The sequence below is a fragment of the Denticeps clupeoides genome, chromosome 12 (assembly GCF_900700375.1).
Source record: "Denticeps clupeoides chromosome 12, fDenClu1.1, whole genome shotgun sequence".
Lineage (NCBI taxonomy): Eukaryota > Metazoa > Chordata > Actinopteri > Clupeiformes > Denticipitidae > Denticeps > Denticeps clupeoides.
In genome coordinates this window covers 5,016,685-5,160,863 of record NC_041718.1, presented here as the reverse complement: position 1 = coordinate 5,160,863, position 144,179 = coordinate 5,016,685, and the positions used below count along the sequence as shown (strand labels likewise).

Sequence of the window (144,179 nt, the reverse complement as noted above, 5' to 3'; positions counted from 1 at the left end):
AACAGAATAAAATACAAATATAAAAATGCTTATAAGCAGATTCCTGACATTTAATTAGCCTGTCAAATTAAAAATACTCTCAGTAAAATCCACTGAACGAACAGATGGAAGGATGTTAACAATTACACTTATTTTACTCAGCTTGTTTGAAGTGGTCCAAACATTACTGAAGAAACCAAGTGTCAGGATGATTGACCAGGGAAAAAATGCATAAACCCGTTGCCATGGTGACTGCAACATAGCATTTAGGGCATGCATGTACTCCTCTGTGGTGTGCTTTTGGCACACCCTGCAAACAGCTGAGATGGTAGAGTGGCCAGACGGGGAGCTTTCTGTCCCTGCAACAAGCAATGCAACCAGGCCAACATCTGCCTGGTGTTTTCCAAAACTCTCTGTTGGTGTTCGATTATATCAAAGACATATGACAACGACAATAACAACAGAGCTGCTTTGTGCGGGCTTCCCTGAGATCTGTGGAGACGTCTTCTCATCGTGCTTTTGTGTGGGTACAGCTTTTTAATTCCATTTTATTTGATCTGGTTCTTGAAATCAGTATGGTGGTGAAGCAGGGGGCTGCTGCCATTATACAGAATAATCTGCCACATTATACAGGTAATTCAGAGCATGGATGGTTGTGAGACCACCCAAAAGTACCACAAGAGTGCATATTGCTAAAATCCAGCTCCATCAATGCTGTTGCCATCAAGCGGGCATAGAAGGTCTCGAGCTGGAAGGGGGCCAGTGAGAACAACAATGTTTTTTTTACCGCCACGGTTACTCATCAGTACATATATAATATAACACATGTATAGTGTAATAGTATATAAATGCACACTCATTCAAAAGTTTAGGGCAGTTTGGAATGGTCCTTTATTGCATTATGTTTGGTACATTAAAAAGACATTAAATGGGTTAACATCCAATCCAGACGTGGTTTACGTTCCGGCCAAAAATGATAGCTGGAAATGTCTTTTAATGATGGAATATCTGCATTCATGCAGAGAGGAACTTTATCAGCAAAAATCAGTCTTGAGTTCCAGTGGAATGCTGTGTTTCATAACCCAAGTCCATCACTTTAAAAGCTTCATTGGTTATTAAAAAATCCTTTTCAATGATCTTAGTAGAATGAACACTGTGCAAAGTTTCACTCAGTTCCCTCTCACAAAATTCCATGGGGGAAGTAAAGGAGATTCCTAAAAGAAATCAACACAAATAAAGTCTGCAGCTACAATAAGAACGCTTTCATTTTAAGGTGCACACAATAATAACAGCGGTGTTTTTATGTGACCGACATTTTATTTTACATCTTAAAAAAAAATCAATTTGGTCTCTTGTCTGTTGTCCGGGCTTATATTTCATATCCAATATATATCATATTGCTTAACAAGTGTTACGCAGGTGAGCTCATTCGCAGTGAAAACATCCAGCTTCCTTTTCGCAAATTCAATAGAGTTGCAAAGTCAATCATCAGTCAATTTCCCCCACCATGAAAACGAAGTTTCACCTGATCCTGTGCAAACACCCATCGGTGTACTACCACTCAGCGCAGCCTAAACGGGGCAGCGGGGGTCTCCAGAAATGGGCTGAATGGGTGGGGGCCACTGGGAGATTTGAAATTCCTGCCATGCAGGTTTGTCAGATATCTTCTTTGATCAGAGTTGCACTGAAGCAGGACACCTTGGCCCAGAATTACTTTGCGGGTGGGACAAGAGAGAGAGAGAGAGAGAGAGAGAGAGAGAGAGAGAGGGCGAGATATGGAGAAATTGCCTGATGGACAGGTACATAAAATGACTGAGAAAAGAGAATGCAATAGAGAGAGAGAGAGAGAGTGAGAGCATAAGCACCTGGATAATGAAAATGCGTTGGGCGAACACGCACCCCACAGACACCCCCCCCCCCCCCCTAACGTGTACCCGCCCTGCCGTAGCATGCCTGTAATCAGCACAACACTTGACACCACATTTCTGCACCTCTCCATCTCTCCCCAGCCATGCACGATGACATACGTATGTGAGATAAGGCTTAAACTGCACTGTAATCATCCCCCAAGCAGAAGGGGCGAGGGTACGCTCCATTTTATCCCCCACTGTAAACTGCCTTGAATAAACTCAGATCAGGCTTTTACCCACGGGACCTCTCAGTTGGAAGTCCTTCTCAAAATTTGTTGGCTCAACTCTCTGAGTGAATGCCGGCGCTCCAGAAAAGAAAGGTGAATAAAAGGCGAGCAAGAGAGAAAGCAGGGGAAATCTGAACACACAACCCTTTTGAAAGGATGTGCGTCAACTGGCCCTTTGTGTTGGCTCTGCTTGACAGAGACCAGGTGCAGGAGAACGCCGCTCTGCTTTAAGGAAGTGGCTCTGAAAAGCTTCAGGCGAGATGTCAGCAGTACCAGGTTATCACAACAGCCGAGTCACAGTCGAATGAAACCGCTAAAGATGGGGGTGGGGGGGTGGGCGAGCACTTTCACTTCAACGCCAACAAGCTACGATGAGTAATATTATTGAGCACATGAGTACATGTTTACTTGCACACTGCAAATTGCTCTCTAATACTTTCTCGGCAATGAACAATGAATTATGAGGCCGCGACCATTAGTGACCATTCATCCACCGTGCGTACAAACCATGACAGCATACAATTTAACCATTTTTTTGTTTATCATTTTATTACTGTATGTCATGGCTGCCGCCCCACCACCGGGATGCCAGAGGGCGCTAGAACAACCGCGACCCCGGTGAACCGGAAAGAGTCAATGAACCCCAACACAGACTGGAGGCAGTGGGGCGAAACAGAAAACCTCTGGTGCTAAAACTCGCTCTGGAAGAGAGGCGCCACTGGCTGGAGGGGGCAGTCATTTCTGGTTCTCATGGACCACAAGAAGCTGCCATACATTCCAGAGGCACAACATCTGAACCCCCGGCAGGCCAGGTGAGCATTTTACAAGATTTACCTACATGCTGTCTTGCCGTCCAGGCACCCATAACATGAAGGAAAACGCCCTGTCACGCCTACATTCCAAAGACAGCCAACCTTCCACTCCTGACACCATCATCCTGACCACCCACATCCTAGCCCCAGTACAGTGGACTCTACTTCGAGATGTCATCGTTGGATATTCCCAGTTATCCCCCCCAACACAAAATGCCTATAGCACACGCCCATTGCTCTTGGACCCCATGTGTTGCAGTGGGGCTACCAACGTGTCTTCTGGTGGACGGGGCTATAAGGGACATAACTTGAAAAATACCTAAGCTGCTATAGCACCGCCCAACCCACCACCTGGTCCAAGCACCTTCTCCAGGCCAAACTGTCACATAGTCAACTCACGTCCATAACTACTGGCATCTTGCCCTTCGAGACATCCACCAGCCTGGTCCCCTTGTGGTTCCCCGACCTGACCGCACAAGTTCCCGTGCCTGCTATTAACCTCCGGCTCCAAAAAACTCCACCAAACCTGGGCCCTCATTCACCGAGCCCTGGATCGTATTGCTGAGTCTATGAAATGCGTGAAATGCGACAACGTTGGCCAGTCCTCATCTTTTACCTGTGGGGATAGAGTGGGTCTTCCCAAGATTTCCCATGTCATCTTCAGCAAAGAAGTTGTGACCTCGGTTCATTGGCGTCTAAACCCCATTGCCTCTTGCTGGGGGTCTTGTCATGGCTGCCACCACACCACCGGGATGCTAGAGGGCACTTCAACTACCGTGACCCCGCCGAACCAGAAGGACTTTATGAACCCCAACATAAACACCTAAAATGGCGGCCACATGACAAGCAACTGCGACTTAGTTCTTGTCTGGTGTAAACCATTCTTTGATTAACCCTGCTTCATATCGTCTACCTTTTTGACCTGACTATGAGGTTGTATTATCTCCTTTGGCATAGAGAGCTTCACCCAGAGACTAAAACACCAGCCGCTCGGGCATCCTACGTTCCCCACTCTGACACTGTAATATCTTTTTGAAAAATATATATTTTCAATTATGCATAATTGCAGTATTCTTAGTTTTATTGTTACCCAGTGTCAGGATCCTGTCCGAAATGGGGTTACTCCGGTCCGGAACAGGATCTGGACCGGAGTTTCATTGTTGTCCTGTGTAATGTTCCCTAATCGTTTTCACCTGTGTTAATTGTATAAAGCTGCCCTGTTCGTTTCTGTCCGCTGTCAGGTCTTTAACGTTATGTTCCACCATGTTCCACCAGTGTCTATGTCTCTGATGTCTCCCCTGTCTTGTGATTCACAATTAAACCCCGGTTTCATGATGTCAGGTGAAAGCGTCCTTCATTCCACATCTTCTCGTCACTCCTCGTCCTCCTCTCCGTTCACCCGCCGCGTCATGCCCGCATGGACGTGACACCCAGAATTAGTATTTAGTACAGAATTAGTATTTAGTATTTAGGTTTTAGTATTTGTTTTATTTGTGTACATAATATTATTAGTAGCTCCCTAATAAAATTATGTACACTGGGCTCTCCTGTTTCCTCTCACTGTCCAGAGGAATGCACACTAGGTGAACTGGCAGCTCTAAATTGGCCTTGGATTGGCTACTGCGCCTACGATCCCAATGTGGACTAAGTGGTTGATGAAAATCATTGAGTGACTAGATTAATCTACTGGTTTGTACTCTGGTTGTATTCAGTGTGTTCAGCGCGAACACACACACTTGGCTAATGTGCTAATGCTAATGCATTCTCGGTCAGTGGAATGGCACCTGTTGAATGCTTGGAGTAATAAATGGGAAGATTGTAAGACTCTCTGGCTTCGGAGCCTCTACTTTTAATGGAGAGCAGCATGCCAGCAAGCTCATTAACAGAGAACAAATGACGTAGGTAACATTGAGATCGGCAGGGTCTCTGCAGGTTTAAAGAAGCCAAATTTAAGACTTTTAAAGACCTTTTTAAGGCCACTTTCATCAAATTTAAGACAATTTAAGAGTCTTCAACTACTGTACATTTCTCCAAGGACCAGAGATTTTGTTATCTTAAGTAATATGTTATCATTTGATATATTTCCTTCCAAAATTTTGCCTTTTTTTGGCCAGTGTTACCTGACTCATATTACCTGTAGTGCATCAAGCCACTTTGGTTTCAGGGCTGCACGATTCAGGAAAAAAAAAGTCATGTTGCATTTGCTGAGATCAATATCGCAATATGATAAATGCCACATTCTTGCCTATCAATAATTAGTAAATCTTTACATCATTGCTAATTTTATTTTTCCTAATACGGCAGCTTAATAAAATTACAGGTAAAAAAAACAGGTACATTTGAAGAAGATGTACTATGTATAGTAGAATATAGGAACTGCTGGATATAAATGGGCCATTTTATAAATTTTTAGGTGCCGTTTTAGGTGCTGATACAAATTTGGATTGGTTGCATTTTTGTACTACAAGTTCACTGTCGCCCGCCTCCATATCCAAGGCTGCACTGTTACAAGCAGTGAATCAAGGCTGCACTGTTGTATGGGGTGGGTGTGGCTTTGAATGGCAAACAAAAATGGAATATGAACTGTGGTGTGGCGTTTGGATAAAACCCCGCGAAAAGTAAAAAGCCCCAGTTGCAATAATAAATACTCTGTATTTATTTATTTGTTTTATATTTTTATGTTAAATATCTGGTCACGATTACTTGACAACAGTGGCTGAGATTTGCGAATCAAATAAATATAATCCCAAAAAAACATTTAATACATTTATTTACAACATTCAAAAAAAACAATCACCGGAACAAATGTACAAGCAGTGAATCATACAAGAAAGGATAGGTGCAACAGACCAGAAGTTCGTGTTTGCAAATTTTCTGCATGAGCTCTGTCTGGATCAGTCTGGAACAAGGCGGGTATGGTTAACAGACTGAAGTGAGACTAAGAGTGTTCAGTTGGTAAACTTTGAGAAAATATCATTATATATTGTTATTTCAGTCCAAGACCACATAATATAAATGATTTTGCGTTGATCTGCACGATCTGAAGGCCTGTGGATTACTGACAGGTTGAAGACTTGTCTCATTTGATTTAGAAAAAAAATACATGTAAGAATATACCTCCCCCCTCCTCACTATTCATACTATCAGAGACTGTTTTAATATCAGGAGAACACGTCTGCCAGTGAGTGCAGACTTCAGCCGTCTAGGTGGTTCCACTAATTCCAATCTCATACACAAAAATCCAATTTAAGACTTTAAGACAGAAACCTGAAAACTGAATCGGAGATGATATCCATCACTGTAATAGGTCTTGGCCAAGCTAGTTCATCTTCGGGAAGAAATTCAGGTAGAGGGACTTCATTAGAATGTGCAGGGAACACGCAGGCCATCGATGGATTTCGCTCATAAACTAATGAATCAAATGGGAGGGCAGGGTCTCCTGGGAAGATCTCTCTTTGGAAGATTTAAAAAAAAAAATGCTTTTAATCATCGGGTTTGGTCAGTTGAAAGTCTCACCAGATAATCTTAGTTTGGCACACGCGCGTTTGACATCAGCCAGATTTACGAGGTGGCCACGGCTCTGTGTGTGTGTGTGTGTGTGTACGAGTGTGTGCGATCATGAAAACCAAAATCATTAAAAGGAATAGAATATGTAATCAACGTTTGAGAAGACGCACACCAAATTTAGACGTGTGGAGGATATGGTTAGCCTGACCAAAAGTCTTTTCTTAAATTCTCTCTGTTCTCTGTCCAAAACTTTATTTGCCTGAACATTGCGGTACTGTAAACTCAAAAAACCAGTGTATTTTGAGTGCAAAACTCAGAACTAACAAACTTTAGAGGAAGTTAAAAATTCATACTTCTACTAATAGGATGTCGGCTTTACTTTAGGCCCAAGGCTCAATCTGATTGGCTGTGGTACAGGAGTGCGTGATAGCACACAAGAGTGTATGTGTGTGTAAAGGACACGGGGTGAAGCTGTAGTGGATTGTATCCCCAAGAGGGGGGGTATTGAGATGCAACAGCCCCCCCTACTGCACACTCTAGGCACTACATGCTTCTTATCTGCCCTTCCCTCTCTTTCTCTTCCTTCTGTGACAGATGGACAGAGAGAGAGAGAAAGAGAGAGCGAGAGAGAGAGATTCACCTTAATGAACCCATCAACCTCTCCACCACTGAACACACCACTGAGGCTGTAGGCACAGCTGCATTCAGGGAGGTTTGCTTTGCACAGAGATGAGGGACCACATCTGCTTCTGCTTTGCAATGCTCTCTCGCTCTCACGTCCATCTTAAAAAACAGGGCTTTGCTCCGCAAACGAGGTCTCCTTTGTCCTTGTGCCGCATGCAGGGAAATTACGTGGATTGTGACACAGCTACAATTCAGAGCTGTGTCACAAATGACATTTCAAGTAATTTTAGGGGAAGTGGGGTACCTACATAAAAATGAACTTTTTGTGTTGCCAAAGTGTAAGGGGAAACAGATTTGCGGAAACCAGCTTGACATTGTGGAATGTGTCCTACCCACGGCGGTCAGGAAGTGCTCTCACGAATGAGATCTGTCAGTCAGAGGGGAAAAAAAGAACATCATGCTCATTTTGCATTGCCACTGGAGGGCAGTGAAAGTACAACCGATAGCCTTGCATAGTAGCACAACATTCAAATTCATCTGATATTAGAGCTCTATAATCAATTCTATATTGATTATATTGGCTTTATTATCAATGAAATATACCTTTTGACTGAAAATGTCTTTAAATGGCTGGAATGTTAAATGCATTTGCTTGGAGTTCTGTCCAATATCTGGCTAATTTGGCAGATAATAAAACAGAATACATGTGCTTTTATATTTAGAATTTATAATAAACTATTTCAATATTGTATTTATATGTCTGTGCTCTGGTTGGACCCTTATTGAATAAATAATATAAATAAATAAAAACATCTTGGCTATCAGAATTGGAATGGTGCTCTTTTTGGTATTTAAACCAAGCAGAAGGTTAAGAATTTTTTTTATTTTTGAAAACATATGGACAAAAGAGCAGAGAGAGTGCACGGAACAGTTCATGTGGAAAGAAATCCGAAATCAGCCTGAAATCAAAAACAAATTCGTTTGGGGAGCAGTAGGTTGCATTCCACTCCATTCATTACAACCCTTACATGGATGGCAGACACATAACTCTGTATTAAACATTCAAGGCTGCTGGGATGAAGGTCCATTTAGGCTTGGGGCATTAAAATGGAAAATGAAGGGAAGACGAAAGAAGTCACTTTTTTTGTGCAAATCCTGCCCCCTGACATCTCATTTTGCTGCAGGACACATGCTTTCATGCAAAGAAAAAAAAAAGTCACATGCATAAACCTTGAGACGTATTCCACAGCCTCAATCAATGAGGCAATTCAGAGTAGCAGTAAGCATTGATTCAAATGGTGACCTCTGACCTCTGCGTCAAGCCACCTCTGCACTCTGGCCCTTTTCTCTTCAGCCTGAGAGCTGTGAACATGTGACATAATTCATAATTCTCCATCCACCACCACCCCAGTAGGACAAGAGCGTCACTCATCCCTGACTTTCACGGATTTCAAAAGGACAGGTGCAGTGGCAAGAAGCAGCATGAAAAAAAAAAAAAAAACCTAAAACCTTTTAATTAAAAAATGCTCTGACCTTCTACTGGCCCACACTGCAGTAACCAAGGAAATGGCGGACTAATCTTACAGTGAAAAGTCTGCAATAAAGAGTTAGTATAATGGAAATTGGAAATAATGTTCATTGGCCGTCGCCTGTGACACGGGTGGGCGCGCTGATATTAGTCCTAAACGGCGTTCGTTGTGATAGGAAGTGTTATGCAAGCCGGTACGATCTCTCGCTGGCCCAGTCTCCGCCCCAGCCTTGCCAGTGAGGGCATTTCCGATATGTTAGAGTCTGAGTGGGAGAGGACGTTCTGGGCCGTGTTGGTGTTTTGTAACGGGTACTAATAGCCGCGGTTCGCCGGGAACATCAGACAGTTGCAGACACGCTGTGCGGCGCATGCAGAGAGCGCAGATCAGCAACAGACAGACAAAGGGGTCCGGTGGGTACCTTGCAGGGCTGCATTTGCCGTACTTATTTATTTCCTTTTTTTTTTTTTTATACCAGCCAGCCTTTCAGGCCGAATGCAGCCGATTCCACTCGTAGGAGAGCAAACAAATTAATTCCTACCTGGAAGGGAGACTCGTATGACTGCTGGACCAGAACAAAGTAGCACTGTGGGCATTCGTGTGTTTGGCATATGCTGCCGTGCTTCCCCACGTGGCTTTTGACATCAATTCGCGGAACTGCTTTGATCCTGCAGCGCACATGAGAACTCGGTGTAATTCCCAGCCCACAGACTCCATGAATATCTATGCCTGGTGCATTATAACTCCAAGGCTGCCAGACTGGGTTTACAACCTGTAGTTCTGTGTAGAATATGTTTGTTCTGGCCGGAGTAAATGAACAAAAAAGGCTATTGCATGAATTCAGTGAAAACAGTTTGTGGAAGAGAGAACCGGTATTAATCAGCGGAAATGTGGGGGGCATTTAGCTGGCATGAAAGGTCACGCTAGGACAACAGAGCCACCATGAGTCTCAGTGAATGGTTGATGAGTATAAAAATGATATCAGTCTCGTGATATAACCTTTTGTCATCAGAACTGATCCAAACAAACACTCATTGATCCGGGATTCGGACCGTAGTTTCGAGTTGGTCTGGATTTTTCTCATCTGTATCTGGCCATATAAAGCTGCCGTGTCCGTTTCTGTTCGGCGTCAGGTTGTTGTTTGGTGATGTTTCCCCTGTCGCGTGCTCCATGTAATAAATCCCCTGTCTCGTGATGTCGTGCGCATGCGTCCTCCTTCCTCGCCATGTCTGACAACCGTGACAAATAATTACCATGTAGGTCTGAATTTAAGATGACCTCAGATATAGGATCTCCCCCCCCTTTTAAATTAAAACACTTGTTATAGAATATAGTATTTGGTGTCAGCGTCTGGTGTTGTGTGTTTTGTTTTTGAACAATTTCTCATAAATTAAGTATGTAGTTAGAATAAAATTGCCTGTTGGGAGGGCCCATTTCAGATGTCCAGGCCTATATGTTGCATCATTTGTAACCAGTTTTTATATTATTTATACCTTGTAGGAATTATTTATCATAATGAAAGTAATATTATGAAGAAACACAGCACATTTGACCTCTTTTTTTTATTGCAAAATGTTGCAAGACTAAGTTAAACTTGTTCTGAGTTTATGTGTGTACACACTCGAAAAAAACCACAGCCACGGCAATGGAATTTGAGTTTTCCTCTGCATTTCTAGTCACGTCAGTGTTGTCTAGTGAAAAAGCAAGGGTAGGTCTCAGCAGTTGAACAGATGCCAAAGTGCCTGAGGGTTTGTGTTTTTGGATGGGTTAAATATTCATGAATTCTACTATATAAATCAAATATCTTGTGTCATCAGCGTCTTTCTTCGAAGGGATGTGTTAGGAGAGCGTTTGTGAGAACATTTGTTTCCCACCATATCCATTATGCCGTTGGGTCTCCTGGAACTGTGTTGGCCTCAACAGGAATTGTCTGTCTTGACCCCATACAGTGTGCTCAGCATTTGCTGAGCTCTGAGAATGGGAGTTTTTCAGTGCCTAGCGAAAGGGAAGAGATGTGAGGGCATCTGCCCAGGAAGCAGACCTCCAACAGCAACAGTATCCCTCCTTCCTCCGATAGTACAGTACAGGTGATGGACCATTGACAGAGGCTCTCTTGGGCAGACACTGCATTTCTGAACCTAAGACCATCCTCATTTCTCAACTATCTGTCACCTGACCAAATATGTTGGCTTTCTAAAGCTAAAAAAGCGATAAGGTGAGCGTTCAGAATCGCAGTTCTTCTTTAGATGACAAGTTCTTCAAATGTCCATATGTGTCCAAAATGATTAGGACTTTTTTGTGTCTTTAATAGGAATATATAGTAAAAGACAATGTGGAATGTCAATGCCAAACAGTAACAGGTGCCTTTCCTGGAAATCCTTGTTGATGTTACTGAGTGAAGACATTTACTTGAACTTGACTGATCTTGACATTGGATTTAATTAAATTTGTCATTGAGGCGCAGGCTATTGATGGCTCTTTTTGATTAGGCTCTACTGTGCGTCTTGATCTACCCTGTAAGATCCTCATCAACCCCAGAGTCTTGGAAAAAACATATTTTCACATAAAATATAATAATTTATACAAACCATAGGAAACTTAGGGTGGTATTAGCTTGTTGGTTAAGACACTTGCCTATGAAGCAGAAGACCAAGTCACAGGTTTCAAATCCCACAAACCCCATTGTGTCCCTGAGCAAGATGCTAAGTCGCTCTATATAATGGCAAAATCTGATAGATGCTGCAAATGTATAACTGTAGACTATAAAAAGATGTTCATGTTAGCTTTTCATTCTTCATTTTGTGGAAAGGAAATTAAGATTTTAGATGACACAATATATTTTGAGAGCCTATTGTGATCTCTTTTTTGATGTGCATGATCAACTGTAGCACAGTTGAATAAACTGGATATCCAGTTTATTCTACAATAGCAAAGCACACCCTCAACTGGTGACAGTTCAAGAGCTTTTGCAATAACGAGGAACATTTAAGAGTAACAATAATTAACCCTGAACAAGACCACTGTGCAGCGATACTACCATGACAACCATAAATCGGCCTTCGTCTGTCACAGCCCTCAGATTTGCTGTTCGAACACTTGTGATATCTGTTGGTAAGTGATTTTCTTACACTGCACAGAGAGAAAGAATGACTTACATATTGTTTCAGGAAATATACATTTATGTCCATGCAGAAGACACACCGTCATAAGGTAATCAGAACTCAAACATGCTTACAGCTTCAAAACCATTAACTATTTTTACACACGTTCAGTCAACAGTCGTATACAGCATATACATGCTTAAATTCACAGGTAACAGGGACAGTCCTCAAGTAGGAACATAGGGAACATTTGTCTATGCTGGTGTTTCAATTGTATATTTTTTCAGGAGGTGAGCATCATCAGAGAAGTCTTTGCAGACAGAGAACCATAAAAAATAATTCACACAACATAACAGAACAGCTCAGTTAGCTGTCAAACAGACAAACAACTCATGACTTCTGACATGCTGTACACATAACCCTGTGCTTCTATACTTATTGGCATTTAGGTTAAGACCATGTCACCACTAGAGGGCACTTTGTGGAGATTGTAATAATGAATTAATTATGAAAGAGGTTAAAGGGAGGCAGTGACATTGGTGGCTTTTTTTTGTTTTGAAGACGGCCTCTTGGCAAAACCGGAATGTCTCATTCTGCATGCTTAGACTCACGCTGAGGGTTATTAAAAGTCTCAAGTTGGTAGCAACACTCCTATTAACCCACATTCACATTTAAACATTCTCCGCCCATTGACAGCAGCTGATCCTCTTGCTCATGCACTGTCCATCACCACTTACTATTAATCATGATCACTGCCAGAGCCACTCCCAGGTCACTGGGCACAGGGCAGGGACTCAACAGTATGTGGTTTGTAATATGTATTATATTGAGTATTGAATTATTGTTAATTCTACCTTAATGGATCTCCATAAACAGGAGTGTTTCACTTTTGTGACCTTCCAGATGCCATGGTCTATAGAAACAAGGTCGCATATATGGAGATATAATTTTTTAGAATAAATAAATATAATTTATTATGTACAAACACTATTCACAATTGAATTTCTTGACTTGACTAAAAAATGTACGTGATGCACAAAAGAAAGTGCAGTTACATTTATTCACAAACTGATAAACCTGCATTCACCTACCAGCAGATATATTTGTGAATACAAAACGATTTAATTTATTTGTGGATTTTTGAAAGTTTTAGTTTACAGCCAATCACATCAACTGATGTTCAACAGTTTGATTTAATGATTGTGTTTGATAGTGCTACTTTTGCGTATTGTCGTGGTCTCTTGGAAGGTATTGCGAAAACACAAGTTTCGTAAAATGAATCGGGACAAAAATCATAAATATTGCCAATCCTCCAGTGTTTCTGCTCAATTTAAATGAAGGTTTCCCCACTCGCTCATCTCCAGTGGTGTCCGTCGGTCACGTGTCAACATTCCTTTTCGCTGAGTCTGTGGCGCAGTGTGATAAGTCGCGGCTCCCCGAGTGCTGCTGCATTTTAGGCCGTGTCTCGAATCATCCGGCCCTGCTCCCAGATCATCGTGTGTAATAGTGGCAGCGGTAAGTATGACAGCTGGTCATAGTTCTTGGTTCCTCCCTCTGTGCTCCCAAGGCTACTGGATATGGTGGAGCCTTGGCACACCCTGCAAGCCAATCCCAGCTTTCATCTCCTGACAGCTGACAGCTGATGTTTCATTGCAGACGCTAGTTTTCACGAGTCATAAATCATTCATAAAGAGCACGGTTTGCCGTCATTTAAGTTATTAGGAGTTTCAGATGCCTCTCTCTCTCTCCTTCTCTCTTTTCCTTCTTCTGCAGCCTCTTTTTCCCCCCTCTTTCCTTCCTAAGAGTCAGTCTGGTTCTCTGCTCACCTCATTGATTAGTCACAGTGACGCTATTTTCGCGGAGAACCTGCCATCACCGTGGACAGTAATGCAGATGTGCCGGTACATGTATAAGCCTGATGAGGCAAGACTCGCCCTGAGCGGATTGCCCAGCGCAGAGTCACAGGGCTTTGGAGTTTTTTTTCCCCACTTGATTAAAGTGGGTTCACTGCACTCAATACGTACCTTAATTTAAAGCCAGAGTTGAAAAAAAAAATGTAATGAGAAAATAAAATGCGTAGATACCACGTAATTGACTTTGCTGATCATCAAGGAATCAGATGGAGTTTGATTAGGGAACCTAATAGTGCTTTAATTACCAGATTTAGCCTAAAACTTCTTGCCCAGCGGGGGATTGTGCACTGGAGGACGGTAGTGATCTCTGGCGTACTAAATGTTACCCACTCTGAGATTTATCAGCCCTCCTGTTCAGCCAGTGAACAGGTAGAGATTATGTTGGCGTTTATCAGGTCTTATTTCTCAGCAGCTTCATATCAGCCTTGTTGATCTGGATGACTTTGGAGGGTTAAGGAGTTGCTAAACCATTCAAGAGGTCTGAGTGGTCATAAAAGATAGAACCTGTCTAGCATTTCCAAGACATAATATTCATGATATTCCTGTCTGCACATTCCTGAAAGTACGCTTTATGCAATTTCTACTGACACATAATGATGAAAATTGCTCCATAATCATCACTCTGTATTAGCTGGGGTTCCATTCGTACAGCAAAGGTTGAAAAATGTGTTACGAAGCAGCCTATCATGCATCAGCGCAGGCGCTGGGAATATGAATTGAAGGCAAGAGACCACAGGGGCTGTTCTGACCCAAGCAGCTGTGAGTAACTGATCTGATTGGGCATTGCAGGCTACATTGAAATTGTCGGCCTGTTGAGTAGTTTGTCATGTGCCATCAGCTCTCGGATGAGATTGACATGCTGAGGGGTGAGAACCTGAGGGCCGTAAGTGACATTTCACCAACAATGCAGGAGGACCAGAGTAAAAGAAATGACCCTAGCTCATTTGAAATTTGCGTATCGATTTTAATAACTTTAATTTATCAAAAAAATAAATTGTGTCTTTTTTTGGCAGTCAAATGATCTAATAAGGAGCTTTGGTCTGATATACCCTGATCAGACATAGCATTATGACCACTGACAATCGATATGAATATCATGAAATATCTTGTGGGTGGAATATATTGGTCAGCAAATAAAGATTTTGCCCTTCAAATTGATGTGTTGGAAGCAACAGATGGGCAAATTTAAGTGAATTAGCCAAGGACAATGTTGTAATGGCCAGACAGTTACTGTTGTGGGATTTTTCCATGGTCCAGGTGGTCCAAGGAAGAAATAACAGTAAACCAGCTGTGGGCTCACAGCCGACCAAGGCTATCTGATTTACATTTACAGGTATGGCATTTATCAGACGCCCTTATCCAGAGCAACTTCAGTAGTTACAGTCCCCCTGGAGCAACTTGCTCAGAGACACGTGTGTTACCCACATAAATAAATGCACGAATTCTGACCCATCTAATAACAGAACTAAGTTACAGCTGACCAAGTCCACCCCTTCATGGAAAATGATGGCAGTGCCCTCTTTGAGAAGGATAAAGGACACGATAGGTGTTGACTTGGGCTCCAAATTCTCCAGGATCAATCAAGCATCTGTTGGATGTGTTGCAACTTGTTGAACTGGACTGCCGACAGCTTGGCACCAAATACCACAGAATACCTTCAGAGATCTAGTGAGTCCATGCCTTGATGGACCAAGGCTGTTTTGGTGTACGCATATCTGTTTTCCTGGTTCTCTCGGTATACGGTATTCCCATTTTACAAATGGGTTAAACTGTAAGAATGAAATTTGATTTACTCCTGAACTTAAATTAAAAAAGATAATAGTTCAATAACTGGAATGTATTAAGACCGTCTAATCCATTAATTGATGAGTTTGAGTCCCTCCTTAGCAAGAAGATTAATCCCTCCACCAACTAATTTTTTTTTTCATTCCCTGCTCTGTGTTTGCTTTGCGGTTCATGCAACATCTGAGCTATCGGAATGCAGAATGTGTCACGTTTTCTCAGCTGACAATCATTCGTCGCTGTGCCTCTAATAAGCCTTCATAAATCTTTAACGTCTTGGGGTCCTAGAAATACGGCACACGTGCCTCGGCCTCTCTCTGCTTTTTTCTTCCTCCACACCCTCGATTTGTGTACACACCATCAAACTGGCCATGCTTTGCAAACTGCTCGTCAACTTTCATCATTTCTGTCTATGGAGAGATATAAGAGCAAAACTTTCTCAGCTCTTAGACACAACATGCACACACTCTCAGAATATAGGAATGCACACACTTCGGAATATATTCTACTGCTTATCTGGATGGATGCAGCTGGGCATGTGATCCCCTCACTTCGAGAACCCATCCTGCTTCACATGCCTGCTCCAGATGATCCTTCATTAGCATCCATTGAACACCCCGGACTGTAATTCCACATATAAGCCCATACTTGACAGTGTGTCCTCCCACCACATTTAGGACTAATTACTGGCCCTGCCGACGGCTTACAGGTGTAGGCATATGAATACAGGGAGCAGGAAATGACATTTACTTTGTGCAAATCTAGCGTAGGCATTTTTAATGACTGCAGGCAGCTGCAGCTTTAGATAGATGCATATTTCTCCAGAAATGCACTGTGAGCTCAAATATATGGCCATAACATGGCTAGAAAAAAGCTCAGAGCTGCAACAAAGGTTACCTCTGTGATATTTTTTCCTCGTTGGTCCATAATATGATAATTGGATATCACATTTGTGACTAAATCTTAAAACCAAAGCTTGTTAAAGGCCGCATGGTGGTGAGCCGGTTAGTGACGGCTAGTTCGAGTTAAACTGAATGGTCTGTGTGTGTATTAGTGAAAGTGAAGTGATTGTCATTGTGATACACAGCACAGTGTGGGTGTGCCCTGGGTGAGTCCCTACCCAGTGCCCTGTGCCTAGTGTCCCAGGATGGACTTCGACAGCCACAACCCTGAATAAGTGAATGTGAACGTGAAGTGATGAAATACTGCAGCAGAGCACACGGTGACACAACAAAATGTGCCCTCTGCTGTAAAGTAGTGGGCAGCCATGAAAGGTGTCCGGGGACCAGTGTGTGGGGATGGTACTATGCTCAGTGGCACCTCAGAATTTGAGTACATTTCCTTTACCGCTATGCCACCGCTAAGGACTACCAGGTTGAGGAAAGTGAGTGAGTAAAGCATGTTTAAAAGTGTAAAATAAATCCAATACACCATGCAGTTAGCCACATTATGGGTCAAATTCCCTACTAACAATATTTCATCATCAAATATTATCCTGGACAGCAGCGCAAGTCATTATTTTGTGTTGTTTTTTGGAGATTGCCCAGTGTTTAATTGGGGTGGGGTGTAATGAGGGTGCACATACATGAAGCTGTGGCAGACCATGCAGGTTTATAAGCATTATTTATTACAGCAAGCAAAAAACTGAATATTAGTCCTCATTCAGAATTTAAAGCATCAAGAACTAAATTTATAATCCATTGCTGATTATTAATAAATGCAACGGTTGACTTAAATTGTCAACATACTAAACATTAATAATCTTAACACAATAATGTTAAAACATAAATGATGTAAATGTGTGGCAATAGTAGTGTGAATAATGCGGTGAAGTATTATTATTATTATATTACCGTAGAAATATTAGGCATTGGTGTTCTAACAAAGCGTAGGTGTTACTGAATGTAAATACAGCATTATGTCAGAAAAGGAGAGCAAAAAAAAAGAAAGAAAGTAGAATGACAAAATACGCTGCACAGTCTGCTCCAATTTGGCACAACTAATATCTTCGCACCTCTTGGCTGTCTGAGATGACACCTTGATAGCGATTCTAAAGCTCTCTGAGGTGCAAAGACCAGAGAATCTCAGAGACAGGGTGCCAAAACATTTGTCTATGGAGCTGAAACATTCCAGAGCAGCTCACCGATTGAATTGAATTTGTTCTTCTCCTGTACGGAAGTCACTGCACATGTAAAAAGCTGATACCACGTCTGTCAGGATCCTTTTAAAGGTAAATAGGGAACAGTGGTAAACACGTCCATTGTTCGCTTTGCAAAAATTGAAAAATGCAAACTCTGACGTCTGCAGCCGGAGATAATGACATGCAAATGAAAGACATCCTGTTCATACACCATAAAGCCGTTTTACGCTTAAGGAATCCATTTCATGATTGCCATTTTAACTCTGGCTTGCACTCAGGCATCTGTGCTGGAGTGAATTACCTCTACTCATTATTGTCGCTGATTTCTTTATCGCGGCTTTCTCAGGACGCATTTGTTGGCGCATATAGTTTTTCTCCCATAAGACAGGCCTTGTTATAATTATCACAGCAAATTACACAACATTACAGGGCGTCTGGGTGTTTGTAGCAGGTCATATAACTTCATTAACACAAAGTCGGGAGTCAGGGTTTGTTCGGTGGTAATTTGACATGATTGAGGCGTCGGCAGCAATGTTGATCGCAGCCATGGTGTTTGCTGCGATTCTACTTTACAGAGCTGTTCGAGCACTCAGTAAATGGCTGGGAAGAATAATGTCTTTATTATCTTGAGCAAATACCAGCGATGATACAAATGGCAGTAAATGTGAGGTAAATGAAAAAAAAACAAAAACTAATTTAGCTCCAAAACTGGGATCTACTAGTGGCGTAAGTGAAAGTGAAGTGATTGTCATTGTGAAACACTGCAGCACAGCACACAGTGACACAACAAAATGTGTCCTCTGTATTTAACCATCACCCTTGGTGAGCAGTGGGCAGCCATGACAGGCGCCCGGGGAGCAGTGTGTGGGGACAGTACTGTTCAGTGGCACCTTGGAGGTTCGGGATTCGAACCGGCAACCTTCTGATTACGGGGAAGCTCCTTTAACCGCTAGGCCACCACTGCCCCAGAGGAAATTAGCAGAGGGTTATGGGCCCAGCACGCTTCCGCTGCGCCACTCTGCTACCTAATGTGTGTTGATTGGCCTAACTCTTGCTACATGATACTACAATGCCATGTGTACAATACAATGCAAACATTCGCTATCAAAAATGATATAGCTACCAAAAACACTCCGACACATATTTACACAAGTAAGAGAAAGTAATAGCCTAAACACTTAAAAGTGTCACGTCACGCGGCGGGTGCACAGAGAGGAGGATGAAGAGTGACGAGAAATGAAGAATGAAGGACGCTTTCACCTGACATCACGAAACAGGGGTTTACTGGTGAATCACAGGACAGGGGAGACATCCGAGACGTTGACACTGGTGAACACGGAACATAACATTAAAGACCTGACGGCGAACAGATACGAACAGGGCAGCTTTATACAATTAACACAGGTGAAAACGATTAGGGAACATTTCACATAAATGAGTAACCCCTTTTCGGACCGGATCGTGACAAAAAGGAGGTGCACGTAAACATAAAGATTTAGAAAGATTGCTGATTCAAATCCCAAACCACCGAGGAGCCACTGAGCAAAGCGCTGCTTCCCGGGCTCCTTTCATGGCTGCCCACTGCCCACTAATTGTGATGGATAAATACAGAGGACACATGTTGCTGTGTCGCTACTTGTTAGGATTAAAGTTAAAAGCAACATGTTATTTTAGTTTCTAACTTGCATTAACATTACCACAATTCTTTCAAATTATTATTACATGTCATTATGAAATTTGCTTATGAGATTTAGTGTGATATGTGCATAGGCCTACTTCTCCAGCACATTCAGACTAAGATCTGGGGTGGTCATTCTCTTGAACTTTATCTGCTACGATTTTGCAGAGTTGCATAGCATATAATCCTTCTGAATGAGGTCTGCTATAATATTTAGGCAGGCAAGTTAAAGTAATTTAAAGTAACCCTCATAATGTTTGCCTTGATTGCCATGTCTTCTTTCCATCTTCAGCCATCTCTGTCCTAGCTAATATACACAAGCATTTGGCCTTCTAAAGGATAACCTGTTTCATCAGACCAGGCGGCTAGTTATTTACACACCCTCATATGTATAATCAGTACTTTTTTTTTACTGATATTTTTACATTTGTGATTTTTTACTGACTGTGTGTTAGAATTGGACCAAACATATTAAACATAACCCCCAACTTGCACTTTGGAGGCCCAGTAATTTCATTAACATCTAGGCTCTCATCAAAATCTTGCTGTAGTAGTCACTTGCTGTACTAAACTAAAGGTTGTCTATGTCTCTGAAGCAGGCAGATTTGTGTCATGTCCTTCGGACATTCTGCTCCGGCTGTGTGTTGCGCTACGACCCCCTCTCACGAGGAATATGACAGTCTGCTAAGGCTGCTACTTGCTCTGAAAACAGAGAGAGAAGAAAGGAGGAAAGATTGAAGAGCACAGATGAGTCTACTTGGACCACCAGTCCCCATCATGCGTGGCAGAGATTGGGGTCTTCAGCGAAGTGTACCCAGGTGCCCTCCGAGGCATTATGAAGGTGATGAAGCAGCATAATCAGCCACCTCTCGGCAAGGGGAAGGCGAAGATTTGCATGAACCTGGTCAGGACGCATCTCAGCAGGATAATTAAGTGCAGGTGCACTGTCAGATCAGAACAAACACCATTTTGTACTTGCAAATTGATAGTTGCTCATTAAAAGAAAATGCATTCGTAATGAGAGTGAACCGCTGCTCTCTCAGACCTGGCCTTCGTCTGCAGCAAGCTTTAATTAGCTTCCTCGACCCTGTGATATTACCTGTATATTGTGTTTATATTGCCCAGTTATAGCAAAGTGACAACATTTCTCATCTCATTTTGCTCTCATTGTTGTATAATACACGTTTGGAGTCCATTATTACCTCGGATGGAAAATATTGAAATGCGGGCTGCATTACCCGAACAGTGATGGTCTTGCTGAAGAACTCTCTGTGGAATTGGTCCTAGCTGTGATGCTGGCTATTATAGTGATAGGTGCTTAAAATGTAGGTCACACACTGGAAGCTCACCTTGAAATTCCAGGAGAAAATAAAAAAGAAAGGATCTTTGATGCCAAATTCCGAACCTGACCGACGCATAAACAGAATGTTCATTTTCAGAATACAGATTCCGCATGAGAATAAAAAACAAAAGGTATGAGAAACTCAGTGATATTTGAGTCCCATTTCCTAAATTAGCACATTTAAGTGATTGTCACTTGTGATACACAGCAGCACAGCACACAGTGCACACAGTGAAATTTGTCCTCTGCATTTAACCCATCACCCTGAGTGAGCAGTGGGCAGCCATGACAGGTGCCCGGGGAGCAGTGTGTGGGGATGGTGCTTTGCTCAGTGGCACCTTGGCAGCCTTCTGATTACGGGGCCGCTTCCTTACATGCTAGGCCACCTTAATAAGTAACAATATTGTTAATAAAATTACAAATTAAACAGATGCATACCAAATGTAAATTACAGTGCAAATTGTGTGAATGAACAAAAAGCAAAAAAGACTGTATGGTTAAAAGCACTTTAAGGTTGAAAAGTCTGAAGGTAGTCTGTGTCCAGCACGTTACATTTTTTGTTTTTTATACTTATGGCTCATATGCCAGTTCCACAGATGTTAATAGGCAGCCAGTATCTTGCTTGAAGGTGCCTCAGGGGCTCTTGACTCTTGGTGGATTCAGACCAATGACCTTCCGGTCACAAGTCAGTTTCCTTAGTCACTAGGCCACCGCTGTCTGAAGAAGTAATAAAAAAATAAAAAGCTTAAAAATGTACACCAGCACAGATATTTTACAAATAAATGTATTTTTATGTACTTGGGAAAAAAATAAACTCAGCATCATGTTCATTATTCAGCATCACACTATTTTGCCCAACCCTGGCCACACAAAAAAAGAAGCTAAATAAATAAATAAATAAATAAATAAATAAATAAATAAATAACACATCTGCAGGACATCCATCAGTGTCATAGTAACAGATTTCATTAAGCTCATTATGAACATGTACCCCTGGGCAGACCACAGCATTCATTAAATGGAGAAAGTAAAGGAGGCAGAGAAGATTGCTGGAGATTTCAGTGCAACATGCAGTCTATGGGTCAAACTTCACTCTATGAGTGTTTCATAAGTAGGTCAAAGCCCTGTGATAATTTAGGCTGAGATTTGTCACCGAAACATCGCCGGCCTTAGCGCACGTTCTTCCTGGGCTGGCGGCAGGAGGGCCCCTGAAACACACTCATTATAATTAAGCATGAATCACACACTGCACTCCGGCGCTGAAGTCTCTCGTCCATTTGCCCACACACTACTGCCTCGTAGATCCCATGTCAAAGAAAGGTATGGGAAATTCACAGAGTCATTTTCTGAAAAGTCAGTGAAGTGAAAAGCAGATTATTGTTCAAGTTCAAGTGAGCTTTATTGTCATTTCAGCTACATTCATGTTAGACAGCACGTAGTGAAATGAAACAACGTTTCAACGGAACCCGGTGCTACATGTAATATTTAAACAAGGTTTAAACATCGACAAACTGGGCAACATGTGGAAAAAAACATGGGACTTCCTACTTGGTAGCTTGAGTCTCTCTACGTTTTACATAATTCCTCAAAGTAAACCCGTCAGGAACGAGGGCTTGGGGTGCTCTAGTGGCTGACGCGTGTGGCTCTGATGGTGGGCGTGCATGAGTGACCGGCACAAATACTTGCTGCAACTATTTACACTAACCAGACAACTATAATGTTAACAATAATGTCACAGTGCACCTGGAAAACATCACTTTTTCCACATTTTGATATGTTACAGCCTTATTCCAAACTGGATTAAATTCCTTTTTTCCCTCAAAATGATAGTGTGAAAAATGTTTTCTTGAGGTTTTGGCAAATGTATTAAAAATAAAGGAACTCAGAAAGCACGTGTACATAAATATTCAAAGACTTTCCCATGAAGCTCAAAATTGTGCTCAAGTACATCCTGTTTCCCCTGATCATCCTTGACATGAAGCTTAATTGGAGTCCATCTGTGGAAGAAAAAAAGTTGATTGGACCTGATTTGGAAAGGCAAACCCTGTCTACATAACGTCACACAGCTGACAGTTCATGTCAGAGCAAAACCAAGTATGAAGTCAAAGGAAAGGTTACAGAAAAAATTATGTTGCTTTGAAGGTCCCAATGAGCACAGTGGCCTCCATTATCTGTATGTGGAAGAAGTTTAAAACCACCAGGACTCTTAGACCTGGCCAGCCACCTAAACTGAGTGATCACGCGAGAAGGGTCTTAGTCAGGGAGATGACCAAGAACCCAATGGTCACTCTGCCAGAGCTCCAGAGGTCTTCTGTGGACAGAGGAAAACCTTCTAGAAGGATAACCATCTCTGCAGCAGTCCACCAATCAGGCCTGTATGGTAGAGTGGCCAGATGGACAAACATTATGCTCTTTGGTGTGATTGCCAGGCGTCACGTTTGGAGGAAACCAGGCACTGCACGTCACCAGGCCAATAACATCCCTACAGTGAAGCATGGTCAGGATAGAGGGAAAGATGATTGCTGGTGAAGGTGCATTGACAGAGCATTGAGCAAAGGCTGTGAATACACGTGACTTCTCAGTTTGTTTGTTTTTTTTTTAATTTGCCAAAACCTCAAGTAATTTTTTACATCATTATGGGGTGTCGTGTGAAGAATTCTGAGAAAAAAAATACATATAATCCATTTAGGAATTATAAGGCTGTAACATAACAAAATGTGGACAAAGTTATGTGCTTGAATACTTTCCGGATGCACTGTACCAGCCATGGCACAAGAGAGTATCAGGACTATATTTCACACCAAGCAAATGTAGTGAATTCGCAGTTCTAGGCCACATCAAATGCAGTATTGAAAGTGGCTGCGTGGTGAACGATGGGCTAAACACATATAAGGAGTACTTGAAACCACAAAGAAGCTTGAAAGGAAACTCAAATCATTGGGGTTGTACTTGGGAAGGGATTCTGTACATCTAACAGCTAACTAGCAAGTCAGTATTTCTGTGTTTTATGCAAATCCAGAAGACATATTGGTCTAGAACAGATACTCTGCATAAACATGGAGTTAACCGTATATTACTGGCAGATGTTCTATGGCCTTTATGAATGTAATTTGAGGACCATTTATGGCAGATGCTGGGGCCAGATTATTTTAGAGTGAGTGGAAAATAAAGTATTCTCCCACCCTCTGTGATGGGAAGTCATATTGCCAAGCTAGCAGGGCATCCCAGTGCGTGAGAAGTTTTTTTTTTTAATTCTCAGACGGCCTATTGCACATCTGCTGTCATGTTTTTTTTCTGCTATAAAGAGGAGAACATGTTTCAAATGCCATGTGTTAGTAGAAGGGGAGGGGGCTTCTGTTGAAATCAATTTACATATTTTCTTCTGCTGCTGCGCCTGAGATGTTTCTTGTCCGCCGCAGCCTCAGCATCACTCCCAGCACGTCAGACGATTCACCACTGTGCTCTTCATCACCACAGATTCCCTACAATGCTCCAAAGATTTCAGGGCATCGTGGAGATAATAGCAGCTTCAGTACTTGATCAGACATTGACATGCTCCGGCTGCTGAGTGTCTGAGCCACGCTCTGAAACGTAATGAGAAGAAAACCAGAGCGTGCTAGCAACAGAAGTATAAAGCCTCGTCACAAGCGGTATCTGATCTTTACAATAAATTAAACTGGCCAATTACCGCGTAAGTCAGGATTTTCATACTCTTGTCACAGCTGTGGAATTTAACTTCCATGAAAAGAGAGAAGTGTGTTGTAGACAAAAAATGATATCTACCATAAAAAGAAGAGCTGGCCCTGGTTGTTACTCAGCAAGGATAAAATCTAGTAATAATTTTTGTATCATTATGAAGGCAAGACTATTGCAGAGGTGTAGTAATCAGCATATATTTTTACATTTACAGCATTTATCAGACGCCCTTATCCAGAGCGACTTACAAATCAGTAGTTACAGGGACAGTCCCACCCTGGAGCAACGTAGGGCTAAGTGTCTTGCTCAGGGACACAATGGTAGTAAGTGGGATTTGAACCTGGGTCTTCTGGTTCATAGACAAGTGTGCTACACACTAGGCTACTACCACCCTATGTATGTCACTTGGTCAGCGAAGATGAAAAATGTTCACCTTTAGAGTGACTTAGTCACCTGCTGCAAATCTCAAGAAATCCATCTGGACTTTAACCTGCACCAAACTATTACTAAAAAAGGAAATATAATACTGTAGCATTGGCAGCCTAATTTGCATAAGGGCCACCTCTGGGGTTAGTGAGGTAAGGGTTAGGTGAGTGTTGGGAGAATTAGAGGGCTGTTGCCTGGGAATTATGTGTAAATGGAGCAGGCAGAGGGTGTTTAGTGATCTTGGGTGGGCTGCTGTTAAACTCTTGTGCTGGAACCTGGTTCTAAAGGTGCCAGTTCAATAAAGAGCTACTCTGCTGTGTCAAGTGTCTCTTATCTCCCCATCACAGGACCCGTCATTACATTGTTGTCAGAAGTGGGATATCTTGGACTCACCAAAATATATAGTACAGGCAAAAAGTTTGGACACACCTTCTCAATGTGTTTTCTTTATTTTCATGACCATTTACATTGTTAGATTCTCACTGAAGGCATCAAAAGACATGTGGAGTTATGTACTTAACATAAAGTGGAGACCCGGCCTCCACAGTCACCGGACCTGAACCCAATCGAGATGGTTTGGGGTGAGCTGGACCGCAGAGTGAAGTTAAAGGGGCCAACAAGTGCTGAACACCTCTGGGAACTCCTTCAAGACTGTTGGAAAACCATTTCAGGTGACGACCTCTTGAAGCTCATCGAGAGAATGCCATGAGTGTACAAAGCAGTAATCAGAGCAAAGGGCGGCTATTTTGAAGAACCTAGAACCTTTCAGATATTTCACCTTTTTTGTTAAGTACATAACTCCACATGTGTTCATTCATAGTTTTGATGCCTTCAGTGAGAATCTACCAATGACATTTATCATGAAAATAAAGAAAACACACTGAATGAGAAGGTGTGTCCAAACTTTTGGCCTATACTGTACATATGGGCAACATATGTGCCAAATTTGAAAGTGGCATGTCAGTGCTTGGCCCCTAAATGCTCCTGACCCCCCTTCCTTTTTTTACTGCAACCCCTCTTATAACTCTTTGCAAATAAAGGGTTAGGGTGCAGTGTTCTTAATTAAGCCAGCTCTGCTGGGGGAGAAGTTCCAGTGTTTCACAGCAACTCCCAAACCAAGAGGACTTTGTCTTCACACCAAGGTTTCAGCAGGTTACCTAAAGGACATCCTGTCCTTGGACAACCATACCTTATGCCCAAAGTGCTCTGAACATACCACATGGTGTTGTGGTCAAACACCTTAATTTGGACCATAAAGCTGTCCTCCAGAAGAATTTTGACTAGTTCATGTATGCAGCCGTGTATTTCAGTTGATGTAAATGTAAAGCCTGCTTGACTGCAGAGCATTCTCAACTGAGATCCTTGGATTTTCCCATTTTGCTGAACATTGGTCAATCCAAATCCTTTTTATTCTGGCATAGAGAAACTGCCAGATGTAGTCAATGATGATACCTAATGAGAAGTTAATGGGCCTTAGCCCATTTAAAATTTGCTGTAGAACAGTCAGCACTGATTGATTCAAGATGTATATTGTACAATGTGCAGAAATGGAGCCGTTCTTACAACAAAAATTAAAAACCAAAGCCAAGAGTTTACACAAAGCAAGTTGGGACACCTAGAGGGTTCCAGGGCAGGGCAGCAGTGACACAATGTGGTATATGGAAAAATGCACTGCTGGTGTACAGATGCAAATTAAATAAATTAATTAAAGTTGTTTGCAATACCTCACTGGTGATAAATTCCTGGTGTTTTAATGCAAAAAAAAAAGACATTTTCCTGAAAAGGCCTCCTTCATATTAATTCAGAGGCATTGAGATCTGCAGAATATTCAGCGCCACTTAAAAGATGATAATTGCGGAAATCCAGGGCTCAGGAAGCATAACCGAGTGCCTCTCTTGTGTGGTGAATGGATGTTCTGGTTGAACTTTATTTATGTTGAGTGGGCTGAGGTCAAAGCAATATTTCACAAGCTCAAGCAAGAAAATCTGCCTTGACAAGAGACTCGACGAGAGCTGCACTTTGCATGACATCGGGGTCCTTCTTCAACACACATTGAATACAAATATTCGGAAAAAGGCAAAGCAATAATAATGACTCAATCAAAAAGATCTGAGATGAACGGGCTTTGGAAGCAATGCATCTGTGCACGCCTGAGCATTTAGAGCTTATTTAATTTCATTCAATTAATTGCCCAAATAATGTACTGACTATGGAGATTGCAGTTTAGCATTAACATTTACTAATCATGTCATCTCATCAGTGTGCCTTCAAATATCTAAACTTGATGACCTGAGACTGCTCTCTAATTGGTTTGCATCTGTCACGGTACCAGCGCGGGACCAGAACATGAGCGCATGTTCGAAGAAACGAGAAACCCCGGTGATATTGGACACAAGGAGGCAGGTAAGTTTCCTCCACTTTAATATGCGAACGAGAGCCGCCGTGAGCCGCAACACCACACAGATGTTGTCGTTCGCGTTCTAGGTTGAATCGGGAGAAGGGCCAGGATGAGAGGGAACAGTTGAGAGGCGATAAGACGAGCAGGATAATTCTTACGGTTTGGAGGTGGAGAAGGAGCCGAGCCGAGTTGAAGAATGCCAGTCAATGACTGAGCGGCTGGCAGTGCCTGTCTGCCAATTTATAGGAGTCACGTTACCTCATCTACATGGAATCATGTGACAGCATCAGACTTTTCATGGCACTCAAATCTCATCATGCATTCAATAAACCTTAGAAGTTGAAAACCACAGCGTGAAAGAAAATCGTTTTTAAGTCTGTTAATCTTTTGGTACAAATTTCGGTAATTTAACAGAATCACTGTGGCACTGTCTGCAAATCTGATCTGAAATTGTCTGCAAGTGAATGACTGACTACAGTGGACCAAACTGGGAAAGCTGCCTGTCTGGAAATGGGTGCTGGTGTCTTATTAGATAAAATGTGACTGGACATGTCTTGTCAAAAAGCCCTGTGCACAAATTGAAACATACACACAACAACCAATACATCTACAGTGAGTGGGATTGTGATGTGTGTGTGAGTAGTTATTCTCCCACCTCCACTGAGGAGGCTATTACCAATGTTTTGTGTGAGCAATGCCAGGAGTGGGATGGTTGCCTTTCTCGAAAAAATGTCACACACACACACACACACACACACACACAAACACACACACACACACACACAGATATCTCAGTGAGTCACATGCAGGCAGAAATACTCGAGAAAAAAAAAATCCTATTCCTGTGCCGCTAGCTGTTAAAAACACTCACACACACGGCAGTGCAAAGTTCAGTGTGTGCAAAAGGTCACAGCGTCTGAACCACATATCTGAGGGCTAACAGGAAGACATCTGACCCCTGCTCTAATTACAGAGGCCATTCTTCTGCTGTGTTAGCACTTTGACCATTGATTAGCCTGTAGTAAAGGCAAAACAATGGAACAGATGACTTTTAAAGAGCACAGCTTCCATATTTCACTCCTTTCGCTCTCTTTTTTACTGGGTTTTACTTTGGTAACCCAGGCCAAGCATCACGTCTACGGTGCCCAAGTATGTGATTTGCACAGGGGTCGCGGAGTAATGACCCCAGCAAAAATATGAACTAGCCAATATAACCCCCAATACACAATCACACAATTTCCGATTAAATGAATACATTAGTAGTAATAGTTTTCTTTATTCATTTCATTTGCCAACAAAACAGTAGCCTGTTTAATCATCTCGTAATATTTCTCACCCTTCTGCCAAATACTTGGTAATGCCCAAACCCTTCTATTTGCTACATGTTTCTGCAGTTGCTGGTATGAATGGTTGGAGTTAGCTTATCCTGGCTAAACTGAGGAAACATGAAAAAAGCTGGGTGTACTGTAAAGCTCCTGTGGAAGGCACTCTGGAACATTCATATCATGTCAGTTTTCACTGAAAAGTCCCCTATCCGGAAAATTTTACTTTGTGAGATTATTTAACAATATTATGAGTTCCCCTAGCCTGTCTATGGTCCTGCAGTAGCTAGAAATGGTGATATGTATAACGAGTGCTTTGGTCATTCTGCTTCGCTGTTCAGAGAGCGGCAGCTCAGATGTCCAATCTGGAATGTATCTCCTTATGTTGTCATAAGGGGAAAGGTTACCTCCCATTTTTCATTCTTTGTCCGCCCTGAGAATTCCCCACTCCTCCCCTAAAAAGTAACTCCACCCACCATCATGGCTTGAAAACGTGTGAAGCATTGAAGTTACTCGGTGATTGGATGTAAAAATGAGCAAAATGTATTTTTTTTTAGTTCTGTCACACAAGACTTCTTATTCTCCTCGACCACTTTGCAGCATTTGATACAATTAAAACTGTCTAGACAGTTGATACTGTCTATCCTGAAGAGACCTGGAACTCAAGGCTCATCATGGCAATGGTTTGCTTCCTCGTATAAGGAAGTGACCCTGTACTCAGAATGTTCAGAAGGATGCCGGTTCAAAACCCGGTCTTCCAAGGTGCCACTGAGCACTGCCCCCACACACTGTCCCCCGGGTGCCTGTCATGGAGTGATGAGTTAAATGCAGAGGACACATTTCGTTGTGTGCACCATGTGCTGTGCTGATAACTTGGTGAGGTCATTTCCTCACATGGGATATCCTACCACTGCCATGCCGACGACAACAGCTCATTTTCTCTTTTCCTCTGTCAGATTTTCATGCTGCTTCCAAAATCTCTGCATGTCCAACTGACATTTCATCTTGGATGGCAGCCCATCACCTCAAACTCAATCCCACCAAAACTGAACTAATATTCATTCCAGCAGATTCTTCACCACATCAGGATCTTGCTATCTACCTGAACAACTTGCAGCTCTCTCCTTCTGCAACTGCACGCAACCTTCAGTAACTATAGACAGCCAACTCTCCTTCTCAACTCACATCTTCATGTAGGTTCCTTCTCTACAATATCAGACGATTCCGCCCTTATCGATCAACACAGGCCTCCCAGATACTTGTTCAGTCCCTAGTAATCTCATAATTGGATTACTGTAACTCCCTTCTTGCAGGTCTACTTCTGAATGCAATTCGACCTCTACAACTAATACAAAATGCAGCAGCACGACTGATGTTCAACCTTCCCAAATTCTCCCACACATTTACATTTACAGCATTTATCAGACGCCCTTATCCAGAGCGACTTACAATCAGTAGTTACAGGGACAGTCTCCCTGGAGCAACTCAGGGTTACGTGTCTTGCTCAGGGACACAATGGTAGTAAGTGGGATTCGAACCCGGGTCTTCTGGTTCATAGGCGAGTGTGTTACCCACTAGGCTACTACCACACCACACCACTGCTACGTTCCCTCCACTGGCTCCCAGTAGCTGCATGCATCAGGTTCAAAATACTGATGCTGGCCTACAAAGCCAAACATGGAGCAGCACCATCCTACCTCACAGCCCTTATTACACCTCGCACTGCACCTCGTATACTCCGAGCCTCCAGTACTGCTTGCCTGGTCCCTCCACTATTGAAGGTACGAGGAAGACACTCATCTAGAAACTTCTCTCTCTTAGCCCCTCGGTGGTGGAATGAACTTCCCATCAAGGTCAGAACAGCACAAGTCGCTCTGAATAAGGGCATCTGCTGAATGTAAATGTTAAAAATAAATGAGACTCTGAAAAACAAGTAGGATTTTTTTTATTTTTTCCTGAAGAACGGCGACACGACTTCCTGTTTGCGGTAAACATTGTGGTTGGTAAATATTGTTGACGTCATTGCTGTGGATGCCCGATCTCCTCCTCGTCCCACCTCTTTCCTCCTCATTTGCATTTAAAGCTACAGGCACCGAAACGGCGCGTCCTGGGCAAATCTTATTGTGGGACTGGATCAAAGTGGCAGCAATTCTGCACCAAGACTTCAGATACAGTATTACGGGACCACTAAGACCGATATAAAAGCAAAAACAATTTTCATAATATGGGACCTTTAAGTAGCTTTTTGTTAAAATACAGTCACACGTTTTGGGGGACAGCATCATTTACTTCTCTGCCATCCCTTCCTGTTTAACACGGCCATTGACAGCTAGCTTCTCAGGGTTAGTTCAGATGTTACTCCAGTCATTTTGTGGGCACACAACTGCACACACAAACACAGTGAATGTGAATGTAGGCTAGCTATGAGGAATGCCAAATCAGCCTGACTCCTTTTACTAATGTAAATGATTCAATAAATACATAAATAGGCAGATAGTTAAACCCCCCAATGGTAGACCCCTTTGATGGGGCCAGATGCACTCATTTAAGCCGCTCTGGATAAGTGAATTTAATATTAATGTAAATGTAGATGCACAAATGCACATGGAAACTTTTGAGGGCAAGCAAATCAGGTAAGCAGGCTGTCTCCAGTGAGCTTGAAACGTGCTGGTGGGTCAGCTGGTGAGGCCGACTCTCTGTTTGCAGCCTGCTGGGCATCTTCCATCTCCTAAACGATAAAAACATCTCAGCACGGCTGAAGGAGGATGGGAGCAGGAAACACAGTGGGACTAATCCCCAAAACCCAAGGAGAGACGTCAACCCGACCTGTCTGCCTCTGCCTCTGCTTAAATTTTTTTTTAAATCCTATAGCATGGTCCTAAAATAGCAGACCCTTCACTAATGTATTTAATTTCCCCCCAAACTGGACATCTGTTCCCTTCATTAAGGGTAAAAGGTCTGAGGACCGCAGGGAAAGTCGGTGGGTAAGCGGAATAGATAAACGGTCATGTGCACCCATTTCCAGTCCCTTCTGGTCATCATTCTGAATTTTTTTATTTTCTTTTGTGACCTGAAAGCTCTGACGGTGCTCTGGAATGTTATTTCCAGAGTCATTTCACAGACTGTTAAGTTCCTGAGTAAAAGCAGCATTGTCGGGGGGAGCTTCATTGTTTCTGTTCTATATTAAAGTTTTTTTTTTGCATTGTTACAGGACGCCACCTCTTTTTTCTGATTAAATCAATATGACAACCACGAGCCATTCCCGCTTTGACAGGGCGCCTTCTCTGGTCTACTTTTAACTGTTTAATAATCTATAAACAGAGCTGGCGAACCAGAAAATGAGTACCAGCCCTAACATTCAGGGATAATATGCCTCATATAGTACTGTAGACAGCATTTGCTGATGCCACAGTGTACGGCCCGAGGCATCTGGCCCAGTCCAATGGGGAGTCATGAGGTCCACAACTGTCTAAGCATCCTATTTCATTAAAAAAATGTAGCTGGTTAGTTATGGTCATGTGATATCATGAAAAAGTAATTTTCCCTTAAATCACAACTTTTTGGGGACACGCTCTCTCTCTCTTTGTTTTGATTAGGTCTCCCATGTGAAGCACACACCCTGGGAAAATATCACAGAATACTTTATAAGCTCTGTCATGTTTACCATCTGCTATTCTTCAGCACTTAACATTTCAGTTGTCTTCATCTCATGCCAAGTTTATGTGAAGGGCACAAATGATTATGCAGTAAACAATTAAAGATTAATTACCGTGCAGGAGACGAGTTCCGTTCCCGGCGGCTGATGGTAAATCACTGGTACATCTTTCTGCATGTTTTTGTTTAGACATAGGGAGCCTGAAGGCTGACAGCCTGAGAGGTATTTGTTAAATTGTACAAGAAAACCGTATTTCATAGGATTTAATAATCAGACTCGGGCAACCAGGATTCTAAATGAATGCCAAAAAACCTTCATTATTTTGTAATCTGCTGCCACAATTTGTTACAAGACAATTCCTGAGTTTTTTTTTTCTCACTTTATAAATCTACATGGAAATGTCAATTTTATATCTTGAAAAACATACATATAAAATGTATTACATTTAGCCAATAATACTCATATAAATATTTGACACAAAGTGATGTGACCACAATGCCTTCAACACCAAATATCTGGTGTATGTGGTTTCCATTCTTTTTCCTATTGATTCATCCGCAAGCACAGCACGAGTTCCATCTCATTAACATGAGCATCCCTGTCTATTAATAACATATTTTACTCTGTTTTTGAAGCTTCGAGACATTATCATGTTGTCATTTACAGTGTGATTTTATTAATCCCTTCTATGCATAACACATACACAAAAAGTGGAAAAAAATGATTTCTAATATCACTGCATGCTGCATATGCATATTTTAACCATGTCTTATCTTGTAATTTGTCTTGTAATTTGTTTACAAGACATTTCCTCAGATTTTTTTTCTCTTCATAAATCTACATGCAAAATATTAATTTCATGTCTTGAAAAACAAACAAACAAAAGATTAACCGTTCAACGCATTTCATTGATCAAGTGATCAGACAACCATACAACAGTGATCATGTCTTATTGATGACTTGTTTTTCGCACCATTTAATGAAGCATGTCCGGTAGGCCTATATTTTTAACTAACATCTAACCAGACTCCCAAAAGTCTACTCCCAAAAACAGGATACCCACCTAGACACCATGCGTGCACCAAAACGCTGCCCCTTTGAACACAGAAGATGCAATTGTGAGGTACATCACAATCTCAGATGGGTGTAAGTGTGTATACAGAGGTCTCACGTCTATAATTTAGTCTTAGTGTATATTATTTAGTTCTTTTTGTTTTACATGATTTATCTGTGGTGACAGTGGTGTGGCTGTACGTGTAAATCTACATATTTAACAGCGCGCATATGTTATGAAGGTTGGCCAGAATGTCCTGGCACTGTTTCAGTGTTGGTACGCAGTACAGCTCTCCACATTCACAACTAGTCAGTCACTTTTTTAACAAGGATGCTTCCAATTCTTGGATATGCAGAAGGCATATTTTATTGTATTAAAATAAATATTGTATTAAAATACTCTCTCTCAGATCATTACTTCATAACTTCCAAGTCTTGTGTTGTTACATTTAGTCAATAAAACTATTTAAAATAAAGATATTTGACACAAAGTGATGTGACCACAATGCCTTCAACAGCAATTATCTGGTGTATGTGGTTTCCATTCTTTTTCCTATTGATTCATCCACAAGCACAGCACGAGTTCCATCTCATTATCATGCGCGTCCCAGTCTATTAATAACATATTTTACTTAGTTTTTTTGGAGCTTCAAGACATTATCATGCTGTCATTTACAGTGTGGTTTGATTAATTCTCTCTATGCAAACCATACACACACACACAAAAGAAGCAAAAAGCTTTTTTCTAATATCACCGCATGCTGAAATGTTACTGTCAGCAAACAGAGAGTGGCAAATTGATAGCAGGCTGTCATCATGTACTGTTTGTACGGTGTAAATAAACACTCCAGGGCTACATTATCACAGGGGTCTCCACACGGGCATCAACCTTTTTGAAGTGATCACTGAACCAGTAGCACCTGACACAGGGTACCTGGTTTTGCCACCTGTCTTATATGTACGGTCTGTGTGAGCGTGAGTAGGATCGTGAACCTGCTCATCCTTCAAGCAGTTAAGATCAGAGGATGGAAGATGGAAAAGGTGGAAGGTGCTTAATTCAAAGTGACCTTGTTCAGATGAAGCGCTTGGTTCTGCTGCCGTCTGCTTGTGCTGAAGATTCAGATTCTGTTCATGCAATTCAGCCTTAAGAGGAACCGCGGATTAACGCTCCGCTTCATTATGACTCTAGACTCACCACAGAAGTGATTCGGAACCCTGGGTCTCAGGCATCTCCGATAACAGCAGGGGTCCCCCGGGTCGACTGAAACGCTATTATCAACAGACATTGGGGGGTAGGGGGGTTGCATTTGGAAGAGGCACTGGAGAACATGCTGACCAGGCTGTTTTGATTGACAGTCTTTGTCTTTGGTGGTCCCTGCGGGGGACAGTTTGAAACCCGTTGTGACAGATGTGCCTATTTCCTAGGAGAAGTGCTGGCAGAAAATGCACCACAACGTTTTTTCAAAGGCTGCAAACTCGCGCTTCGGCTCCAAGGTTCTGAATGGTAAATGATGAATTGGATTTATTGAAAAGGCTTCATAGGTGACTGACTTCATAGGTTGTATTTTTTTTTCCCTTCTCTATCGAGCCATTGCATGTTCTGTGCTGTGTGCTGCAGATGACGTAATTTATTCCTGTGCTGCTCAGTAAATAGACTGGAGTGAATGCTTTTATTTCCCTCTGCAGATAAGCGTAGCTCAAGTAACTTCCTAAGGCAGCTACATCTGACCTTGGGTGAAAACACATCTCACTGGTGAAATGTGACAAATGGCCAGAGGACAGAAACGACCTACTCTTCCGCTCTCATCCACTCTGTGGCCCGTGGAAGGCACTCTGGAACATTCAATTCAAAGGTGCCGTAATTTCCGACTATAAAATTCATACTTACCAAGATTGAACATTCCGCTCATGTACAGATGCTTCCAGAGAAGGTGACGGTGGTCCGTAGGAAAACAGCAAACGCTGCAGGATCTGAGTCGTTTTCAGCGTTTCATTTCGAACAATGGAGGCCGCGCTGCAGAGTGACAGGAGCGTAACCTCGTTGTGTCAGTTCGCACTGAACAGAAAGCAGGGACTGCTAAATGAAGGAGATAGATATTTTACATTCCTGGTAGCAAGAACACAAGCGCAGCTATGCTTCACGTCTCATAGGAGGGCCAAATTTCTTTAGTCAAGAAAGGAAGGAAAGGAAGAAGATCAACCCCATTTTAATAGGTCATGATGATTTCAATCCTATATTCTTCACTTGTCTGACAGCGTTTTTCTATTTCTTATTATTTTGGTCTTGAATATGATTGCAGTAAAACTCCATATGCAAACCAGATTCGGGGCTGATGTCTTTGCCATACAAATTAAATTTCACATGCACTCCTGCTCTTTGGGGACTCAGTGTGAAATTAATTCATCAAAGGTAAAGTGATTTTTTTTCTCGTCATTTCATACAACAAAAATGTTGCAGCACTCCTCCTCTCAGCATTTCCATGTACCAGAAAATAAACAAAAAGAAGATTCGTCTGAAGCCATACTTTTAAACATTAACTCCCCCACCCCCCCCAATGAGCATTTAATGATTTTAGTGAATTAGAAAGTTCCTTCATTAAGCACCTAATTTATATATAACTCTTAATTCTATCAAATGAAATATATATTGTTTTAATAGCAGGCTATCTACATACACCGTGTTGCAAAAATTTGTAATCATATAATGTGATTTCCTGTTTTTTTTTTTAATTTACATTAAATTAAATCATCTATGATGAAAATTACAGACCTCTCTATTCTTTTTAAGTGGGACAACAAATGCACAGCTGGTGGCTGCCAAAAACTCTTTTGCCCCACTGTTTGTACTGGTTTTGCCTCTTCACAGTATTCTACTCTTTACATTGTGCTTATCAAAACCCCATTTTCCCCCGAAGATCCTCTTCCATAATATCATGATAGAGATGACACTGGCAGACGGGCCGTATCAGCACTCATAATAAAAAACCATAAATATTTAATGCAAAAAGCATTCCACAGTAACACTTCCTCAATGGTGGAATAGCTGAGCTCTGAGGAAGTTCATCTGAATCCCATCTAGGGAAAAATGCATCCAGAGGGATGGTATCTCTAAAAGTCGATTTTTGTCTCATCCTCCCTTATTTTCCTACCGCACACTGAAAAATCAATATTATAACAAGGCAATCGGAAAGAAAGCTCTTAATAACTTAAAAATAAATACAGTTCTGCATACAGTAGGGTAAAGGATTCAGTTAGTTTTGATATGTGGGAAACTCCTACTCATATGCAAGTAGCCTACATGTTAAAAAAAGGAGAAAAGAAATCTTGACTTGTGCATGAACCGTTGCTAAATTGCCTTCTCGGTTACAAACGTTCCGAGTTATAGGAAATCAAAGCTTTAGGGAGAATCCTAAGGGGCGGAACTGTGCCTCTGCAGTAACATTTGTTCAAAAGAATGCAAATTTCTCGCTCGTCTTCCTCACAAACAGCGTGCAATATTAATAGGAGCGCATTTTGTCAGACATCAATGCCGCCGAGCGCAGGGTTCATTAGCTAGGTGTGACTCCCCTCTCCGCGCACCCTTGACCACTTCCTCCCCACCTCGTGTTAATAATTCATCCGGGATCCATGTTTCCTTGGCTGGGAGCCGGCGACAGAAAGGCTGAAAGATCAGGTGGACCCGAGAGCCGAGGTAGCCCGAGGTGGCCCGATGGCCCCGTCCTTTAAGCAAATGATGGAAGTGATTCATCTCCGCCCAGCTTCTAACCATTTTACTCATCCCTCTTTGTGACAGACGACCCGTGGTCACAGGAGGACAGGCTGGCACACCGTGATTTAAGCCTGCCAGACAGCTCCGAAGGCCTGTGGTCGAAATTCTAATGTAAACACTTCTCTTTTTTTTGAAATAGCAAGACTTCCTATTTTTTCTCTTTTTGCTCATTGTTTTTGCCCTTGCTGAGTTTTGATGAGGCGCACAATCTGTCTTATCCAGAAAAATTACTTTACTTGAACCACAGGTAAATGCATAATTCAAGTAGCAAAAATGACAAACTCTCATAAGGCATTCTGCTTGAAAGGGCTTATTCCTCCTGGCAGCCGGGGAGGATGGCGTCTATGGAAGCTAACCAGTTCTGATCTGGGAAATGACCTGTGCAGTGCTGAATGCAGAAAGCCTCCGAGAACAACAGCACACAGTGAGAAAGTAGCTGCACTCTTTTGATTTGGGACTGAACTGAACTAAACCAGTTTACAAGTCTAGCTAGATTCTTGCAGGCATGTAAGGACCTTCATCACAATTAAGGAAAATATCTCACATTCTACCTCCAGATCTGTACAGAATAGAACTGTTTAGTACAGCCTGAACTGCGTAGATCTATACAGTACAGAACAAAGACCTGAGTTCTTCGATGTCTGGCTGCTGTGGTTTTTCGAGCTTTCCTCTACCTGTAAGTTGGGTGTGAAGGTTATAGATTTAGAAGCCATCTGGGAGACTTGAAAGGCCTGATATAGACTATACTCTGTTTAAGGTGCTCTCATGTTATAATTATAAGTGTTCTATAAAGTAAAATAAAAAGTAAGCATGTAGCAAAATATCAGCCAATGATGTCAATATGACCATATAAAGAACTTTAGCGATAACTCCATCATTCTTTCCATTTTGCCGCACAAATGAAAAACAAGGACCTATTTTTTGAATAAATGTTCCTGTGTATCATTTAAACTGGAGGCTTCAGAACACTTTAATGGAATAAAAAACCTGAAATGGTTTAATCCCTCCTCCTAAAACAGCATTGTCAGGCGCTCTAGATACATACAGGTCCACATAAAACGAAAGCTGACGTAGAGCTGAAATAACGACACGGAAAGTCATTCTTCCCATTACACTACGACCTCAGCTGCCTCCTGCCTCGAGGCTCTTTTTGGTCTGGTATGGAAATGACGAAGCCTCGTCTATGATCCCTGCAGAAGTAGGGAAGCTCCATGGCAGGCCAGCAAAAGAGGGCCTTTGCTTTGAGGTTAATTAGATTAGCTGAGCATTTACAGTAGCGTGCCACGCTCAACCTGACACTTTCATGCTCAGCCACCTTCTGATAGGCTGTTATAGGCACCTCATCCTCTCATTGGCGCTAATTAATTGAACAGGCATTTCAAGCATTTGGCTTTAGCTTGCAACACATCAGCTCACACACATCTCCATATTTAAAAAAAAAAAAAAAAGAATTTTTTTTTTTTAGAAACCATCTCTAATTTGTACAACAGGCACATCTTTTGGTCTAATTAGACTCAAACGATCCAGACACGAATAAGCTGCTCTACGACTGCTGCCAGTCGCCAATTGTGAATATCAAAAAGGGCACAGCGCTTCACATCTACCAGGGTGTGTCATTGCATGAAGCGAGGCGGGCTGCACCTATATAGCAAAAAGAAAAGGATCCTTTTATCAAGCTCACCAGCGGCTTACGGACCCGACTCTCCGCACCGCCCCCCAAACCAAGTCCTGTCAGGAGCCACAGTTCTTCACCGGTCATGCCTTTAGGCCTGTGTGTTGGAGGAGTCTTTCAGCCCCTCTTGGCACTGGAGCGGTGTTTGCGCTGGCATCAAGCCTTGGCAAATCTTGGTGGTGGTGGAATGTTCCGGCTGATACCATTGTTTTTTTCCGGCTGTCTTTTCAGCCCCGGGATGGCAGAAAGCGCGAAGGAGAGGTTCGGCTTGGGTGGCACCGTGCTGTATGTGTCTCTAAGCTGTTCTGTGTGCGCCGTCCAAACTTATTATAGGGATAGGGATTATAGGGGAACATCGAGACAGGATTTAATATGAATGCAGATTTTTTTTTCTATTGATTTGACCAGGTAATCAACACGAGGGTTCATGATAGAACACAGGGATAATCTCTGACGCGCTAAAGAGAGAGTTCTAAAATAAGTGCTCTTTTTCCATGGGGATTTCAGTGGTTTGTCAGTATGGAGGCAATTGATAGGTGCACATGGCTTGTAAAGCATTGTTAAGAGAGTGACAGCATTGTTTTCTACAATTGAGGTGGACGAGACAAAAAAAATATATCTTTAAAAACTAACATTTTAAAAGCCTACAGTCTTTATAACAAATTGCTGTTACCAATTTTCTACCAAGGCAGAGGGAGGCCTGGTTCAGAGGCAAAGCCTAATCTCGAAAGAGAAGGTGACGTTGCCACTTTCTAAATATAAATCGAAAGGAAGATCAAAAATAAGGGGGTGAAATCCTGTCCAAGTCCCCTCTATTCTAGGACAGGATTTCACCCCCTTATTTTTGATCTTCCTTTCGATTTATATTTAGGTCTATAATGACGTATGAGGGACCAAGCAGGCAGGCAGTAGGACACAGGTGGTTTTAGGAAACAATGGGCTTTTATTTTTTCCCATTTTAAATAGAGAAACATATATATATAAACTACAAAGTGCAGAGAAATGCTTGTCATTGTATTTTTTTTTACTACATTCACAAAGCGTGTGATAGGTTTGACAATCTGTGGGGAGGGACAATAACCATTTTTGTCTGTGAGAGCATGAAACATTTCACATTGTTCTGACTCCTCATTATGATCTGAAATTTTATTTACATGGAAGCAGGAAAAAAAGGGGATTTGAATGCGAATTTATAATGCAAAGCCCAAATCAGTTCTCACCATGACATCATGGTTTGCTGGCACATATTGACAGAGGCATCTTAACCTCCCAGTTTTGGTCCTATGACATTATAATGTGGATGCTGATGGACCTTCTTGGAATGTTCAGTTCAGTTCATGCTCACAGTTATGGTGAGTTTAGGATTTTCATTATTATTGACTTCACGCAGTTATTGCGCTCAACCCCTGGTAAGGTAAATAAAACATTTCGAGGAAAGATTTGAGGAAAGAATGCTCACACATATGAAGTACATCAAGGCTTGTCGAGTTGCTCATCTGCTGCATACTGTACGTGACCAATCACATGGTTTCCCGTCTCTGTTTCCAACTAGAATACATCCATCTGATTCCAGCTTTTTTTTTTGTTGTTGTTCCCCCCAAAACTATCTTGTATCAATAATGTTATAAATTATTATCTAAAATTACTAATGTTTCCATTATATCTTGCAAAGAAGTTGGTTATTATCCCAACAATTCCCCTGGAATAGAAAAAAAAGGGTTCGGAGAGGACCTTTGCTGTGTCAACATGAACAATGTTTTAAAAAACCACACAATATTAAAGGGCATTACTCTTGTAATTAACATTACAGTTAAGTCTTCGGAGTCGCTGACACATCAATAAAACAATTACGTTCAACGCTTCAGTGCTTTATGGATCTGAGCAGGTTAGCTTTATAGCAGCGAGGCACAGATCATCAATTAAAATTGTGTGTTCAAAAGCTAAAGGTTAGGTATGAACATTTCCAGCGAAATGGCAATTGTAAATCAAAATGAAGGGCCAACCAAGAATAATGAACATGGCTTATCGGCTATTAACATGTCATGAAAAGTCAAGGTAGATCATTTATTTGCAAGATAAATATTTATTTCTTGGATCACAGAAGGAAATACATAAGACACAAGACCTCATAAAGGCCGAACGTAAAAATGAAACATTTTACGGAGGTATGTCAAGCAAATCGGAGAAAATATTAGAATCGGAAAGGTTAATGGCCTTCGCACATGCCCGCGTCTTACTTTTGTTTGCGACAGAGAGGTTTCGTAGTCACCGCCGCAGATCGGAGGCCTGTGGCTCGACCTTCAAACGCGAGGCAGCCAAGCGGAGTCGGAGCCGGACGAGCAGCGAACGCGGAGTCTTTAATTCATACTGTCAGCGAGGACGGCTGTGCCCACCGCCGGGCGCTCATCTTCACACACAATCAAACACCTGTCACCAGGGACGAAGCCACCGCCGCAGCTGTCCAGGAGACGCGGCCACATTTACAACAGCGTCCCGCCATTAAAGATATTCTCTCCTACGGGCTCAGGTTTACACGAGCCCGCCGCTGGTACGGAATGCGGCTAATTAGCTCGGAGCAAATTACGTCCGCATGGCCGAAACGAGAAGAGCCATACAGCACTACGGTGAGACGTGAGGCCTGCCACCACTCGCCAATCTGTGGGACCTCTTGAGTCCACGGAGCTGTTGTTGATGAGGCCGGAGATAATTAGGAGGATATGCTTCACAGCGTGACTCTTCGCTCTCACTTCATGCAGGGTGATAGTAAACGGAGGAGAAGATTCTTTGAACGGAAAAAACAAAAATGTCATCAGCTTTTATGGCACCGCAGTGACACCTTGTCGGTTTGGGATTTAAACGGGCACCCTTCCGGTCCGCTTCCTTACCCGCTAGGCCACCACTGGTCGCCTCAAATCAAACATGATTCCAACCAGATGAACTTTTACGTGATGTTTCAAAATGTTTCTAGATCAATAAGTCGAACTATTTGTATGCACATCGTGTTAAACTCCATCATGTAGGAACACTTCGTAATTCTTTGTAACTTGTAGGAGAGAAACTACCCTTTGTTTTTGTAATTACTTATATTATCCCAGCTTGGCCCTTGTGTGCTTGAAGAGTTTGCATGCTCTCCCTGTGTTGGTGCGGGTTTCCTCTGGGTGACCTTGAGTAGGATAAGCGGAAAGTGAATGAAAACACAATCTTTAAAGATGTTTCTTGGTTTATTACATATTTATTTGAGTGCTGAGGACATCTTTGACCTTACATTAGCAAACAAGTAATCTCTGCAAGTTTGAAAACCGTCCCCTACTCACAACTTATGAAATTCAGTGCAGTCAAACCCTTTAACGTTTAAACATGATAGATAACAGAGAAATAATTCGAAAGTCAAAGAGTCCTTTTTTGCTTGGCCTTGGGCCAGTCCACCTGGGATGGGACCCAGCAACTGCGACCCAGCGGTGAAGGCACATTGGGTGACAGAGTGAGTTATGAGGCCTAATTCTACAACTAAACAGAAAAAAATGGTTTGGTGCCGGCCATATTCAAATGAATAAATTTGCAATTTAGCCCATCTGTTCGTGGGTTAATAGTTGATATGCTGCTTATCCTGTCCACACTATTCTCCTTTATTACAGAAAGCCTGCATAATTGAACAATTACCGTTACCGATTGTCCCACCTGTCTCCCAGTTGAAAGAAAAGGTGAAAAGCTATAGTGTCCAGCACTGGAAGACAGGGGTCAATGTTCCCCAGTATGTAATGTTGTGGCTGCAGAATGTTAAAATAAATAAAAAAGTTCAAACACAGCAGGTGTTATTTCTGGCTTAGCAACGTGGACTGACAGCTCGAGGGCCACGAGTTTGAATCCGGGTCCGGTTTTTGTTTGTGTTGAGTATGCAAACTCTCGCCATGTTGGTGTGGTGTTGCTTTCTTGTTCTCTGGTGTCTTCTTCCAATCCTCTGGGTCTCTATAGGTGTGAGGTTGTGAGTGATGTGTGTGTGTGTGTATGTGTGTGTGTGCCCTGTGGTGGGCTGGTGCTCTACCCTGGATGAGTCCCTGAAGTTCCACCTCCGGTATTTTTTTTTAACCTTTTTATAACCTTTGGGAACATAATGGAAACAAAACCAACGCCCTGCCCCCAATGTCCTGGGTTGGGATATCCAGGCCAGCCTGACAACTCATTATTCTTTGAATGACTTGTTCCAAGGGAAGAAAACCACCATTAGCATTAGCATCCCCATCAAATGAAAACAGTCATTTTGAAAATGTGTTTTTGTGGCATTTTAAATGGAAACATGATAGCAAGTGATAGCATGTGTTTACAGTGTTGGTTGCTTGAGGGCTAATAGCTGATTTGCTGCTTGGTCAGTCCACGTCCCATCCTCCAATAATTGACCAACTGTGGACTGGGCAAGGTGGCTTCCCAACTCTCTACCTGTCAAAAGGAGATTTGAAAAGCAGTAGTGCCAAGCACTGCAGGACCAGTAATATGGATTCATTTTTCCCTGTGCTGTTCTCCAATATGTAAGGTTGTGACAATGACAGCGTCTGCTGATTGTTTGCAGCGGTGCACATTCCACAGGTCTGGTCTTAAGCCCATCTGGCATCTATGGTTTCAGGTTTCAGATTAATTTCTTGGATGATCTTGGAATGTGACATGAAGCACAGTATCCTCGCTCTATTCCCCTTAGAAAGAAAGATAATGTGCTGTCGACTATGCCACACACACACAAACACACACACACACACATTCAAAATAAATCCCTAAAAAGAAGTGTCTGTCGTCACCCCTGCTGACATCTACAGTTACATTCCCATCTGCCCCGAGGGACTCGGATTCCCCGCCCCTCAACAGGAGCCAAATTTCAGCCAAACTTGCCTTTGAATGTGTGATTGTACATTAGGGCAGGTAATACATTTAAGCCGTCCCTAAGCCAAGACTCACAAAAGCGTCCCTTTTTCTTAACTGCAGAACCTCTTCCTGTCTGAGTTTAATGAAATGTATGGTAATATGACAGGATGGTATTTTGCGTTGGACATGTGTGACCTTTAGAGATCACTCTAATAAAATGGTGTTCGCGCACACGATGACATTTTTGCACCCGAAATGCTAAAGTTGATGGCTCCAGTTTAGCAGAGAATTCTAATAAATCCACAATTCATCGCCTTATTTTATTTGATTTTTTGTTGTTGCTGCTAATCCACATATATATATAATTCACGCACAAGTCAAGCGCGCTCCGGGCTTATGTGCCGAGCAGCAAATTAGAGTGTGGCCAAAGCACATATTAACATATGTCCTCCCCTCGGCTGAGATTTTATGGTGTTCATTCCGACGTGGGCTGCAAGCTTTCCTTTTAGCTCGTGCTAAATTGCTCTCTAATTCCAAACCAACAATGTAATTGTGTTGTCGGCGTAAATATCCTTGCCACACGCTATCCGTGAAATGCATTTATTATTAAAACCAGCTTGCACAGTTGCTCACTAGGCGCAGTTATTAAAGCAAGTCCAATGCACAAGATATGTGGGTCAATATATGTCACAAAAAAGGGACCGCTGTCTCCATTATGTGCACTACTGATGCCTGATATTTAAGTCCTGGCTATAGGCAAGGGTGACTGTTCATAAAATATATATTTTTTAAAAGGGTAAAGGGTTCTGCAGTGCTTTTATAAGGTTACCACACACTTAAGACTACTGTGGTAAAGTGAGCATATTCTACTGAATATTTTTATTACAGCCCTACAATCAAATGCAAGGAATCTATTGGCAACAGGGTCTAGTCGCTGCATTATGACTATCGACTCATTTGCTAATGAATTATCTATTTCAGGAGGAGACCAATTTGGCTTTCAAGCTCAGTTCATGAAAATAAAACTATTTAGAATCCTGTCTTGGTCTCGTGTCATCTAGGTTTTTAGATTTCATCACTCATTAACCGTAAATGGTAAAAAATATTTTAATAAGAGTAATCCTATGCCAGGACAAAGACTACGTATACTCAACAGGGTTTAATTTTACACTTTAATTTTAGCATAAATTTGGTGGTAAATCCTAAGTGAATAAAACTTTTTGTTTCGGTGATCTTTACACATGTGGTCACTATTTTATGAATTCAAGTCATTGTTGATACTGCTAAGCATTAGGATCCCAATAGCTTCCATCTGTGTTATGTCCTGAAGTGGTATAATAAATTCGGTTCGCAACACTGAGATCAAGATTCTGTTTCCCTTCTCCTCGTTCTGTTCCTTTTATGACCTGGTTTTATAATGTAAGGTCTATCACTGGAACCACGACTGCTATCAAACCTTCATTATCAGTGCACTTATTCTAGAAATGTGATTGGTGAACCAGTTCTTACATTAATTTTGCTTTCAAGTATGCTTAGGACGGCAGGACAGGTCATTTAGAGGTCTTTTAGATGTTGAAAATTTGCATCCTTGAACAGTTCCTAGACGTAAGATTAAAAATTTAAGGATACTGGAAGGCACTGGAGATGTAGCAACCTTGAAATACAACCTTTAAAAATCTTTCCTTGCCTTTCCTGGGCATCTTTGGCAACTCTAATGATGTGAGCATAGTTGAATTCTGGATCGCTTCATCCACCGTTATCCTTTAATCAAAGAAAAAAATGGGGAGATGGTCTGAGGGAATGAACGTCTTTATAATATGTGCCTATAACACACGTTGTTTGGCACCCCAGTGCTGGCAAAATTAATAATTCAAGAAGGCTAGCTTAAAAAGATCTCACCTCTTCAAAGTCTGGGACACTAGAGTGTTTTCTGCCTCTTTAATTACCTTACACCGGTGTCATGGGGACAACTGCACTAATAAAAAGGGCGGTGGAAAAAAATCATCAGTGAAATATGCAGAAATGTCTCTTGTTGCTGCTCTGAAAATAGACTTGTGCCGTTGACTGACCTCACCTCCCCCAGCCTTACCTTCTGCATCTTCGAAAGGCTGGTATGCAAATCACGACTGAATTCATGCCCAGAGCCGCCAAGACGGTTCTCGCTTTTCCTAAAAAGGATCGGAACCAAGAGAGAGTGCAAGCAAATGTTATTTGTTATTTATGTCATATACCTACATAAACCTTACATGATTGTGTGCTAACTTGTTACCAAAGGATTACAAATGAGAATCAAATTGAGATTGCAGATTCTTAGCAAGCTAAAAACATTCAAAAAGTAAAACACACAGATTTATTTTTTTTTAATCCGTCAACTAATCTCAAAAGAGCCAGAAAAGCTGAAAACTGTAAATGTCTTTTTTATTGTCTATTGCCATTGGTTGTTGGATGTAATCTTGAAACCCCAGGCAATCACCATTTATTTTACCCAGACATCATAATTTTGCAGAAGCTGTCATTATTACTGAATGTGCTTAGAAGCAGCATATTTCCAATCACACTTCAATGAAGCAGCAAAGTATCATGCTGCGGGGAAGGTAAAGTCATGCTGGTGTGCATCACAATGGGAAACTACATCACTTATGTAAAACAAATAAACACAAAGTTATGTGAATTTTGATCTGTAAGATATGAAGTTCATGACATTCTGCACTTTCGTCTTGCGTAGAGGTTAATCACCTCAGTGTTCTCCATATCTTTGTCAAACGGCCTTCCCACAAGTGAGAGGTGTGAAAGGCCAGCCATTTGTTTGGGGTGCTCCACTTGTGTGGAGTAGCCTGGTAGTAGCCTAGTGGGTAACACACTCGCCTATGAACCAGAAGACCCAGGGTCAAATCCCACTAACTACCATTGTGTCCCTGAGCAAGACACTTAACCCTGAGTGTCTCCGGCGGGGGGACTGTCCCTGTAACTACTGAATGTAAGTCGCTCTGGATAAGGGTGTCTGATAAATGCTGTAAATGTAAATGTAAATGCTCCACTTGTGTCTTTGTCGGGCTGGAACAACCCCCCAAATAGGAGACACCAAGGGCTGGCAAATGACGATGAGAGCGACAGGGCGGAAATTTATTATTTCAAATTTATTAACACCAGTAGATTTCTGCTGCAGTTACATGTAAACAGAAAAACCCCAAATAAAAGACAGGAGAAAGGGATAGAGGAAGAGAGAGAAAAGCCAGGAGCCAAGCTACAGAGAGGTCACCACAAGAGAAAATTCTTTTATACATTTGACTCCCAGGAAGTTGCCACAGACCTATCAGAATTTGTTGTTTCTGCCCTGTCGCTCTCGTCGTCATTTGCCAGCCCTTGGTGTCTCCTGCTGGGGGAAGGGGGGGTTCCATCCCAACAAAGACACAAGCAGAGGACCCCAAACAAAGAACACAGAGGTGATGAACCTCTACGCAAGACAAAAGTGCAGAATGTCATGGACTTGTGACTTCCCATCCTTACAGATCTGAGTAACTTTTGCTCTGTTTTTGTCTGCCATCATTCTGGGCAGAGGTGGCCCCGTGGGTAAGGAAACGGTGATGGGTTAAAAGCAGAGTACGCATTTTGGTACTTTCACTTTTTTTTCACTGCATAGTTACCTCCACCCTACTAATAAATGATAATTGCAACTGCAAGTGAACCCACTCAAGGAGATGAAAAAAAATCCATGAAATAACATTTAGAAACAAATATTTTGAACCTACAAACAAGCAAGAATTCTGGACCTCACAGACCTATTACTTGTCTTATATCACTCGTTACCTGTATTAATGGTTAAAACTGTGTATAAAAGACATCTGTCCACACCTTCAAACAGTCAGACTCCAACCTCCACCATGGCCAAGACCAGAGAGCTGTCTAAGGACACCAAACAAGATTGTGGTAGTATGTTTGTGGTGAGTCATTAGGAACTTCCCAGGTTAGATCAATGGAGTCAAAGAAGTAGTTGGTAAGTAGTTGGTAATTGAAATCTGGAGATGATTAAGAACTTTATCAACAACGTGATAATTTGAGGTGGTACCCTGCTCTCGATCAATGTGTGTGTTTTTAACATCTGTTGGGGTTGAATGCAAGTGATGTGGACTCAGAGTCTAAAATGTTGCTATTTGTTTTTTAGATCTTGCTTGCATCTGGAAACACAGATTTTGCATACAAATAAAATCCCTTTTAATTGTCATTAAGAGAAAGACCACATACATTCATTATTATAAATGTATTTATTAAATTATTTCTGTCACAACCCTACTCACTAAGGTTTAACAACAAATAATAAGAGTGATACCGCTTGCACACAAGAAATCATCCTACAGAGCTCTGAGGGAACTACTGAGAAATACTGCAAAATGTAACCTCTTTTTTAAAGAACAACCCTTTGCGTTGCTACCTCCAAGTGTATTACCTTAGATAGCAATCTATTGCGAGATCCCGCAAAAAAATGTCCCCCAATGTCACCTTCAGGACTCCATACGTACTGACTCGACCTGACCGCAAGGACAAATGCAATGAGAGAGGCTTGGTTTTTCTCACAGATTAATAAGCACACGCGTTCTCCAAATTCCCACTTTGCATGGTATAATGCATAATGGGAGGCCAACATAATTGGCTGGAAAATTGGCAAAACAAGGCAGTGCTTGATGTCAAGGGATCTGGTTTCAATCGAGTGTCCGGACCAGTGAACAATGCCAAATAATATCTATATCCCACACTTAGATGCCTTTGAACTGTATTATTGAGTTACAGATTAGCATGTCATTGGGAAAGACAGCACAAGGAAATCCAATTTTGCCCTTGTCCAAACTCTGGTTCTTTTTCTTTTTTTTGCATTCATGCACAGTGTACTGAGAGAATGTCAGGGACTGAGGTCAGAACAGCTCTGACATCTTTGGACAAGGTCCACTTGACTGTCAGTAACTACAGCTGTCCTACCTTACTTGGATTTGGAACAGAGGATGAAAAATATTTGTAGTATTAGTAGTATAAGTAGCATATACATAAAGTATTCAGACCCTCTGCTCAGTATTTAGTACTTTTTTGGGAAAGATGCAACAATGTTTTTCACACCTGGATTTTGGGATCCTCTTCCATTCCTCCTTACAGATCCTGTGCAGTTCATGCAGGTTGCATGGTAAACATTGGTGGACAGACATTTTTAGGTTTCTCCAGAGATGCTCAATTGAGTTTAAGTCAGGACTTTGGGGACATTCAAGTACAGTCACAGAGTTGCTGTGTAGCCACTGCTTCATTATTTGAGCTGTGTGCTTAGGGTCATTGTCTTTCGGCCTAGTCTGTGGTCCTCAGCACTCAGGAGAAGGTTTTTCGTCCAGAAAATCCCTGTACTTGGCCTCATTCATCCAAGAGATATTTCATGTTTCTTGCACTGAGAAGAGGCTTCCGTTGGGCCACTCTGCCACAAAGCCTTGACTGGTGGGGGGCTGCAGTGAGTGTTGATGGGTTAAAGCAGAGGTCACATTTCATTGTGTGCACCGTGTGCTGTGTTTCACTTAACTTCACTTTTCACTTCACACCAGAGGGTTCATAGTTCCTAGTTTCCTCTAATTTGATATTAGAGTCACAATAAATCCCTGTACTTTTACTTTTAATACTTAATGTACTTAACTACATTTGAAGGCAAATACTTTGGTATTTGTAGAAGCCAAATTGCCTTCTTACTGGTTTGTGTGTATCATGGCAAAAAAGGGTTAAGTGGGATTTTTTGAAAGTCAAATTCAAGGGTTGTGCATGCACAGATGTAAGGGGACATTTTGAAGCTCTGGACACTGTGGCATTTTTTTCTGACCATGATCTTTTGTGCTCCTATGTGCAGGACTTGGTGACGTTTTTGTATAGATTTTTTTGTTTAATAAAAAAGGTCATTTCAAGTTTTTTGTGGATTTTTGTGGAAGAGAACAAGGACACGCTTCAGTTCCATGACATCTCGCACGGTGTGGGGGAACTGGCTCCCACAGTACTATTAGTCAAGTAGAAATTTAAATGGAGGGCCTTTACCGGAGTAAAATTTTACCCTGGGTAACTGTACATTTACTCTACAAGTGCATAGTTTGTGTACTTCATCCACCACTGTGTATATTACACTCAAACGTGAAAATGAAACCCAGACTGAGGTTTAAATATGATTTGGCCTATAATTTGTTTACCTGCCTTGTGATTCTGCCTTCATCACCTGCACCTGCCTGTCTAGATCAACTCCTTGCACCAACAGATGTATAAGGACTGACCTCTGGTCACTGCCTGGCTGATTCTTATACCCATCAGTTGTATCTAATGCTGTCTGACTCTGACTACCCTTTTTTAATGTCTGTTTCGTTTGGACCCCGTCACCTGTTTTCTCACAGTGACCCATTTGTTCAAAGGTGCAATGGAAGAATATATTATTCAGGCTACTTTGTGAAGTTGCACTTTTCACATGGATATTTTATATATATTTAATTTAATTTTATTTTGAATAATCTTGTCCATAGTAGCTCCATAGTAAAGGTGATAAAAAGGAAATTAAAAATTGACTTTCCTCTTTCTCTGTGGACAGGTTTTGTAGTGCACAGACAAGAAGAGGAACCAAGCAGCATCAACAAAAACATTGCATGCTATTTTGCTAAGTGAATTAATAATGGGACACGGATGCAAAATTTTTCCCTTTCATTTCGAGAGTGTGCACATTACACATTCAGAATACTGCCTGGCCTATACAAGATTTGTCAGCCTCGTCAGAGTAGTGATGGCATAAATGAAACCCATTCTGCATTGATTTAATGGCAGCAGGATGCTGTTAGAGGAGCAAATCAGGGGTCTGGTAGGAAGTCATCTCCAGCATAATTATCCAAGTGGGGAGTCCCATCATACTCAATACAGTAAACTGCCTACACGTGTGCATAAGCAGGATGGAAGCCAGTTTGCTAACAATATCTGCATTTAAAAAAAATATAATAATCCAACAGGGACCCCCCCATGAACAGCCTACCAGTGGAAAGTGGAAATTGTTTTGAAGTTGTAAATTATACAATTAAACCCCAATGAAATCCTGCGGGTGGGCTTTCTCAGCCAAAAAAAATAATATGGTAGAATTTTTAAACAGCAGTTAAAAGAAATTAAAATGTGTAAAAATGGATTAGAAAAGTTTGACTTCAGGGAGAGATGCTATAAGGATCACAGAAAACTCTACATTCCTGCATCAGAACTAAACCTACAGAGTGCTATGAGTGCCAAAATTAATTAAATAAATATCCATAAATAATGAAACAATAAAATGTGAAATTATTTAAAACTGGAAAATAAAACATCATTAATTAATTAAATGGGTGATTCAATTATTTTACTATTTATTTAATTTGGCACATTCAGTGCATCATAAACTACTTCTGTCTGTCACTTTGACATATCAAAGTGGGCGGGACTAATGTTGATCTAACCTGATTTGTAAAGATGATTGGTTTGGTCTGAATCTGTGTCCATGGCGCTACGTTCATGGGGATTCAGGTAAAGCGGAGGGATTTATTGAAGTATTTGGATTTGTTTTCTGACCAGCATGTTGAATGGTAGCGCTATATTGGAAATCCTGGCAGCTCCTATCTGTAACGCGAACCGGGACCAGAACGAGAGAGACGTGTAGGAGGAAACGAGAGACCTCGGTGCGGCGGGACGCAGGGAGGCAGGTAAGTTCCTCCGCGTTAATCTGCGAACGTGGATGGCGCGAGCCGCAACACCACACTGATGTTGTCGTTCGCGTATTAAGACACAAGACAGGGCAGGACAGGGCGACAGGAAGGAGTTCGTGGATCAGGAGAACAGAGAGGACAGGTACGGTCTTACTGGGTTGAAGGTTTTCGGGGCCGAGTCGAATGGCGTGCGTCATTCAATGACTGAGCAATTTGCAGCTGCTCTCCAGCCAAATATATAGGAGTCACGTTACCTCGTTTCCGTGTTACTCCCGGTCACATGATGAAATCATGTGACAGTACCCCCCCCTCCAGGGCCGACCCCCGACGGCCCCGGAGCGGCGGCGGTACGCTGCCAGTACTCAGTCACCAGAGAAGGGTCCAGGATGAAACGACTCGGGATCCAAGACCGTTCTTCTGGTCCATAGCCGGTCCAATGCACCAGGTACTGGACCCCCCGACCTCTGCGGCGAGAGGCAATAATGCGCTCCACAGTGCAGGCGGGTCCCCCGTCGACGATGCGTGGCGGTGGCGGATCCAGAGCCAGAGGATGAAGCGAGGATCGGACAAAGGGTTTGAGTTTACTGACATGGAAGACCGGATGGACACGGATGGCAGGAGGGAGTTGGAGACGGTATGTGAGGGGGTTGATCCGACTGAGGATCCGGAATGGTCCGATGTATCGAGGGGACAGTTTGTGTGACTCAGTCCTGAGACGTAGGTCTTTGGTGGACAGCCACACCCTCTGTCCCACTCGGAAGTGCAGTCGACGAGGGTGCCGGCGATCGTGCTGGGTGGACATCCTTCGGGAGGCGATGAGGAGGGCCGACCACGCAGATTTCCAGGCTTTTCAGCAACCGCGGATCATCTGACGGGCCGAGAGGACCCCACCTGCAGGCACCTGGTGCGTGAAGATGGGGGGGATGATATCCATGGCAGATCTCAAAGGGACTATGGCCGGTGGCGGAGGAGACTTGCAGGTTGTGGGCCAGCTCCGCCCACAGGAGAAACCCGGGCCAGGTGCGTTGGTGTTCTGACGCAAAGCACCGCAGGTATCGTCCCAGCTGTTGGTTGGCCCTCTCCACCTGACGCAGGGGCCCAGAGTGTTGGGAGTCTTGGCCCGGGCACAGACGTCACAGGCATCCACGTAGGCCTGTACGTCCCGCCGTACTGAAGGCCACCAGAATGCTCGGCGAATGAAGGAGAGGGTCCGTTGGTGTCCTGGATGGCCTGAGAGGACGGAGGAATGGCCCCAATGCAGTACATCGGGCCGGCAGGTATTTGGGACGTACAGGCACCCAGGTTGGGTGTTGTCTGGGCCAGGGTCGGATGCCTGGGCCGCCCGGACCTTCGTCTCGAGGGACCACCGGAGAGGGCCTAGGATGCGATGAGGAGGAAGAACGGGTTCGGGGTCAGAGGATGGTGAGTCTGGGGCATGTTGACGGGAAAGAGCATCGGCTTTTTGATTTTTGGACCCGGGACGGTAGGAGAGTTGAAAGTTGAATTGCTCGAAAAATAATGCCCACCTCGCCTGGCGGGGATTCAGTTGTTTGGTAGCTTTGATTGATATGAGGTTTTGGTGATCGGTCCAGACCAGAAAGGGGGTGTCACTGCCTTGTAGCCAGTGCCGCCACTCCTCGAGGGCCCACCTGACTGCCAGCAGCTCACGGTCCCCCGCCCCGTATCGCCGCTGTGCAGGGGTGAACTTCCGCGAGAAGAAGCAACACGGGTGCAATTTCCGGTCCGGACCGCGTTGAGAGAGGACGGCGCCAGCACCCACATCTGACGCATCCACTTCTACAACAAACGGAAAGGGAAGGATCTGGGTGTTGAAGAATGGGGGCGGTGGTGAAATGGCGACACAAAGATTTAAATGCTTGAATGGCCTCAGGGGTTAGGCGGAACGGACGTGGTGAAGGTTTGGTGAGAGCAGTGAGGGGTGCTGCGACCGTACTGTAGCCACGGATGAAGCGACGATAGAAATTTGCAAACCCAAGAAACCGTTGCAGTTGCTTCAGCGTCGTGGGTAGGGGCCACGACGCCACTGCTTCCAGCTTCTTGGGCTCCATGGCCACACCCTGGGACGAGATGGTAAAACCCAGGAACGTGGTGGAGCGCTGGTGGAAGGCGCATTTCTCCAGCTTACAGTACAGTCGGTGGGCAAGCAATCTCTTTAGTACTGCTCTCACGTGTTTGAATATGGGATTCCAGAGTGGGTGAGTAAATGAGCACGTCGTCCAGGTAGGCATACACCCACCGTCCCAGCATGTCCTGGAGAGTATCATTGATGAACTGCTGGAAGACGGCGGGTGCGTTGCATAGACCGAATGGAATGACAAGGGATTCAAAATGACCAGTGGGGGTGATGAACGCGGTTTTCCACTCGTCGCCCTCTCGGATACGAATCAGATTGTAGGCCGACCTGAGATCCAACTTCATGAAGTATTTGGCTCCCGAGAGGGCGTCAAGGGCGGTGTTGGTTAGAGGTAAAGGTGTTCGATTTTTGACTGTGATTTTATTGAGTCCACGATAGTCCACACACGGTCGCAGGCCACCATCCTTCTTGGTCACAAAGAAGAACCCTGCCGCGGCCGGGGAAGTCGATGGGCGGATGGTGCCGTTTTGAAGCGCCTCTGCCACAAACCGCTCCATGGCCAATTGCTCTGCCTTCGAGAGGGAGTAGAGATGTCCCTTCGGGGGAGTGGTTCCTGGCAGCAGGTCAATGGCCATGTCGCCTGGTCGGTGGGGAGGCAGCTGGGCAGCTTTGGCTGGACTGAAGACGGTGACTAGGTCGTGATAGCAGGAGGGGACATGGCCTAGGACAAGACGGGTCGGTTCTGGGTTCGAGGAGGCAGACGGGGAGGGCTGTGGCAGAAGGCAATGGCGATGGCAGTGCGCTCCCCACTCCAACACCACGCCCGATGACCAGGAAAGGTGGGGTTCATGGACGGACAGCCAGGGGAACCCGAGGAGGAGTGGTGAGGTGATAATATTGGTCACTAAAAACTGGATCTTCTCCCCATGCGAGTCGAGCCGGGAGTGCCAGCAGGTGGCGATCAATCCGCAGCGCGAGTTGTATGAGGGCCTCATACGTTGCTGGCATCTCCCGGCTGACCATCTCACCACGAATTCGTGGGGCCAGTCCCTCATAGTACATCATCCGGAGGGCGTGGTCGCCCAGCGGAGTCTTTGCAGCCAGGGTCCGGAATCTGGCGGTAAACTGGCTGACCGATGAGGTACCCTGGCGCAGATGGTACAGCTGCGACGTGACGTCTTCCACACCGTCCGGATGGCAGAAGGTGATTTTTAATTCCTTCACAAATTCGGCATATGAGAGAGACGCAGAACTGGGGGAACTAATTCGCGCAGCCGCCCACTCTGCTGCGGAACCACCGAGCCGGGTTAGTAATAAGGCGATTCGGGACCGGGCGCTGGGGTAGCGGCTAGGCTGCAGCTCGAAAATCAACGAGAGAGCGGTGAGGAGCACCTCGCCGCTCCCCTCGGTCCCGTTCCAGCGCTCCGGGAGCGGCAAACTGGGTTCGGGAACCGCGGGGGGGCGAGGGCTCTACGCAGCGCTCGCCGCTTCATGCTCTCGGTGCGCGACAGTCATCTCATGTACGCGCTGCCGCAGGAAGCGAACCTCCTGCGACAGACTTCCAAAAAGATTCTCCTGCCGCGCTATTCGATCGCATAAAGCAGCGAGTTGTGAAGTGCGTAATTGCGGCTCAGTCATTCTGTAACGCGAACCGGGACCAGAACGAGAGAGACGTGTAGGAGGAGACTAGAAACCTCAGTGCGGCGGGACGCAGGGAGGCAGGTAAGTTCCTCCACGTTAATCTGCGAACGTGGACGGCGCGAGCCGCAACACCACACTGATGTTGTCGTTCGTGTATTAAGACACAAGACAGGGCAGGACAGGGCGACAGGAAGGAGTTCGTGGATCAGGAGAGCAGAGAGGACAGGTACGGTCTTACTGGGTTGAAGGATTTTCGGGGCCGAGTCGAATGGCGTGCGTCATTCAATGACTGAGCAATTTGCAGCTGCTCTCCAGCCTAATATATAGGAGTCACGTTACCTCGTTTCCGTGTTACTCCCGGTGACACTATCCAGCATAATGTATACTTGAGTAAGTAATCAGCCTTCAAGGGTTTAATGCTCTTAGGCAGTGACACAGAATGACTTGTTTATTCTGAAGAAATTAGGTATTAATATTCAACTTCCATTACCATCTTCTGCAGTTCTGCATGTTCTAATGATCCTTTTTCTTATTAATGATCATCAGTTGATCTCAGTTCAGGCTGGGTAACTACCTCGCTGATTCTGATATAAACGGTTTATCATGGAAAATGATTACATCAATTACAAAAGACATTTTGTGACTAATATGTAAGTAATGTGTTGGGCATTATGAAGCCATCAGAAGAGCTTTGATATTTAAAATGGATTTTCATGTCCCTGTTGCCATACTGGAGGAGTGGACATCATTCATACTGCTATGATAAAAAAATATTTGAGCACCTTTTTATTAACATTTATTTCATTTATTTCATTTTAATGTTTCGAGTCTCAGCAAAAAAATCATCTGCAGCACATTCCAAAGGTCCCTTCAGTAGATTCAGGTAGTCAAGCTGACTTCATTGTATTGCCACAATGTTGATGAACCCATACCTTTAAAGTGAAGTGATTGTCACATATGATACACAGCAGCACAGCACACGGTGCACACAGTGAAATTTGTCCTCTGCATTTAACCCATCACCCCGAGTGAGCAGTTGGCAGCCATGACAGCCGCCCGGGGAGCAGTGTGTGCGGACGGTGCTTTGCTCAGTGACACCTCAGTGGCACCTTGGCAGATCGGGATTCGAACCAGCAACCTTCTGATTACGGGGCCGCTTCCTTAACCGCTAGACCACCACTGCCCCACTACCTGACCAAGCAATGCCAGATTCTTGCACTTGCCTGGAACAAGATCAGTCTGGAAAAGGGTAAATCTGGACTTGCAGTCTTTGTGTTTTTGAGGCTTTTTTCGTTGGGCAAAATTTGCCCAAGTTTGCCGAAATTTAAACTCAATTCCATAAATTCTCAATCAATAGTGTTTGTACTTTTGCTGCTAAATAGAACTTTTTCTACTTCAAACATTTAAGTGTTAGAACATGTTGTCTAAATGAATTAAGGGCTCGAAACATTTTGCATGTGGTGTGTCTGGCATCTGCGAGTCATTTCGAGGGGAGGGGCCCTACTTTATTGTTTAATAGTAAAATGTGTGCCTGGAATCCAGATCTTTCCTTTGCCACTTCCTGACAAGCCTGACATTTATATTTAATTAAGTCCCTCTAATTACGTGCAAATCAGTTTACCAATAATGATGACCTAAACACAACCTCAACTCTTGGCCCTTTAAAAAAAAACATAAATGAAGTTGAAAAAAAAAATGAACACAATGCAGGAATGTAGTCATTCATGGGGACTAAAGGAGCAACCCAGTCATTACAGAAATTCATTCTGGGAAATTAATGCAATACATTTAACCCAATCAAGGCACTTTCAGATTTGGTAATCACTGTAGAGCTATGAGTAAAACTGTACATTTAGAGCTGATTGTGCTATATTGTGATTTATATATTAAGCAATCAAATGTGAAACGTAGTGCCTGGGATTCCTGTGAAAAACTTCACGACCCCATTTACACCTGGTCCCTTCTTGCCATTTTAATCTGTATTCCATCCTGACATGCACTCACACTTATATCCACATGTGTCTCTGGTTAGTGGGATACAAATTAGCTTGAGAAAGTAATATGCAAATCAGTCTGAAATACTGCAATGAGTGGTGTTCTGCATGGTGAGGAGTTTTGGTGGTCGAACGTGTCTTGAAGACACAAATACACTCATACTAGAAAACGATGCAGTTGAAATGTGTCTGGACTTTTTAAAATAAGCTTTGGGTGCATTCAATGGTGCATCATTATGTGCCTTGGACTTTTGCACTATATATAAAATGTAACCTTGTCTATGAACAACTTTTGAGCAAATGAGTTAACATGCCACTAATTGTATATAATTAGTGAGCTAGAAATCATTCTATTCCTGGGTAGACGTATGCTTAATTCAAGCCTTTATTCACTCTGAGGTTTAAAATATCCTGGTGACAAAAAGCGTTTCATTAAATTGATGTATGGCGTGGGCTGTGACATGTTTGCTAATTAAGGTAAAGGCAAATTGTTCAACTATCCTCAGCTTGTAAAGTAAATGAAAAAAAAAACATTGAAAAATGAACACTCATTGGGTATTCATTAGCATTAATGATTTAATGAGGTGAACAAACTCAACAGTTTGGCTTTACATCAGCTCTTTACAACAGTCTTACCTCCTTGTGTTATTACTAAAATAAATTCCAGAAACGAAACTATCCATAATAAAACAATATCATAAAATTTAGCCTCAGAGGACGTATAACACACTTGACTTTAACAGGCAAAAGCAATTAGCTGCAGTACTTTGTTCTACAAGCAGCTGTGGAGAAATGTAATCCTTCTTAGATCCTGCAGACTCAAAAGACCCCTTTATCACGGATGTATGAATCCTGGAAGTTAACCTTCCCTCAAGACTTATTGAATCTTACATAAAAGTCCAATAAGTAGATGCAGTTCAAGCCAGTTAAATGTGTTCTTTCTTAAGTGTATAGACAGACAGGGAAAGATATGCTTCATCTTTTTCTATAAAGTTATCCTTGGATTTGAAGGAATGATTTTACATTCCAAAGTTGAATTCAGTTCAGTTTTACAGCTTTAAAAGGCAGAAACATTTGTGAGTTTGAATAACCATCTCTTCTACCAGAAATGATATTATAATGACCTAACTTTGGCATGTTGCGGAGGAGTGGTAATCGCCTAGTGGAAGCTGTCTGTAACGCTCATAATGACTACTGTACAAGCGCCATCCTTGATAAATGCTCAGCCCACCCAGAACCTCTGCTCTCAAGCTCACCAAGATCTCTGAGCTACATAATAATAAGTATAGAACAACTCCAGCAATACAGAGAAAATGTCTGCTTGTATCCATAATCATGTTTGTTCTGTCATGACCACAGGGTTCATGATTTGGAGAAACTGGTTTATAACCAACCCAGCAACTGTTCAAATGCATGGCAGAAGCTAAGACATCATCTACAGCAATAATGTCCTTTCTCTGACCAGTCCAAAAATATCAGATCAATGGCAAAACTGAACAAACATGATTTCATGCACAAAGCTACAAAGGCACACAGACGTTTCTCCAGAAACTAGTGGATCAGCTAAATTTTTGGATCAGCAAAAAAAGACAAAGCAAATTTAACTCTCAATTTATTTATTTAAGTATTTATGTACTTATTCAAGTATGGTAGGAATGATCTACTGAAGTGGGCGCCCAACAGGACATCATGGCGTGGCTCAAGCACATTCATCATATATTTAAACCCCTTGTTTGGCCTTTTAACTCTACACAAAGCACTGAATTAAAACACTCCAATATGGTGTTACCCAGACATAAAGAGGCATGGCACAATAGAGGTTAAAAGGATGAACAGTTTCTAGTTTATTAATACCAGTAGATTACTATTGCAGTTACATGTAAACATTAATTGTAAAAAAGGTCCTAAAGTTACAGAAAACCCAAAGTAAAAGGAAGGAGAAATTGATACAGGAAAAGAGAGAAAAGCCAGAAGCCAAGCTACAGAGAGGTCGCCTGGTCCAGGAGAAACAAGGAGGCAAAGGTCCAGAGAGGAAAAGGAAGTGCCCAGAGGAAGTTGCCACAGACCTATCAGAATTTGTTGTTTCCGCCCTGTCATGCCCTCCTGTCTCCTGTTTGGGGGGATATTGCAGCCCGACAAAGACAAAGTGGGGGACCCCAAACAAATGGCTGGCCTTTCACACCTCTTGCTCACGGGAAGGCCATTTGACAAAGATATGGAGAACACAGAGGTGATGAACCACTAATCAAACTGCAGAATGTCTTCGACTTGTGACTTGCCATTTTTCAGCCTGATGCTTTAGCCCGGTCAGATTGGGCAGCAAAGGCCTGCTTACACGCCTCAGAAATCAGCGGTTGTGCCACACTGTTGACAAACTGGTGGTTTTATTCACCACCATTTTTCTCCATCAATATATTTAACGGGGAAGCACAAGTGATGCTGGAGATTTCTTGAGCTCCTCTGCTCCTCTACTGGCTTCTGTTGGACATGACTACTGCTTTGACTATTGTCAATTTGACCACATTCAATATGGAGTGGAACTTTTTTCCATCCTCGGATCACATGCATGCCAAACCATGGAAACGGATCGGTTTGGATCACGGATCAACAGTGATCAGTTGCACATATAGGGGTTATGTGGTTATGAATCAATTTGTGAATTAATTCATAAGCATGTGATTTTGAGTAAATTATTAATAATTCCACTTTTAACAATGAATCCGCTGAGTAAGTCGCGTGCAGCTTGGCTTCACAAGTACCATGGAGGCAGACCTATGCAAAGAACAAAGAGTGAGAGTATCCATGTCGGTCATATTCCTGGTTAGCTTGGCTACAGTATTAAACACGAATCTGGGATTAATTTTGTTCTTGTCTATGAAAAAAGAGAGATACGTTGATTGAGTTGCGTTAAGAGTCTTCCTATAGTTAAGAGGGCTCTCCTTCAATGCTATTCGGAATACGATTCATTTACTTCGACACCATTTATGTTTAATTTCCAAGCGGTATGCTTTAGTGAGTGTGTGTGATTGTTATAAAAAAGGGAATTTTTTTTTTACTTCTGAATATTTTCCTATTTAGGGGAGCAACATAGTAAGCAATGTTAATTCTAGGCATTAAGTCACTTGATCGAGTTCAGTGGGTTCTGAGGGTCAGATGATCAGCGGTGATAAATCTGGTAGGATATTAATAAACCTATGCACTGCATTTGATGTAATTGTCCATTTGTCTCTGTAGTGTGGGGAGGGTAGCATGTGACCACCTTCATGAGTAGGTCCTATTATATTCTGTTTAACTCTAGTGAATCTAGTATAGACAGGAATCCCCTTCTCCGCAAATCTTCTAATTTATCACACTGTCACCGACAATTAAGACTTTATCCACAGGAACAACCAGGTTGGAAATTAAGTCTATAAATTCAAGAGTAATGTCCCGGGGGTCTATAAATAATAATTAGTGGAATAAACTGTTCATATAAATAATCTTGAAAGAATTAAATATATGTCCAGGTTTATGTGCGATAGCCTCCTTTAATACTACTTTTTTTGTTTTTTTCGGTCAGGCAGAGTACATCAAACCCCTGATCTGTAATAATTTCATTAACAACGAGCACTTTAGGTGACATTTAACATTTATTTTAATAATCCTATTCTTATATCGGGGCTGCTGGTGGTACGTTCAGTACAGTAATGGTAATAAGTTGCTGGAACAGACACAGCATCAGCATATTCATGTTTTTATTAATAATCTTCCTGTTTATTGTAGGAGCCCTTGTTTTATAATAGCAAGGTACACAGGTAGCAGACACAGTGTCAATAGTGTACAAGGTGGGTGGTGGCTCTACATAGTGTACAAGGTGGGTGGTGGCCCGATCTCAACTCTGGCGAGTCAGATTCATCTTTTGATTCTAAGACTAAGAGCAAGATAACTTTTTAGATAACTGAGTGGCCCCAGTTGGGGTGGATGACATCTATCCCTAAAAGACCAGGCTTCCCCCACTATCTTTAGTTATTTCCAACTGGCATAGCCAGAGTTGCCAATGACTAGAGCCGGTGGTTTGTGGCGCCCAGCGGATGCCTCGCTGAGGGGGGAAAAGCAGTTCTGAACGTGAACTGGTGAGTGGTGCCCAGGTGGTGGGGGAGCTTGGCTGGTTAGCTTTGCTCGCTTGCATGGCTTAAGCCGAGCAGCCACCCAACTGTCCGAAGGGTGCTACTGGTGCCAGCTGACTAGACTGGTGAGCATCCAGGGATACAGACTTCCTTCCTCTAGCTCGGCTATTAAATGTAGACTGGGATGCCACCCCTGAAGACCCCTGGCCAGCATGGAATCTGTTTTCCCTGAGTCTTCTCCCTTTTTCGCTGGGTTGCTCTTCCCCAGACCATCCAGAATATGCAGCATCAAGTCACATGACATGAGCACAAGATGACCACAATTATAGCCTTTGGAGAATCCACAATGCAGAACAGAGCCCGACCAGGTTATGTGGGACGCCTAGAAATGAGAGGCTTGTCTGTGAACCTGACCCCAAGGCCTGGCCTTGGTGTGTGGTTATTATTTTTTTTATCCAATTTCTTGGGCCAGTGGTGGCCTAGCGGGTTAGGAACCGGCCCAATAATCAGAAGGTTGCTGGTTCAAATCCATCCCCACACACTGTTCCCCAGGCACCTTTCATGCTCACTGATCACAAAGGTGATGGGTTAAATGCACAGGACACATTTCGTTGTGTGCACCATGTGCTGTGCTACAGTGTTTCACAATCACTTCACTTTCATTTTTGTCTATTGTGGACAATTAATTTTATGTAACCCAGGTAGAATATCAAGAATGAAGATGGAATGTTCACTGAATCTTTTTGGCATGGGCACAAGTAACACCTAAGGACTTATTGCTCAGAATTGCACCAAGCCCTGTCATACATCAGAAAAATACCACTTTGTCAGATACCAATTTTTTTTTCTTTTATTAAACTTCCTTAACCACTTAGAAAGGATACATAACATGCTATTTCATTTTCCCAATGCTGCAGTTTAATAAAATTACAGGTACAAAAAAAATGGTACATTTTAATAAAGATGTTTTATGTATAGTAGTATATAGAAACTGCTGGGTATAAATGGGACACTTTATGGTTTTAGGTGCTGATACAAATTTGCATTTGTTGCATTTTTAACTACAAGTTCACTGTCGCCCGCCTCCATATCCATTTACACCTGGGCTGTCGTTGTGACATCATACATATAAAAAGCGGGGTGCTTTAACAAGGCTGCACTGTTGTATGGGGTGGGTGTGGCTTTGAATGGCAAATGAAAATGGAATATGAACTGTGGTGTGGCATTTGGATTAAACCCTGTGAGAAGTAATAAGACCCCCTGCGATAATAAAGACTCTGTATTTATTTATTCGGCCCACCACTTGCCACCTAAGAACAGGAATTAGTCCCAGAATTTTATATATGTTGTATATGCGGTCACCGTCACCTGACAACAGTAGCGCTAATTAAATTAACACAAAAAACATTGAATACATTTATTTACAACTGTTACGTCCTTTGGGCCGTAGAGCGGTTTGGGGGTGCTCCGTGTTTGCTGTGTGTGTCCCTTTTAGGCTGTTTGCTGGGTGGAGATTGGAATTGATGGTTCCACCTTCCTATTTCCTCATCATCAGTCAGCCAAGCAACTCATTAGACAGGAGCGCTTAAGGACACCAGCCACCAGACGGGGCCCATCGTTGTGGAGATGAAGGAGGATGAAGAGAGGTTAGAGAAAAGCCTGTGTTGCGTGTTAGAGTGATGAGTGTTGTTAGTTGTGTTTTTGTTGTGTATAGTCTCTCCTTTTATGGTGTGTAGTTCCTCCTGTTGGTGGTTGTTGTTATGTACAGCACTCTAGGTTTTGGTTGTTTTTTCAGTTCTCACTGTAAATAAAAGGACAATATTTCACTTCGGCCTGGTATGCGTGTATTCCCGCCTCACACATCCCTCTCCTTCGTTGTCACGTTTCCCAACCCCTAGACAGGGACGTGGCACAACATGCAAAAAAACAATCACCAAAACAAATTTACAAGCAGTGAATCATACGGAAAGGAAAGGAAGTTCGTGTTTGCTAATCGATCATTCACTGCGCAAGCTCAACCCATCTGTAATGATAGAAATTGATTTCTATCAATTACCACTGCAGTCTGGAACAAAGCCGGTATGGTTGCCAGACTGAAGTGAGACTGAGCAGCCGGTCTCAAGTTTTGTCAGTTGATAAACTTTGAGAAAACACCATAATATATTGTCTTTTCAATCCAAGAGACAACATAATATAAAACGCATTATTTTACGTTCATGTAATCGCACAATCTGACGGCCTGTGGATTACTGACAGGCTGAAGGCTTGTCTCATTTGATTTAGAAAAAAAATAAATGCAGGAATGTACTTTTCCCTCCTCACTTTTCCTGATTTAGTAATTTTTTTATAATATAAGGAGAAGATGTCTGCTGGTGAGTGCAGAATTCAGTCGTCTAGGTGATTCCACTAATTCCAGTCTCATACACAAAAATTTAAAACACAAATAAGAAATTTAGAGGCTACCAGTTTTTAGATATTTAACGCTGAGATTTAAGAATTACTAGTAATTTTTAATGATATTTAAGGCCTTACTTTTCAAAAATCCAATTTAAGACTTTTTAAGGATTCATGGAAACACTGTATTTTAAAGCTTGTGAAAATATAATGAGCAGCAATCCACATATTCATTTATTATTTATATAATTTAATTTAGAGTACAATCATAACCAATAAACAAACACAGTATGTTATTTTTATTTTTTATTAAGGTACAGATTTATAAAATTCAACACATACACACCAAACAAATGTTCCACATGCACAAGTTTAGTATACAAGACAAAACAGTTACTTTTCAATATGAAAACACAATGTTATAGGTCAGTCATCTCATGGAGATCATTGATTAATACAGCAGTATTAAAATCACAGGCCATTTTGCATATAAAACATCATTAGGTTGTCTATTTTGGCCATCTTTAAAAATATATATAATAATTATTTACAACTGAAAATCGTGTAATGCTAATGCCTTATTTTAAAGATCATTCAGAAACAAAATTAACGTGTAGTGACGGGAGTCATTTCCAAACCTTTACACACTCCCATCCACCATAGCCTCAGAAATACAACATACTAATCAATTATCTATTAATACACTGATAAAAAAAAACATGAAACCTCTTCATTTACAGTTTACATTGAGATAAGGAACACAAAGCTGCGCACATCTACGGTATAAAAAGGAGAACGATGCATGGATAAAAGCCAACGCCGGAAAGCACGCATTTTCGTATGCGATATGCGGTAGGTTGAAGTTTCTATTTGTACAGGACTACCTCGGGTGTTACTGCTTCAACGGATCACGCAGCATTTGGTGCACTATGCAGCTGCGGCACGTCGCCTCACACTGTGCTTTTCGAAGGGTTCAACTGCACTTGGTATTTGGTTAATACCGCAGGTCTGGGAGCACGTCATTGGGAGGACGCCTCGGACCGTAACCTGACATGAGATGCGCAACGGGGGAATGCTGGCATCAGTCAATCAAGTGTCTGCATTGTGACAGCTGCAATAAAAGGGGCAGGAAATCAATAACTCATTGACTCGGCGGCAGCACTCTAATCAACGTGGCCCAACTATTCTGAAAGTGCTGAGGAAGAGATGGCAAGTCCTGATTGTGCGCCTCCTCCGTATGCTGTTTATGGGCCTGTGGGTCTCTCACACCTGTTCCGCTGGCTGAGCAAGGAAGTCACCTTGGTTCACTTCCTTGTGTTTTGTTCGTTTTGACTTTGAGGGAGGAGGAGGGCAGAAAACCAAGTGGAAAAGGGAAGCATGTGTGCAAACGCAAGAACGAGCAGCCCATTATGCTGCCAGAAAACAGCCGGACTTAATGGTCTTAGGTTCAGTGAAGGCACAATTCCTTGTAGCAGAAACAGGCAGAGAGTTGCCCGCAACAGAAAGCAACAGCCCTGACCCACCCATCGAAACTCCACTGAGCCATGCCATGTATTTAAAAAAAACTGGAGAGCCGCAGGATGTTAATGAGAAAAGAAACGCAAAGATTTCGCCTTTCCAACAACAGTGACAGTTCAGGACAGTCATCCAGCACGGAACACTACGACTCCTTCAATCTCATCATCACATTTGGGTAAATGTTGTCATTTTTTTTTTTACAAGCCTACATTAATTTAGCCCATACAGAGTCAGCTCATACATTTACTATGACCATGAGGATCTGTCCTGGGATATGGTAAGCAAAGTGGGCAAAAAGCTACATTTTTGAATTCATGTTCGCCTTTGTAAAGCTTTCAGCTCCCTGGCATCTGTCAGGTATACCATTAGGCGCATAAAACTTTCATAAAAAGCCCATTACCATTGATGGTGTTTCAAATCTTTCCACTTAGCCACTTGCAAATTTCTTTTGCACGTGTGCATACTGCTTTACTAACATACTTTTAGTTCTGAATGGAGGCAATCTTGAAACATGGTTGTACCCCTGTGAAGGCACTACCACAGTCATTGCCATAATCTGGCAATGGCATAATCAAAAATAAAAGGTCAAATCAAACACTCATGAGACTTCAAATTATTAGTTATGGTCAGCATGACAAAGACTTGATTTAAACTGAATTTCTCATGCCAGTGATGTTAAAGTGAAAAGGTTCAAACTTGCAAAAATGGACACAAGCTGTGACAACACAAGCCACAGAAGGAGCATTCTGAGCAGTAAGTAGAGCAGTTAAACTACATAAAAAAGCATATTCAGTGTGTTCCCTAAAGTAAATTGAAAAGCTACTCTTAAACCATTTAAAGTTTTAATTTCTTTCTCTATAAGTAATTTTTCCTCCAATGGTCAGTATCGCTATGTTAGAAGCTTTGAGAAATAGAAGTCTTTTCACATGGAAGTCCTTTTTGCAGATGTCTGTTGTGAATACTTCAGTTTTAGCACTAGGAATACGGCTACATGCTTAGCTAATCCTTAAAATTTTTTTTTACCCATGATGTACCTTTTCCAAAAATTTTTCAATGTTTTCCATCATTAACAATTTCCGGAATACGGTCACTGACCTGGCCGGCAAGAGGAACATAAAACAGTAGCCAATATGAATCTTGATTGATGTGGGCCGGCATGCCTCAGCAGTCGTGGCTGTCAGAAAGGAGGCAACGTAATCATTATGAGCTATGCTCCATTATCAGAATGCCCCTTCTTTAACAGTGCTGTTGTCATTCAGTCAAAGTGGATTTTGCTTCCGCCGTTAACGAACCGCCATTTTGCTTCTTAAGCCTTTTTCAGGGCGACTGTAACCATGAGAACCAAGATTTTCTAATTTGCTCCCCGTACACACAACAAATTCCCAGAAGCAAATAGGCATGCATAAACTAGCTTCGCTTTGGCTGGGTTATCATTTTGTGGAAAATGCCAGATGTCACGCTCGCGCCAGTCTTAGTGCTTAGCTTCGAGGCTAAAGAGCTCAGCTGTGGGCACGGTAGTTTTTTTTTTTCTTCCATTTGGTCTCAGAGTCTCAGACATGCCTGCTGGACAACTCTGGCTGCGGTTTTTATGTTTCAGTGAGGGCTTTCGTTCTGCCACCGCCTCATAAAACCCAGATTTGTGTAGCACCCTGGCTACGCATCGTACAAAACCTCTCCCGAGTCCATTCAATTTCCAGAGACATCCGATTTGTATGGAGATAGCTTGGTGTCAAAATTCACCAATAAATATCACACCATTCACAAATATATTTCTTGATTCAGCAACAAATGTATAAGTTATGATTTACAAATTAATGTAACACCATTCTCAAATGCATTTCTATACTCAAAAACAAAAAAAACGTTTACACGATGCAAATGTCAGTGCAGTTACATTTATTCACAAACTGATAAACCTGCATTTACAACCATATTTATATTTATTTGTGAATTTTGAAACTAAACTATCTCCATAAATTTGAGCCAACCAGCAGAACCAGAATTAACCATTTTATTATAATGGTTTGGATTTTATTTGGGAGGAATTTAATGCATTTAATTTAATTATTCTTTTTTTTAACGCTACTGCTGATTGATCTTTTTCAAGGTCCTATTTTAAGATGCCATGGACTGCTTTATTTATTCAGCCCTCTGGCCTAATCCTAAAACCAGAAGAGATTTTGAAATCGAAACACCTGAGAATCTTTAACTTTTAGGCGTATTTTTGGAGGAGAGTGACCAGTGCTCTTCATTAGGTAAGTGGTAAAGGATCTGCAGGAAATCCATTCCGAGCACACGCTGCTTTGGCCATGGTGGTGTTGGGTTGCATGTAGAGGCACTTTGCCTACCGCACGCTCTCCACAGCAAGGGGTATTCTCACAAACAGCATCAAACGCCGTAACTGCGGGGAATGCATAATGTGCTGTTCATGAATAATTGAAAAAGCGCAAGACGGAGAATACAGTGCTCAGACCCCGCCGTGGATGTGGGAAAGAAGGTCAGGTGTGCTAGAGCCAGTGCCTCGGTAAAAGCCGTGTTAATGCATTTTGTTGCGCGTTAGCCGTATTCCCATGAAAGATTATATACGACCGGATATGTGTAACATTACATCTGCTTGGAACAGTTTGCATCTTTTAAAATGCTAAACGGTTCCGTTGCCCGTTTTTCAGGACTTATCAGCAGTAGCTCTAAAATAAGTAACTTGCACCATGCAGAAAATTAACAATGACATCTAGCAAAATAAATCTACTCTCAAAAGAAATTAAGCACAAATGGGAAAAAAAATCATTGCTTTGACTGTTTGACTGAGGTTCTTGGCGAACCGTCTCTGGGAACCTTGAGTTTCTGCCCCTCGGGGGTTAATGATTCAAAATCCTGACAGCAAAAAAGCACACAAGCAAAATGAAAAAAAAAAAAAGAAAAAAAAGAAAAAAGAAAATTCTTTTATCTACTTTGGTACATAAATGGACTTTAAGGCATTGTTATCATTCAAGGATCAGAGATAAAGATAATGTAGACATCAGCACTCCTCTGTCAGAGTGTAATTAGACGATGTGGAGCATCTTGAGACAGCTAGGGAGGTTCCTTCCTACGAACCTTCAGCAATACGCACTCATGTGTCTGTTCAGCTTTTCCGCCATTTATTATGCATGAGTGTGACATGTCACACGTGCATCATCTTCTCCTTTTCAGGTGTCCTTATGCAAATTGATTCGCATGGGATAAATCCCACATCAATGGGGAGGGGGATCAGAAGAAAAGCCTTGAGGGGGGGGCAGGCAGGCGTGGAGGGATAAAAAGGCCCATGGTGGATGTGTGGAAAACTCAGGAGGTGCTGAGAGAGCACAGAACCGTGAGGATGAGAGGAGCAAGAGGTGGGTTGCAGAGGTGCGTCGCTCCGGAGCCCTGCGCGCCCATGCCTGAAACAGAAGCAACAGAGCTGCTCGTAAAATGCAGAAACCTCCTCTACCACCTCAGTCTTCTGATGCCTTATTATAAATCAGATCGGCATTATTAATTCCGAGCGCATGGCCAATCTGCATTATTAATGCTTTGAACACAAACACTATTAAAGCACTGCGAGATAATAAGGCTTGTGCCCTCATCAGGCAGCAGAAATCTCTTGGGCTGTAAAACTCAGCTACAGTTTGTTTTCTCTGCTTTATATGTTGCAGTGCTCTGCAGACCAAAAAAAGGAATAATAATCCAGTGACAGAGAAGGATCCCCTCCTATTGCAGGGGAAAGGAAGGTGCCACCGAGAGATGAGAAGAGGGTAAAATGAAAGCACTACCTGGCTGACTGAGTCGCCATTACGAGCGTGTAGTGAGAGAGGGGGTGCGGAGAAAACAAAAAGCTTACTGAGCCGGTGGATGTGGATGGGCTCGCTGCCCTCACCCTCCCCTCCTTCGCTCAGCGACTTGACCTGGATGACGTAGTTGTCGTTGATGGAAAGCGTGAGCTCGGCGGCGGTTTTGTCTGTGATGAGCGTGCTCATGTTGTGCTGTCTGTGCCTTCGGTACGACACCTGAGAAAAGATGCAACAGTTTTTTTTTTGTTTTTTTTTTTTATTGCTGTAGGTTAGGGTGGCGAAACATTTACTGTTGAGAGAGCCTGAGTCAGCCCAAGGAACTTAAATTCAACACGTACACCAGCAGCACCCACGGGAATAACGGCCAACTGCGACCAGACAAAGTTCAGTTCAGCCAATGATTTCCCCACAGAACGCACACTCACAGAATCCTATTACGACCATGTAGCTCACTTCCCACTTCTTCTTCTTCTCCAATATAAACCGGGGTCAATATAAATCATATAAATGAGGTCTTTATGCATGGTTCATGTGCGTGCACGCACACACAGACACACACTAGTCATTCAGAGAAATACTCACTAGATATCCTGTGACCTCTGACTCGGTCTCTAGAGCTATGACAGGGTCCCAGTGAAGTGTGAGCTGAGATCCAATCAGAGTCCACTCCACGTTCAGAGGTGGCTGTCCTGGGGCTGTGAGAGTGGGAGGGAGGCACCAGCAAATCAAAATAGGAAAAATGTACAAATTATGAAAAAAAAGGACAAAACAAATCTTAATAAGATATACACTAGAATTTACATACCGATGCCTGAATGTCTGCATCTGATGAACAGTAACAGTGATACAAAGTGGCATGATCTTAATTTACAATACATTTTGTCTAGAGCAATTTAAATTAACAAGTTACAGGGACAGTCTCCATGGAGCAACTCGGGTGTCTCGATCAGCCACACAATGGTAGTAAGTGGGCTTTGAATTTGCCTCTTTGGGTCACAGGTGCACCAACCCATTCTTGTTTCTGTGATTCTGCACAATTTGGGGCATTAACTGGCCCAATTTCCTTACTGGCCCAGATTGTTGTCATTTCCCCCCTGAAGTGACCAGAGCTGCTATAGTTGAAACTCATGAGGAGTGTTACCTAATGTCTTCTGGATTTATATAAATAAACAGTTAAAAGAAAAAAACAACACGTCAGATTCACAAGATCCATTTCCCTATATTTTCTTTGCTTAAAAGGACCAGGTCCACGACTAAACCAAAGCCCAATTATAAGTGCATTTATCCAAGCACTCTAATTGGTGAACAGTGTATTTGACATTAATGAACACTCCATATACTCTTGTCATCTATAGTATGACAAAACACTGGGCCCAAATAATGGGACCAGCTCTGTCGTTGGCTGCATAGCCTCCAGAGCACAGGAGTGATTGCTTTTATAGCACATTACCAGCAATGCAGCTCCTAAAACTGGGACCAACGCCATTTGTCTGTGGAAAAAATTCAGTAAAGGGAAATTTAAGTATTAACGTGCTAGATGTTTTTTTGGCTACTGAGGTCATTTGTTAGAAGCCATTTTCTACAAATTGGTCACTGGATCCCTGAAGTAACTTTGAGGCTTTTACTCTATTAATTGAATGTCTGCAAGTTCTTAAAGGTCCCCTATTATGAACATTTCACTGGGTTAATAAATTTGTCTCTGGAAAAACACAGACACGACTTCCTGTCTGTGCCAAACATTGTGGTTGGTGCATGGTGTTGATGGTGTCATTTCTGCAAATGCCCGCTCGGTTCTATAAGCCACTCTCCTCCTCGTCCCGCCGCTCTCCTCCTCATTAGCATTAAAAGTTTTCATGTGGCTGTAACTCTGCACCAAGGCTGAATTTCGGAAAGAGACTTCAGATACAGTATTAGGTTGACCAGTAAGACCAATATAAAAGCAAAAAAAAAAAATCAGAATAGGGGACCTTTAAATATTGAAAATAATTTGATTTTTCTTGGTGCAAATGTTGATATTCCTTTAGAACTTGCGACCTTCACAGAAGTTTGTTGTTTTATATTCAGGTAGTTGTGTTGCGATTCGAAAAAAAATGCCATATGGCCAACATTGTGTACATTTGCGAGAGTGTTGCTGTTTTCAGAGCAAAAGCTGCTATGCAATCACAAATGTATTTTTGGGGTCTGTATCCATGGCAGCACAAAACCTTCTCACACTGGCACACCCTGCAGGGGTTGGGGTGAACATTGTCTCATTAGCAGACGCTCAAGACGGCTGTTCTAAACAGGTTGCTCAGACAGGGTGAGGAAGAAGCTGGGTGCAGTCTAAAGTAGCAATACAAAATATTGTGCTTTTTATGTCTGTGTTGAGCACAGTGAGAAATCATTTACATTAACCAATTTCTGCAAAGAGGCTCAGACAAGGAATCATGGGGAGATGATCTGGTCATTTTCATGGATTAAAGCAAATAAAAGATTATCTGACTGAATTTTAAACCAAATGACCCATGTCGTGGTCTCAAAAAATAGGCGTGATTAATGCCATTACTGTGCACCACCCTCATGATCCCACCCCATTATGTGTTTTATAATTATACCTCATAACATCAGTAAAATAGGTCTATAGGAATCCCATGCTATTTCAACACTGCCAACAACAAGCAACGTTTGCTGTCACTGTTCACCTGGCAGCCCTCCATTTTAGTTTGAGGGTAGCTTTGATTTATGTATTGGTGGCGTTTTAATGTGTCACAATGCACAGAGGTCAAAGTGCCGTGCCATGCTTAATTTGTCCTGTGAAGGACTAGGTTGACGCAAATCCATCACAGTGTCGGAAAACTAGAATCAATGCATTTTAAAGTAGCTTAAATAGTTTCTATTTTTTACATTTCAACCTAATGGCTGATTCAAATGATGTGTCCATAAAACGCTGTGAACCAGGGTTTCATAAACCTATGGTTGGTATATTATGCTATAGAAAAATAATTGTACTGATTTAGTAATGTAAGTTTCAGTGCATTCGAAAATGAAGACAGGTATTCATACACTCACGTGGTTTTTTAGTTGTGGCGTTGATGGGCAGGGATGGAGGACCAGTCCCGGCAGTGTTGAAGGCACTCACGGTCAGGTAATAATGGGTGCTTCCCACCAAACCGCTGACATTTACCGCCGAGTAGTTTCCCGATATTCGCACTTTACCCACAGTGTCTGGCTTGGTGTCGTCTTCCCAGTACACCACCTGGTTAGCACAGGAAACATATGCCATGACTCCTGTCAAGTGGCATTACGGACCGTGTACATGTTTAATGCAGTGTTCCTCAAATGTCTCTAACGATGGGACTGATTCATTTTAACACAGCGATTTCATCACTACAATGCACGGCTCACAGTGGCAACTTGCTAAATATTCAATAAACAAACTATAACATTGTTCCTCAAATTCAATTAAAAACAATCTGCAATAATAAAAATACGTTAACGAGGATAAATTTCAATAACTACCTCAGGATATTTACAACATTCATATGTGCATAATGCACTTAATCATTAGAAAGGATTTTTTTTTTTTTGCTCCAGATTTGTGCTTAAAAAAATGGTGCAGATGGTGCTATGATGTGCAATTTAAAAAAAAAAATGAAAATATAGCCAGTGCCATGGCAACAGTGTGGCTTTTGTGCTGTGGGCCAGAGGTGACAGAAATTGAAAGCAGCGGCTGAAGATGTTGCACACTCTTTGCATCCTTAAAAAGGTTCAGAATGCTTGGGCTCTATGGGCACTATTTTAGAACTGGCACTAAGTGCAGTTCTACAACCAAACGTGTCCTCTGAAATGTACATAATAAACAGACGAAATAAAACACAATTTCACAAAAAACAGAATTAACATCAGGTTCTAGGTGACACACCAAAAAACTGTAATTAATTTGTATTTATGAAAATCCAGAGGACACCTGAGTCCATAAAATGTTTGAACTCACCTCGTATCCCAGCACCCTCTCTGGATTGGAGAGGAGGGGCTCCCACGTCACTTCGATTTGAGCTGCAGACACACTCCTGCCCCAGACTCTCTCAGGTGCCATGCTCGGCACTGGGAAAAGAAGAGCAGAGGAGAGGAGCAGGAACCCTGCTGCTTTATTCAACAACTTAGCCAAGACAAAAAAGGAGAGCACGTTAGATGAAAGCACAAAAAAAACCTTTTGGTCCTGTCTGAGAGTTACCGCTCCTGGTTCGTTTTAATGGGATCTGTGACTGACAAGAAAGTAGGAGAATCTACACCACAAATTCAATTAACTGTATCTCGCGTGTAGTGCTGTAAGTGCCTGCCAGGATTTCCTGTAAGCTGCCGCCGCAGTAACTAATATCAGGCTGATGTTCGTTGCGTGAGAGTGGAGAACAGAAGCGCGAGGGGGAGGTTTTTTTTTTTTAAAGAAAAAAACCTGTCTGAAGCAACTTATTTCATCATTATTCAAGGTTATGTGTGAATATGAAAAGTTCAGAGCCCCATTCTGTCTTTTTTTATTCCATTTTACCTTCCTCTGCAGAAAACACGGTGACGATAGAGCTGAATGGACCCTCTCCTCGTTTGTTGAAGGCTCCCACCTTCACTTCATACGGGGAAAAGGGCAGGATGGTGTCGTTGCGAAAGGTGTATTTGGAAATGCCCGGGATGGTGATAACTGCCCTCGTCCAGGTGACACCGCCCTGTGGCCGCAATGTGATGATGTATCCAAAGCCCTCTCCGTTCTGCACTTCCTCAGGCACGGGCTGGGAGCAAAACACAAAACTATAGTGATATTAAAACACATAAAGACAAAGGCACAGGCTGCCCTGCCTCCACAGACAACACACATGCGTCGATAAAGAGAAACGTATCTTCTCTTTGCAGATAAAACGTACCAACTGACATTTACAGACACATACATGTTTCCTCTATGTGCACAGATTAAATATGTAGAAGCAACAACCCGGACTGCAATGCATCACATAAGCCTGGTTTTCTCTACTAAACTCAGAACCTACAGATAACAGAACTTTACTATAAATAGGGCCGGCGTGGAATCTTGGTTCTACTGGCAAATCTTGAGCGCAGTCTCACATGCTTCATTCTCACTGACTGTAGCCGACTCACAGGCTCACGTAGCTGACACTCGCCTCCCGACCTTTCCTCTGGTCCCATGCATCAAAACATGTTTACCCGGCAACTCCTTCCAATATCTCATTTAGCCAATATGTCACTTGCTTCAGGTCCCGTCCTATGGTCCCTGCTGTCACACCAATTTGGGAGAAACCTGGCTTAGGTCCCTCCTCACTTCTCACTAATCCCCATTTCAAACTAAAATCACCAACAACTTCATATGTCTCAGTTTTTTTCCCCATAGCAATCCAGATATTTCCCGGGATTTAAACGTTTCCATAAAATGCCCTAATATTTTGGAATGGTAGCAGAGCAATTTGAGCAGTAACTCGTTCTCATTTGAATAACTATTGAAAATATACAAAGGCATTTTCAAATCAACTTTGACAGTTGAGAGTCTGAAAGTTTGAAAATATGCATTTTATGTGTTGCTGACAATGTAATGAATGAACGCCCACTTCTACTGAGCACTTTCATGTATATTTTAAAGTCAATCTGCCCCACTTCCTAACCTTATTTACATTATCTCTGCTCTTACATTCCAAGAAATGAATGCAAACTGAAGCCGCTATGAGGTGCCAACATTTAGCCCATGCCTCTTGAGCCCCTTCAGTTCTCCATTATAATTCTCAATTTAAATCCACAGCAGTACTAGGGAAACATCCTTATTTATGAAGGATGAATTTTATGAGCAAGGTACCATCCCCACACACTGGCACACTGTGCCAATATCCCAGAACAAGGGGTATTAATCGGCACCAACTTTCAAACCCCACTCTTTTGCTGCATAATAATGTAATCTTGACAAATCCTTGCAAAAGTAATGCTTAATAAGTTATAGTGGCTCAGTGGATCATACATGTCAACTGAACATTAAGTCTTTGAATACAGTGATCCCCTGACTAAAGCCCTTAACACCTCAATTCCCATGTGGAGAAAGGAGGTAGCCAGACCCATCTGTAGTTTGTGTGGATTGATTGATTTAAACAAACTAAACACTATGCACATTTTAATCTCACCTCTCTCACTCGCGTTCATTATTAGGCATACACCAGCTTCAGGAATGAGGCTTTATGGCACTTCCACTTTGCAAATCTTATACCACATATATCATTTCCTGACTTTGTCAACAGATTGTATCAGACCCTATCCATTTGATGCAGATCTCTGAAAAAAAAATTTAATTCACAAAAGATGAGCTTTAATTAAAAAAAAAATCTAATGTTGAACTCCAAAAATTGAGCCTAACCTCAAAGAAATGCCCATAAATATTTGCTTCTGCATGGATGCCCTTGTCATAACATTGGTGTCATCTTTGATCATTTGCTTAGCTTGAAGCCCACATAGCTTTGCTTGCCAGATTGAGGTTTTGCCACCTCTGCAGCCCTCAATGTGAACGAGGCTATGCTATTTTTACAGGTACCACTGCCAAATTCCCCGACTGCAAGAGATTCTCTGCTCATATGTCAGGAAATGGCGAACATCCCTGTCAGCATCTGGGGTTGCTTGTGTGAACCTGCATCTGGTGCAATGCCACCATCCTACTTTCAAAGAAGATGTGTGCAATGGTTGTGAAAATGTGAGACGATTATTAGTTTTTCTCCAAATTTAAAGGAAAATGACAGATCATTTGGATAATTCCACAAACAGCGGGGACTCCGGAACACTTTCCTCTGTTCTTGCTCATGTTTTACAACCTGGATTTGCCTTTTGTGGTTGAACTACTGCAGAACACAAGTTTGAACTGAACTGCAATCGGACTGTGAAATAAAGCCCCCAGGCCTGACCGCAGAGGAGGCGTTCGCTTTACTACAGATCATAAAATTGCTTCATTCAATTCCGGACAATTAAGAAAAGCCATTTGGCCGGTTAAGGGTAGAACAGTAAAAGCTGACAAATGACTTACCTCCCATGTAATCACTAATTCAGATTTTGTGCCACCCCCGCCTCCAACTTCTGTGGGAGCTGTGTCAGGAACTGCCAAGGCACAAAGGGAAAAGAATGAAAAGAAAGAATAAAATTGTAATAATTCTTCTTCAGTAGAGTTCTGTTCGACCACAGACTAACATTTCCCTCCTTGTGTTTAAAGCACTAGTTCCCTCGTTTCTACTCTTCAAAGAACATTTGTCTTTTTTAAGAACATTTTCTCCCACCAAACATAAATAATCTTCAGGCCATTAAGTATAATATGTGTCTTTTTTTGTACCTTGTAAGGTGGTCGCGCCAGTCATGTGCATCCACATGTGCATTTGCCTCTTGAAACTTAATGACCCATCATATTTCATCTGACAAAATCAGCTACTGCTTTACAAAGCTACTGTGCCTCAACACTCACTGGCGTCCTCGGTCCTGGTCTTCGGGGACGGAGGGCTGGGCTCTCCCATTCCTACGCTGTTAATGGCTACAACTCGGAACTCGTACTCCACCCATGCATTCAGATCCACCACCGTGGCGGTGAGCGTGTTCCCGTTGATGGCTTCAGGCACTAAAGGTCGGTCATGCACAAGAGGGACAGACAGAAGCTCTTTAAGTATAAACGCATGGCATCTCCAGAAAGAACAACCCAGATGAACGTGCTCGGTCACTGGACCTTGTGTTAATCAGGTGCTGTTTTCAAACTGGTGCTAAGTGCAATGTTGTGAGGCTTGTTCGATAGACAGTGTCAAAGGCATCATCAGGACTTATGTTAAGTAACAGATAAAACAAACCAAAAAAAAAGACAGCCATTTATGAATGAATTAGTTTGAGCGTGCATTGACGTGCATGGATTTAAATAAGTTTGAACCTCCGTTCATAAAAACATCAACAAAGATCCGGATCTGGGTCACAGAAATCATTTGAAAAAGAAAATGAGCTTCTCTTCATCAAGAAATAACAAGCCAATTCTGTATATTGTTTGACATACTGTTGATAATGTCTAGTTGGAAATGTAGGATCACTCTTTCAGGCAAAACGCTTGAAGTCGCAAGATTTTTAAATGTTTTGTAGAATTTTTCAAGTTCCCCACAATGTCAGCCGGGTTTCAAAGTGATTAACTTGACTAAGCCATTCCATAGCCATCTTTCTCCAATCATTGGCAGTAATAAGTGTTAGAGAGTGAGGAACTGTAGTCCGGCCGCTAGGCTTTCATCAGTGGTCACGTTTCGACTGCAGGATGGGCTGCTGGGCCGAGTCATTTTTGCGGGTGGGCTACTCTGCACCCAGCAGTGACACTAACATGGGTAAAAATAACACCAGCACTGCTGTGGGATGACGCCCCCCCACCGGCAGCACGCCGTCAACATCCCACTACCCATGTCAGTGTCGCAGCAGTTGAGAATTGTCCACGTCCAGAATAAAACCCTGTCAGCTGTGGTCCTCGGAACAGCGAGTGGCGAGTGGTAGATGACAGATATACCTGTTTACTGCATAGGCCTTTTATAACGGCACATATTTAAAAGACATGAGGTAAGTGTAGTAAGTGTAGGCATTAATTAAGGACTAAATGGCTCCATGAGTGGGTATGAATAAATGTAGTTTCTTTTTAAATGATGGATGGAAATGATGGAAAAAGGACATTGTCCAAAGTGCAAGTCAGAGGAATAATGGGGAATAAGTTGGGGAAAATGCGTCAAAACTGAGCATGATCAGTTTCCTACGTTGGCCAGACGGAAGAGAGAAGAGAGTGGCTGATGAAGTCCAGGTACAGTAGTTAACTCGTATTAACCTGTGTCGACTGCCTGCCAGCCTACAGTGAAGGGGGTCCGTGCTTGCACCATGTAGCCTGTGATGGGGCTGCCGTTGTCCCTGCCGGGCGTCCAGGAGAGCTGAGCTGTGCTGTCTGTGATCTCCTCCACCAACACAGTCTCCGGAAAGCCTGGGGGGCCTGACTCAGACAGTTAGCAATGTTAGTGGAGCGTCTCCTTACAGCCCTGCCTCCATAATGACCGCAGAAGCTGCAGCATTAACCTTATCACCCAAATCAGTTTGAGCGACCTCTGACCTTTTCTTTTACCTCTGTTTTTTTTAAATAAAGGGTTAAATAGTATTCACTTACTACATTTTGTAGTTAATTCCTACACAGTAAAAACTCTCTTGAAATATACTAATATGCTTCTATGTGCTATAGAAATATATCCAATCAAATTATTTAATAACACAATAACATTTAATATCATAGTCAGCATGTTTAATAATCACATTTCATGTTTTTTTCATGAATTCACATATTTTACATAAACGAGCAATTACTTTACAATCTCATTATACTCTAACTACACGGGCATTTCTATTATTGCTATTACAACAAATCCATATTATCATTTTGGATATATCAGCTGTCTCATACAGCAAATGTTTACACAAAAATTGGGATGCAACTATATATTACGCATTTCAGGTACATAGCACATTAGGTATTAAAGCAAATCTGCAATTTCATTTTTGAAAAGCACCAATCAGGGGAAGAATATGAAATGGCATACGATAAGGAAAATGCCCCAGTGTACCATTAAGTCCATTATGGAGTAACATTGAGAATAAAGCACGACTGTGAAATTATACATTTTCACAGTTGAGAGTTGAGAATGGACGGACTACAATAGGCCCCAAAATTGAGTTTTTAGGCATCAAAGCTCAGCAAATTGTTTGGACCTGACAATCTTAACTTTCAGCACATTATTCCAAAAACATTTGTTCCATGAAGAATAATGACACTCCAGCTTCAGGAAGGGCTCACGAAAACAGGAAAAAATAAATAATCTTAAAAAAATGTTTTTGAATAAATATTGCTGCAAAATTAATCATATTTATGTGGTATTATATGCAGTGGTAGATAAGAAAAAGCATAGAAAGCATTCGTACCTTTCTAGCCAGAGATATTCTGACAGTAAACATAATTACAGTACATTAAAAAACAAGTAATTGAAGGGGTAGGATTCCTGCTTTGAACACTGAAAATAGTGAAGAAAAAAGGATTGAAAATCTTTACAATTAAGTTCCACATTGAAAAACATCCTGGTTAATACACTACGGCTGGCAAATAATAGTGGTGCAACAGATCCCTGTTGATCCGTGATCTAAACCGAGCCCTCTCCACGGTTCGGCACGTACGTGATCCGAAGAATAAAAAAAAAAAAAAAGCATCACTTAAATCTCTTGTGTGGGAACATTTTGGCTTCCCTGTTAAATATATTGATGGGAAAAGGGAGGTGGATAGGACCACCAGAGTTTGTCTGCATTTATCTGCATTTCATCGTGCAAAAACATCGATTTCGTTTGTAATAGTAACTTTATTAGATTTGTATCTGTGAATGAGCCCCTGGAAAAAAAACAATGCTAAACATGAGGAGAACAGCCTGCAGTCCTCTACACTGCGTAAGCCATGCACTTTCTCCAGATATAGGTCGTGGGTGTCACATGTCATCTGTGTTACAGTGTGAGGGATGACTAAACTCCAGTGTGAGACAGTGTGAAAGGTCACGGCGCAACTCATGTAGTTAATGTGTTCGTCACAAACGTGTGACTCGAGAGCAGGGAGGGAGACGAGCGTGCAATCCTGAGCAAATTCAGATAAAAAAAAGCATTAATAAGAACAAGCAAACCAAAAAAAGAGAAACAAACTAAATGAAAACCAGCACATAAACCTGAGCATCCGAGACAGACTACAGACCACAGGGCTGCTGTTCATATTTCATAGCGATGGATTTCTTACCTTTTACAATCAATATTGCATCAGCTGAGAGGCTCTCCACATCCGTGTCGATAAGGCAAACATATTTCCCGCCGTGCTTCAGCTGGATGTTTCGAATCATCAGATCCCCTGCAATACCCTGCAACAGATAAAACGCAGTAAACTTACCGCACCGCCAATCCGCCGGCAGCGCGGGCGACCCCGGGATTCAACGGGACCCTCCCTGTTTGGCAATGCACTAACAGCCCATTTCATTACTGCCTAATGGTATTAGGGGCTCGTCATGCTGCCAGGGCCCCTGCTTCGCCGCCGAGAGTCACCTTCACTTTCAAACGCTACAACTTGACGAGGTCACGCCTTAAAATGCAGCGCCGAGTCCTGGTGTGACCTTGTAAACACCAGATTAACACCAAGACGTCAGCCCGCGCCGCAACGGCATCCGGGCCGCATGACAAACGACAAGCTGCCCCGCCCCCCGTCGACCCCCGAGCCTCTCCCCGAACGGCGTCTCGCTGCGCCGTGAGACGGGCTTGGTTGTGGGCCTGCGGGCTCCGTACGCTCTCTCTCTCTCTCTCTCTCTCTCTCCCCCCCTCATGCTGTACAGGAAACTGCAAAACAAACAGACTCTGGCTAATTGGCGAGACGATCCTAATTATTCCCTAATTACATAAGCAGGGATGGGAGAGCAATGAGATGCGCAGTGTGAGCAAATATCGTCCTAGAAAAAAGAACAATGTACATTAAAGCCAGAGGGGGAGAAACATTAAATGTGTGTGTGTGTGTGTGTGTGTGTGTGTGTGTGTGTGTGTGTATATATATATATATATATATATATATATATATATATTTTTTAACGTATTCGCAGGAATGAGTGATGAGTGATGGACAGAGGAACCCAAACCACCTGTTCCTCTTAAAGTTCCTCTTTAACAATCACTTTGTCCAGCAGCCATTAGAGTCTCTTTGAAATGGGTCGTGAGACGAGACCTGAGGCCCGGCCATATCTCCGCGGCCTGCAACTGTGCGTGAAAGTCCCGGGGAACTCAGCGCCCCGCCCCCCGACGGGCCATTGTCGTGCCACGGCCCCGAGGTTACAGCTTCGCCCCGACAGTCGGTCAGGAAGCTACGCTGCCAGATCCTGTTTAATTACATGAACGAATTCATCAGAAGCTGCTGGGAAATGGGCTGGTAATCTCCCACGGTGGATGACACCCGATCTGTGGAAAAAAAGAACGTGACTCCACGTGCACACGTCAGTGTCACCAGTAATTGCCGCTCATGACAACGCCGTCATCCTGAAACGTGCACTTCCCTTTTCGCAAGTCGGGATTCTTCACTGGGCCTTGGGAGAGGAGTCTTTACCAGAAACACCATTCTCGAACGAAGCAGATCCTCTGGTAAAGATAGAGGCGAGCGCGCCCTTATCCGACTCGGAGGGTTTCAAACGCGCCGTTTCATCCCCTCTTGCACTTAGTTAATGCCAGCCGAGCCCCTTATTAAATTATTTCTGGGCGCAGGCTATATAAATAGGTATGCAAATTAAATTACGGCACAGATAAGGGGTGCTCCGTTCCCTTGAGGGGCCAAAGAGAGATGTTGGGAGAATGATGGTGAGAAGAGGTTAAGGCCTTTTTTTTTTTTCTCGCTCTGATCTGACTGATCTGTGTCTTGACAGAAATGTAAACCTAATGACACCGGCGGAGAGTGGACCCACCAAAACCGTGCCGCCATGACCCCCAATCTTTATTGCTCTCAGTGCCCCAGTTTTTGCAGTTAATCAGGGGAAGGAACATTTTCCCATTAAATTTTATGTAGTGGAAGCAGTTTTAAGCGTCTTGCCTCTGCCGGGTTTGGTTAATGTGTGTGAATAAAAACGCAAATCAGGAAGCATCATTTTCTAATATGGGATTATGTTGGTGACATATGTAAAACCGAAGAGGGAGAATCACGGTCCAGTGGCTGCATTTCCGCGAGAAAATAACGTGACTCACCCCGCCAACTCTCTCAAAATGATCCCGGTCGCGGTCGAAGTCGATGAGCTGTCCGTTGAAGGACCAGGAGAAGGACACATCCAGGGCGGGGTCACAGGCAATTTGGCAGGGCAGCACGATGCTCTCGCCAACAATTATCTCCATGTTGCCCGGCCCCTGAGTGATCCTGGTGGGCTCTGTTAAAATAAATGTAAAGTAAATGTAAATGTAGTGTTTAACACGTCCGACTGTTGGACTACAGCGAGATGTTTCACTAGGATTAGACCAAAGAAGACCAAACTGTACTTTCTTCTCAAAATATATCAAAAAAACTAAATTACAAGCAGTGTAGATGGCAATAAATATAGTATTGTGATATTAATTAATTGATTGATCTTGAAGAGTGGGTTGTCTGGCTGATGTCTTTTGGTGCAGAAATGGCTGAACTCACAAATGGCGCCTAAAACAAGACACTGAGCAAACAGGAGAAGGAAGGCAGGTTGCCGAGGACATGTCTCGTGCCATGACCCGTAGATAAAGGCAGGCCAGTCACCTTTATAACTAATTATAGCAGCCCCGCGGCCGCCGAGCGTTAAAGCGTGGGAGGGAGCTCTTAAAGCTCCAACCAGCGCGGTCGCCTCTGGCAAATCCTCTCGTACGGAATGGGACGCGGTGTGCGCGGCTTAACAGAATATAATCCCCTCATAACCAGTTTAAGAGGCAGAGAAATGAGCAGTAAAACTGCTAAAACTCTGGACGGGCGGTTCCCAGGCTCGTGCATATTGTGCATGGTGTACATTCCTCGGAGCCAGAAGAAAACGGCCGTGCCCACGAAGCTCGGAACGCGGGCGAACAAATACCGCTTTCAGGCGGCTGCGCCAGTAACGTACTGAGCTGAATACCTGTGATTAACAGCCTTCCGCTCGTGCTTGCCGTCCCAAACTGATTTTTAGCAATGCAGGTGTAACTCCCACCATCTCTCCGTGTTAAATTGGTGATCTTCAGAGTTCCGTTGGGAAGGAGAGTGATTCTGAAAAAGTCCAAAAGACCATGATTTCCGCAAAGCACTCATGTGGCGTTCATAATCAAAATAATAATAATTAATCAACAACATACAACATGCAAGTACACAAATGTAGCAGCATACAACGTAAGTGTGAATGAATGGTTGGAGTTTCCTGAAATGTAACACCTCTTGACCCTCACAGCACCCAAATGCCACTGCATGAACTCAAACATGACCTGTCTCGCTCAACAGATTGAGCCATTAGTATTATTATCACGATTCACTTTGAACAGAAACACCAGGGGCAGCAGTTTAAACTGAAATTGTCATTGTTTCCTAAAAATGATCTCCCAGAGGTTCTCATAAATGGAGCAGCCGTCTGAGCAGCCTCAAATTAAAAAGACTCTTGTGTTTTTGTCTTCCTCTCTTCCCCCATACCTATCATTTCGCTGGAGAACCTCGCCGCCTTTCTTCCACAGGCTAATGGCTGGGGGCGCAGCTTGGGGCTTGCACTCCAGGGTGACGTCGCTGCCGGCGCGCGCTTTCTGGAGGGCTTGCAGTGGACTTTTGGAGAAGGTGGGAGAGGAGGCTGCGGGGAGAGATTATGGAGGCATTTGGAGGAGTTTTCGTGGCCTGGCAGACAGAACTGATCAAGGCTTTACACTGCGAGGCATTGAAGAAAATAATACAGAAATGTAACAATGTAAAGTGTTTAAGATATGCCGGTTGTGCGGTGCATCAGTAATTCTCTCGTTGTTGTTGCATCGGAAATGCTTCTTCCTTTTCTCCTTGGGTACGTCTGGGGGCCTTCCTGGTGGGTTCGTTCTGCAGATGCCCCCAGAAAACTACTCAAATAATCAATGTGTCATTTAAACTCTGACTGTCTCTGATGTGTGCCACTGGGTAATGCATTTCTGGACACCTAAATCAATCAAATGGAGCATTTGAAAGGCAAAAGATGGCCAATACAGGGAGGTTAGCTGTTTTTGGTGTGGGGGGGAGTAAACATGAATGTGAGTAGGTGTGCAAGTCGAGTCACTGAATCATTTAAAATGAAATTCAGCAAAAAAAAATTAAAAAAATAAAAGCTTCTAGAAACGAAAAAAAGTCGATTAATAATAAACAGCAGCCTTACCCAACACCATTAGCTCAGCGCTGGCATAAATAATGCCATGTTTGTTTTCAGCCACACACTGGTACATCCCGGCGTCTGACAGGTTTAATGAAACAATGGAGAGCGCGCCATTCTCAATCTGCACCCGGCCCTGTGGGTAAACAACACACACATCTGCATACGCTCCGACGGGGCCAGTCTATTATACCTGCCGGTGTCAGTCCCAACCGCGCGAGGCACGCGGATCACTGCCGTGCGCATGTTTGGCTGCTGCTGGGGCTGGGAATTGAGGTTGTGGTGGATTGTGGGTAGGGCGGGTAGAAATGCATATTCGGGTTGGGGTGGGGTGAACAAATGCTGACCTGCAGCTTTTTTCCTGAACAACAAGCAAAAAAAAGCAGTCTTGACAATACCAGCGGCGCTCTAATATGCTATTTATTCGCCGTGGCCATCCAGTCGGAAAAGTGGCTGCGACAGGTCCGAACCGCCGAACCAAACCCACACCCCCATAGGAGTCTCACTTAAAAAGTCTCATTAGGTGACCGAGTAAGCTGCGTTGATTTGGAGTGGCGGTGAAACTGGTCACTCCCATGTGATTAATCTGGGCCCGGCGGCGTTTCTGCTGCCTCTGTAGAAGTGGATCACCGCAACCGTGGAGCTCGGCTACGTTTGCCTCATTATCACAGAACGTAGGTGTGACCTTGCGCTCTGCTCTTGGTGTATGTGACGAGCGTCTATTCCGGGTGTTCTACGCCATTCTTTATGTACAGGGATTAATGTCCTCGACAATAAAATACTGTACTTTTGCACAAAAATCTATTCAGAATTTGTCTCTGTTAAACCAACAGTGGAAATTGATACAGAATGTCATCCGATAAAAAAAATGGAATATAAGTATGTCCTTTTGCTTTCAGTTCTTTTTCTCGCTTCCTCGTGATGATAAAAAAAATGAACAAACAGCAGTACGTTACCTCTGCAGCCAGGGGCTCCCCATTTTTCAGCCAGTTATAAGATGGCTTAGGCCTCCCACTGGCCTTGCACTCCCAGAACAGATTCTCCTCAATCGACACGGCCGTGTCTCTCATGGTCTGGAGCCAGTGGGGCTTTGCTACGAGAACAGAGTCGCCAGGTAATTGAACGCTTTAAGCACAAACACAACATTGGTCCAGTGGAGCAGGGAAGAACACGCTGAAGTGCTTTAAAAAAGCGTTTGCCTCTTGCTGATTTCTTGTTGTTTTTTTTTTTTTTGCATGTTTGTTTAAATGCTTAAATATATTTCAGATCATAAGTTTAAATATTAAAAACCCATGAAAAATATAAAGAAACAGTTTATGTGATGATTTTTATATACTGTCTAAATCTAAACTTCTCTACGTGAAAAAGTAATTGCCCCCTCTTAAATCATGAATGAACTGAGACACATTAATCACATTTTTGGAGAGCTGAGTTCAATTTCAATAAGAAATCCAGAAGGGGTTCAAATACTTTTGTACAGCACTGCATATCCACATTATCTATAAATTCAGTGACGAACCTCATTATTCAGATGAACAATCTAGTCGGCACGATTATAAGAACCTTTAACCACCTTTTAATTATGCCAGTGTCAGCGAAATAACTCAGTCTGCCACAGCTATACAGAAAATAAAACACAATCAGTGCACCAACTGTCACCCACACACCTACACACACACACACACAGATTCTGAGCACACACTGTTTCATCATTATCCACCGGCAAACACCCCTGCAGATTCTTAAAGAACAATTTGCACCTTCACTCACTTGCCATTTCAAACTTTTTTTTTTTTTTTAACAAATGCAGATTTGGAACTCCCATGTTAACAGGTTTGTTATTAAGGAAACATACAAGATGTGATGACCCACCATGGAAAGACAGTCTCCCCCGGGCGGTGTTCTTCCCCCGGCTGTTTTCCGCCACACACTCGTATGTCCCGGAATCTTCCTGCTGGAATCTGGGAATTTCCAGGATGGCGTTCGCGTTCTTCAGCTTCACTTTGCTGGGGAACGGCTCACCGCTGGTCCTCCTCCAGGTGATCTCTGGAACAGGACTGCACATGCACGGCCAGCTGACCTCAGAACTCTCCAATGGTGACCTTCCACCTGCATCCTTTTACATCGCACGTCACATCTTTGCCCGTGCACCATACACAGACACATGCATACACACATATAGGCCATGTTTTTGCTATGCAGTGCACCGGTGCACATACAAGATCTCCGCTATTGAAGGAGGGCGTATAAAGTACATACCAGCGTATGTTTGTGCATATTGAAACGACAAATTCAATCTGCATTCTGTAATATGTATTCTTTAAGAACAATGTGCAAAACTGGTATTTAGAACTGAAACAAATTTTTTTTCCTGCTTCAAAAAAAAAAAAAAAATTAATTATATATTAATTGGATTGTTGCATTGTTGCTGCATCAGAGTTCACATTTTTTAAAGGGTTAAATAGCTACATAGCTATGGATTTTGTCTGCTTCAGAAATATTTTCCTCTTGCCTCTGAAACTTAATTTCACGACAATTACAATTTACTGCTTGTGTCCAGGGAAAAAGCACTCAGCTCCTTCTTGCCACATTGCCTTTTACTGTAGAAAGATCCCATTTGAACAGCTGAGTTTTGCGACACAGCCCATTGCCCAGCTAACATTTAGTGGCAAGGATTGCAAATCCCATTAACTATAGTCCTAAAGGCATAATCACGGCATCTCTGTTCCCGTAACAGAAGGTAAGCAATGGCTGATGTGATGACCATGATACAAAACATGCATACATTCTTCTGAGAAATTCATACAGCTGTTTTACTACACAGGACATGACGCAAATACCATGTTTTTTCTGGTTTTACCAAATTATGTAAATCATTTGATCTTACACTAGCGAACTCACCCCATAATGAACACATGCATAGGCAGTTTCATTTGTGACTGTTCATATTATATGTGCATAGACGGGAACTACGCATCGATCATGATATTGCTGTACATTTTGATCAGATTCAGATTGGTCACAAGATCATAACAAATATGGGGGTCATGGATTTTTGAAGCAAGGTGAAGACCTTTTTCTGTGTGTCATTAAGAATTTGTGACTTTTGTAACATGTTGAGGAAGGAACTTACTTTCCAAGAGCGAAGCACTCCAGTCGGACCACCAATCCCTTCGCAGCAGGTACAGTGTCTGGGAAATGAACTTCTATTTTGGGCTCATATTCACCCATGGCTCCTACGGAGGACAGACAATGCACACACTGCTCTATTCATTCATGATTAATGACTGGTTACTCTTCCTTCTCCAGTGCACAGGCACAACAACACGAGACAAAGGAACACAAAACACTATTTGCCGGGGCGGAAGGGGCGGAAATGATAGCTTAGGGGAGACGGGAGGAGGTGGCACCGGATTTAGAAGAGCTCTTTCGAGGCAGACAACCCACCCCTGCTTCAGTCAGTCTGGCTGCAGATATGACAAAGTGTTTCTCGTTATGTCACGGCATAATTAGAAATGAGCAGAGCTGCATTCAAAATATGCCAAAGGTGTTAAATACGTTTTTATAACTGTTATGCGTATTGGTAGATTCTCAACAGACACGACCAACACATGCCAATCGCTCACATATCCATGTTGAGAGAGATAAAACTGGTATATTCATTCACCAGTTTATCATTTTTAGCCGGCCTTTAACTGGGCTGAACTCTTGCTCAGGCCATTTTGATTGAGCAGGGTCACTAGGGACTTGTCCACTAGTGTAAAGTAACTTGTCCTCAGGATTGCTCAGGACAACCGTTTGGCAGTTATAAATAGTGAGGCTATTTCTGTCACCCAGAACGTGATCTTTCATGATGTTTTAAAATGATCATCTTAAAATGGGAGGAGTCTGATGATTGACAGGTCTCATGCCCACTACTTCCTCTTTATGGATGATTTAAAGTTAATCATAAATTACATGTGCAAAGTTCAAGATCATGCTTGGTAGTAGCCCAGTGGGTAACACACTCGCCTATGAACCAGAAGACCCAGGTTCAAACCCCAAGTGTTTTACTACCATTGTGTCCCTGAGCAAGACACTTAACCCTAAATTGCTCCGGGGGGGATAGTCCTTGTAACTCCTGATTGTAAGTCGCTCTTGTTTCATTAGTTTGTATTTGGAAAAGTAAAGTCCCTGACCTACACTAGTGAACAAGCCCCATGCCGCGCTGTGCTTAGCCGTGGTTTGAAAGCATCTCAGTTTTTAACAATATTTTCACCGAAAAATAATCTGTGGAATCAATCAATCACCAGTGAGCGTAGCGTCATAACCCTCCCATGACTGATTATTAGGCTGGGGCTTATTTTGACAGGAAGACACAGAAAACCTCAGCCTTGTCCTAAGGGATGTGCACTGCACCGCACGGCTATCGATCCAGGAGATGGGACCGGGTCCACTACATACCGTCGTTTCTCAGGACCAGGGGGGTCGGGGAGCTGAGGACCTTCCCTCTGGTGATGGTGTTGTTCACCACGCAGGTGTAGTTCCCCACGTCGGACGGCTCCACCTTGGCGATGTACAGGTTGCCGGTTTCCTGGGACACGAAGCGCCGCCGGTCTTGCTGCACGAAGTACGGGTATTCGTTGAAGACCCAAGCGAAAGTGAGCTCTGTAACGGAAGCGTGATCACACACAGGGGCCTAATAAACAAAGGGGGTAAACTTTTACTGAGCCCATACGTTCCTTCAGCGCCTCTCTGGGAGCTCATTGCTCCGCCAGACACTGTTGGCTAACCTCCTCGGTTAGCCGTCGCCCTCCGCGGTTGGCCGAGAGAGAAAGAAAGAAAAAAGAAAAGGAAAGGGAGCGAGAGGAAATGGATTACAGTGCTTGACTGGCACTTTCATGACACACACACCCCCCCCCGCCCGGTCCCGGGGTGACCGCGGACGGCGCACTGAATCACGTCTCGTCTCCCCTTAACCATAAAGGCCCGGCTCCAGACGAGAGAGAGAGAGGTCTGCCACGGCGCATTAATGCGTCAGCCGGAGAGGAGAGGTGCACGAAAGAGAAAAGTGCCATGGCGGCGCTACAAGGTGTGCGTTTTGACTGCCAGTCATCTGCCGTCCCCGGAGAGCGTCTCACAACCTCTCGCCTCGGCGGGCAGGCTCACTGAGGCCCAAAGCGATGCGTTGTGATTACGCGAGCTGAAGCCGGCTACGCCGTCTCTGTACGGCAGCGTGGACGTAATGAGCAGCGAGAGCGTTTGTCAACCTGCAGAAGAGTCAAGAGAAAAATGAAAACGTCGGGCCACAACCCCTTTTAATGAAACTCGCGCTGTTACGTAACAGGAAATTTAAAAGCGAGGCTAAAGAAAAAAAAAATGGAGTGAAAAAAGGAACGTGGTCACGTTTTATTTTACAGCGCATCGTTTCCATAAATCTACATATGTGTAGAGCAGGACACCATACAGGGGGTTGCAAAAGTATTCGGCCCCCTTGAACTTTTCCACATTTTGTCACATTACAGCCACAAACACGAATCTATTTTATTGGAATTCCACGTGAAAGACAAATACAAAGTGGTGCACATTTGAGAAGTGAGAACAAAAATCATACATGATTCCAAACATTTTTTACAAAATAATCAAATGAATGAAAAGTGGGGTGTGCATAATTATTCGGCCCACTGAGTCAATACTTTGTAGAACCACCTTTTGCTGCAATTACAGCTGCCAGTCTTTTAGGGTATGTCTCTACCAGCTTTGCACATCTAGAGACTGGAATTCTTGCCCATTCTTCTTTGCAAAACAGGCTGTAATGTGACAAAATGTGGAAAGGTTCATATATGAAAAAAAAAAAATCACCATTTCTACTGAATTATCTGCTGAATTCCAACGCCAACGCTCCTCGTCTCCGTGCTTCGTGATGAACCAAGTCTAGTTTCCACGTTGCTTCAATCAATTTTGATCGACGAGCCAATTGAAAAAGTAGCCGTTTATCGTGTGGGTAGGCAGTATTCTGCCATAGGCTGGTAGTAGCCTAGTGGGTAACACACTCGCCTGTGAACCAGAAGACCCAGGTTCAAATCCCACTTGCTACCATTGTGTCCCTGAGCAAGACACAACCCTGAGTTGCTCCAGGGGGGAGACTGTCCCCTGTAACTACTGATTGTAAGTCGCTCTGGATAAGGGCGTCTGATAAATGCCGTAAATGTAAATGTAAATGTATTCTACTAATTCTATCAACCAGTGAACATTAGAGAACATTAGCATTTCACACAGACGTGTCTGCAAACACCAAATTCACTGCTGAGGTTTTATTAATTGATTTTCCACCTCTGTACATAAACCTGTTAAGCTCTAGGGCAGAAGGGAGTTGTGATGACAAAAGCGTAGAGAACCATCTCAGTTGCTTTTGATAAGAATTGCTTTTGGCTTGGATAAAGTACTCAGACTCCTTATCCTAATTGTTATGCCTGCATTGTGTGTGCTTTTGGGGTTTTTGAATCTGAAATGTTTTCTTTTTGCTCCTGGTGCCAATCGTGCTTTGCATATTAAAAAAAAAAGGTTGTGCAACTGCCTCCCTCTGTTTCACGTTCTGCACCGTAGTAACACATTTTAAGGGAAAATCTTAAGTTTGGCTTAAGTTCCTTTTAAATCATTTATTCAACTTGTGTTTCACAAAAATCTTTAAACAATTTCCAATTAGAATGCTAATGCTAACACCACTGACGGCCTCTAAGAGTAGCACACTGATACCAGACGATAAAACACCATCACAGCATTTCATGAGCATACATTTTTATAGAATTGTACTAGGTTCTGTAAAAGGGTCCTGTGAGGTTTAAAAAAACACCAGATTAATACAACGGCATTACCCCCAGCTCTGCTGGGCAATGCATCATTTGTCATTCCCGGCTTTTCACACTGCAGCGGAAGCGGGGAGGGAAGGGCGCTACAGGCGCGGCCCACAGTGGGCAGATAACGAAGCGCCGAGCCTGGCGCGGATTCTGCTCTGCACCATCTCGCATTCCCACTTCCCAAAGCAGATAGAGGAGACAAGCGCCGAAATGCCCCGGCGACAAGCAAGTCCGTCACAGAACGAAGGGCTGTCATGTTCGGCCCCGCAACTGCTTCAGCAGATGTTTGTTGAGGCCATTACCGCAGAGTACTACTCCTCGTACGTGCTTCTTGTTCGGATATTCTGCCCACTTAATCACTAGTGTCCCGCAAGGACTGGAACACAGACAGCGCAAGGCAGGATCTGCGTCAGAAACTGTATGGGCGTCAAAAAGAAAAGGAAAAGAAATAAAGTCCGGCGTTTTACAGCAGCCGGCCAGCGTTACGTTGTGCCAGGAATTGATGATCTAATCTGGCTTCGAAATGTGCTCGGCTGAAAAATGCGCTGCCTTCCGATTGGGTTGAGACTCCAATTTGTGGAGCATACTTTCATTTTCCAGCAGATTTAATGCTAATTGAGGGGAAAAAAATGTCCAAATGGAAAAACGTAAATGGAGGCCAGGCAGGTGAGGGCTCATTTTGCAAGCATCCATATCACACTTTTTTTTTCTTATTCAAAAGAAAACGAGTGCCGATGGAAAACGTACCAGTGCCGCGAGCACGGCTACGGCATCAAGATCGTTCAACTGCGGCAATTACTGCTGCCCTCCAAGATGCATCTAGCGTCTTCGCGGCCTTGACGTCTCATTTTCAGCTGCATCTGTTTACCCCTTTAAATGGTTATTAATAGTGTTTTTTTGTAAACCCACCTGGTATCTAATGATGTTTGTCTAATTACCTGTAAATGATCACTCTAATTAATAATAGGCATTGGGTTACAGCAAACGTGGACACACAATTTTGCATGAATAACTTAATTGTCCTACTCAACTAACTAACTAGCTAATCTTTTTGTACGCTGATGAACATGTAGGTATATAATGTCTCAGCTCATTGGGGAAAAAGTCTGCATATGCATCCCTGTCTTCGTTCACTTTAACGTGCTTGTCCCCCCCGTCACTGTGACACTTCTTGCGGCCAACCGCTGAAGACCACCATCCACGGCTTCCAATATAAACAGGTGAATCTTAACAAGACGTTCGTCTCACGTTAGCTACTGGCGATAAATCCCGTCCGACTTACCAGTCTTCAACCTTCTTTCCACCCCACTTTCATGCAAAGTGAAAATTTCATTCTAAATAATCGTCACAACATTTCGCCATAACTGAGTAACAACACATCCTCCTGTGTTTTTTGCAGCCAAGCAGTCAACACTATAGGTGATACCAACCGATATATCTGTGACTAGGAGAAATTCAGAAAACTCGTAATGGAGCCATCTAGGAAGTATGATTATGACCTTTTGCGGGAGCATATAATCGTGGATTTCTTTTCAGGATGCTGAAGAGACAACTTTGAAAAATCAATGAATTGGTCGGCATGAGAAGGACCCTGGACACCGGATTCTGCATGAATATGTTAGCATGTTGTTTAATTTTTTTTTTAATTGTATTGCATTTTACAAAAATGCATAAATAATGAAACCAAAGTACTAGGATAGCTGTGATGTCCAGTTTTATCCCTGTTAACCTACATACTACAGCATCATATGTACAGTCAGGCCTAGTGCTGGCCAATTATACCATCTAGATTCATGATCACAGCAAAATTCGGCTCGATGTCGGTAATCAGCTTTCAGCATTAGCATCTTTTGTCTATATATTTTCAATAGAGCTGTAATAGAACGATCTGACAATCCCAGCTTTTAAAAAGCCTGACATTATTGTGGCAGCGGAGGCCGGCCAAGCCGACGGTACCAGCGCCCTCTGCATGCGCTACAAGCACTAGGCCAGGAGGGGAAGGAAATGTGCTGGGAAATGAGCGGCTTGGATGTAAACAGTTGAAGGGTGCATGTCGAGATGTGTGTTACATGAAGTTAAGTGGAGGTGGGAGGTTAGTCACGTTTCCGTGGCGCAGCGCCAGAGAATAAGCGCTGCCGCGTTCTCGTTAGTCAGAAAGCATTAAAAGGGCGTGTTTCACTGTTGACTCCGCCTTCCAGCTTGTACAAATAAAAGGCTCTTGTTACAGTCAGGTAAAACTCGCCACATTGTTCAAATGTGCGCATGAACACAGCTCTTGTGCCTTATTTCACAAATGAGTCATTTATAATTGAATCTATTTTCAGATCTTTCTTACGCAAATCGAAACACATCCACTGACCACTCATTTACCACACAAGTCTTTCGCCGGAGTATGGAAGCAACGTGAGCACCACAACGTGACATGCTTCGCTGCGTGGCGCTAACAACGCCAAATGGCTGAAAGCAGAGCCGAGGAGGGCAGTTAAAGTCAAGGTTTAATATTTTAATTAGAATCATGGCCATAGAGGATGGTGACCTCCCACTTACCTCCAGAATGCATAGGGGCTCCACACAGTAACACAACACCTTGTCCTTCTCTCACATTCACTGCATTTCTCGATTGGGCTTTGAAGTTTTCCAAATCTAGGAACACATAGAAACAAGAAAACAAACACGTTAAGATGAGCATATTTTATGCATATGTGCTCAGCTGTAATCCACAGAGCAACTTCATACATTTATTATGATCTGTTTTCTAGAAAGTGTGTGATTGTACATTCTCTCTGATGGATTTGAATTTCGAATTTCTATTAAATCAAATACAGATTGCGTCATTGCGATCCGCAAAACACAGAGAAAAAACGATAAGAATGCTAGTAGAGCAATAACCACTTTGTGCATGGCATACTTATATTTCTACATAATTATACTCCAGTAGGGCTGTAAGGATTCGTTGTGAATCTGTGTGGATATATTGAAACTTGATGAGTGTTATTTTCAATGCATTGGAATTTTGATGATGTACGGTTATTTTTGTACGCTTATATCTCGCTCTTTTACATTTTCGCCATAGACATTTGCAGTGATAGAGTTCCAGGGAACATAGAGATCTCTCCACACAAGAGATCTGTGCCACAAGTGACACCGAATTCTCAGGCAGCGTAAACCAAAAAGGTGGTGGCGTGACTGAAAAACTAGCAGCGAAACTGAAGTATATTGTCAAAATTCCAACCTCGTATTTTACGTCTCAATGTTGTGTTTTTGTATGATTTTAGAGTCACAAATCTGATTCCATCACATTCCAGATGTAAAACCTGCAAGGGTTGTAGAGCTGTGATAGAAGAAAAATCAGCTTTTTTGTGCAATTTGTTTAAAAGTAATTTACGATAAAATGGAATTTCAATTCACACAGTTTACACAAATAAATAAAGGGAGGCAAATGAAGAGAAAAATCACATCACATAGCAAGAGACGAGTGTATTATTATACACAGAGGCTGATATCTGGAAGGGCAGTCTTCTTCGGCCAGGCAGGATATTAAATTGCCACGAGGGCAGCAGGGCCACGCACGAGGAGAATGAATAGGCGAGGCAAGGAGGCGAAAATCATAAAGAGCACGAAGAACAACAGGTCCGGCAGCCAAGAGCAATAAGCCGCCTCATTATCAGCGGCAGAATAATCTCGCACTTTAAAGCATTAGCTTCCCTGTCAATAGCTCCAAGTGCGAATCATTTCCCACAAATGAACAGGGAAGAAGACCCCAGCTCTGGTATGCATGCGCGGCACGCTTTGGCCAAAATGCCAGCTTTACACCCTCAGGCGGGAGGTGTGGAGACCAACTTGGAGCCACACGCACAGAAGGAAAAAGCCAATGTGACCGATAAGACGAATTATGGAAATCAAAAGGGAAATGGCTCTGTGAGGCCAGTGGGAGATAAATGATCTCGTCCTGGGTCCCACACATCCATGTCACACTGGTACATGCTGGTGAGAAGAGGTTTATTTATCAAAAAAAAGCAAAAAAATAAAAATAAAAATTAGCGTTGAAAGTGATAAATAACTTTAATGCACTGAAATCGATATGAATCAGTCTCGAAATCTCTCATAGCATAAGCAGGAAGAGAAAAACTGGCTCTGAACTGCAGCGATACTGATACAGTGAACCAAGGTCAAAGTAGCTGCTTGCAGAGTCCCTGTATTCTTAGTTACACAGCGAGAATGAGATGAGGTAGATCTGGGCGATGATGAGCGTGGGGCGGGTTGGTACAGCAGACAGGGTCATCTTTCTCGTACAGTAGTCACACACACACACAAGATCTTACAGTTGCCCCACCGGAGACGCCACGTCTCAAGTACCAAGCAAATTGCAGAGGCGGGGCGGCTCGGCCTGTCGCGTATCGACACTCAAAAGCGAGGGAGGGAAGTGTGCTGCATTAAATCTTCGCCAAGGACGAAGCGCGGTTAGCGACTGCGGAGGCGCGGTGCTTGAGAAATGACGCCGCGCTGGAGTAAAACAGCCGGGGGTCTCCTCAGATGCGGCATTAACACAATCACCCTCTGTTCCTCTAATGAAGCCTCCACAGGACCAGGCCTCCAGTTGACCAGGGTTCCGGGCAAGCTTTACCTCCGCTGCACCGTTTTTAAAAAAGCTGCATTACTGACTCCTCAGTAGGAGGAACCCTACTGAACCCTACAGAAAATCTGGAACCTTCTTCTGTCATATGTAACTATTATTTATAGCATTTAATTTTATCTTAAATGATTTCTGTATAACACATTTTAAAATGAAGGCAAATCTTTTCTATTGAAAACGTGTTAAATTACATTTTTTTTTATAGATATTTTTGAAGGCAATATGCTAAATAAACTAGAACACTGTTCTTTCAGTACTAGTGGATGACAACCATGCAATAACATATATAATTGTAATTAGTTGCAGCATTTATAACTAGTTATAAAAAAATCTAGTAAAAAAGAATCATTTTAAAATTAAATCAAGTAAGGGCTTGAAAAACGGCATTCTGAAAAAAATAACTGGTCTCGGTCTGGAGTCCTAAACCTGGGAGGTTAATGACTGTCTGCCTCCTATGGGGATGTGAGACGTTCTCTGTCTCAGGGAAGACAATCGATAGATAGGCGGCACAATGGGAGGAAAAGACAGACATTCCTGTAGTGTCACCATTGCTAACTGAAGCAACTGCGCTGGGCTGTTCAATACGTCGATTACGGTTCCCCAGAGGAGAAGGGTCTGCAAGAAGATTGCTGCAATATTCATCAGTCTATTTATGAAATGCTTTGTGCATGGTGTCCTGTAGCAGTGCTGGCATACAGAAAAATGACATCTGAGTGGCTATGAGCATCAAAGAAATTATTTCATAAGTGCGAATTTAATAAGTACAAACAGCAAGGGTCACAAGTCTGCATGAAGAAATCACCAACGGTCAACATTTGTTCTGTCCCTCTTTTGTTATTTTTTTTACATGTTCATAAACAAGACACATTTTTTAAAATGCATGATGTATCATTTTTTGGTAAATTTTTCCAATTTTGGGTAGGGAAATTTGTCAGTTGGTACTACCCGTCAGCGCCAACCTGAATAAAATTTCATGATGAATATTTCTTGTTATTAACGGACTCCAATTCCAAATTTCAGCATGTAAAGCAATTTACATTTTTGTAGATGTATTCAAAACTGAATTTAACTTTTTTTTTATGACAGCATGGATGTAACTGAACTTACTTGAACAGATTGTATTATTTTGTGATCTGAATCGACGTTACATGTTCCATTAAACCACTGCATCCATCCGGCGCACCCTGACGTCACCAATCTGCATTTCCATTCAATTATGGAACAGTCCCACTGCTGCTGTGTCAATTAAAACATGAGTAAGCGGTAATATAATATCGTAGATTACCGCTGAAGCACAAGCGCCTGGTGATAAAAGAATCCAATTAAATCCAGAGGAGTCTATAGATCTCATCCTGTGGTTTATAGCTTCCAGTGTGGATCCACTACAGCCTTTGTGGTTGTGGTTGCTACAAGTTGCACTTGCAAATGTGACCGGACCAATCAGTAATCAATAAAGGTCCTTACAGGCGATCGGACTGAACTGAAACATCGGATGTCACTTCAGACGACTGCGATAGTCCAGGAAACCGTGCAGAATTGTTCCCCCCCTGCGTCGGCACAGGCGCACCCATCACTTACATGCAAACTGCAGACTGGATCTCTGGCTGTGGATCGTGCCCCACGTGTTGAAGGCGGTGCACTGGTATATCCCGGTGTCTTGGTCCCGCTCCAGACTGCTAATGATCAGGTTGCCTCCAGACATACGACGCCGGTAGTCACTTCTGAGATCAATGAGCGTTCCGTTTAGAGACCATCTGCAAAAGACGCAAACACAATCAGCAGGGCGGCCTCTGGAGACGGGCCACTCACAAACATTTATCTCGGCCATTGATCCAGCTAGCCCGGCATCATTATGGTAAAGGAATAAGGACAGGGATGAAGCCTGCTGCCAAAAGGCGACTCCTTCATTTTCATCTTTATCAAAGGAATTAATTCCAAACGACAAAACTGAAAAATCCCCCAATCATCCCCTAGTTGTCCCAAATGATCAAGTGTTGATCAAGAGTTCATCTGGTGGCCTTTATGACAGCATGGATGTAAATCTTGTGGCTTCTGAATGAGGGAACATTAACTAATTATTGACTAATCTACAGTACAGCTTTCTAGATTCATATAAGTTCATATAAAAACGTCCATGCCACCTCATATAAATCCCAAGGTTCATTTGAACCTTGTATCTATCACTTTATCAATTAACTATTATTAATACCAACAGAAGCATGTTGCAATGTTACTATTACAGCACCAGCAGCCACAATTAGTAGCGAGACATCATGGTCTTAAAAGCGTCTCTCTGAAAATACTTAAAAAAAAAAAAAAAACATTCTTTTTCACGTTTAACTATAATGCCCAACATTTGCATGTAATTTCCAGAAACAACAGGATGTCAGAGCTTGTGTAGACATTGATTCTAATTATGATAAGTAAGACAGATTTAGTCATTTAAATGTGGTAAGTGATGAGAATGGAATATTTATGAGGTAAGTGCGGTATGTTTAACCGAGAAAAAAAGAAAAAAAAAACTGACATCAGTTCACATAACCGTCGTATAAAACTTAATTAACACAACTGCATTAATTGTTAATTGCCTTAGAACCTTGTTCTCTGGGCACACATGTTTAATTTCGACCATTAGCTTTAATCTGATCAATAAATAATGAAGGAGTGAACTTTTTTGACCGTGCGCTGAGAGAACTTTAACATAAAGGTGAGATGAGAATAAATTGGTGGCCGTTCAGGTCTGCGGAAGACTGCATGATTAGTGTAGAAACACAGACAGCTTGGGTACGTTGTCAATGTGCCACTTGAAAATGACCATTTCAGAGATGAGAAGGAAAAAAAAATCAATATCACTTCGCCTCCTGTGCAAATTAACAAACACAGAAACTGTGCTTCTCGGCTTTAAAAGCAGCCACGGCTCCCTCAAGACTCACAACAGAAGACGCGCCGGGCCCGACTTTCATCTGCTTCCCTGCATTATTCATCGTTCACAGGGCTTGTTTTGAGTTAATATGAGTTTTGTCACTACTGCTGCAGCTATTTTTGCAATGAAAGGGGGAAGCGAAGCGATGAGGAGCGGATCGTTCTTTCCAGCATAAACCTGAACACCAGAACTTTGTTAAATTACGTTGAACAAATAAACTGAGAATAGATGGGAACATCTTTACAAATTGAGGAAAACTGAAAATGTCAAAGTAAAATAACAAAATAAATAAAATCCATTAAAAACTGACGTGAAATTGAAGCGAAAAGCATGTGAAGTGCATGTGTCACTGTCATGCACAGCACGTGGTGTCCGAAACGCGTCCTCTGCATTTAACCATCACCCTTAGTCAGCAGTCGGGGAGCAGTGTGTGGGGACGGCGACCTGCTCAAGGGGACCTCAGTGGCGCCTTGGTGGTACGCTTCCATATCCGCTAGGCCACCGCTGCCCCACAAAACCTTTCATGAAGGGGATGCAAGCAGTATGGCCTGATTATAAAATCATGATATTTCCTTTACTGTTTGAGATTTAAATTGATTTTTATTTTTGAATGTCTTAATAAAATTGGACTGCGTGTTCTTAATCCGTTATTATGTGCATGCATCGATACATGTTTTTTGAGTACTGACAAGTACTGTATAATGTATAATAATTAGAGAACAAAATTATGAAATGATATTAGGTCACATAGTATTATATTGTATGATTTCTACAAGTAATTTACAGTATTTCAGATTTCTTATGTAGTTACAGTTTTTTACCAGTCAGTGATTCTAATAGGGACTGCTATTGGTGAAACACACCAGAGATGATGCTTACTGGTTAAATTAGCAAAGACGTGGCAGTGAATTGAACAAAATTGCAAGGTCATGCAGAATTCACAGGGGCCGAGAGACTGATTTAATGCCTTTATAATTAATTCAGTGTCTTTTTGTTTTATCAGGTCCACAGACTTAAATTCAACACTAACACATCTTGCCACCATCTGGGCTCTGTAGATCTAAACACCCTGGCACCCAATGTTAAAGAGTTTGGAACCGCCCTGCCTCTGACAGCTGACGCTTTATGGATCGTAACCAGTCTGACGCATGGATTTAGCCCAAAACAGACACCCATTCCAAGTCTTTGTCTGTGCAGTTACTGGATTCATAGACTTTTACTGAAATAAAAAAAGTGCATTAGGTTCTGTTTTTCAGATGTTCCCTGTTTTCCTTAGGACTTCTGAAGGGTCCTCTTGACTTTTCCACAGATTACTGTGCCACAGCAAGCAAGCTATGAAATATAACAAATAAATAAGAGTTTGTGTCATTAAAATCCCATCACATATGTTAATATGTCAGGGCAGCCAGACTGCAGCGAGGTGGCTTTGAATCGTCCAGTGTGAGTCCGTGGCTGCGGCATGCAGCAGCAGGAGACACTTGGGTTGACAGCCACCATCCCCTCTCAAACCCAGCACAGCCTGCCAGAAGCACACACCAGCTGCCACCGAGCCCACGGCGGCACAGCCTGTGAATCCTAACGCCCGCCCGCCGATGGATCAGGCTGCTCTTCACCAGGGCAACGAGGCAGCCAGAGAGCAACAAGGATCATTAGTGACATTCACCAATGAGACAAAGGCACCCTGTTCGGAAAGGCCCGCTCAATATAAGAAAATGAGCCGTCGGATGAGCCATCAATGTGCTCGATGGTGAGAATTACACATATTGATTTGGAAGATGAAACCAATTCAGGCACGCCTGTTGAAAGCTGAGGCCAGTAAAACAAATGTGATTATATATTATTTTTTTTTTGCACATTTCCAGCAACGAGTGAAATTTGCACAGCCAGTTGGCTTCAGAGAGCCGACAGGAGCACACAAGACTGAATCCTTCAAATAGTTTGTGTGTTTGTGTCTGTGCATATGTGTGTGTTTTTGCCGTCCTGTTTTGTGGGTGACTGCACAATTGCCACGCCCCTCCCATGTACGCCTGAGATGTCTTGCCCTTGGACATCCGCACTGGCTCATTTTTCTCATCTCCTGTTTAATTTTTCTATTATAATGAACACTCCAGTGTACAGTGGTCCCTTTCACCCCACTGGCAGTGAGGTCTCGAAACGCCTCCTACCGTTACAGGTACACTTTATAGGCTGTCCTCTTGATGATGGGGGACTACACAGCACAGACTACATTTTAAGGCTGGCTGTGCGGTCACCATCAGTCACTGACCCCCCCAAAAAATCCCAATTCGGTTGTTTGGCAATTGTCAATTGCTATGTGTGAGCGTGGTCAAATACAATCAGTCACATTTTCAGCCAATGAGAGCGCAGGACATGTCAGGACCTCAGGCTGCCCCAGCAAGTGCAAATCAATTTCTTCACACAGATTTTACGCTGCATCACGCTAACAGAGTCAAAGAACTTTTAATGGCTTTTACAAGAAGCGAATGGTGTGGTGCACAAAACTGGAATTATTTTGCTAGGAAATCCTTCACCCACCCGGTTCTGCTACTCCAATAAAAAAAAGGGCCTGAAGCAGAGGTCTACGTCAAGCTTTCATGGTGAGAATGAGAACCTGACCCTACCTGACCTGAAGCCACACATCGCTACACTTTCTGTCTGAACATGGCCCGTTGGGTTGCCCCCTTGTGCCAAGTCTGGTCTGTGTGTTCCTCATGTACGGATGTGTTTCCGTATGTTCTCAGTAAAGATCTTACTTCACCCAGCACGTGAGCCTCACCTTTCTCTGGATTTGCTACATATTTTGGTTTGCTCTTTTGCTTAATTATATTTTCTCTGTGAATTTATACTGATGCCAAAGTCGGACTGGTAATTCATTCACTTTTCTCAGATGTGTTGAGCAACTGTTTTAGAACTGGCAAAATAACCATTCTTCTCTTCCTCTAATCAAAAGAGGAACCGCATAGACACAACATGAATACAAACAAAAAATATTCAATGTTCTGCTCCAGATTTTAAAGAATAATCTGTTCAGAGGATCTGTTGAATGTCTTTTTCTATACTGAATGTCTATACTGGATTCATATACAGTGAGATATGCTAGTGAACAAAAGGAAATTAATATACTTTTAATAAACAGAGTGAAGATCAAGTGTCCTGTTCAATTTTTAACAGCGCTCACAAATAAGCAGGCGTCCATCTACAGTCAAACTTTGATTAAAGCTTTTTTTTTACGCTTGTGACACCAAGGCAGCCCTGGACTAGCCAGGTGCCGCACATCTCACACACACACACACACACACACACACACACATTTGTTAATTTTTAATAAATCTGCCAAAATGTCAACAATTCTGTGTTTACTGTTATGCTATGTGTACATTAGTAAAGAAAAAAATAAACTTTAATTATTTTAACAAATGGCTGCAATTTAACAAAATTTCATTTGCAAATGTAAAGGGGTCTGAATACTTTCTGTACCCACTCTGTATTTTTTGAGTATGTGTCTTATGAGTATGCTGGTCGCCCCTGCCCCTTTTCTTTTCGTTTGAAAGTCCTGGCCCGCCTTTGTTCCTGAGCCAGCGAGGGGCGTTGTCTTTGTTCAGTTATTAAAACTACCACCTTTTTCTCATGTCGAGCATTTGTGCCTCATTTACACCATGTGACATGACAATGCTGAGGAAAGGAGACTGCTCAAACATGCAAGGCTTGGGACAAAAGTCTCATGCTCCCTGAACCGTCCTTTCACAGTCAAAACTCGAGAAACCCTTGCAATGGTGTCCTGAAATATGCCCGTGCATATTGACGTAAAATAATGGACACGTAGGTAACTGCCATAATTTCATTGCCACATAATGTAACCAACTGAAGCCACGGCAGATCATAATACAGCCTCAAGGTCTACAGTAAGGATTATGCATGGATGGGTGCATCACTTCCTTCCTCAGCATGATGCGGTCTTCCGTTCATGATTTCCCAACCCATGCCACTGGGGCTTCTTACATGGATACCTGCCACAATTGAATGATGTCTAATGGCCAAAATCCCACGTCCCGTTACGGCCATGTTACCTCCACTCCACTATCCGGTCCCCATTTCCTATCAGCATGTATAAGTACTGAAACACTGTCTGGGTTGGGTTAGTATTGAAGAGCAGCAACTTAATCTTATTAATGACCTCAGTGATTACTAATTAAAGGTCAATTGTAGCTTTGTAGCTTTGCCATCAGTGTGATTTGCCAGTGTATTTTATGTATTTATTTTTGGATTTCATCATCTCATAACTTTACCCTGGATTAGGTTTTTTTTCCAAATTTTGGAAGGCAGTTAAGAAACCCTTATTAATGAAAACAATTTGGAGACCATGTTATTCTCATTCTAGCACAGCAGAAGACTTGAATCCTTTTAGAAAAGTCAAATTTTTAGAAACATAAGCACCCTGCGTCCCTGCAGTGTTTCTCAAATCGGAACAGCACTGCATTTAAACAGTCAATATGTGAGCTGTGTTTTTTGCTAAGCAGTCCATTCTGATTCTGTCACTTATTCTTTAGAAGGGTTTGGAGAAGAAAGTCATGTTTGGTTTACCACAATAAGTACCACTGAGTCATATTTGGTCTCAATCCAAGGCTGATAAACAAGTTATTCCCTTCCTTCTATTGTTGGAACAGTAACAAATCAAATCCACACATATTGCTAAAGCCATTAGTTTCAATGTCTAAATAATGACTGGAAATCTCATGTACAACGATTAAAGGCACAAATATCCAATTATAATCAGAATCATGATGCATACTATATACATGGAATACCGGTGTGTTTAAAATTAAGTGTTTTATTATGACTTTGTGAAATATGATTTCTCATCTACCATGGGTGTTATTTCTCATGCAGCTGTATGATAAAGACTGTTTGTATGGTACAAACAGTGTGATTACATGTAATTGAGGTGTTATTGTCAAGTCCTGTTTATCCCATTGCAGCCCATCTCTTTTATTATTATCAGGCTACTTTTTCGTGCCATTTAGCTACCAAATGGCCAAGGAGATCTGATGTCGGAATCTGCATGCATACATGGATATTAAAAAACGTACAGGCATTTCGGGAGGGAATCGATGTACTCGTTCCACAAAGGAATAAACACATATTTTTAGCTGACCTATAAGGAGTGGGCTGTCGTGATCGAGACAGATTGGAAGCAGAGATTGCACATGAAAAGCCTCCTGAGGGAGCTGCTAGTGCTGCATGAGACTCAGAAAGAAAAAAAAACAGTGTATGTAGGCTGCTCTCTTGCTGTTGGAAAGCTCCACGTTCACCGCCAGGCTGTGAATATAAGGATACAAGGCTTCCTGTCATTCCGCCGCAATGCATGGACCCAAAGATACCTTTATACTCACCTTGTGCTCTTGCAACCGTGCAATTATGATTCCCTGACCCACTTACTGCTGCATCATCAAGGCTGCAGACTGCTGTTGATTATGTCGCACATCCGTTTGCTTAAACCAGTGAAAGGAGCATTTTGTTTTACTAGGATGATGAATGTATAACGCATCAATAGATCTGTAGATAAATGCTGTATAATGCAAGAACACATTCATTTCTTCTTTAATTTTTTGTTCATGTTTTCCACCTAACTTAAATGCGACATGGTAAAAGCAGGACCATGAAAAGTGTATAAATACCCCAACATCCCAGATGGAACTGATTTCTTCCCAGATCATTGGGCCTGGGCATCTAGTGGCAATTCGAGTAACTTGAATGATTTGAATATAAAAAATATTTGAGGTTTAATTTGGCACAAAAGTCCATTTATATAGTATCACTCCGAATTAGTAGACTACTGTGCAGCACTGGTATCATTGTTTTACACGGAGGTTTATATCCGAGAGCATAACAGGTTGCCGCACCTGGAACAAAAGCATCCTCATGTGAACTGCGCTTCTCCAAGCGAACTCGGAGATTCTTCAAGGTGTCATATTTTTATGATAGCTAACTGATTTGCCTGTGTTATAGGGCTGGGCTTTTTTTTCATGATTGATAAAATGGCAGAAATTAGCATCTTTTCTGTGTGTCTTTACGTCACTTTAAAACTGAGACACGTGTCTGTATCACAAGTCTCACGGAAGTTCCTGAAATCTACCACATATTGATCCCTGAGAATTACATAAAATATCCCGAAAACTAGAGCAAGCAAACAAGAGCATGCATGCGAGACATTGTTATTTGCATCATGCTCTGAGAGAATGAGAGAGTGGGGATCCTGAATATCGATACTATCGATATCAAGTTGGTATCAGTATTGGATCGATATGAGCACAATGGTATCAATAATTTCACTCTTCTATTTCTGTACCATTTTCCAACTAAAAGTAAAGTGTGGGTAGAAACACTGGTCCTCACACATTGACGTGACTTGGTGATGTCACAGGAAGGGGCGGTCCCAGCCTGTTTGGTTACCTGGGCGAGCACCAACACCGCCCAGAGCAGCCTCCCTCCAGAAAATCTCACAGCGCCATAGGATAAACACTTTTTTGTTCGACTTTCCAATCATATTTAGGCAAAAAAACCATGATGGAAATTGGACACATCTGGAAACTGAACGGTTTAAGATTATTAGTAATACTATTTTGTACCTTTGTACTCAGATGGACTATAGCAGGGGGTTCACCACTTTATCTTTTTTTTATTTAAATAAGACTAAGGACAAATAGGTTAACCTATTGTAAGAATGGGCATCACGGGAGCCTGCTTTTGCCTTGCATAACAGATGTCTGCAGGGGGAGGTGTGACATTCCTGTGTCGATGGTTGTGGGTGAAGATTCGACACCCCGGTTTTTACATGCCTTTTGTCCGACGTCAACGTGTGAAGTATCAGCCGTCAGGACCGCCCACCCTCTTTGTCTTCCCCAAATGGGAGGCACCGGGGGGCGTGACATCAGAAACAACAGGTTCTGATTGGTCAGTGACAACTTCCTGTAGGCCAGTGACAACTTCCTGTAGGCCAGGGGTATAAAAGTCTGCTCACATGTGGAAAAGGGGGCTCTGAGCTATCTTGCTCAGGGGGGTTTCCCTCGGAAGCCGGAAGGCTTCTGAGACTTTATCTCCCCCTCTCTTTCTCTTCTCCCTCTTTACTCTTTCTTCTCATTTTTACTTTCTCTGTAACCTTGGTACCTTTTTACATTCAATATTCACATGTAACTACAATAATTATTTACCGGTGTTAATAAATTAGAAACTGTTCATTTTTAACCTCTATTGTGCCATGCCTCTTTCTGCCAGGTAACATCAAATTGGAGTGGTTGAATACAGTGCTTTGTGTGGAGGGAGAAAGAGTTTTTTTTCTACACACTCTATTCTCTTCTCCCACACCACATGGTCTTCATTGTTTTTACACTATGTTTGTGAAGTTGTATTTCATATATATTTTTTCACTGTTTCACAGAAATATTAAATGGACTTAGTTCTGGAGCCAACAAGCCAAAGGCTTTAAGCTTTGAAAGTTTGAATAAAAACCTTTTTTTGTGAGGAATAACAGCAATTTGCTTGTTCATTTTCTCAGCTTGTCCACATTACAAGTGAAATTGAGTATGAGTATAGTTGCATATTCATAAAGTGGTATTTGAAATTATTTGTTCAAACATATGAACACATTGCCATGCTTTTACACTGAAAACCAGAAAATCAATTCATTAAAAACCATACAGGAAGGTGAATTTTACTTAAGACATAATAACCTTCACTGTGATGCACGTATAAAGTTGGCTTTAGGACCGTGTGCATAAGATTTATTTTCCTGGGTTTGCCACACAGTTACATCATTGTGGGCAACAGAAATCGATTAATCTCGACTCTTCTCTTTTCACGTAGCAGTGTTCTGTTTTTGCAGTGCCTTATGTGTCTGTCCTTTGATATCGAACATAGCCTACACAGACGTCTGAAGATGAGAGCACATTCACAGGACTTCACTTGATTTTTACTTATTAGACTTCAGAGTGTTCACAGCGTGAGTTGAAACAGTAAGTGGACCACGCCCCCTCGGGGAAAGGCCGTCAGAGCCCTTGACTGTGCGCTACCTGAAACAATCCACTTTCCCAACCATCATGCCTGGAAACGGCAGCACCAATGTATTGGCCAGCACCCCGTCCTTTGGCCAGCAGTCTCCACTTTGTGATCAGGACAGCATGTAGCCACTCATTAACTTCTCCTGCCCTGCACTTCACTTCCAATTCCAGGCCAATCGGTTTCTTCAGGGTCTCCGGACGGGTTTGTGCTTTGAGGGAGCACACAGTCGCCTCTTCACTGAGGGGCTGGATTGTTCTATCATCTGACAGAATGTCTGCAGCGAAAGGTGGCTCAGGACGGGCTCCTGGCATGGACCATTTAACCCCTGGTTTTACAGGGACTGTCTGGATAAAGCCCTGGCCAACCTTGAGCTTGACACCACCCTGTTCATCAGAGCAGGTCCAAGAACAGTGCAGCCATGGAGGCGTCCACATCCACCCACCTGATGTATAATAAAATAAAAATACCACATCAGGTTTAGGTGTCATATAACCAATGATTCTACACACCAAACTCCAAAAATACCATCCATATAGTCCTGATCCTCACAGCAACAAGCAATATGGTATATTGGGTTGAACAACAATTGAAATCCCGTTGCTCTTGGCAACCAGCTTTGGGCAGATGGCCATTTTATACGCATCTGGTTAGAAAGTCTGCTTGCCCACATTGCCAAAAAAATCCCTTGATAAGTTGCCTGTGGAAAAAAATTATTTGAATTTTTTTCAACAAAGTCAACAAACCCTAAACCCACTGTTGATTTTATGAAATGACCCACACATTGTGACAGACATGAACCCAAAGCAGGATGTTTGTCGAACCTAACAAATGCATTTGATCTAAAAGTTGAAACACTGTTTGTCTCCTCTGTTTAACAAAGTAAATAACTCTGCTGGAATCCTCCGTCTGAAAGCTTGAATTAAATTAAAAGGTGCTTCAATTTTTTTTTTTGTTTATTTAATTGTACTAGTTGTAGGTGGGACAAGTTTTGAAATTATTTGCATTTAACATTTATTGCATTTATCGGACGCCCTTATCCAGAGTGACAGCAGGGGTTACAGGGACAGTCCCCCTGGAGACACTCAGGGTTAAGAGTCTTACTCAGGGACACAATGGTAGCAATTGGGGTTTGAACCTGTGACATCCGGTTCACAGATGAGTGTCGATCTTCGATCTTACCCACTGCTCTCATTTTTTTTACATCACAAAAAACAAGCATTTTAACAAGAATGTGTAAACCTTGAATATCTGAATATCCTCTGGATATTCTCCACCACCAATGTCATATACATGACAATGGCACCATAACTTGGAGGAAAATGAACGTGTTATATAAATCACAATGTCATTCTTTATATAGAAATTATCTGACGGCACACATTCCATTAAATGGGATAGACTATTTTTGGTGCGTTTAACCATTCTTCGGTTCAACTGCATATTTTAAGTAGCTCTTTTTATTTTGGAGAACAAGCCTGTCAGATTATGCGTGGCTGACAGCCCTATATGCCTCAATACTATGAGCAGACCATATCCAGCCTTTCAAACCAGAACATCCTCAACATTCTTCCTTAGAGCACCAAAGGAATTGAACCCCCTTTCTGGATCCATCCTGATTTCCTCTATCAGCCAGAGCTGTTATCTCCTTTCGCCTTCTCCATTCTTTTTTTTTTCACCTTCGCTCTCTTCAATTTCTGCTCTCCTCACTCTCCTCCTCCGTCATCTGTCTCTTCACTCTGACCCACCGCTGGCTGCGCTCCACTCGTTCGTCCTCCACAGGCCTCATCGCTCTCTGTCTGCATGGCAAGCGAAGTAAACCCTGCACTGCCAGCCTGAGATATGCAGGCATTATCAGTCTCTCATCACGCCAGAAACCCTTGAGAGTTAATATCAGTGTGAGCTTCGCAGAATCCGAGCTTTACAACAGCCAGACACTGCAAGGCAGTTATACAACAATCTGTCTGCAGAGACTCTTTACAATTAAACTGCATTTATCTGGATTGAACTGAACACCCCTTTAAAAATACTCAGATTGCCCAAGAAGCACCCTAGAGAATAATGTCTGTCCCTTTCGTGTATTTAATATTTTCATGCATATGTTTTTCTAGGCTTGGGACTGATGCCCACTCATTGACTTTTTTTAATCAATATGGGTTATTAATATGACCGAACCCAAACTTTTAGCATGTGAAGGCTAATTTTTAATTAGGTTATATTAGGAAGCACTACTAGACGGAGCCTCCTGATTGTGAATGTATGAACCAGTTGTCTGGTAAGCAAGAAGAGTGCAGATATATCAAGCAATACTTCTCTGAGACCACATTAAATGGAAGGCCTGACTGAATAGTAATGTGGACAATAACGTGTTTAATTTGTCTTCTAATTTTAATATATCAATGCTATGAATTAGGATTTCTTACTACTGAGCAAAGCATGGCTTTGTCATGGCTGCCCACTGCTCACCAAGGGTGATGGTTAAATGCAGAGGTCACATTTCGTTGTGTCACCGTGTGCTGTGCTGCAGTGTTTCACATTCACGTCACTTTCACTTCACTTTAAGGTCCACCTCAGTAAGGTAACATACAAGTAAACACAGAGGACAGAAAAAGTAGGTAAGTGATGATCGTTATGATCCTGTCTATTGAAAGTGAAAGTGAAGTGATTGTCACTTGTGATACACAGCAGCACAGCACACAGTGCACACAGTGAAATTTGTCCTCTGCATTTAACCCATCACCCTGAGTGAGCAGTGGGCAGCCATGACAAGCGCCCGGGGAGCAGTGTGTGGGGACGGTGCTTTGCTCAGTGGCACCTCAGTGGCACCTTCTGATTACGGGGCTGCTTCCTTAACCGCTAGGCCCCGGCAGTGGTGGCCTAGTGGCCTTGCTTGGCAGGAAGGAAAAAAGGAGTACAGCAGAAAAGAGAAGGCAGGGCAAACAGTAATGTACATGAACGGCATCTATCAGACGCCCTTATCCAGAGGGCCTTACAGTCAGTAGTTACAGGGACAGTCCCCCTGTAGACACTCAGGGTTAAGTGTCCTGCTCAGGGAGTTTGAACCTGTCTCTTCTAATTCCTAGGCGAGTGTGTTAGCCACTAGGCAACTACCACCACTATAACAGTATCTTACTGTGAATCTTTAAGGAAGTTTCTGTAATCATGAAATCAGTAGGTTCTGTTTAGAACAAAAACAAATAACTTAAAAACCTGTTATCTGTCTATTAATCGATCTACATTGTCTTAGCTTTTACAGTGGTGCATATACAGTACAGGCCAAATGTTTGGACACCTTCTGATTCAGTGTTTTCTTTATCTTCATGACCATATGTACTTAACAAAAAAAGGTGAAATAACTGAAAACATGTTTTATATTCTAGTTTCTTCTAAATAGTCGCCCTTTGATCTGATTACTGCTTTTTACACTCTTGGCATTCTCTCGATGAGCTTCAAGAGGTCGACACCTGAAATGGTTTTCCAACAGTCTTGAAGGAGTTCCCAGAGGTGTTTAGCACTTGTTGGTCCCTTTGCCTTCACTGTGCGGTCCAGCTCACCCCAAACCATCTGGATTGGGTTCAGGTCCGGTGACTGTGGAGACCAGGTCTCCACTTTATGTTAAGTACATAACTCCACATGTGTTCATTCATAGTTTTGATGCCTTCAGTGAGAATCTACCAATGTAAATGGTCATGAAAATAAAGAAAACACATTGAATGAGATGGTGTGTCCAAACCTTGGGCCTGTACTGTATATTTCTCCCTTTGTAATCAATCACTTAACCACATTTCGTTTTTACTTGTGTTGTCTTTGACCAATATTTAATATTCCTTGATGAACTGAAACATTTCATTGTGACTGAAATAGAAAAAAGTATAGGGCAAACACTTTTTCACACCACCGTATGAAACGTTCATAGTGCATAGGTCACAGAGCGTGCATAGGTCACAGTTGCTGAGGGGACTGACCTGGAATCCCCACACTCCAGATTGTTCAGACTGAAGTAAGAAATGCCTTCTGAAAGGCTGATAATTGGCTCCGCCCGTTCAGTACGGCAAATCAGCCTCGCCTGCAAAGGCCGAGCATGTGGGGAAATGATGTGCTGGCTGTCGGTTTAGTGGCAGCTGAGGAAATGTGCTGTAGATTCATTAACATGGCTTGGCTACTTTTTCTCCGGCTGTCACTTTATGAGCGCTGGGTTAACTGTGCAGCATCATTTTCTGCTAACTGCACACTGTTCCAAACCAGTGGCCTAAAGCAGCCAAAAGCGCAGATGCAGACATCATTCCGCAGCTTCTCCTGCTGCAAAAACCTGACATGTTGTTGAGCTAGTGGTTTCGCGTTTGCAGTCTGAAAAAAAGAAAAAGAACGGCTGTTCTACTTAAGCTCTGGTGAAGCGGGACAAACCTAACCATTAAGATAAACTGAGCATTTGGGTGTGCCAGTTTTATACTTATTTTTGGGGTAAAATATTACGTGGCGGCATAATTCATTCAAAACAATAAGACAAAATAAGTTTTTTTTTTTCCATTTTTGCTTCACTGCACTCTTTGCAGAGTCTATTTTTTAAGACCTTATTCCAGTACTCTCCTCTAATCAAAAACCGTTTAGAACATTCCATCACCACTGACGCAGTTCCTACTTGCTGATGGTGAAGATGCTGTGGATCGTTTGGTGTTTGTGTCTCACCTTCTTTTTTTTTGCAGGTTTGCAGATTTTTTAAAACACGTCTGTTTTGTCACACTATGTAACACAACTCACTAACGCAACAGCGTCACATGAATCACGTGAAAACGTGAAACGTAACATGCGGAGGTCTGGACTTCAGACTGATTATTTCTCAGGAACACGCCCATGTAGACTTGTCAGTCACATTTAACCCCTTTGTGCACCGCCACCCTGGTGAACAGTAGTCATGTCTTCTAATCAGGAAGTATGCAAAAAAAAACAAAAAACACAAGTTTACAAACCACAAACTTTATAGAACTATTATCGATAATTTTCAAACAGATACGTGCAGCGACTGCAGAGAAGTCTGGGAATGAATCTTGTCCTCAGAACAATTACACTTTTCCCACCTCTTTCAGCTCGTCAGCAATGGCGGTCATTTAAACATGTTAACCGTCAAAAAAGTCAGAAAGGGTCCAAACAACAATTTTAATCCATTGAAAGGCCGAGAATATGAATATATACTCACAAAATACTTAGGTTTCCACTATTTTTTTATCATATAAAAAACATTCATACTGAGGACTAACTCACGCTTTTTCCAAACTCACGCTAGTTTCCTGAAGTTCATTTTCCATGTTTTCCATGGTTCCATGGAACATTCTTCTGACGTAAGCCGCCTATCAACACGTCATTTTGGCTGGCTCCCAATTTGCTCTCAAACTGACTGACAGCTCTCTCCGCCAATTCTACACACTCTAAAGTGTGTGTGGGTTATTTTTCCGTTATAATAATGTAAAGGTGGTTAAGTGTAACAAGCGGTGCTCAATCAAAATGTTCCTCGACTGTCTGACTGATGTTAAATTTCCTGGAAGTAAATGCGAGTGAGACAGAATGTATGCTTTTTGGTAGTGGTGACCCCCCGTATTGGCCTCGCTTCCCTAGCCCCTTGTGAAAAATCACTGATTACAAACCTATGTGTTAAAATGGACACAACGCTGAAAACAGATGCACAGGTTAACAATGTTGAGAAACCTGACCAAACTCAAGCCAGTCCTTTCCAAACGAAATCTGGAAACAGCGATTCACGCTTTCATTACGTCCCGCCTTGACTTCTGTAGTTCGTTGCTTTTTGGGATCAGCCAGACATCTCTAGCTCTCCTACAATTAGTACAAAAGGCAACTGCACGTTTTCTCACAAAACCCTGATCTTAGCCTCAATACACTGGCTCCCTGTCTGTTTTAGAAGCCATTTTAAATTCTTTTATTTGGTTTTAAATCACTCAATGGCTCGACTCCAGCCTGTTGGTCAGACCTACTCCGTTCTTACACTCCACCCCATTCTCTCAGGTCTTCAGACCAGAGACTACTGTCTGTTCCTTGGTCACATTTCAAGGCTTCAAATTGTTTTATTTTTATCTTAATTTTTAAATGAATTTTTACATTTTTGTCCATGTCTGTTTTGTCCATGTCCTCTGCATTTAACCATCACCCTTGGTGAGCAGTGGGCAGCCATGACAGGCACCCGGGGAGCCGTGTGTGGGGACGGTGCTTTGCTGAGTGGCACCTCAGTGGCACCTTGGCGGATCGGGATTCGAACCGGCAACCTTCTGATTACGGGGCCGCATCCTTAACCGCTAGGCCACCACTGCCCCATTTCATGCTATGGTATGGTATTAATTATGTTCATACATGTATTTAGCAATGTTTCTATATTTTCTATAATCCCACATGATTGACAGCACTGTCCTCCAATCCTGCGCTTGGGACAGTTCATCGAAACTAGGTCACACGTCGCATTTCACTTCCAGATAGAGGTTAGCATTTAAATGCTAGCTACATGCTCAGTTCTGGATGTACAAACGTAGTAGTAAAAAAGTACATTGACCTGGATGTAATATCTATATTTGCATTATTTGATCCTGTATATTTATTTCAGGGAGGAACACTATGATGGTGGCATGTGATGCCTCAGAAGAAGATTCACAGCCTACAAAGTTCTCCTTTTGCCCCAAGAGAACCCACTGGAGGGCAGCTGAATTTTCATTAGAGGTGTAAAAATATGTGTATGTCATCACACCAGACAGTGTCTGTGAAACTGTGTCCACAACCTGGCACTCTAGCCTAGTGAAGTGCAGATTATTTTTTTATTTAAATTAGCTGAAAAGTCAAATACTAGCCAAGGATTGTCTGCTTTGTACAACAATGGTAATATTATTTTTCAAATTTCTGAATTTGTCATGTATACAGTCATACACGGTATGATATGCAGTGAAATGCTTTTGCGACTGCTCTTGACCTCAATATTGCAAATATTTTTATGTTTTTAAACATAAAATATGTGTAACAGTTACAGTGAAGGTGTGCAAATGTGTAAAGTGAAGTTGTGCAAAATTTTAGCAAAATTCTGGGGGGATTGAGTCCAAAAGTGATTGAAAGTGCTGGAGTGTATTAGTGTTCTATCCCATGTAGTGTTGTTGTAGTTGAGAGCTTGTACAGCCTGAGGGAAGAAGCTCCTCCTCATTCTCTCTGTGCTGGACTTCCCTAATCGCAGCAGAGAGAAGAGTCCATTGTTGGGGTTGCTGAGGTCCTTCACTATCTTCCTGGCCCTGGTCCAGCACCGCTTGCTGTAGATTGATTTAAGGTCAGGGTGTTTGGTACAGACGATCGAACAACGCTCTGTAGGGCTCGCCTGTCCTGCATGGTGCTGTTCCCGAACCAGGTTGAGATGATTCCCGTCAGCATGCTCTCCATGGTGCAGGATTAGAAGTTCCTGAGCACCTTGGAGGGCAGTCAAAAGTCTCTCAGGCGCCTGAGGTGGTAGAGACACTGCCGGGCATTTTTTCACCACTGTGTTGATGTGATAGGACCATGACAGGTCCTGAGTGATATGAACACCGTGGTATTGGAAGCTGTCCATTCTCTCTCCACTGGGCTCATGTTGATGACACGGGTCTGGTAGTTCCTCTCCTGCTGTGTACTAAAGTCCATTATCAACTCCTTTGTCTTGCTGAGGTTCAGGTGTTCAGATTGCTCCTCTGGAAAACTATGGTGGAAAACTATCTAGCTTTGTTAAAAAGCTTTGTTTTTTCCTGCTTGAATAGCTTGGAGAGGTTAGGGGACCTTAGGGGGATAGCTTGGGTACGCTTATTGCCATCCTTTTAAACTGCAATTAGTGACCTAATTATCCAATATAAAGGCTTCAAATTTCTAATGTAGTTGGTCAGTGTATTGAACCAGAAAATGATTTTTTTAGAATACAATTGTAATTTCTTGTATTGCTTGGTGAAATAAATAATTTAAAAGAATTTTCTACTTTTTCTTACATTTTACTTGCATTAACTGCCCTGGTGATTATTGGCCCAGAGCACAAATGATCTGATGTGTACATGTATGAAGTCAGACATATAAAAATATACTACTTGCAACCCTTTTTGCAAATTTTACGTGATCCAGCAATTTCACAGCAAAATATTAATAACAAAAATAAGAAACACCTAGAGTTATAGCACAAGACTTGTTGTTTTGGCAACAACAAGCCCGTAGTGATAAATGGGCATACTTTGTCATACATTCCAAATGGAAGATTTTGCTGTGATTTATGATAAAATACATGTTTTGAAAATCAAAACATATCATGATTGCAACTAAGAGAAATTTACACCAATACACTACTAGTCAAACGTTTTGACGCACCCACTCTGTTGTGGTTTTGAGATTAAGATGAGACTAAGTTGGAGCCATTTTAAAGACTCCAATGCAAGAAAGATATTTATTATTTTCTATATCAGGAGAAATTGAAGTATGTTTGAAGTATGTATCTTTCTACCTTCATGGCTGCTTTGTTCACTATTGTCATCAAAAGTCGCTTAGTGACATGCTTATTAACATGAGTGAATGAAAAGAAAGTGTTCAGCATAACCCTTCAGGAAATCGTAAGGTGGTGGAGAGAAGACAAGAGTGTGAAATGCTGCCATCACAGCAAAAGCTCTTTGATTTGGAGAGACGCAAATCTTCAACTTTTTGCTTTGTTTATTTATTTTTTTTTGTTTATTTGTTTTATTATTTTTTCATAGTCCTGTGTCTTCAGATTTTTTCTTTTGTGATTATGACCAACTAAATTAACACTCAACTCGCACCTTCATCTCTGCTCATTGCTGAGGGTACTTAAAGCGCTTCAATAAATGCTCTGTCTCTAATTAATGCGGCATATGCAGAGTATGCAAAACTCTCCCTGCTCATTACCACTCAAAGTCTACTCATACCCTCTCCACTAATCATGAGACACACTCTCTCTCTCTCTCTCCCTCCCTCTTGCCCCATCACTTCATACAGTGTCGCCCCCAATTCTGCTGATAATCCATGTACTCTCCCTAATTGCGACTTTTTCTTTACCGTTCATTTGAAGATTTTCATTTTGTCCTGTGATCAGCGCATGGAGGCCACAACGCTGCTCCACCCTGCTCCAATCCCGCTAATCAACGTGGGGAAAGCGCACATCACGAGGACCAATCAAGGATAGGCGCTACCGTTCTTCATAGATCAACCTGCTAATCACTTCTCTCCCTGTTCCTTCTCTATTTTGGCCTCTGATTCTCTGCATCAAATATTAGCACAGCAGCGCAGAAAGTTTTTTTAACTTATATATATATATATATATATAGTACAGGCCAAAGGTTTGGACACACCTTCTCATTCAATGTGTTTTCTTTATTTTCATGACCATTTACATTGGTAGATTTTCACTGAAGGCATCAAACTATGAATGAACACATGTGGGGTTATGTACTTATCAAAACAATGTGAAATAACTGAAAACATGTTTTATATTCTAGTTTCATCAAAATAGCCGCCCTTTGCTCTGATTACTGCTTTGAACATGCTTGGCATTCTCTCGTCACCTGAAATGGTTTTCACTTCATTAGTGGAAATTAGTGGAATCAGGCAAAATAGTTGCTATGAAACCACTGCTAAGGACAGGCAAAAAGCAGATGATATTTGTTTGGGCCAAGAAACACAAGTAATGGACATTAGATCAGTGGAAATCTGTGCTTTGGTCTGATGAGTCCAAATTTGAGATCTTTGGTTCCAACTGCCGTGTCTTTGTGAGACGCAGAAAAGGTGAACGGATGGATTCCACATGCCTGGTTCCAACTGTGAAGCATGGAGGAGGAGGTGTGATGGTATGGGGGTGTTTTGCTGGTGACACTGTTAGGGATTTATCCTGCAGGGACATGCCATCCCATTCGGTTTGCGTTTAGTTGGACGATCATTATTTTTCAACTGGACGATGACCCCAAACACACCTCCAGGCTGTGTAAGGGCTATTTGACCAAGAAGGAGAGTGATGGAGTGCTGCGGCAGATGACCTGACCTCCAGAGTCACTGGACCTGAACACAATCGAGATGGTTTGGGGTGAGCTGGACCGCAGAGTGAAGGCAAAGGGGCCAACAAGTGCTAAACACCTCTGGGAACTCCTTCAAGACTGTTGGAAAACCATTTCAGGTGACGACCTCTTGAATCTCATCGAGAGAATGCCAAGAGTGTACAAAGCAGTAATCAGAGCAAAGGGCGACTATTTAGAAGAAACTAGAATATAAAACATGTTTTTAGTTATTTCACCTTTTTTTGTTAAGTACATAACTCCACATGTGTTCATTCATAGTTTTGATGCCTTCAGTGAGAATCTACCAATGTAAATGGTCATGAAAATAAAGAAAACACACTGAATGAGAAGGTGTGTCAAAAATTTTGGCCTGTCCTGCGTATGTGTGTGTGTGTGTGTGTGTGTGTGTGTGTGTATATATATATATATATATATATATATATATATATATATCCATTTGATATTACTAATAATGTATGAGAAGAAACACCATTTTCATTCGTTTAATATTTATTACCCCAAAAATTAAGTAGCGGGTGTTTCCATCATTTGCCGCAATGACAGTTTGACTGCAACGTCTCATGCTTCTCAATAGCCTCATGATGTTGTTCTGAAGCAATGCGTTCCTCTCTCCCACAAGTGCTACATGCAGTTCTGCCAGGTCACATGGGGGTGGGGTACGATCATTCAGTCTCAGCTTCAATTGGTCCTAGACGTGCTCTATGGGGTTCAGGTCAGGGGACATTGATGGCCATACCATATGAGGCATTATCATCCATGAACAGACAGTTGGGGGGTGTGCTGGCGGAATTGGGCGATGATGATGTTTCTGAGGTAAGAACGTGCAGTGACTGAGCCATGTAAAATAACCAAATCTGTTTTGTGCTGACTGGTGATGCCTGCCCAGACTGTTGAACCTCCTCCACTAAAGCAAACCCTGGGGACCATGTTGACCTCAGCGTATCGCTGACCTCGCCTTCTCCAGCAACGCTGACGCGACACTCATCAGTGAACAAGACGGTAGACCACTGTCGCATTGTCCAGGTCACATGGTCTTGTGCCCACTGCAAATGTTCACGGCGGTCTCTTGGTGTCAGTGGCGTCACCTCCAACAGTCGTCTGGCATTAAAGCCAAAACGGTGGAGCCGGTTGCGAATGGTTAGCCTGGAGCCCCTAGTACCCCTCGCATCTCGTAAACGGTCCTGCAGCTGTGTGGCAGTTGCATAACGATGACCATAACTGGTCATCAATGCGGCCTGTCACTCGTGGGGCTCCACTCCTGGGTCTGTCATGAACTCTGCCAGTAGTTCTGTATCTTGATGAAAGTCTGCTGATGACACTTTGAGACACACGAGCAACATCTGACTGCCTGCCAGTGACCCGAGGGCGCGCCATGGCCAGGTGACGCTGCTCGTCCGTTAAGTGACGTTGTGTGTTCATGGCTGTTTGAATGATGAGCTTGGAATGACTTACTGACAATACCAGCTTTTTATACCCACAGAATGTTGAAATTGACGCCACATTGAGAAAGGTTGTCTCTTGGTATTGGCCCCAATATAAAGCAATACAATTGCCTGCCTATCCCAAAAATGTCTGAAGTGAAACAAATGTATGAAATATGAAGTCTCTGAGTTGTGTGTGTGTGTGTGTGTGTGTGTACAGCGGATTCAATCACAGCGAGACACAAAGACTTCCCACCCCAACGAAGCCCGTGCGTCTCGTTCAGGTCCCCTCAGATCACAAACACAGCGCCACACATAACAAAAGCCTGCAAAAGCCGGTACCACATTCTAATACTTCATCTTACTGGGCACAAGATTGCAAAATACCATTTTCTTTTCTCAAAAAAAAAAGTGTTGTTGGCTTGCATTAAATTACACAAAAACTAAAAATCCAATATCATTAGATGTTTTCACAAAGAGGGTAGTTTTAATATATTTTTTAAAGGAGCCATTGTTTTCAATTCGAGCCCATCCATAAGTGAGCAAGAATGGATCCTTTTACCCACATAAGATACAAAAAGAGGTGAGCCAGACTTTCACTAGGGCAGGGGATAAATTTTTTAAAAAGAGGGCTAAATTGCCTTTTGTGTCCTCTGGGCCCAGGCCTGCCACCTTTATTGTCTGACGGCACACTTTGATAAAACTTTGACAACCTTCCCCTCCCTCCCGAGACAGAGAACCGTTCTGACTTTGTTCTTGATTTCATGCTGGCTGAGCTCCACTGTTTGTTTAGGGGGGGGGGGGGGTTATAGATAGTGCCGTATCGGTCCTTTAATAAATAAATAGATAAATAAATAAAGGGCCGCGTTTTAGAGTGCATGTTTTAGGAGAGGTATGAAAGGCCGCTAATTGCTGAGCACGGGTTGAGGTTACCCCATTTGACAAGTTGTGATAATTCGCTGTGCTCAGTTTCTGGTTTAGTCACTGCCGTTTGCGCACCATACAAAATATGAAGCGCAAAGTTTCTCTTCAATGTTCTACTTTCGCCATAAAGACACTTTCTGTCTCTGAGATCCGTGCAGAAGCTTTCAGGTGTGCGATTAAAGCTCCGTTTAAAGCAATAACTCCCCAGAGATCAGTGCTGAGTGGTATACAGTACCCTTATGTTACCGCCAATCAAGCTAATATGGTTCAATGATGCACGTCTCATAATGCCTCCCACCATAGCAATCCAGGAAATGTCATTACATCAATAACATTTGGGTTCAACTTACGGGTCAAACAAATTCTTGCCTAAAGTAACAAAGACACATTCTGACCTTTTCATTCATAACCTAATTATGACGCACTAAATCAGTGAAAAAAAAGAAGCAAAAGGTGACCGTCATTCGATGCAACATTTAGTGGCTTGATTTATTTACTTATCACTTCAGAGCCATGATGCAGTCATTCCAGCGCACACTGCCTCCATCCATTCATTTTCTCAAAATTCAGACTACAAATGAAAAGGAATTATGGCTAATTTTACACTACTACAACCACAGAGCATCATTCTTAGTTTGTAACTCTCACTGAAAGTACATACAATGACGAACTGGAATAAATTATTGTTAAATAGGAAACCCAATGCATTAAATACAATTCCTCATCCATGATGCTTTGGATATCTTTTTCTCTTTGCTTTATGAAATATTGATTATTGATTTTTGAGTGGGACTGAGGGGTCTGACATTAAAGGTAAATGTAAGCATTTAACAAAATGTCACTCACAAGGTTACTGCCTCTGTTGACTGCTTGCAGCGCATTTACATGCTGCTGACCCAAGCGCCGAAACACAATCTACCACAAAAAACAGCACAGGCTGCTATTTTCAGAGCGCCTCCCACCTGGGAATAACCACAGGAATATCTTGGAATCTTGACTACAAATTAGTCATTTAGGTCCCTTTTACTCCCTAATCGTTCACAGCTCTGCGCTATCGCACTGTATGATGCCGGCATGCACGACAGCTCTGCCATTCCAATGAGCTTTATCAGATTTCCAAATCTTTTGAAATGACCACCTGGATTTGAAATCACCTCTGCTGTAATACGAGGCGGGACAAAGTGTTCTATATGGGCCATGTTGCCACTGGATTAATGTGATTTAATTAATGTCACTGTGATCTGGTTGAGACTACCCAAGGGGAAAACAAATCGCTTGTTTTTTAATCCCAAAAAAAAGAAGAATCAATGGCAATCAGCACTATTAGGCTCCTGTTTTATTCCCACAAGGCCAAAACAGAACATTTGCAAAAGCAAAAGCACTTAAAATGCAGCGCAATGCTCCTCGCCCCCAATACGGCTACTGAAAGTTTTAATTCCCTGACGGCCAATTGCCTACCTGTACTGGGGTGCTGGGGTTCCTTCGGCCTGACACACGAGAACAGCCTCCTGGTCCGAAGAACCGATGGGAAGGATCAGGTCGCTGGGTTCCGTAATCCAGCTTGGTCCTTTAAATACAACATCATCTGCAAAAGCTGGAGAGAAGACATTCATAGTTATTCATTTTGTTGCAATTAAGAGTTATTTTCCACAAAGGAGCAGGTTGCTTGAGGCTTAACATCCTTAATAGTAGTTATAGGGTCTGTGTTTCTAATTATATTTAATTAATTTATTTATTGTTGGGGAGGAAGGGGGGTATATTGGTATATTGCATTTGCCTGATAATATATATTGTAACATTTGTGACCATAAACAATAATAACAATTGAATTATGAATCAGAGTGAAATTATTGCGAGACATAAGAATCCTATGGAGTTTACAGTCGTATAATAGCACTGTATATGGATACCTGGGGCGCTGAATTAAAAAGAAAAACAACCCTGTCTGCACAAAAGGCCACATGGATCACACTTCTTTAACGCATTAGACAGAATGACAAACAAACAAGCAAGCTGTTCATTTTTGTGAGAAGCTAGCACAAGAAAAAAAAAAAAAACTTGCAAAGCCGTGAGTCTGCTATCTTGCAGCTCCCATCCCCCCTATGGTTGACTGTTATGATAGGACTGATAATTCACCCAGGAACCCGTGCCTTGAGAGGCTTGTTATTACACATTCACCCACTGTGTGCAGCACAAGGCTGCCTGTCATCAATTTAGCCTCACATGCATTCAGAGATCCGAGCTGCTGATCCCTAGCTGCTCATCAAGAGGGTCAAGATGCACTTTAAAATCCCAGAGCTACTGGAATTTCTGCACATAAAGAGGACTTTAAAGGTTGTGCTTGGCATCTGTGCCCAAACTAACTGTTTCCACCACAATTGAAAAAAAAAACATAAAAGGCCCTCAATGCCCTATTACTGCTATAATAGTTCTTTCTGAACTCATTCTCTTTGTGTACACCAGAGCAATGGTGAGCCACGCCCGGTCCCGTTCTCCCCACCACACCAACTCTGCAGCTGCCCGGGGGTTCACCAACGCTCCAGTCTCTCACTCACTGACTGCCTTCAGCCAACCCAGCATGTCCGCGAACAAACTCCAACATCCACCAATCGAGAACAGTCTGGGGTGGCAATCTTGCGGTTTTCAAAACACATTTATTCGAATTGCGGTTTTGGTTGAAATTCGATAAATTATTAAGACCTAATTAGTATATTACAGCAGTGTCCAATTTTATCTCATCCTCTCTCATTAATTCTACCTTTCTTTCTGAAAAGTTTGCATGTTCTTCCTGTGTTGTTGCAGGTTTCCTCCAGGTCCTCCCATCATCTGAAGACATGCACTCTAGGAGAATTTGGAACTCTGCCCATAGGGGAGAGGGGGTCAGTGGAAGTGGACACACAACCTAAGGGTCGCGGGTTCAACTCCCGGAATGCCAAGGTGCCACTGAGATTCCCTTGAGTCCACTAAAGGCCTGAGCAATTTAGTCATATTTCAGTCAGAATTATCCATGACTATTTTAGTCTAGTTTTAGTCAATGAAAATTAAGTGTTATTTAAGTCTGTAATTTAGTCTAATTCTATTTAACCCAGTCAACATAGTACAAGTGCCTAGTAAAACAGACAAACAGAGCTTTTCTTTTAGTCAAACCCATTTCATAATTAGAACAGGGTTATCTTTTTATTATATATTATACTTTTTCGACAACACATTCTGTTTTTTTCCACTTTATTGTAATGAAAGTGCATCCAAAGATCGCTTCGTCATTTACTCCCTGCCATACAAGTATCTAATGAAATCTAATTACGCTGCTGCATATTGCGAAAGTGACATGATCTTTTCAACCAGATGGGAGACACAGGAAACAGAAACCACAATAATGTGATTAAACGAGAGGAAATAACGTCTCGTCTTGTTTTTGTCAACAAAAATGAAGAGATATTGTAATATACTTTTTATTTTGTAAACCATATTTTGTCACATTTTTATTAGTCAACAATATTACATATTATCATTATAATTATCCTCACATGACCAGCATATACATCTCATCTTGTCTTCATTAAAAAGGTTTGTTGATATAAATTATGTTCATGGCGTCCCACTGCTCACTAAGGATTAAATGCAGAGGACACATTTAGCTGTGTGCAGAAATCCTCCTGAGGCCGAACAGCAGCATCTCTTGGTGTTGGCCATTTTGTGTGTTGCTATTTAATTGACTAGGCTCCACCTTAACTAACATTTTTTCAGAAGTACCAATGACAAAATCTGTCAATACTGTGAGCTAGGTACTGTCTCCTCCTGTATTCCTCAATTTTCATTGCTCATTATTGTTAACAATGTTGTCAAAATGATCATTAAACAAAACCTATTCATAATCAAACTGTGTTGTTCATATATCAAGGTAGTTTAAAAGCAGAAAAAAATAAATGCATTACAAATTTAAAGAGAGAATTTTCTAAACTTTAACAATACATATCAGTATTATAGTACTAAGCATTATTCATAAAGTATTATTGAGATAAAATATTCAGTGTCATAAAGGCACACCACTAGACAAAGATGCATAGTTATAAATATGAAATTAATGTTCAGAACTATATTGATCATCATATTTTTTTATCTACAATCATTCAGCCAATTGCAGTGTTTGCGTTTGTAAATAACATCACTTTAATATAAATGTAAGTAACTTACTGATACATCTGCATGCACCTTGTGCTTTTAATGCCAAAATGTAGAACGCGGTATGTTCTGAGTTCTGACAGGAGAAACTCGGATTACTGAAGAGCAAAGCCTCAATAATTTCACACAGATGAGGCACCAATCTATGTCATTAGCACTAGAGGAGGATCCGTCCACCTGTATTTCCTGTAAATTTAGACCACTGCAGAAGCATTTCTTATCTCCTGCAGCGTAAGCAACACACACAGGAAGCGATTCCAGGTGAGCTGCACTCACCATTCTGCCCTTGCCATCAAGATAAGTATCTGTAACATGTCACTCATAAGAATGGAGCTGGAGACCAGGAGGCTGCTGTATGTACAGATTGAGGAGGCTGCAGGGGGATCGAGAGTTTAATTTGGGTGAAGAGTAACAGAGCAGCTATAGTGCAAAAAAACTGCCATCATTGGCCAGGATTCATTTCAGGCCGTCTTCACCTGCTCCACTGGCTTCTGGGTGACAAGTGGTTTTTGCACCGTCTGGATGAAAATCACAGGAATATTTCCTGACAGTGTAAAGATTCAATGCGTTTACAAATGGAGTCTGGAACCATAGCCATGGCAGCGGAGCAGGGACAATCATTAAATGTTTTCTGTGCGCCGGGACATAGCCAGCACAGAGAACAAAGGGACCGGCACTGCTGTGCACGCAATGTGCAGGCTGAAGACAACGGAGACACAAGCACAATACAGCAGCAGAGCGCAAAATCGCTTTTGAGTAAAATAAATCAGTAGTACAATATTTTACCTGCAAGGCAGCCAATGATTGATAGCAGCACAAGTCGTTTCCATAGTAACATCATCTTCAGTTGCCAAGGGCAAATATAACCCTCATCCGACTGCTTGTGAATGGAAAGCTTTCCTTTGAGTATAAGATGCTTAATCTGTAAGAGAGAAGGAAAAAAAGTTTAGAAATAATTCAAATAAGGGGGGCATTTCAGAGTCATCATACAGAAACTAGAAAATAATTTAATTCATTTACAAGACAAAGCATTCTTTACCAAGATCCCCAAAAGAAATCAGGAAAAAATGCATCTGAATCACAGAATTTTTGATTCCAAGAAATGTACATATTAGGGTCACTTTCTGCATCTTAAATTTACTGGGTAAACAGATCAGTATTTTGGCATGCAAATGAGTAAAGTACCGTCCCCACACACTGCTCTCCGGGCGGCTTTCATAGCTGCCCACTGCTCACTAAAGTGATGCGTTAAATGCAGAGGACACAGTTCGTTGTGTCACCAGGTGCTGTGCATCACAATGACAATCACTTCACTTTCACTTCATATATGTATACTGTATGTAAATGTATGTAAATGTCATTTAAACTATAGACTAGAAGGTGACACATTTGCATGGGTTCACATGGGCTTAAATGAGATAAATATACATTACTGTTCAACATTTTTAATTCCTGTTAATTTACTAGATACCCTACTAGTCTAAAGAATCCCAATTTTATTGGTTCTTTAACCAGGCAACTGTTTTCAACTCTGGAGTCATGGCCAAAAGTTTTGAGATTTACATAAATATTGGTTTTCCCAAAGTTTGCTTATTCAAAGGCTTTTATTGACAATTACAAGTTTATGTAAAGAGTCAATATTTTTTTTCAAGACCTCTGCAATTCGCCAAATCCTGACTGATGGCGACCCATTCCTTCATCATCAGTGCCTGGAGTTTGTCCGAATTTGTGGATTTTTGTTCTCAAGTGGATTAAGGTCCGGGGAGTTTCCTGGCCGTGGACCTAAAATTTCAATGTTTTGTTCCCCGAGCCCCTTAATTTGCACTTTGATAAATTATCACTTGGGATAAAAAAAAATCACAGCATTCCACTGGACTAATTGTTGCTGAAGAAATTCCTCTAATATTCAGTCATAAATAGACATTTCCAGGTACCAGAAATATTTACAGCATAAACTGGACTGCAGTTTTAACCCATTTGTACCGAGGATGGCACACAAGTTCAAGCAGTAGGAAGTAAACACTGCTGGGATGGAGCATTTTTTCAGCATTTCATTTCTAGAATTTTACATGGGCTCGGGCTTTCACGCTAAATGAGCGGTCAGGTGATGCATTATGGTTAGTGTGCAAATGGATGCTGAGGCGGTGAAAAGGAGGCTAGCAAGTTCTGGTTGCACAGGCAATGAAAGCAAAGTCTAAGGTGTGGAAAAAAAATTGGACCATAAAAAACTGCATTAAAAAAATGCATAAATAAACCAACATGCACACAAAGCATTCATGTTCGTTATGTTAGCCGACATCTCTGGAGTTCGAGCGTTTACTGTACTTGTCTGGCTCGTGTCTAACTTTTAACTGATTAAATCTGATTAAAGCTCTAATCTGTGGCTACATCTACTCTGTCTGTCTGAGGGGTCCAGGCTACTCACCCATCTCTTTCTGACTGCAGCACGCGCACTTTCAAATGTACAGGGATATCTGGACGATGGCCAATCAGAGGCGTCCCCCGCCCTTAATGTTCTCTGATTGGTTTACAGTACCACAAGGACCTAAGAGGTGACTGTTGCTAGAACCACAGGGTGTTTACTGAGAATTTTCTCCCCCAAATGGCTGGTCGCATCGGTGTGACCTATGATTTTTTTTAGTTGCACCATTGAGAAATTGGGTCACATCAGAGCCCTGCATCATATTCAAAGTTCCAACAGAAGGTCTTCCCAGAGACTGAGGTTCAGAACTAGCACTTAAGGGCTGAATCAGGCAAGCTTTTGAGCAGCACCTTGTTTCACAATAGTTGGACTGAATTGTCCCTTAAATGTCAACCTAAAAAAAACAAAAAAAAAAACAACAAAAGTGCTACATCAGAGGAGTGTGAATGGGCTGAAAATTACTGACCTCAAAAGCTACTTTCCTCCGCCTATTAATAGGAGTTGGCAGGCAACCTAAATTCACTACAGTCTGCCAGTCTACAATAATACTTTCCTCTACAGTCCCAACCGTCAGTCAATGCCTGCCTGTCTGAACACTGTATATCCACAAATGAGCATGAGCAGTCATATTAGAAATGAGTGGCAGGACAACATATTGATAGGGCCCCCTAGACATTTTTAGTTTCAAACACTCAAAAACCCTTTTTTATCCTGAAATTGTGCTCATAAGGTTTGTTCCCGCTCTTCAGTAGCGAAGACATGATAAGACTGAATTGTGACTAACCTGCAATTTGACAAGTGAATGGGTGTTTTGATATAATCACTATAGTGGGCAATGTAGTATTGCCAGCAACGTAGCATTGCCAGGACAGCACTGTTATTGGCAATGCAGCAAACAAATTGAATTAAATCAAAAAACGCAAATGTACAAATAGAGACAGTGATGCAAATTTCAGAAGAAATTACTTTCTGATTACATACTTACGGCTTGTGAATTTAGACATCAAAGCCACATTTGGCAGACACAAAGTAGCAGCACCTTCTGTCAAACCGGAATCATTAAGAGCATTACAGGCACTATTAGTGTTGTTATTTCAATGGTTTTGCAAAATATGCTTGCATATGTAGTTCTATTTGAAAAAGAAGGCTCTTGAATTGTCGATGGATTTCACATGAAAATTTAACCCATTAACACATCTAGGCCAACTGGTGCATCACAATCTACAATCTACACAACCTGTGTGGAGGCATTGATTTGCTACTTTGATTTGGGGCGGAGTGCATGTGCCATGGGCAGAATTAGTCGTCTGCCCCGGTCATGATGCAGATCGACTCTCCACCAAGCCGAGGAACCGAGCAGACTTGTCCAAGCTCCTATTATTTCATTTGTATTACATGAAAGCATTAATGTTTGGTACGTGTAATGACCCCGTCTCACGTACGAACGGTTACTGGCATTTACCCAGGCGTGGCGGAGCTGAGGTGCTGTACGCAACATAAATAGAGACCGTGATGGAGACCCCAGCAGCGGTGTGAGATTCTCTTTCTTTCATACACTACACACACCGACCCAAACCCGACACGACCTGAGCCACAAATGGCAGAAAAATGTTGCGTCAGTTGCGTCATGTAACCGCAGACTGAACACAGAAAAATGTTTCTGCTCATTGGAGAAAATCTAAAGTCGCTTTCAAACTTTTCAAAATCTGTGTGGTTTTCTCTTGACGCTGTTTAACATTCGCCAGGATTTTGGCTAAAATTAAAGCCCAGAAAACGTTGCATGCTGCGCTTATTTGATGGCATCCAAATGTGCAGATGCTTTGCTTTCCACCAATGAGCTGAACAACAGTCGGCGTTCAGTCCGTGCGAATGAGCCCTTAACTTTCATCTCACTGAAGTTACGTAGTGCGATGCACCGTGATCTAATCGTAATGAAAGTAAATGTAATCGAATCGAATCGTGAGACCTGTGAAGGTTCACACCTGTACTAGATGGACCTGCATCTTGAGAACATGCGAGTCACAAGGCCCATTCTGGTCTCAAAATGTGATTCAAGCACACAGTCTGCATACGAAATCTAATTTAATCGTCAGTGGGCCAGTACCTCAGAAATATGCTGGTAGCGTTACAAGGTGATCAATAATCAATGTGCAAATTCATATTTTATGACATTCCTATGAATTTTTAGTGCAGGCCAGCCCGGGTTATGTAAAGCATGCTCCTCTCGCCAGAGGGAATTGTTACAACTTTTCGGTTTCGCTCGCAGTACTAAGCTCGCATTTTGCTTCACACATGAAAAATGTAAAAAATGAACAGCGCTGACTCCCCCTCCCCCAACGATGTCATTAGCGAGGTCCCCCGATTTTGTTTAAAACACAGTGGACCCTCTGGCCTGCAGTGAAAGTGACCGACAGACCTCACAGACTCCTCTGAGGGATGATCTGCTAAATCATTTGCTTATACAGTAAAACTGGCATAATCTTACGCGACTGGCCCGGCTCAGCGGATAATTGTTCCTCGTCTACTGTAATTGCAGACTGACAGAGTCTCAGGGTGGATTTCCCGACGACTTCAAAGTTTCTTCGGGGGGAGCGTTTTGGCACTGTAAATCGCGTCAGACTGGATTACACGCTTTCTCTTCGAAGACAGGGGGAGAGTAGGGTGGAACGTGAGGGAAATTTCTACAGCGAATTGTACTGCCAGCTGCCTATTCGTGCTGCAGCATCCCGTTCTGTGCAGAACCGGCTCCGCTATTGAAAAAAAAAAATAATAAAATTATGATAATAACAATAACAGATGAATAGAACGCAGCTAATGTTCACTCAATGTGATGGAGACACCCCATGAGGTTGGCAAGTACGAAATGTGAGTGGGGGGCAGGGGGCTAAAAAAAAAAAAAAAAAAAAAAGAATCGTAATTACAAACAAATCTCTTTCGCCAGGCTCTGTAGGGACAGGGGTGTGCGAGGCATCATTATGCATTAGGTCTGCGAGGTGAGGTGATGAGCACGGGATTGCTGTGCCAAAATTAATGAGGTAGCGCAGCCTCGTCGTCACGGCGCCGGGGCTTAATGAAAAGTCACTCCTCTGCGGTTTGAGGCCGGTGCTTGAGGTTTTTCCGACGCTGACATTTGCCCCGTAACATTTACAGGATGTGAGCTGTGTTCGGATGCCCGGGCACCTGTCACCTGTGCTAATATTTCCCCCTCTGTGACAATTCCACTCTCTACTGCATTTCTTTCCACTTGGAAAGGAAACTGCGGCGCCGCACCGTTCCACGGCGGTAGGCAAACTCTGTCGAGAAGCCGCGACTCCGAGGTGCGTGTGGTTGCTGTAATAATAAGAGGCTTGTGTCGTCGTTTTGTAGGCGGTTTGTTGGCATTTTACAACATCCACTTCGCTCTACAAAGCGCCTGCGAGGCAAGTGCAGGGGATTTCAGAAAACTGACAGAACGTGTGTGATGATGTTGCTCACACAATATCTTGTGCGATGATGTTGCTCTGTCAGAAGCACTTGGTTTGCTACTGCAGTTTTGGGTAAAGAGTAAAGAAAAGGTAGCTAACAATAACAATACCTTTTCCTATACCAGAATTTTTTTACTTCAACGGCATTGTCACGTCTTGGGGTCGGATGGGGAAGGACATCGTAAAAGGTAAAGAGGGCTTGAGGGCTAACGGGAACAGGAAAGGAGCTATTTTGTCAGGAACTGAAGCACAAAAGGGGTAGCGTTAAGCGTCCACCGCAATCTCTTCAATTTTACAGGGCTCTAATCATGGACGCCTAATCAGCGGCATTAGTGCCCTGTTTTTTATTCAATCGGGCATTAAAACCCAGTTTAATTTCAGAAAAACTGGTGAATGTGGATCGTCGACATATTACTAAAACTAAAACATGCTGATATTCTCGCAGTAGAGGATAGCTGAAGAGTCGTAAGAAAAGTTATGTTAGGCAGCTAATCATACCGTAACATTTTTTTGATGCTCAATAATATCTGAGCATTTCAGCAAGTACTGAAGACGTATTTTCACACATGTTCCATGTTATACCAAAGTGTGCTATTCAGCCGCAACTTGCAACCATAACAATGATGGCTGCAAATTGAATAAAATATCCAAGAAAGTACAGCAAGCAAACCAGAGTATGCACATGAAACAGTACCGTGCACGCTGAACCCCTGAGAGATCACGGCGGGATGAGAGGGAGTGAGGGGACGTATGCGGATCACACTGTGTGTTGCTTGTTCATGTAAACTGTCCTAGACAAAGGGCATCCTGATTGGTGTATTTTGCTAAGTAACTTCTTAAAGACCAAAGTTATGATAACTTTGAAAACAGTTAACTGTTATTGGTACAGTGGAACATCATGGAAGAGGGAGAGAGCCCCCAAAAAATGAAAATATAAATGTCACCCCAGACTAGGGTTTTTGCAGGTTGGGATGTCTGAGGGACTGGCAACACAGGCAGTATCACATGATTTAAAACTAGAAAAAAAACAGCAGAGGAGGGCAGTAAGTGTCATGGTTTTACATGCTAATAAACTCTTTATCTCTGGCATCTTCTGTTGCAAAAAGAAGAAATGTGATAAAAATCTATAAAAAAAATCTAATGTCCATTGGGATCTTTATTTTCCCATATCACCCAATTCTAGGTTACTGTTACATTTTCTTTATCAAATGGATCAATTAATTAATGTACTGAAAGGAGTAAACACTGCCAGGTTTCAACTTTTCAACACGGTTACTAATATTCATGTATAATTTACAAAGTTAATCAAATGCAATTACTTACATTACTTTCATATAGTAATTGAAATATTAACACTACTATTACAGTAGTGATTAAGTGTCTCAGGGTTAAGTGTCTTGCTCAAGGACACAATGGTAGTAAACATTTACATTACGGCATTTACCAGACATCCTTCTCCAGAGCGACTTACAATCAGTAGTTACAGGGACAGTCCCCCCCTGGAGACACTCAGGATTAAGTGTCTTGCTCAGGGACACAATGGTAGTAATTGGGATTTGAACCTGGGTCTTCTGGTTCATAGGCGAGTGTGCTTCCCACAAAGCTACTACCACCCTGTAGATAATAAAGTAGAGCCGATTATGACAAAATTTGTCCAGAAAATTATAAGCGGACTTCTTGGGGTGCTCCAGTCCCGCATTTCGGGACAGAGTTTCATGTTCAGTGTGTGTGTTCCTAATTTCCTGACGGTGTGAACCTGTTCTCATGTGAATAAATGTATATTTATTGTGTCAAGTCCATGCCCGGTCATCGCATTCCATCATGTTGAGTGTGTTGATGCTCTTAGTAAAAAATCGAGCGATGCCGTCTTTTCTTCCCTGCCCCGATGGATCCCTGACAGATTGTTAGATCATCTCATCCTTACCTCAAACGTTTAAAGACACCACATTTCAGACCTTCAACATCACAATGCTTTTCACAGCTGGTGAAGCTCTCCTAGCCACATTAACCAGAGAATGACAGAGTTCGAAGCTTTATGATCACCCGAAGCCAGAGAGTCCGTCAGAGAAGATAATTAGCCCACTATCACCAGGCTACCCCCGACGAACGCTCCCCAGTTGCCCCTCTACCGAGGTTCCCACAAATCAGCCCACCAAGGCCCAATACACGGTGAACTAGTCTGAAATGGGTTAAAAGGGTGCAGAAGACTATCTAATGGTGCTTTTTTTCCGAAATGCTGACAAAAGGTGGAGTTCGTACGCTACTTGAAGCACAAATGGCAGGCGAACCTCAACAGAGACGTGAGATAGAATCTGTAATATGAGGCTCCCCAGAATGAAGTGCGACTACAAAAGAGGCTCTCACACTCTGCCACGTCTCTATATGGGTGAGAGGCATCCTCTATTTAAAAAAATAAAGACGAACGAGATGAAATGATTGCTACTGACAAAACGAGAGAGAAAAAAACATACAAGAATGAAGTGAATAGGAAGGGTAGGCAAAACGCAAAATGATGACAATGAAATGTCAATAAAAATGCCATTTTTTGGCTCGGGCAGCAGAAGGAGTGGCACCACTTCGCGAGCCATCCCTGATTAAACTGTCAGTCGAGGAGAAATGGTCGAAAGCACGTCTGAAAATCCACCCCCCCTCAAAAAATTGTTTTTTTTTTTTTTTTTTTTTTTTAAATAAATAAATAATAATAGATTGGGCTGTCGGCTCCGAACCCCAATCCTGGCAGAGCCACACTGATTCTCCTCGGCACTGGCGAAATGGGGGGGGTGCCTTCATATTTAATACATACATATTTAAAAGGGGTTGCTGCAGGAGCGCATTCCTGGAAGCACAGAAAAACACACACACACACACACACACACACACACACACACACACACTCTGTTCAGGATTCTGCAGGGTGAATACAACGAATGAGGAAGAGGCCAGGAGAGTAAGTGCACTTAACAGAGACGCAGCCCGCAATCCAGTGATCCGTCCCACAACCCCATCGTCATGGTGACATCTTCCTGGGATCCCCCCTGCCGACGCCTGCTCCCCCCCCCCTTACTCCACCATCTAGGCGGAGCAGGAAATATGCGGATCAGTACGTTCCAGGTACTGACAGTTCAAGTCCCCAATCCGACGCGAATCCATAGCTGCAGTGGCTATACGTGACGTTGACAAGGTGACGCAGACTGGCTGCAGGTCATGATCACATTATCAGGAGAGGACGAGTTACACCCAATAAGCGTAAGACATGGGGTGACAAACTAGAGGCGTGGACTTCCAACTGGGTAGGAAAGACAAACCAAACCGCGTCTGTCAGTCCATTTCTTGACCCCTGGTCATTTTTATTTATTGGCATGAAACTCAAGTACATGTCCAGAAACGTGACGGTTTCCCCGCCTCCAAGGTGCGAGAACACGAGAGGGCAGGAAACAGGCAGCCGGTGAGGGGACAGACCCGGTCCAGAACCTCGTCCTGTGGTCATCGTCCCCAAACCCCGCTAGACAGACAGCTCCTCCATGCCTCGGGCAAAGCCAGGGAACAGAGAGGCAGACATCAGTGACCCCCGCCCCGGGGAGGGGAGCATTGGGACGTAACAGGTCTCCACGCCCGTGTGTGTGCGTATTTTCATTTCTTTTTTTGTCGATCATCCATTTTTAAAACGATTTCAAAAGAGGGTAAGAGAAGAGGGACTTCAATTTTCTTTGTGACACAGCGGCATTCTGGAGGCTTCATGGACCAGTTGGCGGGTGCGACCCCTCCCAGTCCAGGAAGTTGTGCAGTGTCACGAATGTCACCCGGCCTGTCAAGACCGTCACTGCTTCTCGAGTCGCTACGAGGCTGGTGGCACCGCTCCGAGATCCGGGACGTCTCTGCCACCTCGCCAGCACCTCGCCAACGCAGACGCCGCTAATTCGGCCGCGCTTGTTATCCACGAAACGAGACCCAAGACGCATCCATAAATAAACATGAGCACAAGGAGGAGAAGAAGAAAGACTCGAACCCCCTCCCCGCTGGAACAGCACACAATAGGGGATGAGCCGAGCTTCTCCTTTCCCCCCCCAATCCTCGCTCTGCCCTTCCGAGTCCCCAGAGGAGCCTTTGATCCCCGGGAGAAGAATGACTGACGGTGGTGACCATGCGGGCGTGGGGGGTTTATACAGTATTACTAACAAAAGGGTGTTCCATTAAAAAGCCATTACATGCATAAAAAAGGACCCCGATTCGCATCAGTTGCAACTTTAGTCTGATTTTTCTGGGTGGGCTCCTGGCCACGCCCCTTCACCCCCCAAAAAAATACAAATTATAAAAAGAAGAGAATCGCTCACTCCGGTTAGTCTAGTTTAATTACAATGCGGCACACGGCGATGATGATGATGATGGTGGTGATGATGATGATGATGATGATGCACCTTAATTACCGTCTCCAGCCCAGCGACCACGCCGGTGAAGACACGCCACGTATAAAACAGGGGGTGCAGCCGACAGCTGACTCGCGGGGAGGGGGGTTCGTGTCCCGGGCGTCCTCCCCATAATAAACAAGCCCGGTCACCTTTCCTGGAGGTTGTCACACTTTTCTTCTTTTTTTTTTCGACCTCTGTCACAAACAAAAACCCCACTCGTTTACAGCGCACATGCGTTATATCTCAACTGGTCTCCGATGGTCGGACGTGAAAAGACGCGATCGAGGGACGCGCGGGTCGAGGCGACGTACCGAGCAGCGGCGACAGGGGAGAAGACGCGTTTATATTCCTCCCCGTCGTGGAGCTGGAAGCAGCGCAGATCCCGCGGTCCGCGCCCGAACCCGAACCCGAAACCGGCGGACCATGATCCGGGGCTCGCTCCTCCAGGCGCGCGTCCGCGTTGCCCGTCTCCCCCTCGGGCTACGCCGGGCTCATGCCTCTCTCGGCCGTCTTCTTCTTCTTCTTCTTCTTCTTCTTCTTCCTCTTCTTTCTTTTCTTTTTTTCTTCTTCCCCTCTCGGACCACGATGCTCCCGCGGCGCCGCGGATCCGCTGTCTGCGGGAAAAGTGTGGCAGGGCAGGAGGAGACGGCGTGGAGCACCGAGGAGCGGGCGGTACTCTGCGCATCCCCTCCCTCCTGTTCTCCCTCCTTCCTCCCTCCTCACTCCTGTTCTGCCTCCCTCCCCTACTCCTGGAGAAAAAGATATTGTATATAGGTTTCCATTTTTTTATTAGATTTGATATATTTTTTATATTGATATAAAACTATTTTGCATATATACATACATACATATGTGTGTGTATATATTTATATATGTGTATATATATTTATTATATTTATGTATTTATATATGCGCCGCAGGCTTCTGGGTTTTATAATTGGCCGCGTCCCAATCCGCTGTCGACTGGAGCGTCACGTGACCAGGGCGCGATTTGCGTCCCCACAATTAACAGGCTACCTGAGAGCTCCCCTTGTTTGGGATTTAAAATCTGGAAAACTGTGCAGAGCCACATGCTCTCTGCCATCCACACACTCCTCCTTCTCGTTTACATTTACAGCATTTACCAGATGCCCTTATCCAGAGCGACTTACAATCAGTAGTGACAGGGACGGTTGCCCCGGAGACACTCAGGGTTAAGTGTCTTGCTCAGGGACACAACGGTAGTAAGTGGGATTTGAACCTGGGTCTTCTGGTTCATAGGCGAGGGTGTTACCCACTAGGCTACCACCACCCTACCATCCTTCTCCAGTCTCCCGACAGATAGTGACAGTGGTCGTAAACTCTACCTGGCGCCACCTATTATAATGATAAAATAGGATGTCTTACGCTGTCTTGCGGGGTTCCCTTAACTTGACCCCTGCCAAGAAGGTTTTTCATTTCTACGCTCGGCATAATTAGAAGTGCGCCGTCTTTAGCAACGTAATGACGAAACGAGGGAGAAGAGTGAAGAGTGGGTGAAAGAGGAGGCACGTTGGCTCCACGCTAAATGAAAATGCCGCCCGGGACAAGCAGGGAAGCTGAGGATGCCGGGCTCTGGCTCGCCTCCAGCAACAGAACAGCACACCCTGCCGTTGGAAGCGTAATCGCCAGGCAATCTCCTGGTGTGGGGGTGGGGTTGGAGGGTGGTGGGCCCATTTGCCAGAGCCTCCCCCCCGCCACTGGTTTGCCGGCTTCACCCTGAAAGAGGCGAACATCTGCAGCCTTTCAGAGCCACCGATGCGCCATACCCGGCCCTTTTAATGAAGCCGCGTTCTTCTTCTTCTCGAGAGATATAGAGAGAGGGGGGGAAAAAAGCATCTCGCCGCACCAATGTTTGTGCAGCACTTCTGCGCCTGATGAATGGAACGGAATCCAGAGCTCGGGAGGCTGGATGGGGATCTGCAAGGCCTCAGTAGCCTTATTAGATTCGGCGGTAATTTCCACCCTGCGGACTACGCCCACACCAGACTAAAAAAACTAAAAAAGTATAAACTGTGGCTTGTATCCACAAATAATGAAAGCAGGGGGTTCGGCACCCTAAAGGGGGGTCCCGCCTCCTTTGACCTGAAGCCAGGGCACCGCGCTCTTGTTAGAAAGCAGGACACGAATGCGGTGCATTCAGCGATGTGCATTGGCCCGGCCTTTAACGATGTCCGCGGGGGGGGGGCTTCCTCTTATTTCGATGAGCGCTGTTACAAGTAACTGTCACCCTGATTTTAAGCGGTAATAAATGGTTATAAATCAGTATACTGTGTCTTTTGGGTCTGCATTAAAAGCCATCAAAGTGCTGAAGGGCTTTTGTCGATTGCATCCTTTGGGAGTTTGAGTCACATATCGATGACATCACAGCACCCAAAATACTGTGGGGACATTAAAAAATGTACAAGATAACTGTGTGTCAACGCGCGAGTTCGGGGGTCCCAGAAAGAGCTGGGGAGGACAGCCGGAGGCGCTTGGCCTGAGGAGGTGAGTGGGAAGGGGAGTGGGGCAGAGGACGTGCCGCAGCGTGCCGGGAGGGGAACGTAGCGGGGAAGGAGGCGAGGGGACCAGGCCGGGGTGGACCGGGACGGAGGAGAACAGGAAGACGTCCGGGGGACGCGGGGCTTGGGTGGCGCAGGCGGACGCTGTTGCTTGGCTCTTGGTGGGAGGAAGGTGGGGCAGCATACACGTATCGTCGTTGCCAAAGCGGGCCGACAAACTCAAGGTCGAGGGCAGGCAAAGGTCGTGGTCAAAAAGGCAGGATCAATAAGGAAGGCTAGCGCCTCCGACGGTAATTCACCAAAAAGTGGGCAGCGTCCCCCCCTGGCCACCTGACCCCCCTCACTTCCGCTTCCGGGTCGCTGTCTCCACGACTGATCTTGCTCCCTCTGGTGGGCTGGAGGTGGTACGTTGGCCATGACAATGTGCTGATATATATTGGTCCATTTAAAAAAAGTTATTATTAAAGAGTGCATAAAACTAACTGCATACTGAATAAATATGGATATACAGTAGAGGCCAAAAGTTTGGACACACCTTCTCATTCAATGTGTTTTCTTTATTTTCATGACCATGACCATGGGAACTCCTTCAAGACTGTTGTAGAACCATTTCAGGTGACGACCTCTTGAAGCTCATCGAGAGAATGCCAAGAGTGTACAAAGCAGTAATCAGAGCAAAGAAACTAGAATATAAAACATGTTTTCAGTTATTTCCCCTTTTTTTGTATGTATGACACATCTACTTTATTTGGTGACAGGTCAATGTCACACAAAATGTCTATTCAGTGTCTCCTGTCCACCTGGTGTTGTGCCTTTGGGAGGCAGGAAACAGAGGAAACTCAGGAAGTGTTGGGACCAGCACTGGCACCATGCAATCGAGACGCCACCTAACCACCGACCTACACTGTGGCGAGTCCCATGTGACAACTTATCACTTTCAGGAAGAGCGTACAAACTCCACACACACAAGGCTCGAGCCGGGATTCAGTCTCACAACATCGGAGGTGTGACAGCACCTCACGAACCGCCGCTCCGCCACGTGACACCATGCTCGCATATTGTTTAATATAACGGGTGTCATTTTTAAAGAGTTCACAGGGCTTGTAGCTCAATTTAAAATGCTAAAACAATTCCTGTTTTGGAATGAAGGATCAGAAGCAGACCATCCCAGGAACCTTTTTTGAGAACATTGTTTTATCTTCCAGCGGAGGGGGGAAATGGCATCAAACGGAATTTGAACCCTCATTTGGTGGAATTCCTGCTGGGATAGCATACTTCAAAGGCGGCCAGGTGAGGCAGATCCGTATGGTTGCTCTGCAGCTTCTGGGCCTTGTTCACATGTCTACATTTCTTTTTTTTTTCAGGTTCTTACCATCTTATATTCTCGTGCTGCGTATTGCTGATGCCAAACATTTCTTATTTTCATAATCGTTTTGCCTTTATCATGAAAAGAAAAAATAATGTAGTTTTTCATCCCTCTGTTGGAGAACATTTTGTGTGGAATAAAATTCGAGCTGATTTATTGATGCAGCTTTGGTGACGAGCTGCTGCTAATATTTCCCTGCTTTCCACTGCTATCCTACAGCATACGAACATTGATTCTTTAACTTTAGGGAGAACATCTGCTTAATTTTGTACACGATGTCAGTCACGCTGCCTGTCTGGTTCTCTGTGTTGCACACTTAACGCTAAACTGCATTGTCCAGTCTAATTAATGGAGGCCCAGTACGAAGCTTAGCAATCTGTTAAAACACATTGCATGGCCGCTCACAATACTGACCTGTGAGGCTAATTAAGAAAATGAGGCGCTGGGCCTTCATGGAGAATGTGTGTGTGTGTGTGTGTGTGTGTGTGTGTGTGTGTGTGTGTGTGTGTGTGTGTATATATATATATATATATATATATATATATGTATATATAACAGTACAATCATTAAAATTAATCAGCCCTGGAGCAACAGTAACCCCTCAACCTGTAAAACATACTTGGGCCAGTTTCAGAAAAATAAAAAATCATGTACAGGATCTATTCTATGGAAACAGACAAACCGTTCCTAATATCAAGCGGAATTACGACGTTGGAGTGAAAAATAAGAGGTTGGAATTTTGACAACATACGTTTTGGTTACATCGTGCTCTTTCATTTTTTCTTGTGAGACTTTCAGTTACGCTGCTCGTTTTTACACTTTCACTCCTGGCTTTTCAGCCGCTCCGGGCCAGTTTTACATTTATGCTGCCTGAGAATACAGTTGCATTTTTGGCACAATGTTCTCGTGTGGGCGGGGCTTCACCTCATTGGCCTGCAGGTAGTTGAGTGACAGTTTTGTTCCGGACGAGCAGCGCAACTGAAAATCGCAACTGAAAAGCGAAAATGACAACGAGCGAGATGCAACCAAAAAAGCATTTTGTCAAAATTCTATTAGGAACATTTTGTTTCAATCACAAATCTGATTCCATACTATTCCACATAGGTAATTCATTTGCATTTGTTTAATGTTGTTAATATGCTAACACATGTAACACAGTTGCATAATAATAAAGAGGAGCTGTCAATAGTGTGTAGGATCAGGAGGTGTTGAAGTACTGGGTTTAGCACACCAAATCATTTCACATTCAATACAATAAAACCTTTAAGGTGTTTAGTGCACATTGGCTGGTGCAGGCGCCCATACGTCTTGGATGTGGCTGCTGCATAATAAGCGCTGATTCCTGGGGCGTTGAGGGGCTAATGAATACCCTTGGTGCAAGGTTCTGAATGAGGTGCTTCAAAATCAGCATCCGTCGTACAAATCATTCAGCCTCAGATTGAAAATATTCCTCGTGTGGCGTTCCAAGATGCTTTACGGAGAGAACTTTGCTACGTTCGCTTTCAAGTAGACTTGAAAGCACATGTGACTGTTCTTTATCCCAAGTTAGAAATGACTCCTGCCTTTTTGGGTCATTTAAAAGTTGTTGAAGCAGAAGATTTTTTTTACTTTATGTTTTGGACACTAGCGTTAGCGTAGGTGTTGGGTCTGAACATGTGCTCAGAGATTATATTACCCCAAAATATACTGTGGAACACTGTGTGTGTGTGTGTGTATGTTCACCTTGCTTCATAGGCACTTGAAAAGATGCGATCAGGTTTAATAAAGCTTGTTATTCTTTTTTGTATGCCTATAAAAATCAAAAAACAGATCTGACTCAGACCATGAATCCATGTTTAGCATGAAAATAGATCAATAACCCCACTTCAAACAATGCAGATGGTTTTCTCGCCGCTGAAACCATCATTGCTGACTGAGCATTGGTCTTTCATGACATGCAGAGTTCTTCCAGGCCCATTGGTGTTAATTAAAAAAAAAAGCCATGACCTGCCTCAGTCTCCCCTCCAATTAGCTGTACTGAACTGAGAGGCCTCCTCAAAGGTTCCAGAAGCAACACCAATTTGGAGGAGTAATCTGAGCTGGTGACAGATTACAGTAATGTGTGTGTGTGTGCGTGTGTGTTTCCAATTGATTCTCATAAGATGGCAGATCAAGAGTATGTTTTTCATTGACCCCCCCCCCCCCCGTGGCCCTTCAGGTCCTGTCCAGTCAGTGGACAGGCTGGACTGGGTCTGGAGGTTAAAATAACTATTGATTTTACCTGTGCTGATGGGCGAGTTTATAAAAGGGGTTCACTCCCCCCTCTACAGTGTTGGGGGGTTGGGGGATTTGTCTTCATTTGTGTAGGCACCTTATCACCACCACCCTCACACTGTCACATTGTCCCATCTTGCTCCCTGCACAACGACAAACTACTCTTATCTTACCTTACTCTTATCTCATATTACATAACATCCACAGTACGCCACTTCACACATGTACATCTCCCTTAGACATCGCTGAAGAGGTTCCTTTCTTTTTATTTGATTTCCAATAAATTGCAGTTTGCTTGGAATCATGACCGTTTGGTTGTCGTGTCCCTTTTTATCGTGACCCCATCTAAGACATTCACTTCCAACAGCACTCTATACAATTGGAATCTGATGTATTCCAGCTGAAAGTCGCATGCTTTGATTCTGTTGATGCTGCTGAACACTGGTTCCGGAGTTTTAGCTCCCAATTACTGGACTGCTCAGTTGGTCACAGAGAGCCGAGCTGTATCAGACAAACAGAACAGGGGGCAGAGTGCGAACCCTAATTAAGGCTCTGCCTTTCAGCACAGCAGAACATCTCATTTGATTTGAATCCCTACTGTGCCTCAGACCATGTTCCAGGCAACCAGTTAAAACACAGTAAATCTTAAATAAGTTAAGAAAGAAACAAGATAGTTAAAGCACTGAAGTGACATGCAAACCATCACAGTAAAACATATCAGTTTAATGACACAAATCCGGGTTGGTGTGGTAAGTTTTGGTGGTAGATTTAAATAACAGGAAAGACCAAAGGCTACCTCTAGCCTGGCTGTGGCATGTACTGTAGCTTGACCCAGTAGTATCACAATACTGTATCACAAAACTACAGTGAACTGTGCATGCACTGCTTGCATAAGCAACATAGACATCGGCAATGTGCACTTGCAGCATGGTTTTACAACAAGCGTGGTAAAAGTTTAAAGAAGCGAGAAATGTTTGGCTGCGTGCTCTCCCCTCGTTGGCATGGGTTTTCTCCGGGTTGTCTGGTTTCCACCCGCCGTTCGAAGCCATGTGCACTAGGGCCTTTGAATCGTCCGTGGGTGTGAGTGTGTGGATGAATGTTGTTTGTGTGCGCCCTGCGGTGGTCTAGCGCCCCGCCCTGCCCCTTAGAATGACTAAGTGGTTATGAAAAGTGAATGAGTAAGAGAGATGCTGGGTTGTGTGTGTGTGTGTGTGTTTGGGCTTTTATGCACGTTGAGAACGGAGCGAACCTTGCATGTAACGTATCGACAGGATCATGTTAAAAGAGGACGGTGTGGTCCAGAACTGTGCACCGCTGAAATATTCAGTGGGAACGCGGGGATTGCAGCTGCCTGTCAAAACCCACATTCACATTCACAAGCACTTACTTTTGCGCTGTCAGCGAGGAAACACATCTGCTGGTGTTGCATCATCAGAAACAACAGCCCAGCTGCCTTTCAGTTCTGCTAGTCAGGGTTAGTGCAAGCTTCTGCCAAGGTGCTGCAGACAAAACTCCATCACGGTTGTTCATTTTTCTCAAAGGATGCATGAAACAGGAGAGGTGAGCGATGTGACGCAGTACAGTTTGTGGTGGTACTGGCAAGAAGTACTTTCACCCGTGGCTTTAAATCGTCCAGAATGTGGGCCTCCTAATGTTTTCAACTTTATTCAAGTTTGTCCTCAGGGATTCAGAGACAATTACACCAGTCACAAAAAGGCATAGATGGATTCCACCCTGCAAGATATACAGTTGCAGTCTGCTCCGTTTTTTCTTTTCTTTGGTGAGGAGCAATAGCGAGTTCAAGAGTAGCATTTTAACAGTGGAAATACAGACATTACTTTTTAAAACGAAATGTAAGAATGTTGAATGTACCTCCCGCCATGGTAAACTAACGACCACCAGGTCAGAAAAGAAGAAGAGGACAATAGAAACAGCAGCATCCATAGAAACCTTGCTCGTTCATTGATCCTGATGGTGGTGTGCTACTGACGTTTTCTGGACTGTCTACCCATGTACCAACCTGCCTGCCTCTGAATTACTTGTCCTGGATTTCCCAGTTCTGGTAAACTGACTCCCAAATCAAAGGGTTGCTACTACAATCAAATCGAGATAAGGCCAAGGGGTGGAAAGTGGCACAGAAGACTATCCATGTCTCCATTTTCTGCACTGCAGAAATGCAATACTGGCATTGAACTTCATGTTGGATGTAGTTTATAAAATTATGTAACTATACTGAATACTGATGGGCTTTCACCCATGAGAAAACATTCAATTTCAGAATTAAAACTAAGTAAGGAGACCCTTGAAAGAAATGTATTGAAGAAAAAAAATAGTAGTGACACTCAAAAATCCAAGTACTCTACTTCAAAAAAAAAAATTAATAAAATCTACTTTGTTACTGTCCACTTCTGTACTTAGCAATGTGAGAATGTACATATGAAATGTAGAAATATGAACCATGTAGTTTAGTAGGCCAGAACTTCACATTAGAAATATTATACTTTTGCAGGCCACTGCTCAAATATCATTCAATGAATTTATTGCCCTTTTAAATATCAATCCTATAAAATTGAACATTTTAGATTCTGAAAAGATAACTAAATATGCTGGTAATTTTCAGTCTTTCAACTGAATGATAATACAAAATGAATGTGAAGTGATTGTGATACACTGCAGCACAGCACACGGTGACACAGTGAAATGTGTCCTCTGCATTTAACCATCACCCTTGGTGAGCAGTGGGCAGCCATGACAGGCTCCCGGGGAGCAGTGTTTTGGGACAGTGCTTTGCTTAGTGGCACCTTGGCGGCAACCTTCTGATTATGCTTCCTTAACGGCCAGGCCACCACTGACCCTGAATGCTTGTATGTTGCTTGTATGACTGTTTTGGAAGGTCGTTATCGGTGACAAGCAAAAAACAATTTTTTTTTAATTGTCCTCAGGTTTAATTATAATTAAGGTAAATGCTTATAACATCATGGTTAAGCTGAAAAGAAAAAGAAGTTGACACAGGCTATGTGTAATTAATTTGTAAATGATTTGAAATAAATATGACCCCAATACCTTTGTGCTGTACCATTATTACATCCTACTTGTTAGATGTTGAAGCAATTTCAGAGCAAAAATGTCAGCTAGGACTTGTAATTGGGAGCAATAGGTCATTTGAACCATTCAGCAGTTAGCTGAACTATCATGTACTGTAAGGAACCAACATGAAATTCCCTGTTTCAGACATGGGCCACTGGCAATTCAAGAACTGAATCCTGACCGCTAGACCATGCAGATAGTGCCTCTGAAAAGTCGGGTGATCGCACCCAAGTGGGTAACAGCCTCATGTCCCTGAGAGGAGACCCTTAGCAGTAGTGAGGAAAAAAGAGAGTGAGAGAGAAAGATTTTAGGTTGAGCATATCAGGGGGTGGAGTGGATCAGTTCAGTGTAACCTGGGGCACGGCATGTTCAAGAGCCGCATCGCTTTTGGTTTTCACAACAATTCCTGTCCCGTTAACAGTTATCAACCTCAACAGCAAACTAAATCATGTAAAGTTTGTCTTAATGCTTGACACCCACACTTTGACCCATTTCTGTGGAAAAAGCAAAGTGAGAAACCTTGGGAAGGTGTGAATAAGAGAGGACCCCCTTCCAGGGTAGAGTGAGGGTGCAATAGGTGTCAGTGCAGTTGCAATGCAAGGTTGGTATTACATTTTACACTTGTGGCATTTGTCAGACACCTTTATCCAGAGTGACTTATAATGTGCTTTCATTTTTCCATCAATGAAATAATCAGTTCTGGATCACTAGGACCTCAACTATGAATTCAATCATTTTATTCGCTCTGTTGTAGTTTTTCTTACATAAACCAGACTGGAAGTCTGCAGTGGTGGGGCAGTGGTGGCCTAGCAGTTAAGGAAGCGGCCCCGTAATCAGAAGGTTGCTGGTTTGAATCCCAATCCACCAAGGTGCCACTGAGGTGCCACTGAGCAAAGCACCGTCCCCACACACTTCACCCTGGGCGGGTGTCATGGACACCCACTGCTCACTCAGGGTGATGGGTTAAATGCAGAGGACAAATTTCACTGTGTGCACCGTGTGCTGTGCTGCTGTGTTTCACATGTGACAATCACTTCACTTTATAGTCTAAGTATTCTCTAAAGAGGACGATCTTAAGCTTCCGTTTAAAAATAATCAGTGATTGTGCTAGAGAGGAAGTTAATTCCCCCACTTAGGGGCCAAGACAGAAGAGTTTAAATTGAAGGTTCCCAACCTGAAGCCCTGTGCCTGTGTCCAAGACAAGACAGATCTCCCCAACCCCAACCTTCCTTCCTTCATTGTTCATTGATCCTGATGGTGGTGTGCTACTGACGTTTTCTGGACTGTCTACCCATGTACCAATCTGCCTGCCTCTGAATTACTTGTCTTGGATTTCCCAGTTCTGGTAAACTGACTCCCAAATCAAAGGGTTGCTACTGCAATCAAATCGAGTTAAGGCCAAGGGGTGGAAAGTGGCACAAAAGACTCTCAATGTCTCCATTTTTTGCATTGCAGAAATGCAATACTGGCATTGAACTTCATGTTGGATGTAGTTTATAAAATTATGTAACTATACTGAATACTGATGGGCTTTCACCCATGAGAAAACATTCAATTTCAGAATTAAAAGTAACAAGTAACGAGACCCTTGATAGAAATGTATTGAAGAAAAAATAAATACTAAAAGTAGTGACTCTCAAAAATCTAAGTACTCTACTTCTAGTACAAAAATCTACTTTGTTACTGTCCATGTCTGTACTTAGCAATGTGAGAATGTACATATGAAATGTAGAAATATGAACTTCACATTAGAAATATTATACTTTTGCAGGCCACTGCTCAAATATCATTAAATGAATTTATTGCCCTTTTAAATATCAATTCTATAAAATTAAACATTTTAGATCTTGAAATGATATCTAAATATGCTGGTAATTTTCAGTCTTTCAACTGAATGATAATACAAAATGAATGTAAAGTGATTGTGATACACTGCAGCAGCAGTGACACAGCAAACGGTGACACAGTGAAATGTGTTCTCTGCATTTAACCATTGTACATATTAAAAGAATGAAATTATCAATTACCAACTTTTATTTGCTAAAACTAAACAGTAG

The 144,179-nt window shown here is 42.8% G+C and overlaps 1 protein-coding gene across 3 annotated transcripts; it reads right to left on the bottom strand.

Annotated features, from left to right (window-relative positions):
- Nucleotides 1–63,758: 63,758 nt before the first annotated feature.
- Nucleotides 63,759–133,547, bottom strand: cntn3b (contactin 3b). Of its 3 annotated transcripts, none has more exons than XM_028998010.1 (24): nt 133,209–133,547; nt 132,907–133,091; nt 123,392–123,527; nt 119,882–120,017; nt 96,609–96,784; nt 92,945–93,040; nt 88,005–88,208; nt 86,695–86,797; nt 85,434–85,618; nt 84,518–84,654; nt 83,568–83,697; nt 82,871–83,021; nt 82,329–82,456; nt 81,448–81,623; nt 79,478–79,595; nt 77,492–77,650; nt 76,121–76,270; nt 75,692–75,762; nt 73,181–73,415; nt 72,629–72,738; nt 71,704–71,890; nt 69,238–69,350; nt 68,706–68,871; nt 63,759–68,265 (listed from the first exon to the last, which is right to left on the bottom strand). In XM_028998010.1, exons 3-24 carry the CDS (start codon nt 123,444–123,446, stop codon nt 68,171–68,173), a joined length of 3,081 nt encoding a protein of 1,026 aa, XP_028853843.1. In that variant the 5' UTR covers nt 123,447–123,527; nt 132,907–133,091; nt 133,209–133,547; the 3' UTR covers nt 63,759–68,170. The 3 variants fall into 3 exon arrangements, with proteins under 3 accessions (XP_028853843.1, XP_028853842.1, XP_028853841.1); XM_028998009.1 differs by having other exon boundaries at nt 132,916–133,091; XM_028998008.1 differs by lacking the exon at nt 132,907–133,091.
- Nucleotides 133,548–144,179: the final 10,632 nt, after the last annotated feature.

What these genes read in the sequence shown, in the direction of transcription:
- cntn3b (XM_028998010.1), bottom strand. Translation starts at nt 123,446, where the DNA reads ATGATGTTACTATGGAAACGACTTGTGCTGCTATCAATCATTGGCTGC. An exon ending in GAGTGCTTCGCTCTTGGAAA is followed by an intron (nt 85,619 to 86,694) that starts GTAAGTTCCTTC and finishes GTGCATGTGCAG; the next exon opens with TCCTGTTCCAGAGATCACCT. An exon ending in CTGGCAGGCAGTCGACACAG is followed by an intron (nt 76,271 to 77,491) that starts GTTAATACGAGT and finishes ACCGACCTTTAG; the next exon opens with TGCCTGAAGCCATCAACGGG.